The 144179-nt window shown below is 43.4% G+C and overlaps 1 protein-coding gene across 2 annotated transcripts; it reads right to left on the reverse strand.

Moving 5' to 3' along the window:
- Positions 1 to 5167: 5167 nt before the first annotated feature.
- On the reverse strand, positions 5168 to 89697 carry LOC106589084 (hippocalcin-like protein 1). 2 transcript variants are annotated; one of them, XR_014382966.1, is made up of 6 exons: positions 89239 to 89697; positions 26113 to 26308; positions 16872 to 17153; positions 10174 to 10279; positions 5742 to 9582; positions 5168 to 5706 (listed from the first exon to the last, which is right to left on the reverse strand). XR_014382966.1 is itself a non-coding variant. In XM_045709613.2 (5 exons), exons 2-5 carry the CDS (start codon positions 26206 to 26208, stop codon positions 9485 to 9487), a joined length of 582 nt encoding a protein of 193 aa, XP_045565569.1. In that variant the 5' UTR covers positions 26209 to 26308; positions 89239 to 89697; the 3' UTR covers positions 5168 to 9484. The 2 variants fall into 2 exon arrangements, 1 of the variants encoding a protein (XP_045565569.1); XM_045709613.2 differs by having other exon boundaries at positions 5168 to 9582.
- Positions 89698 to 144179: the final 54482 nt, after the last annotated feature.

Below are 144179 nucleotides of genomic sequence, written 5' to 3' on the forward strand. Positions count from 1 at the left end.
CCCTATGGAACCCTATTCCCTATATAGTGCACTACTTTAGACCAGAGCCCTATGGGTGTCCTTTCCTTTCTCGACCTACCCACTCTTTCTTCTTTTGATGCGACTCTGTGGTTCCCTTGTCAACAGCCTGGTGAGGGGGGGGGGGGGGGGGGGGGGGGGGGTGTGTGTGTGTGTGTGTGTGTGTGTGTGTGTGTGTGTGTGTGTGTGTGTGTGTGTGTGTGTGTGTGTGTGTGTGGTGGAAATATCTGCATCATCCAGCAATCGGACTCCCTCCCCAAAAAGTGATTGGTGTTTGTATATGAATATTACATATTATTGTTGTCATCTTACTTCCATTAACCCGGTGAGTCCCACCGAAACACCGACACGTTATGGACCGCTTTTAAACACGATGTGCTTGAGCTCAGACTTCTTGGTTGCATAATTTATTCTGCATCCTTAGATTCTAATTATTAGTCTGTGTGATTTAATGGGGGCTGAGCAAGAGTGGTGTTTGTGAAACAAGGCCAGATCCCGGAGGGGGGGACGGGTCTTTTATACAAAAGCATCTGTTTTGCTCTATGATGCCTGCACCTCTACTATGGGCTCCCAGCTCACTGCCCCCTGGTGAGAGTCGTTAGAAGGTAAGAGGTTGAGAGTCGTTAGAAGGTAAGAGTCGTTAGAATGTAAGAGGTTGAGAGTCGTTAGAAGGTAAGAGTCGTTAGAAGGTAAGAGGTTGTGAGTCGTTAGAAGGTAAGAGTCGTTAGAAGGTAAGAGGTTGAGAGTCGTTAGAAGGTAAGAGGTTGAGAGTCGTTAGAAGGTAAGAGTCGTTAGAGAGTCGTTAGAAGGTAGGTTGAGAGTCGTTAGAAGGTAAGAGGTTGAGAGTCGTTAGAAGGTAGAGGTGAGAGTCGTTAGAAGGTAAGAGTCGTTAGAGGTAAGAGGTTGAGAGTCGTTAGAAGGTAAGAGGTTGAGAGTCGTTAGAAGGTAAGAGTCGTTAGAAGGTAAGAGGTTGAGAGTCGTTAGAAGGTAAGAGGTTGAGAGTCGTTAGAAGGTAAGAGTCGTTAGAAGGTAAGAGGTTGAGAGTCGTTAGAAGGTAAGAGGTTGAGAGTCGTTAGAAGGTAAGAGTCGTTAGAAGGTAAGAGGTTGAGAGTCGTTAGAAGGTAAGAGGTTGAGAGTCGTTACAAGGTAAGAGGTTAAGAGTCGTTAGAAAGTAAGAGTCGTTAGAAGGTAAGAGGTTGAGAGTCGTTAGAAGGTAAGAGGTTGAGAGTCGTTAGAAGGTAAGAGGTTGAGAGTCGTTAGAAGGTAAGAGTCGTTAGAAGGTAAGAGGTTGAGAGTCGTTAGAAGGTAAGAGTCGTTAGAAGGTAAGAGGTTGAGAGTCGTTAGAAAGTAAGAGGTTGAGAGTCGTTAGAAGGTAAGAGGTTGAGAGTCGTTAGAAGGTAAGAGGTTGTGAGTCGTTAAAGGTAAGAGGTTAAGAGTCGTTAGAAGGTAAGAGTCGTTAGAAGGTAAGAGGTTGAGAGTCGTTAGAAGGTAAGAGGTTGAGAGTCGTTAGAAGGTAAGAGTACGTTAGAAGGTAAGAGGTTGAGAGTCGTTAGAAGGTAAGAGGTTGAGAGTCGTTAGAAGGTAAGAGGTTAGAGGTAGAGGTCAGAGTCGTTAGAAGGTAAGAGGTTGAGAGTCGTTAGAAGGTAAGAGTCGTTAGAAGGTAAGAGGTTGAGAGTCGTTAGAAGGTAAGAGTCGTTAGAAGGTAAGAGGTTGAGAGTCGTTAGAAGGTAAGAGTCGTTAGAAGGTAAGAGGTTGAGAGTCGTTAGAAGGTAAGAGTCGTTAGAAGGTAAGAGGTTGAGAGTCGTTAGAAAGTGAGAGTCGTTAGAAGGTAAGAGGTTGAGAGTCGTTAGAAGGTGAGGGAGAGCGTTGGAGAGTCGTTAGAGGAAGAGAGAGAGTCGTTAGAAGGTAAGAGGTTGAGAGTCGTTAGAAGGTAAGAGGTTAAGAGTCGTTAGAAGGTAAGCCGTTCTACAACATAGAAGATCATAGAAAATACCAGGAAATCCCAATGTCTATAATGTTGTAATTAGCTCACATAGTTGCTGTCACAAACTCCACCCATTTGTCACTGACCAATTGGATATTCATTTCCCAGTGAGCAAACCATTTCTGTACTTAACAGCATTCAATATGAAATCATTTTGATCCGGGTTTTTTTTTTCTTCTTTTTTTGGACATTATTTTATTTTTATTGACATTTGTTGTGGTCTACTTGTAGCTTTGACTTGTCTGGAAAATAAAATGTTAAAGCACCTCGTCGTGAGGCTAATTATAAATATAATGGGCTGGACATGCAGATCAATGAAAGTCAGATGAAAATGAAAAGTAGATTTTTGCTGAGGTCTCAGGACAGATAGGGTTTTTGAAGATTTCAACATTGTGTGCATGTGGTGGTGGGGGGGGGGGGGGGGGGGGGGGGGGGGTCCCAGTCACCATTATATCTGTTCTATATATATATATATATATATATATATATATATATATATATATATATATATATATATATACGTATACGTCATATATATATATATATCATATATATATATATATATACCTATATATATATATTACGTTACGGCCTTATTCTTATTCAATCTACACACAAAACCCCATAGATGACAAAGTGAAAACAGGTTTTATATACATTATATACGTAAGTATTCAGACCATTTGCTATGAGACTCTAAATTGAGCTCAGGTGCATTCCGTTTCCATTAATCATCCTTGACATGTTTCAACAACTTGATTGGAGTCCACCTGTGGTAAATTCAACTGATTGGACATGATTTGGAAAAGCACACACCTCTGGTCAATATAAGGTCCCACAGTTGACAGTGCATGTCAGAGCAAAAACCAAGTCATGAGGTCGAAGGAATTGTCTGTAGAGCTCCGAGGCAGGATTGTGTCGAGGCATAGATCTGGGGAAGGGCATCAAAAAATGTCTGCAGCATTGAAGGTCCCCAAGAACTCAGTGGCATCCATCATTCTTAAATGAAAGAAGTTTGGAACCACCAAAACTCTTCCTATAGCTGGCTGCTTGACCAAACTGTGCAATCGGGGGAGAAGGACCTTGGTCAGGGAGGTGACCAAGAACCCAATGGTCACTCTGACAGAGCTCCATAGTTCCTCTGTGGAGATGGGAGAACATTCCAGAAGGACAACCATCTCTGCTGCAGTCCACCAATCAGGCCTTTATGGTAGAGTGGCCAGACGGAAGCCACTCCTCAGTAAAAGGCACATGACAGCCCGCTTGGAGTTTTCCAAAAGGAACCTAAAGACTCTCAGACCATGAGAAACAAGATTCTCTTGTCTGATGAAACCAAGATGGAACTCTTTGGCCTGAATGCCGAGCATCATGTTTGGAGGAAACCTGGCACCATCCCTGTTTTCAGCGGAAGGGACTGGGAGACTAGTCAGGATCGAGGGAAAGATGAACAGAGCAAAGTACAGAGAGATCATTGATGAAAACCTGCTCCAGAGCACTCAGGACCTCCGACTGGGGCGAAGGTTCACCTTCCAACAGGACCACGACCCTAAGCACACAGCCAAGACAATGCAGGAGTGGCTTCTGTGGCAAGTCTCTGAATGACTTTTTTATTTATTTTATTTTACCTTTACCTTTAACTAGGCAAGTCAGTTAAGAACAAATTCCTATTTTCAAATGACGGCCTAGGAACAGTGGGTAAACTGCCTTGTTCAGGGACAAAACGACATATTTCGGTTACAAGTCCAACGCTCTAACCACTAGGCTTTGAGTGGTCCTGTCAGAGCCCGGACTTGAACCCGATCAAACATCTCTGAAGAGACCTGAAAATTGCTGTGCAGCAACGCTCCCCATCCAACCTGACAGAGCTTGAGAGGATCTGCAGAGAATAATGAGAGAAACTCCCCAAATACAGGTGTGCCAAGCTTGTAGCATCATACCCAAGAATACTTGAGGCTGTAATCGCTGCCAAAGGTGCTTCAACAAAGTACTGACTAAAGGGTCTGAATACTTACCTAAATGTCATATTTAAAAAAAAATGTTTGCTAAAATGTCAGAACCTGTTAACTTTGTCATTATATATTTGTATTACTTTATCAATATGTATGTATGTATGTATGTATGTATGTATGTATGTATGTATGTATGTATGTATGTATGTATGTATGTATGTATGTATGTATGTATGTTGTATGTATGTATGTATGTATGTATGTATGTATGTATGTTTGTTTGTTTGTTTGTTTTCAATGTTTTGGTGTCAAACTGGTGGCAGTTGTGACAGAAATCAGTAGTTGGAAGAATTGCAGAGTTCATTGAAAATAATTCCATTGTTGATTACATGCTTTTATCATTAATTAGGCTATTTCTTTTTAACCATATGGTCCATCTACTAGAACCTTACGGACAATATAGACACAGCGATAATAAATTAATAGTATATATGAATACATTTTTTTTATTTATTATTCAAATATAAATTACCAAAGTTACGATAGATTGCCTTAGATTTTCTGTTTAATTATCTAAATTACTGAAGATTCTTGAAAGGAATGACATGTTACCACACACACAACAGTATCTCTCTCCACCTCCCTGAGTGGCATTAACAGTGAGCTCTGTCTTTGTACGACACGTCAGAGAAAACAGAGAGATTTGCATTGAGTAGAACTAAAATGATTTTCTGTCATAGGGAATGTTGATACGGAACACTGAATGTCATACGGAACACTGAATGTCATACGGAACACTGAATGTCATACGGAACACTGAATTCATACGGAACACTGAATGTCATACGGAACACTGAATGTCATACGGAACACTAAATGTCATACGGAACACTGACTGTCATACGGAACACTGAATGTCATACGGAACACTGAATGTCATACGGAACACTGAATGTCATACGGAACACTGACTGTCATACGGAACACTGAATGTCATACGGAACACTGAATGTCATACGGAACACTGAATGTCATACGGAACACTGAATGTCATACGGAACACTAAATGTCATACGGAACACTAAATGTGTTCTATACGTTTGACATATTTTATCATCTGCATGTTTTACTCCTAATAAGCTCTTAACCAGAATCATAATATTCCTTAAAATGACTTGTTTTAATACAACCATTAAGAAAAACCCAGACACACACATGTTTGAAACACAGAAGGTATATTTGTTATCGATTTCGGGTCAAAACAGAACAATCCATCCTCACTAGAGGTTGTCATGCAACAGAAAAAGGGAGGTAGGAAGGTGTAGGGTAACTTTACCAAATTGTCCAGGTTTTTCCAGAAATCCAAATTGGAAGAATTCCTGGAATAAGTATGGAAATCTGGGAATAACTTTTTATCAGGATTTCTAGAAAACCTGGACATTTTGGGAATGTTACCATAATTTTGCAGTAGTGGAGCAGCAAATATTCCCCATCCAACCACCAGGGGGCAGTGACCCTGGAAGCCCATCCAACCACCAGGGGCAGTGACCCTGGAAGCCCATCCAACCACCAGGGGCAGTGAACCTGGAAGCCCATCCAACCACCAGGGGCAGTGAACCTGGAAGCCCATCCAACCACCAGGGCGCAGTGACCCTGGAAGCCCATCCAACCACCAGGGGTAGTGACCCTGGAAGCCCATCCAACCACAGGGGCAGTGACCCTGGAAGCCCATCCAACCACCAGGGGGCAGTGACCCTGGAAGCCCATCCAACCACCAGGGGGCAGTGAACTGGGAGCCCATAGTAGAGGTACAGTGCAGTACACATTGTGGGAAACTAGGGGTGCATTCCAAATAACATGTCCTTTCTCCTGAAGTGTGCACTCGGTAACACTTTATTTTAAGGGTCTGTAATAAATTATTTATAAGGCATTTATAAAGTGTGTGTTCGCCATGTATTAATCATTAATCCAACATTTGTAAACCATTTACTAATCACTAGTAAGGTCTTTTTGCAGCCCCTAATCTAAAGTGAGTGCTCTTTATGCTATAAATACTTTATAACATGGAGTGAGCAGTGTAATTTGTCACGACAAGATGGACATGCCGTTGGTAGACATTCCAGCAGTACCTGGTGATAGAACCAAACACACAACACAGGATGTTTAAGGAACTATATATACATGTCTGAATAACTAGCTTCCTGACACATGTGGGAGTCATGATTAATACATGGTGAGCAAACGGTTTATAAATGCCTCATTAATGGTTTATAAATGGTTTATTACCTACCCTTATATTACATTTTTACCTTGCGCTTATTCAGAGTCCTCTGGGCCTTGACGGTCACCAGTAGTGGAATCTATAGGGTATAGGGTGTTACTTGGAATGCAACCTCTAAGTGATCAGTGCCTTAAAACAATTCCACTATCTACTGCTCGATGTCTCGGTTAACACATTGAAAAGGAATGTATAACAGCACTGGAATAGAGATAATCAAGAACAGCACTGGGATAGAGATAATCAAGAACAGCACTGGAATAGAGATAATCAAGAACAGCACTGGGATAGAGATAATCAAGAACAGCACTGGAATAGAGATAATCAAGGACAGCACTGGAATAGAGATAATCAAGGACAGCACTGGAATAGAGATAATCAAGACCAGCACTGGAATACAGATAATCAAGACCAGCACTGGAATAGAGATAATCAAGACCAGCACTGGGATATAGATAATCAAGACCAGCACTGGGATAGAGATAATCAAGAACAGCACTGGGATAGAGATAATCAAGGACAACACTGGGATAGAGATGATCAAGAACAGCACTGGGATAGAGATAATAAAGAACAGCACTGGAATAGCGATAATCAAGACCAGCACTGGGATAGAGATAATCAAGAACAGCACTGGGATAGAGATAATCAAGACCAGCACTGGGATAGAGATAATTAAGACCAGCAGGGATAGAGATAATCAAGACCAGCACTGGAATACAGATAATCAAGACCAGCACTGGAATACAGATAATCAAGACCAGCACTGGAATAGCGATAATCAAGACCAGCACTGGGATAGAGATAATCAAGAACAGCACTGGGATAGAGATAATCAAGACCAGCACTGGGATAGAGATAATCAAGAACAGCACTGGTATATAGATGATGAAGAACAGCACTGGAATAGAGATAATCAAGACCAGCACTGGGATAGAGATAATCAAGAACAGCACTGGGATAGAGATAATCAAGGACAACACTGGGATAGAGATGATCAAGAACAGCACTGGGATAGAGATAATAAAGAACAGCACTGGAATAGAGATAATTAAGACCAGCAGGGATAGAGATAATCAAGACCAGCAGGGATAGTGATAATCAAGACCAGCAGGGATAGAGATAATCAAGACCAGCAGGGATAGAGATAATCAAGGTCAGCTGGGATAGAGATAATCAAGGTCAGCTGGGATAGAGATAATCAAGGTTAGCTGGGATAGAGATAATCAAGACTAGCAGGGATAGAGATAATCAAGACCAGCAGGGATAGAGATAATCAAGACCAGCAGGGATAGAGATAATCAAGGTTAGCTGGGATAGAGATAATCAAGACTAGCAGGGATAGAGATAATCAAGACCAGCAGGGATAGAGATAATCAAGACCAGCAGGGATAGTGATAATCAAGACCAGCAGGGATAGAGATAATCAAGACCAGCAGGGATAGAGATAATCAAGGTCAGCTGGGATAGAGATAATCAAGGTCAGCTGGGATAGAGATAATCAAGGTCAGCTGGGATAGAGATAATCAAGGTTAGCTGGGATAGAGATAATCAAGACTAGCAGGGATAGAGATAATCAAGACCAGCAGGGATAGAGATAATCAAGACCAGCAGGGATAGAGATAATCAAGTCCAGCAGGGATAGAGATAATCAAGCCCTTAGTGTGTTGTGCTCTGTGTCTGGCAGAAGGCAGGAGGGAGGGGGTTTGTCCCAAAGTGACAAACACACACAAGAGTGCGCAACGACGGCATGTCGGTGTGTCTTCTGTGTGCGGTCTGGTAGGTTGAAGTAAGAGCGCTGCTGAAGAGAGTAGAGCTATAAAATGGAACTGTTTTGTGATGGTTTTTTTTTGTGTTGTTTTGTGTACCATGCAGTGAGGTGTGTGACGATGTGGCTACTGTACTTCACTGCTCAGTGATGCGATAAAGTGTTAAAATAACTAACTTTAAATACTTATATGACATATTAATAATAAACAACACAAATGTATAATACTGTTAAAGTTTAAAGCCTGGACATGCACACAAACTGTACACATGCATACTGTACACACATGCACACAAAAACATACACATACACACACACTCAGACATACACACACACACACATACATGCATGCATACACTTGTGGAGGCTCAAATTATATAATGTGTTGCTACTGGTTTCATTGATCAAATGCATTATGGAATCAACTGATATAAATATTCTCGAATTTGCAACTTTTTCCCTTCCAATGCCGAATTTTGGAATCTCAACATTCCATCTTGGACAGATATGGGACAGACGGTTTCCAAAGACAAGTCAATATCATTTCTTTCTTTCTTTCCCTTTCAATCGATTCCTCTCCAGTACTGTGTTATAATCATCTTCAATGACAAATTAAATTAAAACCACAATAATGAAAATAAGTAAATACAAGTAAACAACATGAGGAAAACAATATTATGTACAAAAAAAATAATAACAATAAAACATTTAAATTAATCAATATAACAATACATTTAACATCAGTAATAAAAACCCAATGGGATCTTCAACAGCTTTCTTTTCCGCAGTGAAAGATCATATATCAGAAACATCACAACTTCCTTCCATGGCCCAGTCCCATGTTCCCTCTATGAACAAACGGTCAGAGCAAACAACACATCTACATGATACTGCCTTCTGAATGCAACAAGAGTTATAAAGACAGATAGATATACTTGCCTATTCATTTCGTATAATGTCATATACACATGTATATACACATAAATATGGATAGAAAAAGTGGAAGTGGATTGGAGGAGCTGTGCCTTAATTGGAGGGAAACAGAATCTATGGAACAGAATGATTAGAACACAGATGACACGTGCATGGTTCTCAGGATGGAATGTTCCCATTAACTTTCTTCCCCAAAATCCCAGATTTTGTAAAAATGGTAGACGGACTTTCTGACGTTGTGAGGCAGCGGAGCTCAGCGGAATTCCATCCCATTCTTCCAGAAGTGAGACAGTAAAGCACATCGGACAACGGCTTGTTTTTTGTATTCTCAGTTGTCGTATCATCTTCTGAATAATAATGTATGCATGTCCCTTCTTTCCTTTAAGAAAAAGTAACGTAAAATGATGATGATTTTTGCTTTATCTCCTTTTAAAACACTTCCTCCATCTTGTACACCAAAAATATATGAGTGATGAGAACCATCATGCACTAATTGGAGTTACTATTTCCATAGCAATCGGGGTGGGCGTGGCAGGCCAGGTGGGCGGGCGGGGTTAGAACTGGGAGGCGGAGCTGGGGTCACACTGGAGTAGCCGCACGATAGAGGGATCACTTTTGGCACCTTTAATGAACTCTTCCAGTGACAGTTTACCTGGGGGGATGGAGAGAAAAGGGAAATGGGGAAGTGCGAGAGAGAGAGAGAGAGAGAGAGAGAGAGAGAGAGAGAGAGAGAGAGAGAGAGAGAGAGAGGAGAGAGAGCGAGAGAGAGGGGGAGATGGAGAAAGAGAGTGAGAAAAGGGAGAGAGGGAGGTGGGGTGGAGAGGGAGGGAGAGAGAGAGAGAGAGCGAGAGAGAGGGGGAGATGGAGAAAGAGAGTGAGAAAAGGGAGAGAGGGAGGTGGGGTGGGGTGGAGAGGGAGGGAGAGAGAGAGAGAGAGAGAGAGAGAGAGAGAGAGAGCGAGAGAGAGAGAGAGAGAGAGAGAGAGAGAGAGAGAAAAGGGAGAGAGGGAGGTGGGGTGGAGAGAGAGGGAGAGAGAGAGAGAGAGAGAGAGAGAGAGAGAGGGGAATGTTAAAAGGGGAACAGAGAGGGGGAAGAGAAAGAGATAGGAGAACAGGAATAGAGAGAGAGTAAAGGGAAGAATTGAAATAGTCACACAAACACTGCTCAGACACTCTCAAAACTGTAACATGACAGTGATCCCCACACATTCTCCCCCATCCCTTGCCCCCCCCCCCCTCTCTCACCATCATTATTGAGGTCCATCTGTCTGAAGATCTTGTCTGTTCTCTTCTCCGGCGTGGCCTCATCCTCCGGCATCTTCATCACAGATGACACCATCTTATAAATGGCCTGAGGAGAGAGGGAGGGAGCAAGTAAGTGAGGGAGGTAGGAAGAGGGAGGGAGGTAGGTAGGGAGAGAGGGAGGGAGGGAGGGAGGTAGGTAGGTAGGTAGGTAGGTAGGTAGGTAGGTAGGTAGGTAGGTAGGTAGGTAGGTAGGTAGGTAGGTAGGTAGGTAGGTAGGTAGGTAGGTAGGTAGGTAGGTAGGTAGGTAGGGAGAGGGAAAGGGAGAGGGAGGAAGGTAGGGAAAGGGAAAGGGAGGGGGAGGTAGGTAGGTAGGGAGAGGGAGCCACTTCTTGTTTTTAGCTGATAGGAGTGGAACCTGGTGTGGTCCTCTGCTGCAAACAGAAGGACCGATGAGTTGTGCGTTCCGAGATGCTGTTCTGCACACCACTGTTGTACTGCGCCGTTATTTTCCTGTTTGTGGCCCGTCTGTTAGCTTGCCCTGTTCTTGCCATTCTCACCAATTAGCTGTTTTCCTCCGCAGGACTGCCGCTGACTGCATGTTTTTTGTTTGTCGCACCGTTCTCAGGAAACCCTAGACAATGTCGTGCATGAAAAGTCCAGGAAGCCAGCTGTTTCTGAGATCCTGGATCCGGCATACCTGGCACCGACGATCCTACCACGCTCAAAGTCACTTAGGTCACTAGTTTTGCCCATTCTAAACGTTCAAATGAACAGTAACTGAATTCCTGGATGCCTGTCTGCCTGTTTAAATTAGCAACTACGGACGTGTGACTCACTGTCTGTAGCAGTGATCATTTTCGGTGAACGGAGTGGTGTACCTAACAAATTGGCCAGTGAGTGTAGGATAGTAATAGCAATAGTTAAATAGGATAGACCTTGACTAGAATACAGTATATACATATGAATTGGGTAAAACAGTGTGTAAACCAGTGTTACATGACTATGTACATAGGGCAGCAGTCTCTAAGGTGCAGGGTAGAGTGGTAACACGCTAGTTTCAGTGTCTGAGGTTCAGGGCAGGATACTGGGTGGAGGCTGGCTAGTGGTGACTGTTTAACAGTCTGATGGCTTGGAGATAGAAGCTTTTTATCAGTCTCTCTGTCCCTGCTTTGATGCACCTGTACTGTCTCCTCCTTCTAGATGATAGCGGGGCTGAACAGGAAGTGGCTCGGGTGGCTGAGGTCCTTGATGATCTTCTAGATGGTAGCAGGGTGAACAGGCCGTGGCTCGGGTGGCTGAGGTCCTTGATGATCTTCTTGTGCTTCCTGTGGCACCGGGTGCAGTAGATGTCCTGAAGAGCAGGCAGTGTGCCTCCGATGATGAGTTGGGCTGACCACACCACCCTCTGGAGAGCGGACGGTGCAATTGCCGTACCAGGCGGTGATACAGCCCGACAGGATGCTCTCAATGGTGCTTCTATAGACGTTTCTGAGGGTCTTAGGGGCCAAGCATAATTTCTTCAGCCTCCTGAGGTTGAAGAGGAGCTGTTGCGCCTTCTTCAACACACTGTCTGCGTGAATGGAACATTTCAGGTTGTCCAGTGATCTGCACTTAGAGTAACTTGAAGCTTTTCACCCTCTCCACTGTTTAAAGTGTAACTTCCTTCTCCCTCTCTCTCTCTATACCTAGCTCTCTCTCTCTCCACCCCCTTCATCACCCCTCATCCATCTCTCTCTCTCTCTCTCAATCCCGCCATTCCTCAGTGATAATACCTTGGCCTCTCCCTCTCCTCTCATCTCTTCCTCTCCTTGCCCCCCCTCCCTTCTCCTCTCTCCTTTTCTTATTTCCTCTCTCTCTCTCCTCCTTTCCTCTCTTTCTCTCTCTCTCCTCCCTCTCCTCTCCTCCGTCTCTCCTCTCCTCCGTCTCTCCTCTCCTCCGTCTCTCCTCCTCTCATTCAGCAGAGCAGAACCTCAGTGAGACCAGAGATAATCCCAGTATTCTGCACACTCAGGGATAAACCCTGGTTAAATTTAACTCACTAATCCTGGAGCACACAGCACTTGCAAACATACTGCTCTCAGTACAATACAGAACCATCTCTTGCTTTCTTTTCCCCATTTTCATCTATTCTCTCCACCCGTTCTCCTTCTCTTTCTCAAACTTTCCCTATGTCTATGTACCCCAATCTGTCTCTTTCTCACTCTCTGTTGTAACTGTCTCCTCAGCTAAACTGGTAAAGACTTCCCAGTTCCAAGAAAACATTTGAAAGAACACACAATCACGTAATTCCCGACCCAAAATAATGAATGACCAACCCTACGTAACCTCTTTACTGGCCAGCTAATGAAACAATGCTGATGTCACAGGTGTGGCTAATTGCCTTCCCACTGGGCAAACACTGATTGAATCAATGTTGTTTATACGTAATTTCAATGAAATTAAGTTGAACCAATGCAGAATAGACTTTGAATTGACGTCTGTGCCCAGCGGGGCTACAATCGAGCCTGAAATTTCATTGGTTCAATTGACAATTAAAAAATGTAAAAAAAATGTGTTTCTCTCTGTTTGTGGTGTGGCCACCCACAGGAGGGGCTGCAGTCCAGAGGTGTGGCTGTTTCCGGGGAGCATTGGGGAAAATGGATTGATGAGGGAGACTGAATATGGATGCCTGCCTTCCTGGCATGGACCACCTCCCCTGCCTTTTTTAGCTCCTTTGACTGTTTTGTTAGTGTCATTTTAAATGGTGTGGAAAATGTTCCCTGAGCCAGCTGAAGAATGACTCCTGCTGAAAAAGGTGAACTAACCATACCCAAATTCTGTATTAAATGCTGACCCTGGTCCTGTTGTCTTTGGGTCTCTACTTCACTCTGCCTGCTCAACCTAGATCCTAAGAATCTGTCCCTTTCCACCACTTGACACTAGCATCTCTAACAACCATGCTGACAGCAAACTATGCAACGGTCAGCTGTTCCTTCTATTGGATTGTACAGCAAAAAATCTCCCCACTAGGGGGCAGACTTCTTCACTTCTATCTGTCGATCTGAGAATCCTTTGCATTGTTTGTCCAGATGTGTTTTTTTTTAACATATGACAGCATTAGTCCTAATCCCTTATACAGGGATGGTTACGGGGTGAAAGTTTTTAGTAGAGTTGTAGCAGTAAGATGGTGGATGCAGTTAAACCAATCAAGCGATGAGGTTCCTTAAGGTTAAAGCGTTCAGTACAGTTCGATAGTAATACACTAACGGTCAAAAGTTTTAGAACACCTACTCATTCAAGGGTTTTTCTTTATTTTGTACTATTTTAATACATTGTAGAATAATAGTGAAGACATCACAACAAGAATGCGCAAAGCTGTCATCAAGGCAAAGTGTGACTACTTTGAAGAATCTCCAACATAAAATATATTTTGATTTGTTTAACACTTTTTTGGTTACTACATTATTCCATATGTGTTATTTTACAGTTTTGATGTCTTCACTATTATTCTACAATGTAGAAAAATAGTCAAAATAAAGAAAAACCCTTTAAAACGTTTGACCGATAGTGTACAATAAACAGATTAAGCTTACAGTGGTTGCAGCTGTTAAACTAGTTGTTGACATGCTTTTGGGTTCATTTTAAGGTTAAAGGTTTTAATACAGTAGGATAGTAGTATATTTAAGCAATATGGCCTGAGGGGGTGTGGTATATGGCCAATACACCACGGCTAAGGGCTGTTCTTACATACCAGGTGATGCAGAGTGCCTGGATAGTCCTTAGCCGTGGTATATTGGCCGTGGTATATTGGCCATATACCACAAACCCCAGAGGTGCCTTATTGCTATTATAAACTGGTTACCAATGTAATTAGAGCAGTAATAATGTATGTTTTGTGTCACACCATATGGTCTCATATACCACCGCTTTCAGCCAATCAGCATTCAGGGTTCGAACCACACAGTTTATAATACAAAACATATAAAGCTTTACTCTTGTACTGGATATTTTCAGGATGTCCAAATGGTCAATGACCCGTAATTCTCAGAATAAAAGGGACAATACTAGTCTCACGCCATACGACAGAGGGTTGAACTCATAATTCTGTTAACACTCTCACTTCCTAAACGCCGACGTTGCAAGATTCTACTTTATTTTCTATCTAAATACAAAGTTGGAATCACCCAGGTCATGGTTTAAAAAAAGGCTTATTTTCCCGAAAGTTACATTATCTTTTTTTTGCGTGATAATCTGGCCAATGACACGTAGAGCAGGGTGGTGATGACTGCCCAGTACATCACTGGGACCGTGCTGCCACCCATCCAGAACATCTACTACTTGAAAGTACGAGCTGTTTTCTCCCTTACCATCTGGCCGACAGTAAGGGAGTGAACAGCTCGTAGCTGGGGGGGGGGGGGGGGGGGGGGGGGGTCCTTGATTATGTGTGGGGTCCAGGGGCGAAAATCTGATATCAACTTTGGAGGGGACAATTACATTACATTTTCTCAAGAGCAATTCCTGAGGGGGACACCAAAAGTAGTGCTGTAACACATAGCCTACGTTTAATATGGTAAATGTATATTGAGGAACCAAAGAAATAAGGTGTTTGCCGTACTCCTAACTACTGGTACCCAAAACTACACAACTAATCACAACAGCAATACCATTGCCTTTAACAAATCTTAGTTCAGTCACCAGTTTAAGTTGAGAGTGGGGGTATCCATGGCATTTTCCAATTATGTTCCTATTTTACAAGTAAAAAAAATTGAGAACCTTTCATAATGTTGCCAAACAAAGACTCAACAAACTTACCTGAGACTCCCTGTCTCTGCCAGTCTGTCCCTGCATATCTGTCCCCAACTCTGCTGTCTGTGTGCCATCTGTTGCCTGCTCTGCCTAATGACATCATTGTGAAACATTCCATTAGCATTTCACTTCTTACTTATGAACATTTTATCAACTAGTCTGAGATATTAGGCTACTAGGGTTCTTACTTTGCGTTTTGGTGTACTGAAAAATACTCTGATGTCCGTCTTTTTTCTGCCATTTTTCTGCCATTTTTCTACCTGGTTGGCTACACACACACAGTATGTAGGTTATTTACAGTAGGAGATGGGCTTCTATCATCTTATCTTCTATCATTCTATATGGGCTTCGATCTAAAAGGTAGCTAGCAAATGTGAAACGGATTGCAGTGACAAGAGTTGACAGCTGTATGAGTTCACCATTTACACAACATATGCTGCAACCTTTTGTAATTTTAATCGTTTGCTTCATATTGGCTGGCTTCCAACAATAGCTTAATTTGCAAAGCTAGCGAGCACCAATTCAGTGGTGTTTGCTATAATCTTTGCTACCCGGGTTAAATAAAGGTGAAATAAAATAAATAAATAAAAGTTCCCTTGCGACAATTTAGCTTTTGCAACGAGACCATTAAATATATTTAAAACAATGGTAGAAGAGAGTGTAGTTCTGTTCAGTTTATCGCTAACCTTATCACAGGGACTTTGAAGCACTAACTTACATGCATGCTGATCTTGGAATACATTGACGATAGCAAAGATTCCATCTTTGACGAGGCCACATAAATGGAATAGGTACTAGCTAGCTTAATAGTTAATATTTGCGCGCTAGCTCTGCATATTCAGCTAGTGTGTGTGTGCGCGATTGACTGGATGAACCTCACAGCAGTTACGTGCAAACTAAGGAACTGGCTGTGGATCGAACCATTGTGAGGCAAAGGGCGGGGGGGGGTCGCAATCTTTTGAAACTTAAAAACGCGCTATTAAGTGTCTATTATCAGCACAATTGCTTTCATTGCGTATTATTAATATTATTTAAATTACATAGTTATGTTTCATTGATATATTGGGGGGGACAAATCATATTTTTCCCAGGATGGGGGGGTCGTGTCCCCCCCGGGATTTCCGCCCCTGGTCGGGTCTGTCACCCTATGGGCCCTAGTGAAAAGCAGTGCACTATATAGGGGATAGGGTGCCATTTGGGATGCAAACCGTACTCTAAAAGTTCATAAAAGTAGTTCCGGATCCCAGCTAGTACAGCTCGTAGAGACAACACAATGCTACAGTAGGCTAAGCTAGCAATGAACAGTTCACCTCTGTTACATTTGCCATCTTAGTGCTAAACAATTTCAGCCACCAAAAAATAAATAACTGTTTTCTCTGTTTCTCCTGTAGGATCTCCATCCCTTCATCATGACTGGTGTGTCTATTCTCCTGTAGGATCTCCATCCCTTCATCATGACTGGTGTGTCTATTCTCCTGTAGGATCTCCAAGTCTTCATCATGACTGGGGTGTCTATTCTCCTGTAGGATCTCCAAGTCTTCATCATGACTGGTGTGTCTATTCATCAATTAATCAAATTCAAATGTAATTTATAAATCCATTTTTACATCAGCAGTTGTCACAAAGTGCTTTACAGATACCCAGCCTAAAACCCCAAAAAGCAAGCAATGCAGAGGAAGAAGCATGGTGGCTAGGAAAAAACTGCCTTGATAGGCAGGAACCTAGGAAGAAACCTAGAGAGGAACCAGGAGGAAGAATTTATCCACATTTAAATGAGAAACATTGATTACTAAAACAAGCTGGGCAAGCTTGAGCATTTATTACTAAAACGAGCTGGGCAAGCTGGAGCAGAAACTGAAGTGGACCTTCTCACCTGTACGACCTCCACCAGGACTACAAATCCCATGTCTCACCTGTACGATCTCCAGCATCTCATCACGGCTGATGTACCCATTCCCATCCAGGTCATACATGCTGAAGGCCCACTTCAGTTTCTGCTCCAGCTTTCCCCGTGACGTGACACTCAGCGCTATGATGAACTCCCGGAAGTCGATGGTGCCATCGTTGTTGGTGTCGAACGTTCGGAAGACGTGCTCGGCGAACTTGGAGGCATCTCCGTACGGGAAGAAGTTGGCGTAGATCTTCTTGAACTCCTCCACGTTCAGGTTGCCGCTGGGACAGTCCTTCAGAAAGCCCTAAGGAGAGCGAGAGAGAGAGAGAGAGAGAGTGTGAGAAAGAGAGAACTCAGAGAGAGATAACAGAGAGAGAGAGAGAGAGAGTGTGAGAAAGAGAGAACTCAGAGAGAGATAACAGAGAGAGAGAGAGAGAGAGAGAGAGAGAGAGAGAGAGAGAACCGAGAGAGAGAGAGAACAGAGAGAGAACAGAGAGAGAGAGAGGAGAGAGAGAGAACTGAGATAGAGCGAGAACAGAGAGAAAGAGAGAGAGAGAGAACCGAGAGAGAGAGAGAACAGAGAGAGAACAGAGAGAGAGAGAGAGAGAGAGAGGAGAGAGAGAGAACTGAGATAGAGCGAGAACAGAGAGAAAGAGAGAGAGAGAGAACAGAGAGAGAGAGAGAACAGAGAGAAAGAGAGAGAGAGAGAACAGAGAGAGAGAGAGAACAGAGAGAGAGAGAGAGAACAGAGAGAGAGAGAGAGAACCGAGAGAGAGAGAGAACAGAGAGAGAACAGAGAGAGAGGAGAGAGAGAGAGGAGAGAGAGAGAACTGAGATAGAGCGAGAACAGAGAGAAAGAGAGAGAGAGAGAACAGAGAGAGAGAGAGAACAGAGAGAGAGAGAGAGAACAGAGAGAGAGAGAGAACAGAGAGAGAGAGAGAGAACAGAGAGAAAGAGAGAGAGAGAGAACAGAGAGAGAGAGAGAGAACAGAGAGAGACCTTTTGTAGCCCTCGTTCCATTGCCAACACCAGCAGATGTTGACATCATTCTCTGAAAACAGACTTTATGTCCAGCATTCATCAAGTTTCAAGTTTTATTAGTCGTATTTACAGTATACACACAGTACACACCATCCAACCAAATGTTTACTTACAGGTTCCTTCTCAACAACTAAACAACAATAATCAAATCAAATGTATTTATACAGCCCTTCTTACATCAGCTGATATCTCAAAGTGCTGTACAGAAACCCAGCCTAAAACCCCAAACAGCAAGCAATGCAGGTGTAGAAGAACATATAAAATATAAGACGAGGAACTTAAAGTAAATGGCTCAGTAGAATAGAACATTTTTAATATAAATAGAATAAAATAATACAAATTTGAGTACAAGTATAAATCAAATCAAATTTTATTTGTCACATGCTTTGTCGTATACAGGTGTAGACTAACAGTGAAATGCTTACTTATGGGTCCTTTTCGATGTGCAGGGGTACGCGATAACTGAGGTAGCTTTGAACATATATATACAGTGCCTTCAGAAAGTATTCAGACCCCTTGATTTTTTTCCACATTTTCTTACATTACAGCCTTATTCTAAAATGGATGAAAACAAAAAAAATCCTCATCAATCTACACACAATTCCCCATAGTGACAAAGTGAAAATAGGTTTTTAGAAATTTTTGCAAATGTATTAAAAATTAAAACAGAAATAAACTTATTTCATAAGTATTCAGACCCTTTGCCATGTGACTCAAATTGAGCTCAGGTGCATCCTGTTTCCATTGATCATCCTTGAGATATTTCAACAACTTGATTGGAATCCACCTGTGGCAAATTCAATTAATTGGATACAATTTGGAAAGGCACACACTTGTCCTATATAAGGTACCACAGTTGACAGTGCAAGTCAGAGCAAATACCAAAGTCATGAGGTCGAAGGAATTGTCCGTAGAGCTCCGAGACAGGATTGTGTCGAGGCACAGATCTGGGGAAGGGTACCAAAAATGTCTACAGCACCATGTCTATATACAGGAAGTAGAAAGTAACATCCCTAAGAACACAGTGGCCTCCATCATTCTTAAATGGAAGAAGTTTGGAACCAACAAGACTCTTCCTAGAGCTAGCCGCCCGGCCAAACTGAGCAATCGGGGGAGAAGGACCTTGGTCAGGGATGGTCACTCTGACAGAGCAAAGTTGGTGGTCATACGCACATCCTTAAAAACATAGGTGCTGGGCTAATAAAGAATACTAGTATAGAACAACACACCGACAGAGCTCCAGAGTTCCTCTGTGGAGATGGGAGAACCTTCCAGAAGGACAACCATCTCTCTACCAATCAGGCCTTTATGGTAGAGTGGCCAGACAGAAGCCACTCCTCAGTAAAAGGCACATGACAGCCCGCTTGGAGTTTGCCAAAAGGGACCTAAAGGACTCTCAGACCATGAGAAAAAAATATTCTCTCGTCTGATGAAACCAAGATTGAACTCTTTGGCCTGAAGGCCGAGCATCATGTTTGGAGGAAACCTGGCACCATTCCTACGGTGAAGCATGGTGGTGGCAGAATCATGCTGTGGGGATGTTTTTCAGTGGCAGGGACTGGGAGACTAGTCAGGATCGAGGGAAAGATGAACAGACTGGGGCGAAGGTTCACCTTCCAACAGAACAATGACCCTAAGCACACAGCAAAGATAACGCAGGAGTGGCTTCGGGACAAGTCTCTGAATGTCCCTGAGTGGCCCAGCCAGAGACCGGACATGAACCCGATCGAGCATCTCTAGAGAGACCTGAAAATCAATCAAATGTATTTAGAATGCCCTTCTTACATCAGCTGATATCTCAAAGTGCTGTACAGAAACCCAGCCTAAAACCCCAAACAGCAAGCAATGCAGGTGTAGAAGCACGGTGGCTAGGAAAAACTCCCTAGAAAGGCAGGAACCTAGGAAGAAACCTAGAGAGGAACCAGGCTATGAGGGGTGGCCAGTCCTCTTCTGGCTGTGCCGGGTGGAGATTATAACAGAACATGGCCAAGATGTTCAAATGTTCATAGCTGACCAGCATGGTCAAATAATAATAATCACAGTGGTTGTCGAGGGTGCAACAGGTCAGCACCTCAGAAGTAAATGTCAGTTGGCCTTTCATAGCCGATTAATAGCTATGCAGCAACGCTCCCCATCCAACCTGACAGAGCTTGAGAGGATCTGCAGAGAAGAATGGGAGAAACTCCCCAAATACAGGTGTGCCAATCTTGTAGCGCCATAGCCAAGAAGACTCAAGGCTGTAATTGCTGCCAAAGGTGCTTAAACAAAGTACTGAGTAAAGGGTCTGAATACTTATACAAATGTGATATTTACGTTTTTTATTTGTAATAAATTAGCTTAACAAATTTTTTAAAATACTGTTTTTGCTTTGTCATTATAGGGTATTGTGTTCAGATTGATTAGGGAAAAAAACTATTTCAGAAATTACAGAATAAGCCTGTAACCTAATTTTTTTTGAAAAAGTCAAGGGGTCTGAATACTTTCCGAAGGCACTGTATAGGGGTAAAGGATGGATAATAGACAGTAACAGCAGTATACTGTAGGTAGGGGTAAAGGATAGATAATAGACAGTAACAGCAGTATACTGTAGGTAGGGGTAAAGGATAGATAATAGACAGTAACAGCAGTATACTGTAGGTAGGGGTAAAGGATAGATAATAGACAGTAACAGCAGTATACTGTAGGTAGGGGTAAAGGATATATAATAGACAGTAACAGCAGTATACTGTAGGTAGGGGTAAAGGATAGATAATAGACAGTAACAGCAGTATACTGTAGGTAGGGGTAAAGGATATATAATAGACAGTAACAGCAGTATACTGTAGGTAGGGGTAAGGTGACTAGACAACAGGATAGATAATAGACAGTAACAGCAGTATACTGTAGGTAGGGGTAAAGGATAGATAATAGACAGTAACAGCAGTATACTGTAAGTAGGGGTAAAGGATAGATAGACAGTAACAGCAGTATAATGTAGGTAGGGGTAAAGGATATATAATAGACAGTAACAGCAGTATACTGTAGGTAGGGGTAAGGTGACTAGACAACAGGATAGATAATAGACAGTAACAGCAGTATACTGTAGGTAGAGGTAAAGGATAGATACTAGACAGTAACAGCAGTATACTATAGGTAGGGGTAAAGTGACTAGACAACAGGATAGATAATAGACAGTAACAGCAGTATACTGTAGGTAGGGGTAAAGGATAGATAATAGACAGTAACAGCAGTATACTGTAGGTAGGGGTAAAGGATAGATAATAGACAGTAACAGCAGTATACTGTAGGTAGGGGTAAAGGATAGATAGTAGACAGTAACAGCAGTATACTGTAGGTAGGGGTAAAGGATAGATAATAGACAGTAACAGCAGTATACTGTAGGTAGGGGTAAAGTGACTAGACTACAGGATAGATAATAGACAGTAACAGTAGTATACTGTAGGTAGGGGTAAAGGATAGATAATAGACAGTAACAGCAGTATACTGTAGGTAGGGGTAAAGGATAGATAATAGACACTAACAGCAGTATACTGTAGGTAGGGGTAAAGGATAGATACAGTGCCTTGCGAAAGTATTCGACCCCCTTCAACTTTTCGACCTTTTGCCACATTTCAGGCTTCAAACATAAAGATATAAAACTGTAATTTTTTGTGAAGAATCAACAACAAGTGGGACACAATCATGAAGTGGAACAAAAGTTCTTGGATATTTCAAACTTTTTTAACAAATAAAAAACTGAAAAATTGGGCGTGCAAAATTATTCAGCCCACTTAAGTTAATACTTTGTAGCGCCACCTTTTGCTGCGATTACAGCTGTAAGTCGCTTGGGGTATGTCTCTATCAGTTTTGCACATCGAGAGACACATTTTTGCCCATTCCTCCTTGCAAAACAGCTCGAGCTCAGTGAGGTTGGATGGAGAGCGTTTGTGAACAGCAGTTTTCAGTTCTTTCCACAGATTCTCGATTGGATTCAGGTCTGGACTTTGACTTGGCCATTCTAACACCTGGATATGTTTATTTGTGAACCATTCCATTGTAGATTTTGCTTTATGTTTTGGATCATTGTCTTGTTGGAAGACAAATCTCCGTCCCAGTCTCAGGTCTTTTGCAGACTCCATCAGGTTTTATTCCAGAATGGTCCTGTATTTGGCTCCATCCATCTTCCCATCAATTTTAACCATCTTCCCTGCCCCTGCTGAAGAAAAGCAGGCCCAAACCATGATGCTGCCACCACTATGTTTGACAGTGGGGATGGTGTGTTCAGGATGATGAGCTGTGTTGCTTTTACGCCAAACATAACGTTTTGCATTGTTGCCAGAAAGTTCGATTTTGGTTTCATCTGACCAGAGCACCTTCTTCCACATGTTTGGTGTGTCTCCCAGGTGGCTAGTGGCAAACTTTAAACAACACTTTTTATTGATATCTTTAAGAAATGGCTTTCTTCTTGCCACTCTTCCATAAAGGCCAGATTTTTGCAGTATACGACTGATTGTTGTCCTATGGACAGAGTCTCCCACCTCAGCTGTAGATCTCTGCAGTTCATCCAGAGTGATCATGGGCCTCTTGGCTGCATCTCTGATCAGTCTTCTCCTTGTATGAGCTGAAAGTTTAGAGGGACGGCTGGGTCTTCGTAGATTTGCAGTGGTCTAATACTCCTTCCATTTCAATAGTATCGCTTGCACAGTGCTCCTTGGGATGTTTAAAGCTTGGGAAATCTTTCTGTATCCAAATCCGGCTTTAAACTTCTCCACAACAGTATCTCGGACCTGCCTGGTGTGTTCCTTGTTCTTCATGATGCTCTCTGCGCTTTAAACGGACCTCTGACACTATCACAGAGCAGGTGCATTTATACGGAGACTTGATTACACACAGGTGGATTCTATTTATCATCATTAGTCATTTAGGTCAACATTGGATCATTCAGAGATCCTCACTGAACTTCTGGAGAGAGTTTGCTGCACTGAAAGTAAAGGGTCTGAATAATTTTGCACGGCCAATTTTTCAGTTTTTAATTTGTTAAAAAACGTTTGAAATATCCAATAAATTTCGTTACACTTCATGATTGTGTCCCACTTGTTGTTGATTCTTCACAAAAAATTACAGTTTTATATCTTTATGTTTGAAGCCTGAAATGTGGCAAAAGGTCGAAAAGTTCAAGGGGGCCGAATACTTTCGCAAGGCACTGTAATAGACAGTAACAGCAGCCTATTTTGTGTGTGAATGTGTGTGTAAGTGTGTGTGTTGGTGTATGGCGTCAGTATGCATGTGTTGGGATGTCAGTGTAAGTATGTGTCAGTGTGTTGGGTAGAGTCCAGTGTCTTTGCAAGAGAGTTAGTGCAGTGTGGCTCAGTTGGTAGAGCAAGGTGTTTGCAATGCCAGGGTTGTGGGTTCAATTCCCATGGGGGACCAGTACGGGCGGGGGGGGCAAAAAAAAATGTATGCAATGTAAGTTGCTCTGGATAAGAGTGTCTGCTAAATGACTTAAATGTAAAAAAGGGTCAGTCCAGGTAGCCATTTGATTAGCTATGTAGCAGTATTGTTTAGTAGTCTTATGGCTTGGGAGTAAAATCTGTTCAGGGTCCTGTTGTTTTTAGACTTGGTGCACTGGTACCGCTTGCCATGCGGATGCAGAGAGAACAGTCTATGACTTGGGTGCCTGGAGTCTTTGACACTTTTTTGGGGGGCCTTCCTCTGACACCGCCTGGTGTAGAGGCCCTGGATGGCATGGAGCTCGGCCACAGTGATGTACTGGGCCGTATCATCGCCCTCTGTAGTGCCTTGCGGTCGGGTGCCTTGCAGTTGCCGTACCAAGAGGTGATGAAGCCAGTCAAGATGCTCTCAATGGTGCAGCTGTAGAACTTTTTGAGGATCTGAGGCCCCATGGCAAATTCTTTCAGCCTCCTGAAGGGGAAGAGTCGCTGACATGCCCTCTTCACGACTGTGTTGGTGTGTGTGGAGCTTGTTAATCCCATAGTGATGTGAACACCGAGGAACTTGAAGCTCTCGACCCAAATCCACTACAGCCCCGTCGATGTGAATGCTCACCCCTCCAATTTCCTGTAGTCCACAATCAGCTCCTTTGTCTTGCTGACGTTGAGGGAGAGGTTGTTGTCCTGGCATCACACGGCCATGTCTCCGACGTCCTCCTTATAGGCTGCCTCATCATCGACGGTGATCAGGCCTAGCAACTTGGTGTCGTCAGCAAACTTAATGATGGTGTTGGAGTCGTGTTTGGCCACGCAGTTGTTGGTGAACAGGGAGTACAGGAGGGGACTAAGTACACACCCCTGAGGGGCCACCGTGTTGATGGTCGGCGTGGTGGATGTGTTGTTGCCTACCCTCACCACCTGGGGGCGGCCCATCAGGAAGTCCAGGATCCAGTTGCAGAGGGAGGTGTTCAGTCCCAGGATCCTTAGCTTAGTGATGAGCTTCGTGGGGACTATGGTATTGAACGCTGAGCTGTAGTCAATGACCAGCATTTTCACATAGGTGTTCCTGTCCGGGTGGGAAAGGGCAGTGTGGAGTGCGATTGAGATTGCGTCATCTGTGGATCTGTTGGCACGGTATGCGAATTGGAGTGGGTCTAGTGTATCCGGGAGGATGCTGTTGATGTGAGCCATGACCAGCCTTTCAAAGCACTTCATGGCTACCGCCGTGAGTGCTACGGGGCGGTAATCATTTAGGCAGGTTATCTTTGCTTCCTTGGGCACAGGGACTATGGTGGTCTGCTTGAAACATGTAGGTATTACAGACTCAGTCAGGGAGAGGTTGGTCCGCGCATGCTTTGAGTACACCTCCTGGTAATCCATCTGGCTTTTTGACCTGTTTAAAGGTCTTTCTCACATCGGCTACCGAGAGCGTTATCACACAGTCATCCAGAACAGCTGGTGCTCTCGTGCATGCTTCATGCTTCAGGCATTTAGCTCGTCTGGTAGGCTCGCATCACTGGGCAGCTCGCGTCTGGGTTTCCCTTTATAGTCCGTAATAGTTTTCAAGCCCTGCCACATCCGATGAGCGTCAGAGCCGGTGTAGTAGGATTCAATCTTAATCCTGCATTGACGCTTTGCTTGTTTGATGGTTCGTCTGAGGGCACAGCGGGATTTCTTATAAGCATCCGGATTAGTCTCCCGCGCCTTGAAAGCGGAAGCTCTAGCCAGTAGCTCAATGTGGATGTTGCCTGTAATCCATGGCTTCTGGTTGGGATATGTATGTACAGTCACCGTGGGGATGACATCATCGATGCACTTATTGATGAAGCCGATGACTGAGGTGGTATACTCCTCAATGCCAATGGATGAATCCCGGAACATATTCCAGTCTGTGCCAGCAAAAAAGTCCTGTAACATAGCATCCGCGTAATCTGACAACTTCCGTGTTGAGAAAGTCACTGGTACTTCCTGCTTTAGTTTTTGCTTGTAAGCAGGAATCAGGGGGATAGAATTATGGTAATATTTGCCAAATGAAGGGCGAGGGAGAGCTTTGTATATGTCTCTGTGTGCGGAGTAAAGGTGGTCTAGAGTTATTTTTCCTCTGGTTGCACACCTCCGTCCATTCTAGAGGGATTTAGATTTATATAGTCCTGATTATCTGTCATAGGATATTGAGGGAGAGAGGTTAAAATATCTTATACTGTAGACACAAGGTGCCATTTAAAGAGCTGATTATTCCAGTATGTATCCTATCAGTAGTGGTTTCCCTGGATACTCCAGTATGTATCCTATCAGTAGTGGTTTCCCTGGATATTCCAGTATGTATCCTATCAGTAGTGGTTTCCCTGGTTAATCCAGTATGTTTCTTACTAGTAGTGGTTTCCCTGGTCTGAAAATGCTTAATGGGCAATAGAGTAATATGATGAACACCTTAGGAATAAGGTATCTCTGTCTGTCTGCTGTCACCTTCTACCACTATGTTAGGAATAAAGTCTCTCTGTCTGTCCGCTGTCACCTTCTACCACTATGTTAGGAATAAGGTCTCTCTGTCCGCTGTCACCTTCTACCACTATGTTAGGAATAAGGTCTCTCTGTCTGTCCGCTGTCACCTTCTACCACTATGTTAGGAATAAGGTCTCTCTGTCTGTCCGCTGTCACCTTCTACCACTATGTTAGGAATAAGGTCTCTCTGTCCGCTGTCACCTTCTACCACTATGTTAGAGTTATGATTACGGTGTGTGTGGGTATGTGTCTGTGAGTTTGCGTGCGTGTGTGTGTATACTGTCTACTGACCTTGTACCACTCCTGTAGTTCGTGGTCGGAGAACTCGGTGTTCTCTCTCAGGTCCTGAAGCATCTCTGGCCGCAGCTTGCTGTTCTGTTTCCCCATGGCAACGATGCAACACCGTGGCGAAACACACTTGGTCTCTGAGACAACCTCAGCGATGGACTACAGCGGCAACAACAACTACCAGGTCCCTGGTCACAACCTGCCAATCACAGAGAAGAGAGAGAGAGAGAGTGTGCGTGAGCAACCAATAACAGACTAGAGCGAAAAGGCCAGCAACCAATTAAATCAGGAAGCAATCTGAAACCAAATAATGAATTAGATAAGTGTCTATGGGCTGTAGCCATGACAACTGGTGTATGCCGTCCAATCAAAGGTCAGAACCTACAGTTGTAGAGAGACAGCCAAAGATCAGTGACCAATACAAGGCTACCTACCTACTGTATGTAATGTCTTCCATTACAACAAAAGTCAGTCAATTAAAAAATCTGACACTTTGATCCTAGGATTCTGTGTAGCAACATCATGTAGTGTTTTACGCAAAATGCAATGGTATTACAACCACTGGACGAAAAGGTTCAATATCAGGGGATATCTTTATCTATATATTTCCAGATATCTGACATGTTATTCGATATATGGAGTAGACATGCATGTCCTTAGCTTCATCTACGGAGCTAGGACATTCTACACAGTGGGAAAGTTTCTACAAGTATCCAAAGCGGACCACAGAAACATCCCTGCTACCCTATGAGTCATCATTTACATCATATTCAGTAGTAAGGCAAGTTTTGAGGACATGCTCAATAAGTTAACAAGGCAGACATCATCATCATCATCATCGGAAAGGCAGACATCATCATAATTTAATCCAAGTTGCTATTTCCAAAGAACATCTCTGCTATTTCTGTAAAAAAATAAAATAAAATGCAGCATAGCAAATCCAGAGCTCCAATCACAACACCTGTTTTCTGTAGAGATGCAAACGTAGGACAATCTTGCAAAAATATATGCCTGCCCTGTTTGTTACGGACGGTGGATGCCGATTGGGTCGTCGTCAACGGTCCCTCACAGTACAGATCCAATGTGGTGATAGTGTTGGTCTGTGATTCCCCCTCCAAACTGTCAACGTATAAAATCACCAATCAAAATTGTGTCGATATTGCAAGAAAATATAGTTATTTCACAAGGTAGCTATAGAGATCGGCTTCATTCCTGACGAGAAAATGAACTGGAACATGCCAGCCAAGTCGGTAGTTAGCTAGCTAGCTAAGTTAGTTAGATAGCTTATATTAACCAGTAGTACAAAATATGCCTAAACATTTTAAAACGTTAGCTGTCACCACGCCCACAAATTGGGGAAAACAAACATTCCATCCCATGCACCCCCATTGTAAAACAGCCAACTTTGTCAAACATTTTTTTGTTATACAGAAATTACAAAAATGCAGAAAAGCTGCTGTGTTGTTCAATGTACATGTAACCAGGTCAAAAAATCCTGACCAACGGATGGCAATGTAAGGAAATCGCGCCTGCGAGAAGAGCCCTGCATTTGAAAAGGATAACGTTTTTTGCCAATGGGGTAACCTAGGTAACCACAGGTTGTTTACCCCACAGGCGGGCTTCTATCTAATACCGACTGTGAATAGCTAGATAGCTAGCCCTACTGGCTGCTGGCAAAATTATTAACAAACGTGTTAAGCTACCTTACAGTGCTTTCAGATTGTGGTTTGCGAGCGCCATTATCCAGATGGATTATAGCTAGTGTCTGAAAGAATAATACGGATTTAATATTTGTAAACTTATTGAGCATGTCCTCAAAACTCAAGTAAGCATCAGAAACGGTGCCATTTAATATTAGGGAGGACAATGATTTGTTTTATAAGCATGGCCTTATTTCTATTACAGCATATTGGATGACTGTCATTCATATTCCGTTCACCCAGTTCAATGTAACATCAATAGGTTTAGGCTACTACATGATACTAGAATGTTCCCTATAACCATCATGAGGTTGCTACAACCTAGCCTATGAATTTACAACGTAGGTTCACACAGGTCGAGATATATATTTTTTGTAATCAAGATGACAGATAGTGACACATTCAATACCGCCTTGCACATTCTTGCCTGCATCTAGCTGATCTAGGGTGTAATTATTAGTCCAACAGTTGCAAACAGTTTCTATTGGACAAAATTCATGTATGTTTTATTCCCATTTCATTACGTTTGCTTCCGTTAAATTTAAGAAAGGTTTTTCAACAGAATCGGTGGAATGAATACACCACTGATCACACGCAAACACAGTTCACTTTCATAACAGCCACATACAAACAGCATGATCACTTTCACAGCAGCCACGTACAAACAGCATGATCACTTTCATTGCAGCCACGTACAAACAGCATGATCACTTTCATAGCAGCCACGTACAAACAGCATGATCACTTTCATAGCAGCCACATACCAACACAGTTCACTTCCATAACAGCCACATACAAACACAGTTCACTTCCATAACAGCCACATACAAACACAGTTCACTTTCATAGCAGCCACATACAAACACAGTTCACTTTCATAGCAGCCACATACAAATAGCACTTTGCTCATTGTAATTCCTTCTTGCATCTACATACTCTTCTCCTCTCTCACCATTTCCCTTCACTTGTGGACTTCAGTGCACAACACATTAGCTGTCTGTTACCAGGCGAAAAAACCTTTCCAAGTCAAATCTTCATATCATAACCACTAACCGCTACACACAGCCTACATCGTTGTCACCATATTAGGTAGCTACAGTAATATTATAGTCAACATAGCCAATAGAACTAACGCATTAGTAAATCCGCTACAATCATGCAGTACAGTTAACAGTAAGCAACAGTTAAGCAGTTACACCGGCGGGCGCCGGTGGCAATGAATTAATACAACCAAAAGCTTACTTTGACTTAGAAGGGTCCCAGTGTTCGATAGCCATAGCCAGCTAGCTAACATGGCATCCCTCTCTGTTTGAGCCGGGTGTTTGTATAGGCTAAACTAGCTAGCTACATTCACTTGCTAAGTAAGGGAAAGTAAAAAAAAAATACTACAAAATATAACTTCCTCTAGAAGTTGTCATAATTACTGTGTCAGTCTATGGAAGGGGGTGAGAACCATGAGCCTCCTAGGTTTTGTATTGAAGTCAATGTACCCAGAGGAGGATGGAAGCTAGCTGTCCTCCAGCTACACCACGGTGCTACCCTACAGAGTACTGTTGAGGCTACTGTAGACCATCACTGCAAAACAGTGTGTTTTAATCAATTATTTGATGACCTGAATATATTTAATATAGTTTTATCCATAATTTTTTTTCTCATGGATTTCACTGAAGAGGATGGTCCTCCCCTTCCTCCTCTGAGGAGCATCCACTGATCAAATAGCATATCAAGATCCAGATATGGACCTCAGCCAGGAGAAGCATATCTGGAATCAATATAGCGTCATACCTTAATAAACGTGCTGAGAAAAAACACAGATATGCAATGTATACAGTCAGTATTTGTCAACAGGAAGAGAGAAAATAGGACGTGACATATCTCAGGATATTGAATGAGTCCATATCCGACCCATAGGCAATGTCCATGAGTGATATTCGGAATAATCCCAATATGAAATATGTCTAAAAGACACATCTGGATTCAGAGTGTCAGGATCCACACAACTCTAAATATACATTGGACATGGTCTATATTCTGCAGAATATCAAACACATGTCATGTAAAGGACATCCACTGATATGGATCCTTTTCCACCCAGTGAAATGTACAATGCATTCACGTTTAGCAGTGTTTTTATCTCATGTGCAACAGTTCATTTTCTGTTCTCTCCTATTTAACTTGTAACTATTTAGTATGCAGGGCTTTCCAACACTCACTCACACTACAGGCTCAAAACAATTCACAAGCGTTCGATAATCCTAAACGTCAACGTTGAGCCTCCACTATGACGTCAGTGAGACAGACTGGGTTTATCTGTGGTCAGCTGTGTGTTTAATATGAGTCAGAGAAGAGGAGAGGAGATCCACTAATCTCTACCTCATCTGAACCATGCAATACCAGACAGTAGCCTATATCACCACCTATTAGATATATAGTCTATATCTCTAGCAGTCTTTTAACCAGCTGTTAGATATATAGTCTAGCAGTCTTTATTAAATCAGCTGTTAGATATACAGTCTATATCTCTAGCAGTCTTTAAATCAGCTATTAGATATATAGTCTATATCTCTTAATCAGTATCAACATCCCAAGCAGCTTCCTGGCTCCAAATCAATGGTCTTGACTAAGCAGATCAACCAACTAGACAAGAACAGCTGAAGTGAACATACTGGACATCATAATGTGTGTGTTTATGTGTGTGTTTATGTGTGTGTGTGTGTGTGTGTGTGTGTGTGTGTATAATGTACTGTACGTGTTCACATGTGTGTGTGTACAGTACACGTGAGCATGTGTATCACATATGTGTTTCAGTAATGTACTGTACGCGTTGCGTCTGTGTGTGTGCCTCTGTCTCTGTCTCTCTCTCTCTCTGCCTCTGTCTCTGCCTCTGTCTCTCTCTCTGTCTCTGCCTCTGTCTCTGTCTCTCTCTGCCTCTGTCTCTGTCTCTGTCTCTCTCTGTCTCTGTCTCTGTCTCTGCCTCTGCCTCTCTCTCTGTCTCTGCCTCTCTCTCTGTCTCTCTCTGCCTCTGTCTCTGTCTCTCTCTGTCTCTGCCTCTGTCTCTGCCTCTGTCTCTGTATCTGTCTCTGTCTCTGCCTCTGCCTCTGCCTCTGCCTCTGTCTCTGCCTCTGTCTCTGCCTCTGCCTCTGTCTCTGCCTCTGTCTCTGCCTCTGTCTCTGTCTCTGCCTCTGTATCTGTCTATCTCTCTGTCTCTGTCTCTGCCTCTACCTCTGTCTCTGTATCTGTCTATCTCTCTGTCTCTGTCTCTGCCTCTACCTCTGTCTCTGTCTCTGCCTCTGTATCTGTCTATCTCTCTGCCTCTGCCTCTGTCTCTGCCTCTGTCTCTGCCTCTGTCTCTGTATCTGACTCTGTCTCTGCCTCTGTCTCTGCCTGCTTGTTTTTAGATTTGTCAAGTACAATTGACTGTTGAACGCAGCTCTTTTTGGCCGCAGCAAGCACCCTTATGCACTCAGACGACACGTCCCAACTGGCACCTTATTCCCTGGGAAACCTACAGGGCTCTGGTCTAAAGTAGTGCACTATGTAGGGAATAGGGTTCCATCGGGCTCTGGTCTAAAGTAGTGCACTATATAGGGAATAGGGTTCCATAGGGCTCTGGTCTAAAGTAGTGCACTATATAGGGAATAGGGTTCCATTTGGAACGGAGTCATCTCAGCTATCTGCACAAAGAACTACTACCAGCATTGCCTTGATGTACATAGCTCTACGGCAGATTCCCGCCAATCCATTGAGACTTAGAAAGAAGTGTTTGCAGTACAATACTAAAAGGCTGAACAGTAGGGGGTCTATTATCTATTGTTAGCTCCAAACATACTGCAAGCCAGCACAGAGAGACAGGGTTTTCTGAGATGCAGTTCTTTAGACCTTTAGCTGTGCACAATAGGAAGCAGTAAGGTCTATAATCATCTCATTTATTTGCTTTGAAAGAGCGTAGGACGGTGTGATTTCAGTGCCAACAGAAAAAGGCTCTTCAGAACAGCAGGGGAGTGTTTGGAGCCCACACACACACACACACACACACACACCACACACACACACACACACACACACACACACACACACACACACACACACACACACACACACACACACACACACACATACACACATACACACATACACACATCCCATATATATATATACACACACACACACACACATATATCACACACACACACACAAATACACATATACACACATATACACACACACACACATATACACACACACACACATATACACACACACACACATATACACACACACACACACACACACACATATACACGCACGCACACACACACACACACACACACACACACACACACACACACACACACACACACACACACACATACATTTTGGAGAGTCAGTACCTGCCGTAATTAATAACCGAGCCTCCCACACCATCTTAGTGTCAGTAAGCAACATACAAGGCTCTTTTTTCGGCTTGCGTTAAGGAGGAGCTAGTTTGTTGGCAATTTTCACTTGTTAAAGCAAGCGCTCTGCTATTTTCAAACTGTTGCTCAAGAATTGGTCATTTACCTGTCTTATATATCAGCTCCCTTGCGCTCAGATGGGAAGTGGAAATATTGTCGGTGTGTCCTTAAAAACTGTGATGCAAAATTATAATTTCAGCAACTAGGTCACAGTCTCATGTCAGAATTAGACGTTCATCCGTGTTTCTCAAACGTCTCATTTCGAAGTTGTTGCAAACGTCACATTTTGAAGGTTAGGGTTAAGTTTAGGCATTAACTCTGAATGGTTAAGGTAAGAGTTAAGGTTTGGGATAGGCCTAAAACAAAAAAAATCTCAAAAAAACATTTCTATCGCTTGATTCAAACTTGCAACCTTTGGAATTAGAGGCAGATGCTTTACGCCCATCTGCCATCCCCATCCACAATGACCTAGCAAAACCCAAACCTAGTTGAAGGTAACAGAGCTCACTGTTGCCACTAGTAGCCGGTTTCCAAGTCATCTCCCGACGTCCTCAGACATGGATGGACTTCGAATACTGACTTGTATCACCAGTGATCTGGCTGAATTTCAGACAGCGATGGAAGGGATATTTAAGACCAAACAGCGGGAATGCAGCCTATTTAGCTGTGCTGCACACTGCCCATATGAGCATGGGAACAAGAGAAATGTGCTTTTCGTGCCTGTATACTTCCTATTTAGAAACATCGGCAGTCCTCTCAATTAAGGATATTTTTTGTTGTTGGTCCAGCCCAATTCAATAGCGAAGTAATCAAGACTGCTGATAAAGGGTTTGGCTCGTGAGACAGCTTAGAAATGTGAATCACCAAAACTTTATTTAAAAGATTAAGTTAGAGAGGAGTATAACAGCGAGCTGACATTCCCTTTTAATCTACTGTATGTATTGTAGGTGTATAAACCCCCCCCCCCCCCCCCACACTCTAAAAATAAAAGATTCCTGGAGTATCCTTTAGGGGTTCTTCAAATTGAAACTGTGGGGGGAACCCCTATAAGTTCCTCTAAAAATCCTTTCTTCTTAGGGCTAGGGTCTATTTTCCTGAATATCCGCCTGACTGACAACACCACAACACTAATAAACCAAATAGGAATAAATAGGAATAAACCACAACACTAATAAACCACAACTTGTTAGGGCTAGGGTCTGGTTTCCTGAATTTCCGCATGACTGACGTGCCCAAAGTAAACTGCCTGTTACTCAGGCCCAGAAGCCAGGATATGCATATAATTGGAACCATTAGAAGGAAGATACTTTGAAGTTTGTAGAAATGTTAACATAATGTATGAGACTATAACACAATAGATATGGTAGGAGAAAATACAAAGAAACACCAAACAGATCTTTTTTTTTTTTAGATCCCAGGCTCTTATAATGGAAAGTTATGGGTCCTATGCAATTCTAGCTCCCAGATTGCAATTCCTATGGCTTCCACTAGATTGTTTCTTCCAAAACTAGTAAGAATTTGGAGTTTTGGTACAAAGAGTCTCAGTGGAAAATCAGTTTGTTCGCGCGCGAGATAGAGGACGCGTGCCTGCTAATTTTACTTTTCTATTGAAAATACTTCTTTCCGTATGAAATATTATAGTTTAATTACATTTTAGGTTTCCTGAGGATTAAATAGAAAAGTAGTTTGACTTGTTTTAACAAAGTTTAGCGGAATGTTTTTGGATTCATTTGTCTGCATGTTGAACGAGCGGATTACTAAAATCGATTGGCGCCAACTACACTGACTTTTTGGGATATAAAGAAGGATTTTATCAAAAAAAACTACCATTCATGTTGTAGCTGGGACCTTTGGCATTGCAAACAGAGGAATATTTTCAAAAGTAAGTGATTTATTGAATCGCTATTTGTGATTTTATGAAGCCTGTGCTGGTTGAAAAATATGTTGATGTCGGGCACCGTCCCCAAACAATCGCATGGTATGCTTTCGCTGTAAAGCCTATTGTAAATCAGACAATGCAGTTAGATTAACAAGAATTTAAGCTTTTAAATAATATAAGATACTTGTATGTTCATAAATGATTAATATTACGATTATTAATTTGAATTGCACACCCTCCAATTTCACCAATTTTGTCAACATCCCTAACAATTTTTAAAAGGGTTCTTCAAAGAACATTTTGAATAAACCTTTTTAACCCACCCTCCCATTTTATTATTATTATTAATAATAATATGCATAACAATAACAACAATAACAACAATAACACAATATTTTAGAGTTCTCAGTGTTTATTATGATTTTAGTGGCAAAGCAGATTTGTTTTAAAATACAATTAAGTCCAATGGGTATATCCTCTGGCATGGTGATGTTATTGTGTTGGGTATATCCTCTGGCATGGTGATGTTATTGTGTTGGATATATCATCTGGCATGGTGATGTTATTGTGTTGGATATATCATCTGGCATGGTGATGTTATTGTGTTGGGTATATCATCTGGCATGTTGATGTTATTGTGTTGGGTATATCCTCTGGCATGGTGATGCTATTGTGTTGGGTATATCATCTGGCATGTTGATGTTATTGTGTTGGATATATCATCTGGCATGGTGATGTTATTGTGTTGGGTATATCATCTGGCATGTTGATGTTACTGTGTTGGGTAGTATATCCTCTGGCATGGTGATGTTATTGTGTTAGATATATCCTCTGGCATGTTGATGTTATTGTGTTGGATATAACATCTGGCATGGTGATGTTATTGTGTTAGATATATCCTCTGGCATGGTGATGTTATTGTGTTAGATATATCCTCTGGCATGTTGATGTTATTGTGTTGGATATATCATCTGGCATGTTGATGTTATTGTGTTAGATATATCCTCTGGCATGGTGATGTTATTGTGTTAGATATATCCTCTGGCATGTTGATGTTATTGTGTTAGATATATCCTCTGGCATGGTGATGTTATTGTGTTTTTGTTGATCCATAGCTGGAAGGATTTTGCACTGCGTCGTGATCAAACAGGTTTCCTGTTATATTCATCAGAGGTGAAGGGAGGTTGAAGTCTGTGAATCCCAACAATTGTAATTATAGATAATTACAGATAATTGCACATGACAGTAATCGTACCTTGGTTTTTGGTGTAAATGTGAATAAAAAAATAAAAAAACAGTTTTGATAATGGTTTTCATACACACACCATGCCCATAATGTACAGGCCTACGGGGTATTTCATGAAGGGGTAAGGGAAGACGATGGCACATGTGATCTGCATAACATACCAATACTAACATACCTTTGTATACCTCCCTGTCTGAATACCTGCAGAAACACACACACACACACACACACAAGTGAGCAGTTCAGTCATCTGCACCCAATACAGCTAGCCATTAACGTATAATTACAGCCTACATATTCTTACCTCTTTGTTGATTGATATCCATTGAATTGTGTCCATTTTCTGTTTTTAGAAAGATTTGCACAAATATGAAAAGATAGATGGTATCATCATAAAACAATATCAATTTAGATCATAACAAGGGACAAACCTTACCTTAAACTGAGATCTTTACATTTTTCAGTTAAGTTCCTGCAACTGCTGTCTTCCAAATGTTCCAGTTAGGCAGTTATGTTCCTGCAAGAACCCCACTCACTTTTTGAAAATCTTCCTCTGATTTTGTCATCCAAAGGGTCCCAGCTATAACATGTAGTGTCGTTTTGTTAGATAAAATCCTTCTTTATATCTAAAAATGTCTGTTTAGTTGGCGCCATCGATTTGAGTAAGCCACTCGTTCAACTTGCAGAAAAAGGAGTCTGAAAATCTACCCCTAGACCTTGTTTTAACAAGTCAAGTTACATTTCTATTTACTCCGCAGATACCCTAAAATGTAATCAAACTATAATATTTCTTACGAAAGAGGTATGTTCAATAGGAAACCAATTTTAGGAGGTGAGTCTTGTCTTCATGGCACGCGCAAACAATAATTTCCAAACCTGTACTAAAACTGATGTTTCTTATTCGTTTTTAAAGTTACAAGCCTGAAACCTTGAACATTGACTGCTGACACCCTGTGGAAGCCATAGGAATTGCATCCTGGGAGCTAGAATTCAGTATGGTCCTATACTTTCCATTGTAAGAGCATGGGCTCTTCCGGTTGGCTTTTCTTTGGATTTTCTCCTACAATATCTATTGTGTTATATTCTCCTTCTTTATTTTAACATTTCTACAAACTTCAAAGTGTTTTCTTTCCAATGGTACTAATTATATGCATATCCTGGCTTCAGGGCATGATGATAACATCACATAACTTATTGTTGTTGACATATTTTCTTTCAGTTGATAAATCACAAATGCCTTCACAGCTATAGCATCTCAACGAGCATTGTTCTTAGATCATAAATCAACCATCACAGAACCATCAGAGAAACAACACATCTCTCAACCAAATCAATCAATCACATTTATTTTATCAAGCCCTTTTTTCATCAGTTATGCTGATACAGATACAGATACCCAGACTAAAAACCCAATGTGCAAGAGGACATTAAAACACTCCCTGGAAGGAAGAAACCTAGAGAGGAACCAGCCTCCCTAACAGAGCTATGGGCCAAAGATTATTCAAAAAATCCTAATCAGAACGTTATTGTCATGGAACACTTGGTGCCAACTTGGAGGATAGTTTGCCCAATATTGATGTATATGTGTTTGGACTTGTAACTATTTATTAGAGAGAGAGAGAGAGAGAGACAGAGAGAGAGAGAGAGAGAGAGAGAGAGAGAGAGAGAGAGAGAGAGAGAGCAAGTGAGAGAGAGAGAGCGAGAGAGAGACAGCGAGAGAGCGATAGAGAGAGAGAGAGAGAGAGAGAGAGACAAGAAAGAGAGAGCAAGAGAGAGAGAGAGAGAGAGAGAGAGCGAGGAGAGCGAGAGAGCGAGAGAGAGCGAGAGAGCGAGAGAGAGAGAGAGAGAGAGAGAATGACAACAAATGGAGCATGGTGTTTCAGTTTGTGAGTTTTGGCTTCTAGTAACAGCATGACACAGCCACACACACATAGTATGGAGTGATTTCAGTGCCAACAAAAAGAGGCCCTTCAGAACAGCAGGGGAGTGTTTGGAGACACACACACACACACACACACACACACACACACACACACACACACACACACACACACACACACACACACACACACACACACACACACACACACACAATACCACACACACACACACACACACACACACACACACACACACACACACACACACACACACACACACACACACACACACACACACACATATATACACACACACACACACACACACACACGCACACACACACATATACACACACACACACACACACACACACACACACACACACACAAACAGCCACATAATTCTGCTTACATGGTGTTGACTACATCACATTCTGAATGACCTTTCCACTCTCTACCTTCCTTGCTTTGATCTACTTGTGTTTCCTTCATGTTTCTCTCTCCAGTCTAATGAACTGGTCACTGCACAGCATTCCTCATAGTACTCAGACCGGGAAGATGCACAAATACACCTCTCTTTCTCTTTTCACCACACTCCTTTTTAATTCCCTTTTGCCTCCCTTCATCTCTCCATCCCTCCTTCCATCTCTCCATCCTGGTACTTAAAGAACAAATCGCCCTCCCAGGACAGGCACATGGACACATAATAGCAGATAGACAGACAGACACCACACATCAAACATCTGTTCCTGTGTCTAACATCTGCTGATCCTATAGAGAGAAAGGGATGGAGGACAGAGGGAGGAGCGAGAAGGAGGGAGGAGAGAGAGAGAAAGAGAGGGAGGAAAGAGGGAGGGGAGAGGAGGGAAAGAGGGAGGGAGAGAGAGAGGAAATAGGGAGGAGAGAGAAGGAGAGGGCAAGGAGAGAGGAAGGAGATAGGGGGAGAGAGGGAGGAAAGCGGGAGGAGAGAGGAGGGAAATAGGGAGGAGAGAGAAGAAGAGAGCGAGGAGGGAGTAAGGAGAGAGGAAGGAGAGAGGGGGGAGAGAGGAGGGAGAGAGGGGGATCAAAGAGAGAGAGAAGGAGGGACTAAGGAGAGGGGCAGAGGCAGTGTGAGAAAAAGGAAAGGAAATGGATGAAGGGGAGGTGTTGAAAAAGAGGGAGGATATGGCTGAGAGTAGAAGAGAGATAAAGAGAGGTTATCGCAGAGAGAAGAAGGAGATAAAGAGAGGTTATCGCAGAGAGAAGAAGAGAGATAAAGAGAGAGGTTATCACAGAGAAAAGAAGAGAGATAAAGAGAGAGGTTATCGCAGAGAGAAGAAGAGGGATAAAGAGAGAGGTTATCGCAGAGAGAAGAAGAGGGAAAAAGAGAGAGGTTATCGCAGAGAGAAGAAGAGGGATGAAGAGGGAGGTTATGTAAGATAGTGAGACAGTTGGAGGGAGGGAGGGAGGGAGGAATGGAATAGAAGGCTAGAGGTGAGAAAGAGGGAGGGAGGGAGGGAGGGAGGGAGGGAGGGAGGGAGGGAGGGAGGGAGGGATGGAATAGAAGGATAGAGGTGAGTCCCAGTACACACACACCTGACTCCTCTCCCAGTACACACACACCTGACTCCTCTCCCAGTACACACACCTGACTCCTCTCCCAGTACACACACCTGACTCCTCTCCCAGTACACACACCTGACTCCTCTCCCAGTACACACACCTGACTCCTCTCCCAGTACACACACACCTGACTCCTCTCCCAGTACACACACCTGACTCCGCTCCCAGTACACACACACCTGACTCCTCTCCCAGTACACACACACCTGACTCCTCTCCCAGTACACACACACCTGACTCCTCTCCCAGTACACACACCTGACTCCTCTCCCAGTACACACACACCTGACTCCTCTCCCAGTACACACACACCTGACTCCTCTCCCAGTACACACGCCATTGACAATTGTCTCAAATGACGTAATGTTTCCCATTCTGTATATAGTGGTATTACATATAATATCAGTGATATAGTGGTATTATATATAATATCAGTGATATAGTGATATTAAATATATAATATCAGTGATATAGTGGTATTATATAATATCAGTGATATAGTGGTATTATATATAATATCAGTGATATCGTGGTATTATATAATATCAGTGATATAGTGGTATTAAATATATAATATCAGTGATATAGTGGTATTAAATATATAATATCAGTGATATAGTGGTATTATATGTATAATATCAGTGATATAGTGATATTAAATATATAATATCAGTGATATAGTGGTATTATATATAATATCAGTGATATAGTGGTATTATATCATATCAGTGATATAGTGGTATTATATAATATCAGTGATATAGTGGTATTAAATATATAATATCAGTAATATAGTGGTATTATATATAATATCAGTGATATAGTGGTATTATATCATATCAGTGATATAGTGGTATTATATATAATATCAGTGATATAGTGGTATTATATATAATATCAGTGATATAGTGGTATTATATCATATCAGTGATATAGTGGTATTATATATAATATCAGTGATATAGTGGTATTATATATAATATCAGTGATATAGTGGTATTATATATAATATCAGTGATATAGTGGTATTAAATATATCATATCAGTGATATAGTGGTATTATATATAATATCAGTGATATAGTGGTATTATATATAATATCAGTGATATAGTGGTATTATATATAATATCAGTGATATAGTGATATTAAATATATAATATCAGTGATATAGTGGTATTATATAATATCAGTGATATAGTGGTATTATATATAATATCAGTGATATCGTGGTATTATATAATATCAGTGATATAGTGGTATTAAATATATAATATCAGTGATATAGTGGTATTATATATAATATCAGTGATATAGTGGTATTATGTATAATATCAGTGATATAGTGGTATTATATATAATATCAGTGATATAGTGGTATTATATATAATATCAGTGATATAGTGGTATTATGTATAATATCAGTGATATAGTGGTATTATATAATATCAGTGATATAGTGGTATTATATATAATATCAGTGATATAGTGGTATTATATATAATATCAGTGATATAGTGGTATTATATAATATCAGTGATATAGTGGTATTATGTATAATATCAGTGATATAGTGGTATTATATAATATCAGTGATATAGTGGTATTATATAATATCAGTGATATAGTGGTATTATATAATATCAGTGATATAGTGGTATTATATGTATAATATCAGTGATATAGTGGTATTACATATAATATCAGTGATATAGTGGTATTATATAATATCAGTGATATAGTGGTATTATATAATATCAGTGATATAGTGATATTAAATATATAATATCAGTGATATAGTGGTATTATATATAATATCAGTGATATAGTGGTATTATATAATATCAGTGATATAGTGGTATTATATAATATCAGTGATATAGTGGTATTAAATATATAATATCAGTGATATAGTGGTATTATATAATATCAGTAATATAGTGGTATTAAATATATAATATCAGTGATATAGTGGTATTATATATAATTTCAGTGATATAGTGGTATTAAATATATAATATCAGTGATATAGTGGTATTATATAATATCAGTGATATAGTGGTATTATATATAATATCAGTGATATAGTGGTATTATATAATATCAGTGATATAGTGGTATTATATATAATATCAGTGATATTGTCACGTCCTGACCAGTAAAAGGGGTTGTTTGTTATTGTAGTTTGGTCAGGGCGTGGCAGGGGGTGTTTGTTTAGTTTTTTCTGGGTTTAAGTTCTGTTTTCTATTTCTATGTGGTTTTTCTAGTTTTTCTATGTCCATCTTAGTTTTGTCAATGACCTCCAATCAGAGGCAGCTGTTTCTTGTTATTTCTGATTGGAGGCCATATTTAGTTGTGTGTGTTTTCACTTGTGTTTGTGGGTGGTTGTTTCCTAGTATAGTCTGAGCAACTTACGGGACTGTTTTCGTCGTTTGTTTTGTGTAAGTTTTTTTTTTTTTCCTTCAATAAATACGAAGATGAGCAATATACCCGCAGCATATTGGTCCGATGATTTTTCCTCTTCAGACGACGAAGTTTGTGACAGATATAGTGATGATGTAACGGTTGTCTTCATGAATGGACCAAGGCGCAGCAGGTATGTGAATACTCATGGTTATTTATTACCAAAAAAAGAGTAAAGCATCCACTTGAAAAAACAATGACGGTGACAACAGTAGCAGTTTTACAGGCTATACACGCAGTGTAAAAACAACCACCCACAAACTCCAGTGACAAACAACTCCTACATATATGACTCCCAATCAGGAACAACGATTCCCAGCTGTTCCTGATCAGGAGTCACAAGACACACAAGACTGCCACATCCTGACCCCCAAACTACTACAACAGCTCCATCTGCTGGTCAGGACGTGACAGATGACCTCTCTCCCTTTCTCTGTTGACTTTTCTCTCTTTCTCCTCTGACCTCTCTCTCTGTCTCTCTGTCTCTCTGTTGATAGAATCAAATAGGACAGAGAAAGAGGGAGGAAAAGAGAGAGAGCGAGAGAGAGAGAGATAGAGGGAAAGGATGAGAATAGAAGATAGACAGATGCTAGAATGATGAGGGATTGCGAGGAAGAAAGAAGGGGAAGTAGATTAAAGGGAGGTGTTCTAAATAAGAATGGGGCCAGGTCCTTGGATCTCTACTGTTCTGTCCTGTCTGTCCTAGTGAGAATACTAGACACATTTAGAGCTCTCACAAGGCCCAACCAGAATAGATCACATGCTGGCACACACACACACACACACACACACACACACACACACACACACACACACACACACACACACACACACACACACACACACACAAAGCAAATGAAAATATCCTATGTGTCCAACAGGGACCACTGTCAATCTAACAAACCCCCAGTGACTGTTATGGCCCCTGTGTGTGTGTGTGTGTGTGTGTGTGTGTGTGTGTGTGTGTGTGTGTGTGTGTGTGTGTGTGTGTGTCAGTCAGACGTCCTTATCGTTGTCCTAAGTGGAAGAACAACAGCGTTTCATCTAAACGTACTATCTCACCCTGACAGTCAGATGTCCTTATCGTTGTCCTAAGTGGAACCCTATTCCTACGTTTGACCAATAAGGGACCGCTCTCTTTAACAGGGTCTATTGACAGAACTAAGGCTTAGGGCTTAAAACCCATGTGAAAGATTAGAAATTTGAAATTAACAGAGAGAGAGAGAGAGAGAGAGAGAGAGAGAGAGAGAGAGAGAGAGAGAGAGAGAGAGAGAGAACAGTAGAAACTTGAACAGTATATTTGACCTCTCAGCTTAACTATATCAAATCTAAAAATGTCAAGAAGACAACCTAAGAAAACAATGACACATGGTTCGATGAAGAATGCAAAAACCTAAGAAAGAAATTGAGAAACTATTCAACGAAAAATACACTACGGAAAAAGAAGGGACAGAACGTCAGAAATCATCAGCTCAATGTAACTGAAGAATCCATGGAATCTAATCACTTCTGGGAAAATTGGAAAACACTAAACAAACAACAACATGAAGAGTTTTCTATCCAAAATGGAGATGTATGGGTAAACCACTTCTCCAATCTTTTTGGCTCAAGTTGTGATACAAACCTTATCAAAACATACGGGCCTATGGGCTAGGCTACATGATCAGAAAAAGTCACACAAAAAATACATTGTTTCTTGCCTTTCAAAAGTGATAATATATCATTCACAGGTGATAGGCTAATATTGTCACCATCAGACTATTCTTGATTTAATCTTGTCTGAACATATTACTAAATAATATATGTGTGAAATATGTTTTGGTTTAGAATGGACCATTATCATGCACCTGTATTGAAACAGGGTCAGCGGGAAGAAATATATGTAATCTATGCACTTAAATAGAGAATGGAGGACGCTTTTCCCCGTGGTTCATTTTCATACCAGCCAGGTAGGCTATACTCCTGTTGTCAAGAGAAGCAATGTGCTTAATATTAGGAAAGTTGAGAAATAAATATAGTAGGCCTAGCCTATAGAAAGCTTATGGGAACCTACCTCTCTCTTTTTAATAGAGGCCAAGACTCTGTTTTCTCACACAATTGCAAAGCCTATAGAAATGTTGCGCAACATGAGCTCCTGGCCTCTCATGAAGAGTTTGATTAGATTTTTGATTAGATTTGCATTGATGTCAGAGGGGGACAACAGAGTGCTGATTACTAAACGGTCATGTGGAATTTGACTGCCTTTATGACTCGTGACCACCGGTGTGGCGGTAATACGGTCACCGTAACAGCCAACAAGAATTCACAAAATGGGACAAATACCCAATTGAGACTCTCTATCTGTCTCCCTCTCTCTCTCTATCTGTCTCTCTCTCTCTATCTGTCTCTCTCTCTATCTGTCTCTATCTGTCTCGATCTGTCTCTGTCTCTCTCTCTCTCTCTCTCTATCTGTCTCTGTCTCTCTCTCTCTATCTCTATCTCTCTCTCTCTCTCTCCCTCTCTCTCTCTATCTGTCTCTCTCTCTCTATCTGTCTCTCTCTCTATCTGTCTCTCTCTCTCGATCTGTCTCTCTCTCTATCTGTCTCTATCTGTCTCGATCTGTCTCTGTCTCTGTCCTCTCTCTCTCTCTCTCTCTCTCTCTCTCTCTCTCTCAAACACCAAAAAATATCCTCAGTGTAAAACGTAAAACACCAAATAATGCATGCAGAGCAGAATTAGGCCGATACACGCTAATTATCAAAATCAAGAAAAGAGGCGATAAATTCTACAACCACCTAAAAGGAAGCGATTCCCAAACCTTCCATAACAAAGCCATCACCTACAGAGAGATGAACCTGGAGAAGTGTCCCCTAAGCAAGCTGGTCCTGGGGCTCTGTTCACAAACACAAACAGACCCCACAAAGCTCCAGGACAGCAACACAATTAGACCCAACCAAATCATGAGGAAACAAAAATATAATTACTTGACACATTGGAAAGAATTTACAATAAAACACAGCAAACTGGAATGATATTTGGCCCTACAGAGAGTGCACAGTGGCAGAATACCTGACCACTGTGACTGACTCAGAATTAAGGAAAGCTTTGACTATGTACAGACTCAGTGAGCATAGCCTTGCTATTGAGAAAGGCCGCCGTAGGCAGACCTGGCTCTCAAGAGAAGACAGACTATGTGCACACTGTCCACAAAATGAGGTGGAAACTGAGCTGCACTTCCTAACCTCCTGCCAAATGTATGACCATATTAGAGACACATATTTCCCTCAGATTACACAGACCCACAAAGAATTTGAAAACAACTCCAATTTTGATAAACTCCCATATCTATCAGGTGAAATACCACAGTGTGCCATCACAGCATATTGTAAATATTGTAAATATTGTTATGTTTATTATCTATTTCACTTGCTTTGGAAATGTAAACATATGTTGCCCATTGAATTGAATTAAATTTAGTGGGAGGGGTGAAGAGAATGAGAGGGAGAAGGCTAAGGACTGGGTTGCAGGGTCAAAGCGTTGAGGTCAAGGGCTTAGCTTCTAATTCTTATGGAAAAGGCAGAGGCTGCTGCTGAGAAGATTATAACTCTGAAAGAACATGTGTGTGTGTGTGTGAGTGTGTGTGTGTGTGTGTGTGTGTGTGTGTGTGTGTGTGTGTGTGTGTGTGTGTGTGTGTGTGTGTGTGTGTGTGTGTGTGTGTGTGTGGAGCTCTTAACATATATTATCCTTTCTACAATAACAATACTGTGACCTCCATGACACAGCAACCAACGTCATCTGTCCTTAGCTACACCGTCTGCCTCTCTCTCTGTGTCTCTCTCTCTCTCTCTCTATCTCTCTCTCTCTCTCTCTCTCTGTATCTCTCTCTCTCTATCTGTCTCTCTCTCTCTATCTCTCTCTCTCTCTCTCTCTGTATCTCTCTCTCTCTATCTGTATCTCTCTCTCTCTCTCTCTCTCTCTCGCTCTCTCTCTCTCTCTCTCTCTCTGTCAATTCAATTCAATTCAAGGGGTTTTATAGGCATGGGAAACATAAGTTAAAATGTTTTATTTTATTTTTATTTCACCTTTATTTAACCAGGTAGGCCAGTTGTCAGTTTTTCACAATTCCTGACATTTAATCCTAGTAAAAATTCTCTGTCTTAGGTCAGTTAGGATCACCACTTTATTTTAAGAATGTGAAATGTCAGAATAATAGTAGAGACAATGATTTATTTCAGCTTTTATTTATTTCCTCACATTCCCAGTGGGTCAGAAGTTTACATACACTCAATAAGTATTTGGTAGCATTGCCTTTAAATTGTTTAAACTTGGGTCAAACGTTTCAGGTAGCCTTCCACCAGCTTCCCACAATAAGTTGGGTGAATTTTGGCCCATTCCTCCTGACAGACATGGTGTAACTGAGTCAGGTTTGTAGACCTCCTTGCTCGCACACGCTTTTTTCAGTTCTGCCCACAAATGTTCTATAGGATTGAGGTCAGGGCTTTGTGATGGCCACTCCAATACCTTGACTTTGTTGTCCTTAAGCCATTTTGCCACAACTTTGGAAGTATGTTTGTGGTCATTGTCCATTTGGAAGACCCATTTGCGACCAAGCTTTAACTTCCTGACTGATGTCTTGAGATTTTGCTTCAATATACCACAAAATTTTCCTACCTCATGATGCCATCTATTTTGTGAAGTGCACCAGTCCCTCCTGCAGCAAAGCACCCCCACAACATGATGCTGCCACCCCTGTGCTTCATGGTTGGTATGGTGTTCGGCATGCAAGCCTCCCCCTTTTCCCTCCAAACATAACCATTGTCATTATGGCCAAACAGTTCTATTTTTGTTACATCAGACCAGAGGACATTTCTCCAAAAACTACAATCTTTGTCCCTATGTACAGTTGCAAACCGTAGTCTGGCTTTTTTATGGCGGTTTTGGAGCAGTGGCTTCTTCCTTGGTGAGCGGCCTTTCAGGTTATGTCGATATAGGACTTGTTTTACTGTGGATATAGATACTTTTGTACCTGTTTCCTCTAGCATCTTCACAAGGTCCTTTGCTGTTGTTCTGGGATTGATTTGCACTTTTCGCACCAAAGTACGTTCATCTCTAGGAGACAGAACGCGTCTCCTTCCTGTGCGGTATGATGGCTGTGTGGTCCCATGGTGTTTATACTTGCGTACTACTGTTTGTACAGATGAATGTGGTACCTTCAGACGTTTGGAAATTGCTATCAAGGATGAACCAGACTTGTGGAGGTGTACAATTTTTTTCTGAGGTCTTGGCTGATTTCTATTGATTTTCCCATGATGTCAAGCAAAGAGGAACTGAGTTTGAAGGTAGGCCTTGAAATACATCCACAGGTACACCTCCAATTGACTCAAATGATGTTACTTAGCCTACCAGAAGCTTCTAAAGCCATGACATAATTTTCTGGAATTTTCCAAGCTGTTTAAAGGCACAGTCAACTTAGTGTATGTAAACTTCTGACCCACTGGAATTGTGATACAGTGAATTATAAGTGAAATAATCTGTTTGTAAACAATTGCTGGAAAAATTACTTGTGTCATGCGCAAAGTATATGTCCTAACCGACTTGCCAAAACTATAGTTTGTTAACAAGAAATTTGTGGAGTGGTTGAAAAACGAGTTTTAATGACTCCAACCTAAGTGTAACTTCCGACTTCAACTGTAGGTAGTTGGATGGGCTATTTACAGGTGGGCTGCGTACAGGTGCAATGATCTGTAAGCTGCTCTGACAGCTGATGCTTAAAGTTACTGAGGGAGATATGAGTCTCCAGCTTCAGGGATTTTTGCAATTCGTTCCAGTCATTGGCAGCAGAGAACTGGAAGGAAAGGCGGCCAAAGGAGGAGTTGGCTTTGGGGGTGACCAGTAAAATATACCTGCTGGAGCGTGTGCTACGGGTGGGTGCTGCTATGGTGACCAGGGAGCTGAGATAAGACAGGGCTTTACCTAGCAAAGACTTATAGATGACCTGGAGCCAGTGGGTTTGGCGACAAATATGAAGCGAGGGCCAGCCAACGAGAGCATACAGGCCGCAGTGGTGGGTAGTATATGGGGCTTTGGTGACAAAACGGATGGCACTGTGATAGACTGCATCCAGTTTGTTGAGTAGAGTGTTGGAGGCTATTTTGTAAATTACATCGCCGAAGTCAAGGATCGGTAGGATAGTCAGAGCAAGTGAAGTAGATAATATACAAAAGTGAAATAAACAATAAAAATGAACAGTAAACATTACGCTCACAGAAGTTACAAAATAATAAAGCAATGTCATATTATGTATTATTACAGTGTTGTAACGATGTGCAAATAGTTAAAAAGTACAAAATGGAAAAAAATCTCTCTCTCCTCAATCTGCAAGCACACCACTCCAGCAGTCTTTAGAACCATTACAATGGGGTCGTACAGTGATACGCACACACACACACACACACACACACACACACACACACACACACACACACACACACACACACACACACACACACACACACACACACACAATGGGGCCACAGCGAAGCAGACCTGCTTTTAGGAGGTCAGAGCTTCCTTTTGGAGCAGATCTGTGTAGGGGCTCAGATCAGAGTCCTGGTTTCAGGAACAGATTCGGAGTATATTAGAGTCCTGGTTTTCAGGAACTCAGTCATTATGGGCCCCCCATCTATTTCCATCTGGGTCAAACAGGCAGGGAATACTGCTAGTCTCCAATCCAATCTGACACAGTGATTTCATGTGATGTGTTTCAATCAAGAACACCTGAGAGAGTAAGTTCACTTCTCCACTGTACTGTGAATATCAAGCACCTGCATCTTTTAGAGGTTACACATGCTTGGGCTTGAGTCATTCATCTTACACACACACACACACACACACACAGACACAGACACAGACACAGACACACACACACACACACACACAGACACAGACACAGACACACAAACACACACACACACACACACACACACACACACAACACACACACACACACACACACACACACACACACACACACACACACACACACAGACACACACACACACACACACACACACACACACACACACACACACACACACACAGACACAGACAGACACACACACACACACACACACACACACACACACACACACACAGACACAGACACAGACACAGACACAGACACACACACACAGACACACACACACACACACACACACACACACACACACACAGACACACACACACACACACACACACACACACACACACACACACACACACACACACACAGACACACACACACACACACACACACACACACACACACACACACACACAGACACACACACACACACACACACACACACACACATGCGTATGGCGGTGGACAGTGGACACCATCCTGTGACCTGAGGTAATGTAATTCTCCTTTTTCCTGTTCGTAGGACTTTTGTCTTATTCCCCATCACCAATACTATTATCAGATCTTCTAATTCCAAACAGCACACTTTATTTAGAAAAAAAAAAATTCAGGAGAGAAGGGTTTTTATACGAGCATAGCTACCTCTAAAATAGATTTTATGAGAATAACCAAAGATATATTTTGTACATTTCTATAATAATATTTCTGTCAATTTAATAATTTTAAGTTCTTGCAAGTTGCCAGTTTCTAGAGGATTATGGGTAATTCAAAATGTTTTAACTTCATGATAATTTTACACGATGTTGGATGCATGTTTGAAGAAATACAAGCATATTTCAACATGAGTATTAAGCAGCTTGTTGTAACATGAGATGTAATGGATCATAACGAACGGATAACAAAACCGTCAGACAAATTCCAACACTCTTAAGTGAAAATGACAAATTCAGGTAAACTACTGCAGGTGGGTTGAGCGCTATACTTTTAACCTGACAAAGGGGGATAAAATATCAAATGATGACAATGTTAAAAATGAAGTGATTTTGAAACACTAATATGTTGGGTTTACTGAAATATTTGTTTGTGGACTTACTTTATTTGTGTAAATCCAAACAATTTCTTTACATTTTTGTACTCCAAAACATATGAAGTTATCAACTAATAATATTAAGTGTCTTCTTGTTGCTTAAGATTCAACATTTAATGCAGGGAATAGGGTGCCAGTGTAGGGAATAGGGTGCCAGTGTAGGGAATAGGGTGCCAGTGTAGGGAATAGGGTGCTAGTGTAGGGAATAGGGTGCCAGTGTAGGGAATAGGGTGCCAGTGTGGGAATAGGGTGCCAGTGTAGGGAATAGGGCTCCAGTGTAGGGAATAGGGTGCCAGTGTAGGGAATAGGGCTCCAGTGTAGGGAATAGGGTGCCAGTGTAGGGATTGCCAGTGTAGGGAATAGGGTGCCAGTAGAGGGAATAGGGTGCCAGTGTAAGGAATAGGGTGCCAGTGTAGGGAATAGGGTGCCAGTGTAGGGAATAGGGCTCCAGTGTAGGGAATAGGGTGCCAGTGTAGGGAATAGGGTGCCAGTGTAAGGAATAGGGTGCCAGTGTAAGGAATAGGGTGCCAGTGTAAGGAATAGGGTGCCAGTGTAGGGAATACAGTGCCAGTGTAAGGAATAGGGTGCCAGTGTAAGGAATAGGGTGCCAGTGTAGGGAATAGGTGTCACGTCCTGACCAGTAGAGGGTGTAGTTGGGTCAGGACGTGGCAGAAGGGAGTGTGTGTTTTTTATTGTTTCATTGATTTTGGCCGTGTGACTTCCAATCAAGCACAGCTGTAGAGGGTTGTGGTTGATTGGGAGTCACACATAAGTTGCCTACGTTTCCTTTGTGTTTGGTGGGTAATTGTTTCTTGTTTAGTGTGGTTGCACCTGACAGGACTGTTGGCTGTTAGTTTCCTTTGGGTTTTGTGGGTAATTGTTTGTTGTTTAGTGTGGTTGCACCTGACAGGACCGTTGGCTGTCAGTTTCCTTTGGGTTTTGTGGGTAATTGTTTGTTGTTTAGTGTGGTTGCACCTGACAGGACTGTTGGCTGTTAGTTTCCTTTGGGTTTGGTGGGTAATTGTTTGTTGTTTAGTGTGGTTGCACCTGACAGGACTGTTGGCTGTCAGTTTCCTTGTTTTTGTATAGTGTTCTTTCCAATTAAATTGAAGGATGAATACTAACTCTGCTGCATTTTGGTCCATTCCTGAAGACAGCCCTTACAATAGGGTGCCATTTGGGATTCACACTGTGCGTTGTTTATTTTGATAAGACTCCTCTGATATGCAAATGTATAATGAATGGATGGATTGAATATATTGTGGAAAATTCTATTTTAATTGTTAGAACTCTGGCACTAACAATAACAGCCAAGGAACCAATTATTTCCCACACAGTTTTGTGGCTGTGGAGGGTGAAATGAATACACGCACACCACTCATCTAATTATGAGAGCACATGCACTCAGTACATTTTCACACTGACATCTTAATGCATGCATATTGAAACAGACAATTAGGAGAATGAGAGGGGGGAGATGGATGGAGAGAGAAAGAGAGAGAGAGAGAGGGAGAGGAGCACATGCACTCACACTAACATCTTAATGCATGAATATACTGTACATAGCCCATCCATACTTTAGCCCATACAACTACCTCTTCCTCTACTGTATTTATTTATTGTATATAGACTTATTTTTCTACTATATTATTGACTGTATGTTTGTTTTATTCCATGTGTAACTCTGTGTTGTTGTATGTGTCAAACTGCTTTGCTTTATCTTGGCCAGGTCACAATTGTAAATGAGAACTTGTTCTCAACTTGCCTACCTGGTTAAATAAAGGTGAAATAAATAAATAAATAAATACATATTGAAATAGACAATTAGGAGAACGAGAGGGGGGAGATGTGCTAGACAGAGAGAGAGAGAGAAACAGAGAGAGAGAAACAGAGAGAGAGACAGAGAGAGAGAGACAGAGAGAGAGAGATAGAGAGAGAGACAGAGAGTAACAGAGAGAGAGAGACAGAGAGTAACAGAGAGAGAGAGACAGAGAGTAACAGAGAGAGAGAGACAGAGAGAGACAGAGACAGAGAGAGACAGAGAGAGAGAGACAGAGAGAGAGACAGAGAGAGAGAGAGACAGAGAGAGAGAGACAGAGAAAGAGAGATAGAGAGAGAGACAGAGAACGTGCTGAGAGAGAGAGAGACAGAGAGAAACAGAGAGAGAGACAGAGAGAGAGAGAGAGAGAGAGAGAGAGAGAGAGACACAGAGAGAGAGAGAGAGAAACAGAGAGAGAGAGACAGAGAGAGAGAGACAGAGAGAGAGACAGAGAGAGAGAGACAGAGAACATGTCATGAGAGAGAATGTAAGTGGACAGAGGCATAGATAGAAAGAAATATGTCCATATGACTCAACCCCAGCTGTAATAACTACAGTCAACGACACTGTGGCTTAAACACTTTAAACAGAATTAAACATTGTGGTATGATCTACGATGGAGCTGATTCAACCCATGGAACATTTAGAATGGAACATGTTTTACCAACATTCTGTTTATAAAGTTCTAGAATGATCAACAGCCTTCTGTTCTAGACCATAAGGACAGGGTCAGGGGTCAAGGACTCATCCTCTGCCCATGTATGCAGTCGAATTTGAAATCAGGGATGTAGGATATGTCCCAAACAGTATCGTAAAGTACTTAAGTAGAAATACTTTAAAGTACTAGTCGTTTTGGGGGTATCTGTACTTTACTATTTATATATTTTACAACTGTTACTTTTACTTCACTGCATTTCTAAAGAAAATAATGTACTTTTTACTCCTTGACACCCAAAAGTACTCATTGCATTTTGAATGCTTAGCAGGACAGGAAAATGGCCCAATTCACACACTTATCAAGATAATATGTGGTCATCCCCACTGCCTCTGATCTGGAGGACTCACTAAACACAATCACTAATCATTTGTAAATTATGTCTGAGTGTTGGAGTGTTGGAGTGCGCACCTGGCTAACCGAAAAATGTAAAAACATGAAAATGGTGCGGTCTGCTTTCCTTAATATAATGAATTAAAAAGTATTTATACTTTTACTTTTGATACTTAAGTTTATTTAGAACCAAATACTTTTATACTTTTACTCAAGTAGTATTTTACTGGGTGACTTTCACTTTTACTTGAGTAACTTTCTATTAAGGTATCTATACTTTTACTCAAGTAGGACAATTGGGTACTTTTTCAACCACTGGTCCCCAATGGCACCCTATTCACTATATAGTGCACTACTTTTGACTCCAAATGGCACCCTATTCCCTATATAGTGCACTACTTTTGACCCCAAATGGCACCCTATTCCCTATATAGTGCACTACTTTTGACCCCAAATGGCACCCTATTCCCTATATAGTGCACTACCTTTGACCCCAAATGGCACCCTATTCCCTATATAGTGCACTACTTTTGACTAGAGCCATATGGACGATGGTAACAATTAGGATGCAACTGTACACTCCAGTTAAACATCACCATGTGGAGGGTTATTAACCATCCAAATAGAAGGCCAGTTGGTGAATCTGAGAGGGACATTATGTCCCAAATGGCACCCTATTCCCCTACGGGCCCTGGCCATAGTCCTGCATTGCTGGAGCTCGGAGCTCAAGAATTTCCCTTTTACCTTGTAATTACATCTGCAACCCTGTACCTATTAAATTAATCTAATCTAATCAAAAGTAGTGTATGGGTGACGTTTGGGGGTCAAAATTAGTGCACTATATAGGGAACAGGGTGCCATTTGGGACACAAGGCAGAGAGATGGCCCTTCACGTTCCCATCTGTTTAATAGTAAATCACTGGAAGCTTAAGAGACAAAATCATTTGATGTTTGGAAGTGGCTGTATCAGTCTGTATGCATGTGGCTGTATCAGTCTGTATGCATGTGGCTGTATCAGTCTGTATGCATGTGGCTGTATCAGTCTGTGTGCATGTGGCTGTATCAGTCTGTATGCATGTGGCTGTATCAGTCTGTATGCATGTGGCTGTATCAGTCTGTATGCATGTGGCTGTATCAGTCTGTATGCATGTGGCTGTATCAGTCTGTATGCATGTGGCTGTATCAGTCTGTATGCATGTGGCTGTATCAGTCTGTATGCATGTGGCTGTATCAGTCTGTATGCATGTGGCTGTATCAGTCTGTATGCATGTGGCTGTATCAGTCTGTATGCATGTGGCTGTGTTTTTAATTGATAGGAGAGAAACACACTCCACTCCAGATTCTCACTAGCATCTGAATGTATTCTAACTGGAGAGAGAGAGAGAGAGAGAGAGAGAGAGAGAGAGAGAGAGAGAGAGAGAGAGAGAGAGGCAGAGGGAGACAGAGAGAGAGGAGAGAGAGAGAGAGAGAGACAGAGAGAGAGACACAGAGAGAGACACAGAGAGAGAGAGAGAGAGAGAGAGAGAGAGAGAGAGAGAGATAGAGGAGAGAGAGAGAGAGAGAGAGAGAGAGAGAGAGAGACTGAGAGAGAGAGAGAGAGAGAGAGAGAGAGATAGAGAGAGACAGAGAGACAGATAGAGGAGAGAGAGAGAGAGACAGAGAGAGAGAGAGAGAGAGAGAGAGAGAGAGAGAGAGAGAAATAAAGACTGATAGAGGAGAGAGAGAGAAATAGAGAGACAGATAGAGGGAGACAGAGAGAGAGAAATAAAGACAGATAGAGAGAGGGAGAGAGAATGAAAAAGAGAGAATGAAAGAGAGAGAGAGAGATCAGTGCAACTCCACTCCCTCGTCCTTCCCTCTGTTCTTGTGTCAGTGTGAGTGTCTCTCCAGTGAAGTGACCTTTACCAAGGAGTGTAATTATATCCTACAGTAGATCAGATCTGGCTGAGCAAAATAACCTACGGACATCTATACAGTCTGCTATGTGTACATTGTATTGATAATCCAGGAGACCAGCTCCCTTCTGCTGACATGTCAAGTCACTGTCCACCTCTCTCTCTCAATTCAATTCAATTCAATTAAATTTAATTCAAGGGGATTTATTGGCATGGGAAACATATGTTAACATTGCCAAAGCAAGTTAAGTCTCTCTCTCGCTCTCTCTCGCTCTCTCTTGCTCTCTCTCTGTCTCTCCTTCTCTCTCTCGCTCTTTCTCTCTCTCGCTCTCTCTCTCTCTCTTCTCTCTCTCTCTCTCTCTCTGTCTCTCCTTCTCTCTCTCTCTCTCTCCCTCTCTCTCTCTCTCTCTCTCTCTCTCTCTCTCTCTCTGTCTCTCCTTCTCTCTCTCTCTCTGTCTCTCCTTCTCTCTCTCTCTCGCTCGCTCTCTCTCTCTCTCTGTCTCTCCTTCTCTCTCTCTCTCTCTCTCTCGCTCTCTCTTGCTCTCTCTCTGTCTCTCCTTCTCTCTCTCTCTTCTATTGACATGCTATCACCATACACAGGGGGAAACTTCACTTGTAGATACAGTATCAGTCAAAAGTTTGGACACACCTACTCATTCAAGGGTTTTTCTTAATTTTTTACTATTTTCTACATTGTAGAATAATAGTGAAGACATCACACCTATGAAATAACACATATGGAATCATGGAGTAACCAAAAAAGTGTTACACAAATTAAAATATATTTTATATTTGAGATTCTTCAAAGTAGCCACCATTTGCCTTGAAGACAGCTTTGTACACTCTTGGCATTCTCTCAACCAGCTTCGTGAGGTAATCACCTGGAATGCATTTCAATTAACAGGGGTGTCTTCTTAAAAGTTAATTTGTGGAATTTCTTTCCTTCTTAATGCGTTTGAGCCAATCAGTTGTGTTGTGACAAGGTAAGGGTGGTATACAGAAGATAGCCCTATTTGGTAAAAGAACAAGTCCATATTATGTCAAGAACAGCTCAAATAAGCAAAGAGAAACAACAGTCCATCATTACTTTAAGACATGAAGGTCAGTCAATCCAGAAAATGTCAAGAACTTTGAAAGTTTCTTCAAGTGCAGTCGCAAAAACCATCAAGCGCTATGATGAAACTGGCTCTCATGTGGACCGTCACAGGAAAGGAAGACCCAGAGTTACCTCTGCTGCAGAGGACACGTTCATTAGAGTTACCAGCCTCAGAAATTGCAGCCCAAATAAATGCTTCACAGAGTTCAAGTAACAGACACATCTCAACATCAACTGTTCAGAGGAGACTGCATGAATCAGGCCTTCATGGTCGAATTGCTGCAAAGAAACCACTACTAAAGGACACCAATAGGAAGAAGAGACTTGCTTGGGCCAAGAAACACACCCTATGGGACTCCCAATCGCAGCCGGTTGTGATACAGCCTGGAATCAAACCAGGGTCTGTAGTGACGCCTCTAGCTCTGAGATGCAGTGCCGTAGACCGCTGCGCCACTCGGCAGACCCCAAGATTCAAAAGGTGAATCCAGGTGAAGCTATGATCCCTTATTGATGTCACCTGTGAAGTCCACTTCAATCAGTGTAGATGAAGGGGAGGAGACAGGTTGAAGAATGATTTTTAAGCCTTAAGACAATTGAGACATGGAGTGTGTACATGTGTAATTCAGAGGGTGAATGGACAAGACAAAATATTTAAGTGCCTTTGAACAGGGTATGGTAGTAGGTGCCAGTGTCACTGGTTTGTGTGTGTCAAGAACTGCAACGCTGCTGGGTTTTTCACGCTCAACAGTTTCCTGTGTGTATCAAGAATGGTCCACCACCCAAAGGACATCCAGCCAACTTGACACAACTGTGGGAAGCATTGGAGTCAACATGGGCCAGCATCCCTGTGGAACACCTTGTAAAGTCCATGCCCTGATGAGTTGAGGCTGTTCTGAGGGGAAAGGGGGTACAGATCAATATTAGAAAGGTTTTCTTAATGTTTTGTACACTCAGTGTATATATATATCTGTGTGTGTGTGTTGAGTGAGGCAGTTCTTTATCATCATGTGTGCTCTGCTCTGCTCAGTCACCCAAGACTGAGTTTCCTGTGAAGGTAAGGTTTCTGTGACCCCGAAGGTTAAAGTTTAAAGCTTGTTTATTTCCTAACACAGAGACACAGAGGGATTATTAACTAGTCAGACAAGCAGGGATTATTCCCAGATTATGAGACCATTTCACCAAGCAACACGAACACAAATGTACTGGCAGGAAAACTCACTGTGTGACGCACACATGAATGTACACACACACACACACAACACACACACACACACACACACACACACACAACACACACACACACACACACACACACACACACACACACACACACACACACACACACACACACACACACACACACACGTCACAAATATTTCCTCACACAGCACTGTGCAAACAGTTGGAAGAGAGATATTGTTAGACTACATGATATTCCTGAAGTAAATGCCCAGATTCTTCAGACACAGTGTACACTATTTTATCTCAGAGCAGGGTGATATCTATCCTCTTTCTTTACTAACATCTTCTATGTCCTCTCACCTCTTCCCCTCTTCCTCCTCTCTGCGTCTCCTCCTGCCCATCCCCGTATCTTCTCCTTCTCCCCCTCTTCCTCCCTTCTCCTCCACCTCTTCCTGCCTCCACCTCCTCCTCCCTTCTCATCCTCCCGCTCTTCCTCCCTCCTCCTCCACTTCCTCCCTTGTCCTCCTCCCTTCTCCTACTTTCCTCTCTTCGTCCCCCTCTTTCTCTTCTCCTCCTCCCTTCTCGTCCTCCCCCTCTTCCTCCCTCCTCCTCCTCCCTTCTCCTACTTTCCACTCTTCCTCCCCGTCATTCTCTTCTCTTCCTCCCCCTCTTTCTCTTCTCGTCCTCCCCCTCTTCCTCCCTCCCTCTCCCCCTCCCTTCTCCTCCTCTCCTCTCTTCCTCCCATCCCTAGTGTCAGATCTTGGTTTAACCACGGTTGATCTGTGCTAAACGGTTTTGGTAGCCTCCTGCTACAGTATTTCCTGGTTATCTCCAGATATCCCAGGTATCTCACTGCTGTCCAGCACCTGCCAACACACACTGGCAACACTTCCTCTATCAGCTCACCCATGAACTCTTTAGTCCCATCCCCCCTACTCCTCCCCCTCTACTCTCCCTCTACTCCCCCAAACACTGACAACACTCCCTCTACTCTCCTAAACACTGGCAACACTCCCTCTACTCCCCCAAACACTGGCAACACTCCCTCTACTCTCCCAAACACTGGCAACACTCCCTCTCCTCCCCAAAACACTGGCAACACTCCCTCTACTCCCCCAAACACAGGCAACACTCTCTCTACTCTCCTAAACACTGGCAACACTCCCTCTCCTCCCCAAAACACTGGCAACACTCCCTCTCCTCCCCCAAACACTGGCAACACTCCTTATACTCCCCCAAACACTGGCAACACTCCTATACTCTCCAAAACACTGGCAACACTCCCTCTGCTCTCCCAAACACTTGCAACACTCCCTCTACTCTCCCAAACACTGGCAACACTCCCTCTACTCCCCCAAACACTGGCAACACTCCCTCTACTCTCCCAAACACTGGCAACACTCCCTCTACTCTCCCAAACACTGGCAACACTCCCTCTACTCTCCCAAACACTGGCAACACTCCCTCTACTCCCCCAAACACTGGCAACACTCCCTCTACTCCCCCAAACACTGGCAACACTCCCTCTACTCTCCCAAACACTGGCAACACTCCCTCTACTCTCCCAAACACTGGCACCACTCCCTCTACTCTCCCAAACCCTGGCACCACTCCCTCTACTCTCCCAAACCCTGACAACACTCCCTCTACTCTCCCAAACACTGGCAACATTCCCTCTACTCTCCCAAACACTGGCAACACTCCCTCTACTCTCCTAAACACTGGCAACACTCCCTATACTCTCCTAAACACTGGCAACACTCCCTCTACTCTCACAAACACTGGCAACACTCCCTCTCCTCCCCCAAACACTGGCAACACTCCCTCTACTCTCCTAAACACTGGCAACACTCCCTCTACTCTCCCAAACACTGGCAACACTCCCTCTACTCTCCCAAACACTGGCAACACTCCCTCCACTCCTAAACACTGGCAACACTCCCTCTACTCTCCCAAACACTGGCAACACTCCCTCTACTCCCCCAAACACTGGCAACACTCCCTCTACTCCCCCAATACACTGGCAACACTCCGTCTACTCTCCCAAACACTGGCACCACTCCCTCTACTCTCCCAAACCCTGGCACCACTCCCTCTACTCTCCCAAACCCTGACAACACTCCCGCTACTCTCCCAAACACTGGCAACATTCCCTCTACTCTCCCAAACACTGGCAACACTCCCTCTACTCTCCTAAACACTGGCAACACTCCCTATACTCTCCTAAACACTGGCAACACTCCCTCTACTCTCACAAACACTGGCAACACTCCCTCTCCTCCCCCAAACACTGGCAACACTCCCTCTACTCTCCTAAACACTGGCAACACTCCCTCTACTCTCCCAAACACTGGCAACACTCCCTCTACTCTCCCAAACACTGGCAACACTCCCTCTACTCTCCTAAACACTGGCAACACTCCCTCTACTCTCCCAAACACTGGAAACACTCCCTCTACTCCCCCAAACACTGGCAACACTCCCTCTACTCCCCCAAACACTGGCAACACTCCCTCTACTCCCCCAAACACTGGCAACACTCCCTCTACTCTCCTAAACACTGGCAACACTCCCTCTCCTCCCCAAAACACTGGCAACACTCCCTCTCCTCCCCCAAACACTGGCAACACTCCCTATACTCCCCCAAACACTGGCAACACTCCCTCTACTCTCCTAAACACTGGCAACACTCCCTCTACTCTCCCAAACACTTGCAACACTTATTCTACTCTCCCAAACACTGGCAACACTCCCTCTACTCTCCCAAACACTGGCAACACTCCCTCTACTCTTCTAAACACTGGCAACACTCCCTCTACTCTCCCAAACACTGGCAACACTCCCTCTACTCCCCCAAACACTGGCAACACTCCCTCTACTCCCCCAAACACTGGCAACACTCCCTCTATTCTCCCAAACACTGGCAACACTCCCTCTACTCTCCTAAACACTGGCAACACTCCCTCTACTCTCCCAAACACTGGCAACACTCCCTCTACTCTCCTAAATACTGGCAACACTCCCTCTATTCTCCCAAACACTGGCAACACTCCCTCTACTCTCCCAAACACTGGCAACACTCCCTCTACTCTCCTAAACACTGGCAAAACTCCCTCTACTCTCCTAAACACTGGCAACACTCCCTCTACTCCCCCAAACCCTGGCAACACTCCCTCTACTCCCCCAAACACTGGCAACACTCCCTCTATTCTCCCAAACACTGGCAACACTCCCTCTACTCTCCCAAACACTGACAACACTTCCTCTACTCTCCCAAAGACTGACAACACTCCCTCTACTCTCCCAAACACTAGCAACACTCCATCTCCTCCCCCAAACACTGGCAACACTCCCTCTACTCTCCTAAACACTGGCAACACTCCCTCTACTCTCCTAAACACTGGCAACACTCCCTCTACTCTCCCAAACACTGGCAACACTCCCTCTACTCCCCCAAACACTGGCAACACTCCGTCTACTCTCCCAAACACTGGCAACACTCCCTCTACTCTCCCAAACACTGACAACACTCCCTCTACTCTCCCAAACACTGACAACACTCCCTCTACTCTACCAAACACTGGCAACACTCCCTCTCCTCCCCCAAACACAGGCAACACTCCCTCTACTCTCCTAAACACTGGCAACACTCCCTCTACTCTCCTAAACACTGGCAACACTCCCTCTACTCTCCCAAACACTGGCAACACTCCCTCTACTCCCCCACACACTGGCAACACTCCCTCTCCTCCCCCAAACACTGGCAACACTCCCTCTACTCCCCCAAAGACTGGCAACACTCCCTCTATTCTCCCAAACACTGGCAACACTCCCTCTACTCTCCCAAACACTGACAACACTCCCTCTACTCTCCAAAACTCTGGCAACACTCCCTCTACTCTCCCAAACACTGGCAACACTCCCTCTACTCTCCCAAACAATGGCAACACTCCCTCTACTCTCCTAAACAATGGCAACACTCCCTCTCCTCCCCCAAACACTGGCAACACTCCCTCTCCTCCCCCAAACACTGGCAACACTCCCTCTACTCTCCCAAACACTGGCAACACTCCCTCTACTCTCCCAAACACTGGCAACACTCCCTCTACTCCCCCAAACACTGGCAACACTCCCTCTACTCTCCCAAACACTGGCATCACTCCCTCTACTCTCCCAAACACTGGCAACACTCCCTCTACTCTCCCAAACACTGGCAACACTCCCTCTACTCCCCCAAACACTGGCAACACTCCCTCTACTCCCCCAAACACTGGCAACACTCCCTCTATTCTCCCAAACACTGGCAACACTCCCTCTACTCTCCCAAACACTGACAACACTCCCTCTACTCTCCCAAACACTGACAACACTCCCTCTACTCTACCAAACACTTGCAACACTCCCTCTCCTCCCCCAAACACTGGCAACACTCCCTCTACTCTCCTAAACACTGGCAACACTCCCTCTACTCTCCTAAACACTGGCAACACTCCCTCTGCTCTCCCAAACACTGGCAACACTCCCTCTACTCTCCCAAACACTGGTAACACTCCCTCTACTCTCCTAAACAATGGCAACACTCCCTCTACTCTCCTAAACACTGGCAACACTCCCTCTACTCTCCCAAACACTGGCAACACTCCCTCTACTCTCCCAAACACTGGCAACACTCCCTCTACTCCCCCAAACACTGGCAACACTCCCTCTACTCTCCCAAACACTGGCAACACTCCCTCTACTCTCCCAAACACTGGCAACACTCCCTCTACTCTCCCAAACACTGGCAACACTCCCTCTACTCCCCCAAACACTGGCAACACTCCCTCTACTCCCCCAAACACTGGCAACACTCCCTCTACTCTCCCAAACACTGACAACACTCCCTCTACTCTCCCAAACACTGACAACACTCCCTCTACTCTACCAAACACTTGCAACACTCCCTCTCCTCCCCCAAACACTGGCAACACTCCCTCTACTCTCCTAAACACTGGCAACACTCCCTCTACTCTCCTAAACACTGGCAACACTCCCTCTGCTCTCCCAAACACTGGCAACACTCCCTCTACTCTCCCAAACACTGGTAACACTCCCTCTACTCTCCTAAACAATGGCAACACTCCCTCTACTCTCCTAAACACTGGCAACACTCCCTCTACTCTCCCAAACACTGGCAACACTCCCTCTACTCCCCCAAACACTGGCAACACTCCCTCTACTCTCCTAAACACTGGCAACACTCCCTCTACTCTCCTAAACACTGGCAACACTCCCTCTCCTCCCCCAAACACTGGCAACACTCCCTCTCCTCCCCCAAACACTGGCAACACTCCCTCTCCTCCCCCAAACACTGGCAACACTCCCTACACTCCCCCAAACACTGGCAACACTCCCTCTACTCTCCCAAACACTGGCAACACTCCCTCTACTCTCCTAAACACTGGCAACACTCCCTCCCCTCCCCCAAACACTGGCAACACTCCCTCTACTCCCCCAAACACTGGCACCACTCCCTCTACTCTCCCAAACACTGGCAACTCTCCCTCTACTCCCCCAAACACTGGCAACACTCCCTCTACTCTCCCAAACACTGGCAACACTCCCTCTACTCTCCTAAACACTGGCAACACTCCCTCTACTCTCCCAAACACTGGCAACACTCCCTCTACTCCCCCAAACACTGGCAACACTCCCTCTACTCCCCCAAACACTGGCAACACTCCCTCTATTCTCCCAAACACTGGCAACACTCCCTCTACTCTCCTAAACACTGGCAACACTCCCTCTACTCTCCCAAACACTGGCAACACTCCCTCTACTCTCCCAAACACTGGCAACACTCCCTCTACTCCCCCAAATACTGGCAACACTCCCTCTACTCTCCCAAACACTGGCAACACTCCCTCTACTCCCCCAAACACTGGCAACACTCCGTCTACTCTCCCAAACACTGGCAACACTCCCTCTACTCTCCCAAACACTGACAACACTCCCTCTACTCTCCCAAACACTGACAACACTCCCTCTACTCTACCAAACACTGGCAACACTCCCTCTCCTCCCCCAAACACTGGCAACACTCCCTCTACTCCCCCAAAGACTGGCAACACTCCCTCTATTCTCCCAAACACTGGCAACACTCCCTCTACTCTCCCAAACACTGACAACACTCCCTCTACTCTCCCAAACTCTGGCAACACTCCCTCTACTCTCCCAAACACTGGCAACACTCCCTCTACTCTCCCAAACAATGGCAACACTCCCTCTACTCTCCCAAACAATGGCAACACTCCCTCTCCTCCCCCAAACACTGGCAACACTCCCTCTCCTCCCCCAAACACTGGCAACACTCCCTCTCCTCCCCCAAACACTGGCAACACTCCCTCTACTCTCCCAAACACTGGCAACACTCCCTCTACTCTCCCAAACACTGGCAACACTCCCTCTACTCCCCCAAACACTGGCAACACTCCCTCTACTCTCCCAAACACTGGCAACACTCCCTCTACTCTCCCAAACACTGGCAACACTCCCTCTACTCTCCCAAACACTGGAAACACTCCCTCTACTCCCCCAAACACTGGCAACACTCCCTCTACTCCCCCAAACACTGGCAACACTCCCTCTATTCTCCCAAACACTGGCAACACTCCCTCTACTCTCCCAAACACTGACAACACTCCCTCTACTCTCCCAAACACTGACAACACTCCCTCTACTCTACCAAACACTTGCAACACTCCCTCTCCTCCCCCAAACACTGGCAACACTCCCTCTACTCTCCTAAACACTGGCAACACTCCCTCTACTCTCCTAAACACTGGCAACACTCCCTCTGCTCTCCCAAACACTGGCAACACTCCCTCTACTCTCCCAAACACTGGTAACACTCCCTCTACTCTCCTAAACAATGGCAACACTCCCTCTACTCTCCTAAACACTGGCAACACTCCCTCTACTCTCCCAAACACTGGCAACACTCCCTCTACTCTCCCAAACACTGGCAACACTCCCTCTACTCTCCAAAACACTGGCAACACTCCCTCTACTCTCCCAAACACTGGCAACACTCCCTCTACTCCCCCAAACACTGGCAACACTCCCTCTACTCCCCCAAACACTGGCAACACTCCCTCTATTCTCCCAAACACTGGCAACACTCCCTCTACTCTCCCAAACACTGACAACACTCCCTCTACTCTCCCAAACACTGACAACACTCCCTCTACTCTACCAAACACTTGCAACACTCCCTCTCCTCCCCCAAACACTGGCAACACTCCCTCTCCTCCCCCAAATACTGGCAACACTCCCTATACTCCCCCAAACACTGGCAACACTCCCTCTACTCTCCCAAACACTGGCAACACTCCCTCTACTCTCCTAAACACTGGCAACACTCCCTCTACTCTCCCAAACACTGGCAACACTCCCTCTACTCTCCCAAACACTGGCAACACTCCCTCTACTCTCCCAAACACTGGCAACACTCCCTCTACTCTCCCAAACACTGGCAACACTCCCTCTACTCTCCCAAACACTGGCAACACTCCCTCTACTCCCCCAAACACTGGCACCACTCCCTCTACTCTCCCAAACACTGGCAACTCTCCCTCTACTCCCCCAAACACTGGCAACACTCCCTCTACTCTCCCAAACACTGGCAACACTCCCTCTACTCTCCTAAACACTGGCAACACTCCCTCTACTCTCCCAAACACTGGCAACACTCCCTCTACTCCCCCAAACACTGGCAACACTCCCTCTACTCCCCCAAACACTGGCAACACTCCCTCTATTCTCCCAAACACTGGCAACACTCCCTCTACTCTCCTAAACACTGGCAACACTCCCTCTACTCTCCCAAACACTGGCAACACTCCCTCTACTCTCCCAAACACTGGCAACACTCCCTCTACTCCCCCAAATACTGGCAACACTCCCTCTACTCTCCCAAACACTGGCAACACTCCCTCTACTCCCCCAAACACTGGCAACACTCCGTCTACTCTCCCAAACACTGGCAACACTCCCTCTACTCTCCCAAACACTGACAACACTCCCTCTACTCTCCCAAACACTGACAACACTCCCTCTACTCTACCAAACACTGGCAACACTCCCTCTCCTCCCCCAAACACTGGCAACACTCCCTCTACTCCCCCAAAGACTGGCAACACTCCCTCTATTCTCCCAAACACTGGCAACACTCCCTCTACTCTCCCAAACACTGACAACACTCCCTCTACTCTCCCAAACTCTGGCAACACTCCCTCTACTCTCCCAAACACTGGCAACACTCCCTCTACTCTCCCAAACAATGGCAACACTCCCTCTACTCTCCCAAACAATGGCAACACTCCCTCTCCTCCCCCAAACACTGGCAACACTCCCTCTCCTCCCCCAAACACTGGCAACACTCCCTCTCCTCCCCCAAACACTGGCAACACTCCCTCTACTCTCCCAAACACTGGCAACACTCCCTCTACTCTCCCAAACACTGGCAACACTCCCTCTACTCCCCCAAACACTGGCAACACTCCCTCTACTCTCCCAAACACTGGCAACACTCCCTCTACTCTCCCAAACACTGGCAACACTCCCTCTACTCTCCCAAACACTGGAAACACTCCCTCTACTCCCCCAAACACTGGCAACACTCCCTCTACTCCCCCAAACACTGGCAACACTCCCTCTATTCTCCCAAACACTGGCAACACTCCCTCTACTCTCCCAAACACTGACAACACTCCCTCTACTCTCCCAAACACTGACAACACTCCCTCTACTCTACCAAACACTTGCAACACTCCCTCTCCTCCCCCAAACACTGGCAACACTCCCTCTACTCTCCTAAACACTGGCAACACTCCCTCTACTCTCCTAAACACTGGCAACACTCCCTCTGCTCTCCCAAACACTGGCAACACTCCCTCTACTCTCCCAAACACTGGTAACACTCCCTCTACTCTCCTAAACAATGGCAACACTCCCTCTACTCTCCTAAACACTGGCAACACTCCCTCTACTCTCCCAAACACTGGCAACACTCCCTCTACTCTCCCAAACACTGGCAACACTCCCTCTACTCTCCAAAACACTGGCAACACTCCCTCTACTCTCCCAAACACTGGCAACACTCCCTCTACTCCCCCAAACACTGGCAACACTCCCTCTACTCCCCCAAACACTGGCAACACTCCCTCTATTCTCCCAAACACTGGCAACACTCCCTCTACTCTCCCAAACACTGACAACACTCCCTCTACTCTCCCAAACACTGACAACACTCCCTCTACTCTACCAAACACTTGCAACACTCCCTCTCCTCCCCCAAACACTGGCAACACTCCCTCTCCTCCCCCAAATACTGGCAACACTCCCTATACTCCCCCAAACACTGGCAACACTCCCTCTACTCTCCCAAACACTGGCAACACTCCCTCTACTCTCCTAAACACTGGCAACACTCCCTCTACTCTCCCAAACACTGGCAACACTCCCTCTACTCTCCCAAACACTGGCAACACTCCCTCTACTCTCCCAAACACTGGCAACACTCCCTCTACTCTCCCAAACACTGGCAACACTCCCTCTACTCTCCCAAACACTGGCAACACTCCCTCTACTCTCCCTATTTGCTGCGTCTTCAATCTTTCTCCCCATGCTTTCAGTTCCCTCCTCTTCCCCCTAAAATGCCTACAATGCCCCTCATTGGCTCCCACCACTATAACCACAACTGACACCAACCCCCTGAGCTGAAAGCTAGAATCCTTCATTGAAACAATTACAAAGTGTTTCCCTCCCCACCTCTGTTTTGGTAAGAATCTGAGGGATGGGCCTGGAGAAATGTAACCACTCTCAGATTCATACTCAGAGCTACAGCTACAAGGACTGACCATCCATGTGTTAATGTGTTATTTGTGTTATTGACCGTACGTTTTTTTATGTGTAAACTCTGTGTTGTTGTTTTTGTCGCACTGCTTTGCTTTATCTTGGCCAGGTCGCAGTTGTAAATGAGAACTTGTTCTCAACTGGCCTACCTGGTTAAATAAAGGTGAAATAAAATGTTTTAATAAAAATCTATGATATTCAAATTTGAGTTTTAATCATGTTTTAAGGCTATACATAGTTTGTTTACGTTTACATTGTTTACAAACATTGGAGTAAAAAATAGGGTACGACAGCTGAACTAAGCTCATGAGGCATTTATAAGTTATATTCTTCAACAATCAATGGGTTCATTGACGTATGAAGAACAGGGATGGTAAACTACAGTCCTCAGGGGCCTGATTAGTGTCACACTTTTGCCCCACTAACACACCTGACTCCAATAATCAACTAATCACGATCATCAGCTTAAAATGCAATTAGTTTAATCCGCTGTGTTTGTTAGGGATGGGGGAGAGTGTGACATCACTTCTGCCCCTGAGGAGTTACCCATCCCTGATGTAGCGACTAAGGATTCTACCTTTAAGGACTGGCTATTGGGCAATTTTCATCATCTCCATCCTACATCCTCTTCCTCCTCCTACTCTTCCTCCCCTAAACTTCCTCCTCCTCTTCCTCCTCCTCCTTTTCTTCCTCCTCTTCCTCCTCCTCCTTTTCCTCCTTCTCCTCTTCCTCCTCTTTCTCCTCCTCCTCTTCCCCTTCCTCCTCCTCCTCCTCTTTCTCTTCCTACTCTTCCTCCTTCTCCTTCTCCCCCTCTTTCTCCTCCTCCTCTATCTCCTCCTCCTCTTCCTCCTCCTCCTCCTCTTCCTCCTTCTCCTCCTCCTCTTCCTCCTCCTCCTCCTCTTCCTCATCTTTCTCCTACTACTCTTCCTCCTTTTCCTCCTCCTCCACCTCCTCTTCCTCCTCCTCTTCCTCCTACTCCTCTTTCTCCTACTACTCTTCCTCCTCCTCCTCCTCCTCCCCTTCACCTCCTCCCCTTCCTCCTCCCATCCTCCTCCTCCCCTTTACCTCCTCTTCCTCCTCCTACTCTTCCTCCCCTAAACCTCTTCCTCCTTCTTTCCTCCTCTTCCTTCTTATCTACCTCACCTTCTCCTCCTCCTCCTACTTTTCCTCCCCTAAACCTCCTCTTCCTCCCCTTCTCCTCCTTCTCCTCCCTCCTCCTCATTAGAGGCCACACCACTGTGTCTTGACTGGAAGAAAACCTCAAAAAGAAAACTTAAGAGAAGGGAAAGTTGAGAGGTGGACAGCCAGACAGAAGAGTCACATTCAACACATACCGGTACTACAAGTAGTAGTGTGTTATGAGATCAGTGAGATCAGTGCCATACCAACATGTATAGGTCTCTGTTTGTTTCAGGGGGTTTAAGTGGTCAGCATGAAGCTGTGTTTCTGGTTAAGTGGTCAGCATGTAACTGTGTTTCTGGTTAAGTGGTCAGCATGTAACTGTGTTTCTGGTTAAGTGGTCAGCATGTAGCTGTGTTTCTGGTTAAGTGGTCAGCATGTAACTGTGTTTCTGGTTAAGTGGTCAGCATGTAGCTGTGTTTCTGGTTAAGTGGTCAGCATGTAACTGTGTTTCTGGTTAAGTGGTCAGCATGTAACTGTGTTTCTGGTTAAGTGGTCAGCATGTAGCTGTGTTTCTGGTTAAGTGGTCAGCATGTAACTGTGTTTCTGGTTAAGTGGTCAGCATGTAGACTGTGTTTCTGGTTAAGTGGTCAGCATGTAGCTGTGTTTCTGGTTAAGTGGTCAGCATGTAACTGTGTTTCTGGTTAAGTGGTCAGCATGTAACTGTGTTTCTGGTTAAGTGGTCAGCATGTAACTGTGTTTCTGGTTAAGTGGTCAGCATGTAACTGTGTTTCTGGTTAAGTGGTCAGCATGTAGCTGTGTTTCTGGTTAAGTGGTCAGCATGTAACTGTGTTTCTGGTTAAGTGGTCAGCATGTAACTGTGTTTCTGGTTAAGTGGTCAGCATGTAGCTGTGTTTCTGGTTAAGTGGTCAGCATGTAGCTGTGTTTCTGGTTAAGTGGTCAGCATGTAGCTGTGTTTCTGGTTAAGTGGTCAGCATGTAGCTGTGTTTCTGGTTAAGTGGTCAGCATGTAACTGTGTTTCTGGTTAAGTGGTCAGCATGTAGCTGTGTTTCTGGTTAAGTGGTCAGCATGTAGCTGTGTTTCTGGTTAAGTGGTCAGCATGTAGCTGTGTTTCTGGTTAAGTGGTCAGCATGTAACTGTGTTTCTGGTTAAGTGGTCAGCATGTAGCTGTGTTTCTGGTTAAGTGGTCAGCATGTAGCTGTGTTTCTGGTTAAGTGGTCAGCATGTAGCTGTTTGTCTAAAAAGGGGCACCCCTCACCGAGGCCTATAAGGTGGGAGACTTTCGAGGCACAGGGGTGTTTTTTAGCTCTGGTCCCGAGGCACTCACACACACACACACACACACACACACACACACACACACACACACACACACACACACACACACACACACACACACACACACACACACACACACACACACACACACACACACACACATATATACACACACACACACACACACACACACACACACACACACACACACACACACACACACACACACACACACACACACACACACACACACTCTGCTCTCCAGATGAGAATGGTAGTTATTCTGGCAGCACATACTTATTATTCAGGTCAAGGAGAACAGAGAGGAGACGAGAGAGGGGAGAGGAGAGAGGAGAGGAGAACAGAGAGGAGATGAGGAACAGTAGCAGGAACAGTAGCAGGAACAGTAACAGGAACAGTAACAGAAACAGTAGCAGGAACAGTAACAGTAGCAGGAACAGTAACAGGAACAGTAACAGGAACAGTAACAGAAACAGTAGCAGGAACAGTAACAGGAACAGTAGCAGGAACAGTAGCAGGAACAGGAACAGTAACAGGAACAGTAGCAGGAACAGTAACAGGAACAGTAACAGGAACAGTAGCAGGAACAGTAGCAGGAACAGTAACAGGAACAGTAGCAGGAACAGTAACAGGAACAGTAACAGAAACAGTAGCAGGAACAGTAACAGGAACAGTAACAGGAACAGTAACAGGAACAGTAACAGAAACAGTAGCAGGAACAGTAACAGGAACAGTAGCAGGAACAGTAACATGAACAGTAACAGTAGCAGGAACAGTAACAGTAGCAGGAACAGTAACAGGAATGGGAACAGAAACAGTAAGCTCTGCTCATCAGAGAGCTGGAAAACAGCCTAACCCCCAACAGCCCTGCTAACCTTCACACTGTCAGAACCACACAGCCCTCCCCCCATCTCACTCTCTCTCTCTTTATATATATATACATACACTCAGCTAAAAAAGAAACGTCCTCTCACTGTCAACTGCCTTTATTTTCAGGAAACTTAGCATGTGTAAATACTTGTTTGAACATAACAAGATTCAACAACTGAGACATAAACTGAACAAGTTCCACAGACATGTGACTAACAGAAATTGAATATTGTGTCCTTGAACAAAGGGGGGGTCAAAATCAAAAGTAACAGTCAGTATCTGGTGTGGCCACCAGCTGCATTAACCTGTTAGGGCTAGGGGGCAGTATTTACACGGCCGGATAAAAAACGTCCCGGATTTAATCTGGTTATTACTACTGCCCAGAAACTAGAATATGCATATAATTATTGGCTTTGGATAGAAAACACCCTAAAGTTTATAAAACTGTTTGAATGGTGTCTGTGAGTATAACAAAACTCATATGGCAGGCAAAAACCTGAGAAGATTCTGTACAGGAAGTGCCCTCTCTGACCATTCCTTGGGCTTCTTGACTCTTTTTATTGAAAACTTAGGATCTTTGCTGTAACGTGACACTTCCTACGGCTCCCATAGGCTCTCAGAACCCGTGAAAAAGCTGAATGATGTCGAGGCAGCCCCTGGCTGAAAAACATTAGCGCCTTTGGTAAGTGGTCTATCAGAGGACAATGAGACTGAGGCGCGTGCACGAGGCGACCCCATGTTTTTATTTTCTCTCTCTTTGTACTAAAACACAGATTCCCGGGTCGGAATATTATCGCTTTTTTTAAGAGAAAAATTGCATAAAAATTGATTTTAAACAGCGGTTGACATGCTTCGAAGTACGGTAATGGAATATTTTGAATTTTTTTGTCACGAAACGCGTCGGGAGCTTCACCCTTCTTTACACTTCGGATAGTGTCTTGAACGCACGAACAAAACAGAGGATATTTGAACATAACTATGGATTATTTTGAACCAAACCAACATTTGTTATTGAAGTAGAAGTCCTGGGAGTGCATTCTGACGAAGAACAGCAAAGGTAATAACATTTTTCTTATAGTAAATCTGACTTTGGTGAGGGCTAAACTTGGTGGGTGTCTAAATAGCTAGCCCTGTGATGCCGGGCTATCTACTTAGAATATTGCAAAATGTGCTTTCACCGAAAAGCTATTTTAAAATCGAACATAGCGAGTGCATAGAGGAGTTCTGTATCTATAATTCTTAAAATAATTGTTAAGTTTTTTGTGAACGTTTATCGTGAGTAATTTAGTAAATTCAGCGGAAGTTTGCGGGGGGTATGCTAGTTCTGAACATCACATGCTAATGTAAAAAGCTGTTTTTTGATATAAATATGAACTTGATTGAACAAAACATGCATGTATTGTATAACATAATGTCCTAGGAGTGTCATCTGATGAAGATCATCAAAGGTTAGTGCTGCATTTAGCTGTGGTTTGGGTTTATGTGACATTATATGCTAGCTTGAAAAATGGGTGTCTGATTATTTCTGGCTGGGTACTCTGCTGACATAATCTAATGTTTTGCTTTCGTTGTAAAGCCTTTTTGAAATCGGACAGTGTGGTTAGATTAACGAGAGTCTTGTCTTTAAAATGGTGTAAAATAGTCATATGTTTGAGAAATTGAAATAATAGCATTTCTAAGGTATTTGAATAACGCGCCACAGGATTCAACTGGCTGTTACGTAGGTGGGACGATTTCGTCCCACCTTCCCTAGAGAGGTTAAGTACTGCAGTGCATCTCCTCCTCACGGACTGCACCAGATTTACCAGTTCTTGCTGTGAGATGTTACCCCTGTCTTCCACCAAGGCACCTGCAAGTTCCCGGACATTTCTGGGGGGAATGGCCCTAGCCCTCACCCTTTGATCCAACAGGTCCCAGACGTGCTCAATGGGATTGAGATCTGGGTTCTTCGCTGGCCATGGCAGAACACTGGCATTCCTGTCTTGCAGGAAATCACGCACAGAACGAGCAGTATGGCTGGTGGTATTGTCATGCTGGAGGGTCATGTCAGGATGAGCCTGCAGGAAGTGTACCACATGAGGGAAGAGGATGTCTTCCCTGTAACGCACAGCGTTGAGATTGCCTGCAATGACAACAAGCTCAGTCCGATGATGCTGTGACACACCGCCCCAGACCATGACGGACCCTCCAACTCCACATCGATCCCGCTCCAGAGTACAGGCCTCGCTGTAACGCTCATTCCTTCGACGATGAACGTGAATCCGACCATCACTCCAGGTGAGACAAAACCGCAACTCGTCAGAGAAGAGCACTTTTTGCCAGTCCTGTCTGGTCCAGCAACGGTGGGTTTGTGCCCATAGGTGACGTTGTTGCCGGTGGTGAGGACCTGCCTTATAACAGGCCTACAAGCCCTCAGTCCAGCCTTTCTCAGCCTATTGCGGACAGTCTGAGCACTGATGGAGGGATTGTGCGTTCCTGGTGTAACTCAGGTAGTTGTTGTTTCCATCCTGTACCTGTCCCGCAGGTGTGATGTTCGGATGTACCGATCCTGTGCAGGTGTTGTTACACGTGGTCTGCCACTGCGAGGACGATCAGCTGTCTGTCCTGTCTCCCTGTTGCGCTGTCTTAGGCGTCACAGTACGGACATTGCAATTTATTGCCCTGGCCGCATCTGCAGTCCTCATGTGTCCTTGCAGCATGCCTAAGGCATGTTCACGCAGATAAGCAGGGACCCTGGGCATCTTTCTTTTGGTGTTTTTCAGAGTCAGTAGAAAGGCCTCTTTAGTGTCCTAATTTTCATAGCTTTTCATAACTTAATGAACATGCACAGATGCATGTTCATTAATTGTTCATGGTTCATTGAACAAGCATGGGAAACAGTGTTAAACCCTCCACAATGAATATCTGTGATATGATTTGGATTTTACAAATTATCTTTGAAAGACAGTCCTGAAAAAGGGACGTTTCTTTTTGTGCTGAATTTATATATAAATATGTCGTTCTACCTCTCTCTCTGCCTCCCTCTTTCTCAAATTCTATTTATACATGTTTCATCCACCCCTGTGAAGACCAACCTTAACATAAATTATAAATGATAAATTATGTTCACCTTCCCACACCCTCTCATTTATAAATGACTTCACAAAATGTGTGTGACTCAAAAACCAAACCTGAGAGAGAGAGAGGGAGAGAGAGAGAGAGAGAGAGAGAGAGAGAGAGAGAGAGAGATAGAGAGATCTCTCCCTGGTGAACGGGGTCTGAGCATTGCCTAAAAGTCTCATCACATTAACGTTGATGTGACATTAAAGGGATATTTCCCCAGAGTCAGATGAACTCATGGAAACCATTTTGATGTCTCTGTGTCCAATATGAAAGAAGTTAAAGAGTTTTGTGAGCCAATGCTAACTAGCGTTGACTGGAAGCATGTAGAAGAGGATTTTACCTCTATTCTGCCCTCAAAAAAATTATTATCCCGACTCTGACTTAGATACTGCATAACAGAATCTGACTTACTAGTTACTTCATACAGCTCGGTGGCGACTGCCATATTTATTTCACCAGGATTGTCTGGTCAGGATAAATATTTGTTGTTAAAGACTAGTCCTAAATGTTGGCAGCTTCAGCAATTTCAAATGGGTAGATCCAGAACTAAGCTCCCAAATAAATGAAAGACCAAAACATAATGAGGAAAAACGCTGGAACGCTGCAGTTATTCCTTCACGTAAATTAAATGTTAAACTATAGCTTGAGAAAATACCCGTGACAGTAACTGGTACGGTAGGAGCTAAAAACACACATTAAATTAAATGTTAAACTATAGCTTGAGAAAATACCCACTGCGTGACAGTAACTGGTACGGTAGGAGCTAAAAACACACATTAAATTAAATGTTAAACTATAGCTTGAGAAAATACCCACTGCGTGACAGTAACTGGTACGGTAGGAGCTAAAAACACACATGAAATTAAATGTTAAACTATAGCTTGAGAAAATACCCACTGCGTGACAGTAACTGGTACGGTAGGAGCTAAAAACACACATTACTAGACTGAATAGTATGGACAGTATGACTAAAACAAACACACACACACACACACACACACACACACACACACACACACACACACACACACACGCACGCACGCACGCACGCACGCACAAACGCACGCACGCACGCACAAACGCACGCACGCACGCACAAACGCACGCACGCACGCACAAACGCACGCACGCACAAACGCACGCACGCACGCACACACACACACACAAACGCACGCACGCACGCGCGCACACACACATACACACACACACACACACACACACACACACACACACACACACACACACACACACATAAACTGAACAAGTTCCACAGACATGTGACTAACAGAAATTGAATATTGTGTCCTTGAACAAAGGGGGGTCAAAGCCAGAGGTTACACCTTTCCAAATAAGGTTATAAAAATGCAGCATATAGGAGCGTTCAGAGGGGAGGAACAGCTGTGGAAACAATCTAAATCTCAGGGCCCAGAGAGAGGGATGAATGGAAAAACAAAGAGAAAGTCTGCTAAGCTAACTTCCCACATAATAGACATCTAGTCTGCTATGCTAACTTCCCACATTATAATCATCCAGTCTGCTATGCTAACTTCCCACATTATAGACGTCTAGTCTGCTACGCTAACTTCCCACATAATAGACATCTAGTCTGCTATGCTAACTTCCCACATTATAATCATCCAGTCTGCTATGCTAACTTCCCACATTATAGACGTCTAGTCTGCTACGCTAACTTCCCACATAATAGACATCTAGTCTGCTATGCTAACTTCCCACATTATAATCATCCAGTCTGCTATGCTAACTTCCCATATTATACATGTCTAGTCTGCTATGCTAACTTCACACATTATAGACGTCTAGTCTGCTATGCTAACTTCCCACATTATACACGTCTAGTCTGCTATGCTAACTTCACACATTATAGATGTCTAGTCTGCTATGCTAACTTCCCACATTATAGATGTCTATTCTGCTATGCTAACTTCCCACATTATAGATGTCTAGTCTGCTATGCTAACTTCACACATTATAGACATCCAGTCTGCTATGCTAACTTCCCACATTATAGATGTCTAGTCTGCTAACAATCAAAGGTCTGACTGCACTGAGATTCTTGGGGAAATGATCACAATGGAATGGTCACAATGATCTCCATCACCTAGAACCTGACACTGGTTAATCAAATCTCCCCATTTTTACTCAATTTAGCATTGTTTCTCAAACAGCTTGAACTGTATAGCGTTCGTAAATCAAGTCCTTTCTTGAGTTGGCCTGGAACAACTGTCAACCATCTGAGTTTATGATTGTTTGTGGGGGGAAAGTGTGTGTGTGTGTGTGTGTGTGTGTGTGTGTGTGTGTGTGTGTGTGTGTGTGTGTGTGTGTGTGTGTGTGTGTGTGTGTGTGTGTGTGTGTGTGTGTGTGTGTGTGTGTGTGTATGTGTGTGTGTGTGTGTGTGTGTGTGTGTGTGTGTGTGTGTGTGTGTGTGTGTGTGTGTGTGTGTGTGTGTGTGTGTGTGTGTGTGTGTGTGTGTGTGTGTGTGTGTGTGTGTGTATGTGTGTGTGTGTGTGTGTGTGTGTGTGTGTGTGTGTGTGTCCCACAACTACTGCTAGAGAGTAAAGATGTTAGGGACAATATATCACAATAGTTGCTTGTCAAAAATAAAAATGTTGGAATGGCATTCCTGGTTAGAGGTAACAACAATCCTTTGCATGAACTACCTACACTATTACAAATATTATTTGTTAATTATGGAAATTAAGATAAGCAAGATTTTTTATATATATATTTCAATGCCTATATATAATACAAATCGAAGTGAGGGCGATTGTCACGTCCTGACCAGTAAAAGGGGTTATTTGTTATTATAGTTTGGTCAGGACGTGGCAGGGGGTGTTTGTTTAGAGTGGTTCGGGGTTTGTTGGGCTATGTGTTTAGGTAGAGGGGTGTTGTTTAGAGTGTTCCGGGGTTTTTGGTTATCTTCTATGTTAGTATATTTCTATGTTCTGGTCTAGTCTTTTCAGTTCTATGTTTAGGGTTATTGGATGGACCTTCAATTGGAGGCAGCTGTTCCTCGTTGCCTCTGATTGAAGGTCCTATATAGAGGGGTGTTTTTGTAATGGGTTTTGTGGGAAGTTGTTTTTGCACTGCTGTGTTTAGCCTGTAATACTGTGCGTTCGTTAGTTTTCTTGTTTTGTCAGTGTTCAAATAAAAGTTTAAAATGAGCACTCAACCCGCTGCGCCTTGGTCCATTTCATACGACGACCGTTACAGCGATGGAAATGCATTTTATGGTTGATCTGCTTCTGTTCTGTGGGTTTCATTGTGTGCTCTTTTCCAAGGATGGGTCCTGGTCTCTCAGGGGCCCTGGGATCCGGGGGGTCTGGGGGTGGTCTGCCGGTCACTGGGATGACAACCCAATTTGCGGGTGCAATAGCGGGGAACAATCGGGAAGTTGACTTAGTAGCAATGCAAATGTCATAGTACAGCTATATGGACGCTCAATCACTATGGTACTTTTTAATGGTGAGTTTGCAAACCTATATAATGAGAAATATATTTTGAAACTTGTATCTTATTATGGTAAGTGGTGAAATAAGTATAGCCAGTTACAACTGTAATGGCCTAGCAGATAATAAGGAAAGACGATCAGTATTTACCCGGTTAAAAGAGAAGGAATATAATATCTATTGTTTACAGGGATTTTTAATTTTAGATAAAAAATGTGTGGAAAAAGGATTCGGGGGGGGGAGGGCATAATATTTTTCTCCAATTTTTCTCCAATGTTCAAAGAAATTCAAAAGGTGTGATGATATTAATTAACAGTAATTTTGATCCGAATATGCTAATTTAATTGTCCAAACAGATCCTCAAGGAAGATGGATGATTTTAAATATGTTATTGGACCATAAACAGATTTGGCTCATGAATCTATACGGTGCAAATAATGATGATCCACGTTTCTTTGAAAATATTTATAATAATTTATCAAGCCTACAAGCAACACAAGGCTATTATTATGGTGGGAGATTATAATATGGTTTTAAATACCTCAATGGACCGTAAAGGAAATCACACTACAAACTATCACCCTCTGGGACTTAAGGAAGCCATGAATGTCATGGTTATAATGGAACTTGTGGATATATGGAGGCTTAAATACCCTGACCTAGTGAGATATACATGGAGGAGGTTTAATACCCTGACCTAGTGAGATATACATGGAGGAGGTTTAATATCCTGACCTAGTGGGATATACATGGAGGAGGTTTAATATCCTGACCTAGTGAGATATACATGGAGGAGGTTTAATATCCTGACCTAGTGAGATATACATGGAGGAGGTTTAATATCCTGACCTAGTGAGATATACATGGAGGAGGTTTAATACCCTGACCTAGTGAGATATACATGGCAGAGGCTCAATCAAACTAGTCGTCTTGACTACTTTCTTATGTCATTCTCGCTGGCACCAAAAGTTAAAAAAGTGTTGATGGGGACAGAATGTGGTCGGACTATCACATAATTGGCATATACAGTATATTACACTTAAAGAATTTCCACGTTGGCGAGGATATTGAAAATGTAATCAAAGCCTTTTGGATGATATCTTGTTTTTAACGAGGACAGAAGTGTTTATAACTGACAGTATATACAGTACCAGTCAAAAGTTTGGATACACCTACTCATTCAAGGGATTTTCTTTATTTTTTTTTACTATTTTCTACATTGTAGAATAATAGTGAAGACATCAACACTATGAAATAACACACATGGAATCATGTAGTAATCAAAAAAGTTTTAAACAAATCAAAATATATTTTAGATTTTAGATTCTTCAAAGTAGCCACCCTTTGCCTTGATGACAGCTTTGCAAACTCTTGGCATTCTCTCAACCAGCTTCATGAGGAATGCTTTTCCAACAGTCTTGAAGGAGTTCCCACATATGCTAAGCACTTGTTGACTGCTTTTCCTTCACTCTGTGGTCCAACTCATCCCAAACCATCTCATTTGGGTTGAGGGCGGGTGATTGTGGAGGCCAGGTCATCTGATGCAGCACCAACACTCTCCTTCTTGGTCAAATAGCCCTTACACAGCCTGGAGGTGTGTTTTGGGTCATTGTCCTGTTGAAAAACAAATGATAGTCCCACTAAGCGCAAACCAGATGGGATGGCGTATCTTATAGTGTTGAAGTCTCCACTATTATTCTACAATGTAGAAAATAGTAAAAATAAAGAATAACCCTTGAATGAGTAGGTGTGTCCCAAAAAAATTATATGGGGGATTGGATATGATGAAGACAATAACATTGATGGAAGCTACAATCTATCTGCAATATTAAAGCTGCACTAACCCCTAAAACAACCACACACACACACACACACACACACACACACACACACACACACACACACACACACACACACACACACACACACACACACACACACACACGTACACACACACAGCACCCAACACACATACACACCACGCAACACACACACGCCACGCAACACACAGACACACACACACACCACGCCACACACACACACCCCCACACACACACAGACCACACTATCCATCTATCTCTCTCTCTGTCCTTTTCTCCTTGGAAACGTACATCTCAATACTCATACCCCTTTTTCCTCTTCCGTCTGAAATGATATGAAAACACAGGTGACAGGTGAAAGCAACCAATCCTGGCATGAAATACTATTCTGTTATTGTTTATTTCACTTTAGTTTATTATCTACTTCACTTGCTTTGCCATTAAAGCCCCTTGAATTGAATTGAATTCAGAGAGAGAGAAAGAGACAGCGACAAAGAGAGAGTGAGGGATAGGGAGAGAGAGTGAGAAAGCAAGAGAGAAATAGTGAGGGAGAGAGAGGGATAGGGAGAAAAAGAGAAAGAGACAGCGAGAAAGAGAGAGAAGGAGTGAGGGAGAGAGAGGGAGGGTTGGGAGAGAGAGTGATAGGGAGAGAGAGTGAGAAAGAGAGAGAGAAAGAGAGAGAAAGAGTGAGGGAGAGAGAGAGAGAGAGAGAGAGAAAGAATGAGGGAGAGAGAGAGAGTGAGAGAGAGAGAAAGAGTGAGGGAGAGAGAGAGAGAGAGAGAGAGAGAGAGAGAAAGAGTGAGGGAGAGAGAGAGAGAGAGAGAGAGAGGGAGAGAGAGAGAGAGAGAAAGAATGAGGGAGAGAGAGAGAGTGAGAAAGAGTGAGGGAGAGAGAGAGAGAGAGAGAAAGAGTGAGGGAGAGTGTGTTGTGGGAAAGGACTCCCAGCTAGCTAGTGCCTCTCTCTCAGCTCAGCCTCTCTCTCAGCTCAGCCTCTCTCTCAGCTCAGCCTCTCTCTCAGCTCAGCCTCTCTCTCAGCTCAGCCTCTCTCTCAGCTCAGCCTCTCTCTCAGCTCAGCCTCTCTCTCAGCTCAGCCCTCTCAGTGACAAATACACACAGAGCCACATGATATCTGGTGAAGGGGAAATTCTCGCTGAGTGGGCCTTTCTGATGAAAGTTGGCGGTGGTGTGGTGTGTGTGTGTGTGTGTGTGTGTGTGTGTGTGTGTGTGTGTGTGTGTGTGTGTGTGTGTGTGTGTGTGTGTGTGTGTGTGTGTGTGTGGTGTGTGTGTGTGTTGCGTGGTGTGTGTGTGTGTCTGTGTGTTGCGTGGCGTGTGTGTGTTGCGTGGTGTGTATGTGTGTTGGGTGCTGTGTGTGTGTACGTGTGTGCGTGGTGTGTGTGTGTGTGTGTGTGTGTTGCGTGGTGTGTGTTTGACATTGCGGGGGCGAGTAACAATGCCTTAACCTGAGTAGAGTGGGTGTACACCTACTGTATAGTGAACTAGTTTCTCTCTCTCTGTTTCTCTTTTCTCTCCCTTTCTCTCCATTTCTCTCTCTTACTCTCACTTTCCCATTGTCTCCACCTTGCAGACACAGTCACTTTCTTCTCCTCTCTTCCTTATTTTCATTGTTCTTATTTCTCTCAGATTATTTGTATGGTCAGAGCCCCCTGCTATTCCAATCTGACTCGGTTACCTCATATCTGTTACCTCTACCTCTCTACCTCTCTCTGTTACCTCTACCTCTCTACCTCTCTCTGTTACCTCTACCTCTCTACCTCTCTCTGTTACCTCTACCTGTCTCTCTCTACCTGTCTCTCTCTACATCTCTCTCTACCGCTCTCTCTACCTGTCTCTCTCTACCTCTACCTCTCTCTCTCTGCCTCTCTCTCTCTGTCTTTCTCTCTGTCTCTTTCTCTACCTCTGTCTCTCTGTCTGTCTCTCTCTCCTTCTCTCTACCGCTGTGTACTCTCTCTTCTTCTCTCTAGTGTGTGTATGTTATGTGTGTGTATAGTGTGTATGTTATGTGTGTGTATAGTGTGTATGTTATGTGTGTGTATAGTGTGTATGTTATGTGTGTGTATAGTGTGTATGTTATGTGTGTGTATAGTGTGTATGTTATGTGTGTTTGTATGCATGTTTGTACCTGTATCTGTGTCTCTTCACAATCCCTCTGTTCAATAAGGTATATTTTTATCAGTTTTTTTTTTTTTTAAATATGATTTTACTTCTTGCATCAGTTACCTGATGTGGAATAGAGTTCCATGTAGTCATGGTTCTATGTAGTACTGTGAGCCTCCCGTAGTCTGTTCTAGACTTGGGGACTGTGAAGAGACCTCTGGTGGCATGTCTTGTGGGGTATGTATGGGTATCTGAGCTGTGTGCTAGTAGTTTAAACAGACCTCTGGTGGCATGTCTTGTGGGGTATGGATGGGTATCTGAGCTGTGTGCTAGTAGTTTAAACAGATCTCTGGTGGCATGTCTTGTGGGGTATGCATGGGTATCTGAGCTGTGTGCTAGTAGTTTAAACAGACCTCTGGTGGCATGTCTTGTGGGGTATGGATGGGTATCTGAGCTGTGTGCTAGTAGTTTAAACAGACCTCTGGTGGCATGTCTTGTGGGGTATGGATGGGTATCTGAGCTGTGTGCCAGTAGTTTAAACAGACCTCTGGTGGCATGTCTTGTGGGGTATGGATGGGTATCTGAGCTGTGTGCTAGTAGTTTAAACAGACCTCTGGTGGCATGTCTTGTGGGGTATGGATGGGTATCTGAGCTGTGTGCTAGTCGTTTAACACTATAACTGCCAACAGGCCAACAGCCACTGATGTTTGATTTTTAAATACAAATAAATACGCCCCCATTAAAAAGCCTTATGTCATGTTCCTCCCCTGACTTTTCCTAAATGTTTGTATTTTACACATATTTGCTCATTTGTCCTAATTTTGAAATGACAAACAGAGAAGTATTTAGAGCCTTTGTACTTGTTCTGTTTTTTTTTTTACACTTTCCCAACTTAACCTGCCAAGACAATGTACTGTAGGATGTTGTTACCCAGCCAGGCTCCAAGACAATGTGCTGCAGGACGTTGGTACCCAGCCAGGCTCCAAGATAATGTGCTGTAGGACGTTGGTACCCAGCCAGGCTCCAAGACAATTTACTGTAGGATGTTGTTACCCAGCCAGGCTCCAATACAATTTACTGTAGGATGTTGTTACCCAGCCAGGCTCCAAGACAATGTGCTGTAGGACGTTGGTACCCAGCCAGGCTCCAAGACAATTTACTGTAGGATGTTGTTACCCAGCCAGGCTCCAAGACAATGTGCTGTAGGACGTTGGTACCCAGCCAGGCTCCAAGACAATGTGCTGTAGGACGTTGGTACCCAGCCAGGCTCCAAGACAATTTACTGTAGGATGTTGTTACCCAGCCAGGCTCCAAGACAATGTGCTGTAGGACGTTGGTACCCAGCCAGGCTCCAAGACAATGTGCTGCAGGACGTTGTTACCCAGCCAGGCTCTAAGACAATGTGCTGCAGGATGTTGTTACCCAGCCAGGCTCCAAGACAATGTGCTGTAGGACGTTGATACCCAGCCAGGCTCCAAGACAATGTGCTGCAGGACGTTGTTACCCAGCCAGGCTCTAAGACAATGTGCTGCAGGATGTTGTTACCCAGCCAGGCTCCAATACAATGTGCTGCAGGATGTTGTTACCCAGCCAGGCTCCAAGACAATGTGCTGCAGGATGTTGTTACCCAGCCAGGCTCCAAGACAATGTGCTGTAGGATGTTGATACCCAGCCAGGCTCTAAGACAATGTGCTGCAGGATGTTGTTACCCAGCCAGGCTCCAAGACAATGTGCTGTAGGACGTTGGTACCCAGCCAGGCTCCAAGACAATTTACTGTAGGATGTTGTTACCCAGCCAGGCTCCAAGACAATGTGCTGTAGGATGTTGATACCCAGCCAGGCTCCAAGACAATGTGCTGCAGGATGTTGTTACCCAGCCAGGCTCCAAGACAATGTGCTGTAGGATGTTGATACCCAGCCAGGCTCCAAGACAATTTACTGTAGGACTTTGGTAGCCAGCCAGGCGCTAATGCGTCTCTCTCTCTCCTCACTGAATGAATGACAAATGGAAGAATGGGCAATAATTGTGCACCTTACTTCACAATGTAATTTAAATGAGGCCTAACTGAATGATAAGGAGGGTGAAGAGGTTGATTTAATTTAGAAAGACAATAGTTTAATGATGAGGTTGTGTTATGCCTTATTTATCAGTGTTGGCGCTCATGTTAATCATTTGACAGCGTGCCTTGCGGGTTGATACCATTCTCTTTGACATTTAACTTTGTAAAAATAAGATGTTAAAGGACTTTTTTTTAACCCTAACTCTATTATTAATCAAATGTATTGTAAGGGAAATGAAAACATCATGTGTTGCAGTAGGCCTTTAGAATAATGGCAAATATATCCTGGACTCTAACTTGATGAGGGGGAAACAAACAATGTCAGTCAGTGTGCCCATTGAAACTACTGTCGTGGCCAAAAGTTTTGAGAATGACACACATATTAATTTTCACAAAGCCTGCTGCCTCAGTTTGTATGATGTTAATTTGCATATACTCCAGAATGTTATGAAGAGTGATCAGATGAATTGCAAAGTCCCTCTTTGCCATGGAAATGAACTGAATACCAAAACAACATTTCCACTGCATTTCAGCCCTGCCACAAAAGGACCAGCTGACATCATGTCAGTGATTCTCTCGTTAACACAGGTGTGAGTGTTGACGAGGACAAGGCTGGAGATCACTCTGTCATGCTGATTGAGTTCGAATAACAGACTGGAAGCTTCAAAAGGAGGGTGGTGCTTGGAATCATTGTTCTTCCTCTGTCAACCATGGTTACCTGCAAGGAAACACGTGCCGTCATCATTGCTTTGCACAAAAAGGGCTTCACAGGCAAGGATATTGCTGCCAGTAAGATTGCACCTAAATCAAACATTTATCGGATCATCAAGAACTTCAAGGAGAGTGGTTCAATTGTTGTGAAGAAGGCTTCAGGGCGCCCAAAAAGTCCAGCAAGCGCCAGGACCGTCTCCTAAAGTTGAGTCAGCTGCGGGATCGGGCACGACCAGTACAGAGCTTGCTCAGGAATGGCAGCAGGCAGGTGTGAGTGCATCTGCACGCACAGTGAGGCGAAGACTTTTGGAGGATAGCCTGGTGTCAAGGAGGACAGCAAAGAAGCCACTTCTCTCCAGGAAAAACATTAGGGACAGACTGATATTCTGCAAAAGGTACAGGGATTGGACTGCTGAGGACTGGGGTAAAGTCATTTTCTCTGATGAATCCCCTTTCCGATTGTTTGGGGCATCCGGAAAAAAGCTTGTCCGGAGAAGACAAGGTGTTCGCTACTATCAGTCCTGTGTCATGCCAACAGTAAAGCATCCTGAGACCATTCATGTGTGGGGTTGCTTCTCAGCCAAGGGAGTGGGCTCACTCACAATTTTGCCTAACCTCTCTGGGCTAGGTGGGACGCTTGCGTCCCACCTACTCAACAGCCAGTGGAATCCCGTGGCGCGATATTCAAAATACCTTAGAAATGCTATTACTTCAATTTCTCAAACATATGACTATTTTACACCATTTTAAAGACAAGACTCTCCTTTATCTAACCACACTATCCGATTTCAAAAAGGCTTTACAACGAAAGCAAAACATTAGATTATGTCAGCAGAGTACCCAGCCAGAAATAATCAGACACCCATTTTTCAAGCTAGCATATAATGTCACAAAAACCAAAACCACAGCTAAAAACAGCACTAACCTTTGATGATCTTCATCAGATGACACTCCTAGGACATTATGTTATACAATTCATGCATGTTTTGTTCAATCAAGTTCATATTTATATCAAAAAACAGCTTTTTACATTAGCATGTGACTAGCATGTGACTAGCATTCCCACCGAACACTTCCGGTGAATTTACTAAATTACTCACGATAACCGTTCACAAAAAACATAACAATTATTTTAAGAATTATAGATACAGAACTCCTTTATACAATCGCTATGTCCGATTTTAAAATAGCTTTTCGGTGAAAGCACATTTTGCAATATTCTGAGTAGATAGCCCGGCCATCACAGGCTAGCTATTTTGACACCCACCAAGTTTGGTACTCACCAAACTCAGATTTACTATAAGAAAAATTGGATCACCTTTGCTGTTCTTCGTCAGAATGCACTCCCAGGACTTCTACTTCAATAACAAATGTTGGTTTGGTTCCAAATAATCCATAGTTATATCCAAATAGTGGCGTTTTGTTCGTGCGTTCAAGACACTATCCGAAGGGTAAAGAAGGGTGACGCGCCCGGTGCGTTTCGTGACAAAAAAATTCAAAATATTCCATTACCGTACTTCGAAGCATGTCAAACGCTGTTTAAAATCAATTTTTATGCGATTTTTCTCGTAAAAAAGCGATAATATTCCGACCGGGAAACCCGGTTTTCGTTCAAAGACTGAAAATGTAAACATGGAGTCGTCTCGTGCACGCGCGAGCCAGTCTCATTGTTCTCAGATCGACCACTTACCAAATGCGCTACTGTTTTTCAGCCAGAGACTGGAGAGTATTCATTCAATGTTCTGCTGCCTTCTAAGAGCCTATGGGAGCCGTAGAAAATGTCACGTTACAGCAGAGATCTTTTGTTTTGGATAGAGATGATCAAGAAGGCCAAGAAATGGTCAGAGAGGGCGCTTCCTGTTTGGAATCTTCTCAGGTTTTGGCCTGCCATATGAGTTCTGTTATACTCACAGACACCTTTCAAACAGTTTTAGAAACTTTAGGGTGTTTTCTATCCAAATCAAATAATTATATGCATCTTCTAGTTACTGGGCAGGAGTAGTAACCAGATTAAATCGGGTACGTTTTTTATCCGGCCGTGCAAATACTGCCCCCTATCCGCAACAGGCTAAGAACACAGCCATGAATAAAGAATGGTACCAACACATCCTCCGAGAGCAACCTCTCCCAACCATCCAGGAACAGCTCGGTGACGAACAATGCCTTTTCCAGCATGATGGAGCACCTTGCCATAAGGCAAAAGTGATAACTAAGTGGCTTGGGGAACAAAACATCGATATTTTGGGTCCATGGCCAGGAAACTCCCCAGTCCTTAATCCCATTGAGAACTTGTGGTCAATTCTCAAGAGGCGGGTGGACAAACAAAAACCCATAAATTCTGACAAACTCCAAGCATTGATTATGCAAGAATGGGCTGCCATCAGTCAGGATGTGGCCCAGAAGTTAATTGACAGCATGCCGGGGCGGATTGCAGAGTTCTTGAAAAAGAAAGGTCAACACTGAAAATATTGACTCTTTGCATCAACTTCATGTAATTGTCAATAAAAGCATTTGACACTTATGAAATGCTTATAATTATACTTCAATATTCCATAGTAACATCTGACAAAAATATCTAAAGACACTGAAGCAGCAAACTTTGTGAAAATTAATATTTGCGTCATTCTCAAAACTTTTGACCACTATACACCTAAACTATACTGAAACTAATTCCACACATGATAAGAGTTAGCCTATAGATAAAATTACATTGACAATGATCTATTGAGGGACAATATTAGACCTGTCAGTTGTCAAATTGTACATGAAGAGATGGGTGCAAATTTACAGATGCCGGGAAAGGAGCATCACTTTATCAAATCCTCCTTCAGAGTCACATGCAGGTAAAACATTTTTGATTTAAATATAATATCAGAAAAAGCATATTCTGCCATTTCTATAACACTTACCTTTGTCAAATATATATTTGTATTTTATTTCTCAAGAATATCTATACTGTCCATGAATTCAGCACCACTTGTACGGCAGTATTGTTCTAGCTACTAAGCAAAAAAACTAGTAACATAATAAAATGTCAATTTTAAATATGCTATTTCTTTATGCAATTCATCACAATTGTTCATACACTGGTGTTTTTGTTTAGGAATACAGCAAATCATTTGACCCGTGACTTGGCTGTTTATATTATTATAATCTCTTTCGTTTCTACTTTGTCAAAATAAGCTGTAACTAGACTTTATTAATTACTATAATTACTATAACTAATATTACTAATCGAATCTACAAAAAAAGTTTTTATATTTTTATTGTAATGGAAATGAAAATGGCAAAATGTATTTTCTAGGACTTTGAAGAATTATAAAAACATATCCATGACTCTATCTAAACAAATAACTTATTTTTATTGATATACAGTAGAAGTCAAAAGTTTGGATACACCTACTCATTCAAGGATTTGTCTTTATTTTTACTACTTTCTACATTGTAGACTAATAGCGAAGACAACAAAACTATGAAATAACACATATGGAATCGTGTAGTAAGCAATAAAAGTGCTAAACAAATAAAAATATATTTTAGATTCTTCAAAGTAGCCACCCTTTGCCTTGATGACAGCTTTGCAAACTCTTGGCATTCTCTCAACCAGCTTCATGAGGTAGTCACCTGGAATGCTTTTCCAACAGTCTTGAAGAAGTTCCTACATATGCTGAGCACTTGTTGACTGCTTTTCCTTTACTCTGCGGTCCAACTCATCCCAAACCATCTCTATTGGGTCGAGTTTAGATGATTGTGGAGGCCAAGTCATCTAATGCAGAACTCCATCGCTCTCCTTCTTGGTCAAATAGCCATTGTCCTTTTGAAAAACAAATTATAGTCCCACTAAGCGCAAACCAGATGGGATGGCGTATCGCTGCAGAATGCTGTGGTAGCCATGCTGGTTAAGTGTGTCTTGAATTCTAAACCAATCACTGAGAGTGTCACCAGCAAAGTACCCCCACACCATCACACTTCCTTCTCCATGCTTCACAGTGGGAACCACACATGTAGGGATCAAACAACAGATCCTAAAAACAGAACAGGTCAAAGTAAAATGAACAATATGGAATAGACAATCACAACTGTTGTCCTGCAATTTTTGACAATCTGATCATAGCGGCAGAACGGCAAGGACCTGATCCCAACCAATGACAGGAGCAGTAGGAGTTCCCACACCTCGCTTGCTTGCAAAAAGTGTCTTGTTAAAGTGAAAATCTAATATTTTATTCTAATTGAAACATCGGCTGGTAGACTGAAATGTTTGCTTTTCAATTTAAAAACGGGGACTTTAAGGAAGCAACGTAGTGAGAACTTCTCTTTTATGGCATTTTAACTCAAATGTACCTGCTAGTGACTCCAACTGTGTTTACCCTTTCAAGTTCAAAGCACCCAACAAGACACCCCACTACCAAACTCATCCATCATGTCAGCCATAGATCCACAAGCAGAATGCTGTAGCAGAGGGAGGGCTGGCTTAAGCTGTATCTCTAGCCAAGCCAAGGTCTTCTGTTATGGGGCTTACACAAAGAGAGAGAGAGAAAGCCCTGGTAGAGTGGGAGATGTGGAGGGGCTGCTTGGCAAGAGTGTTTGTGTGTGTGTGTGTGTGTGTGTGTGTGTGTGTGTGTGTGTGTGTGTGTGTGTGTGTGTGTGTGTGTGTGTGTGTGTGTGTGTGTGTGTGTGTGTGTGTGTGTGTGTGTGTGTGTGTGTGTGTGTGTGTGTGTGTGTGTGTGTGTGTGTGTGTGTGTGTGTGTGTGTGTGTGTGTGTGTGTGTGTGCGCACGTGTAGGGCGGCAGGTAGACTAGTGGTTAGACCCTTGGACCAGTAACTGAAAGCTTGCTGGTTCGAATACCTGAGCTGAGAAGGTGAAAAATATTTTGATGTGCCCTTAAGCAAGGCTCTTACCCCTAATTTGCACACATAGGAGATAAGATAGTAGTCTGTTGAAGTACATCAGGCCACATAGGAGATAGCTGTGCTATGTGGTTGTCCCACCTAGCTGTATTAATAACCATTTCAATGCATAAAACTCTGACCTTAGATCTGTCTAAGGGCAGCTTCATCCACCACCTTTCCTATAGGCTACAGATGGCACTCCTTGCAGCTCATACAGTCATATTTATCACATGCAATTAAGTCATGCTACCAGACCCCCGCATGCGTCTGGAACGGCCGCCATAACGAGCGCATGGAGTGAAATAGGCCGCCATCTATCGGTAGGTACAGCTCCATCAATTCTCTCCCTCACCGTGCCACTCAACTACCGGTAAGCACTACCAGCAGCTTTCTTAAGTGTCGATGAAATGATACAAACCGGGATTTTAGTGACTCGTAAATCATTACTGACATGGCTTTATTAACAGGCAGAGAGGAAGTAAACTGACAAGACGAGCCGAGAGCACATTTATGGGATAAAATAGCCTATTCTGCTGTTTTATATCGACTTTTGCAAGAATAGGCTATGATATTAGGCTTATATCGTATAACATCTAAATAGTATATGCCGAAGCATATATTTAATATGTTTTTTTCTTATTCCCATCTTTAGATTGAGTAGGCTACAACAGTATAGACCCAGGCCCATATCACTGTCAACAAATACATAATAAATAAATGTTCCGCTATGGGGAAAATCATTAAGTTAGCATAAACCTCGGAGCCACATGTATAATTATTAAAAACATCATTCTGAACGTCACTGCGTTCACACACAGTGATATGACCTACTGTAGACTACTGTACAGCGCGTCATATATCACATTCCATAGCCTATACAATTAAACAATCATACAATTCCCAAACAACAGCGTGACATCGTCTGAAAAGGATTAGAAGAAGAGAAAGAGAAAGACTTGACATGATAGTCGGACGAGAAGAGGAGAGAGGAAGAGACAGAGAGAGAGATTCCGAGGAGTACACCAAGCGCGTCGCATCGTGGCTGTTACTGTCACATCCCCCCATTCTGTTATCACACCCCAGAGCACATTTCAATAGACGCTCGTCATTCATAAAAATGCTAATCATATTTATGATCTGGTTGTTGTTTTGCAATCATGAAATTAATCCGCTTTATGCAGAATACTGAAGCTAGGCCATATGGAAAACGCTACCATCCAAGCATTGCACAGTCTATAATAATTCAGAGGAAAAAAAAAAAAACTACTAATTATCATTCAGCCTATATAATGAAAACGATGGTTTTCCAAGACAAAATTATATAAATAATTTTATTTGGCCACATTATTCCTTTTAGCACATCTCAGAGAAGACACGCTGTATTCGAGATGGGGAACTCAAGTTCAGAAAGAGCCCCTGCAACGATGTCAAACCATTAACTATTAAACACCGATATAAATATTTCAGGCAAATGCGAACAAGCATCATTCATTCATTCGGTAAATTCTTACCTTTTATCAAACAGAGAGCTCCGCAGAGCTGATGATCACCGAGCGTAGCAATGAGGGACGACAGACCAGAGAGAGACGGGACTAGATGAGTGGATGCTCGGCTTGTTCTGGCTGCGTCCTCCGGTCGATAGGATGGGAGATGGAAGAGAATCCGGACTGGCTGCTTGGTACACACAGCTACTGTCCTGCTCCTTCCTCTTCTTATGCTGCTACTGCGACGGAGCCCTGTAAACCATGATACCGTCACAACGTCACACTCAAGCCCCGTGAGACAACAACAAGCAGACCGGAGCGAGGCAGCTAACGGCTGGGAGGGCGCGGGCTTCCACTGGGATAAGAGAGGGAGAGAGAGAGAGAGAGAGTTGGTTTTAGCTAGTTGTGCGGAGTAGAGGGGATTTAAGGAGGGGGAGGGGGGTTCGAGGGATTACGTGGTACCAGTTTAATTAGATAGTCATACGTCTATTGGCACAGCGGTTTGTGTGTCAGGGCAAGCAGGCAGCTCTCTCTCTCTCTCTCTCTCTCCCTCTCTCTCTCCCTGTCACTCTCTCTCTCTCTCTCCCTTTCTCTCTCCCTCCCCCCTCTCTCTCTCCTGTCTCTCTCTCTCTCTCTCTCTCCCTCTCTCTCTCCCTGTCACTCTCTCTCTCCCTTTCTCTCTCCTCTCTCTCTCCCTCTCTCTCTCTCTCTCTCCCTTTCTCTCTCCTCTCTCTCTCCCTCTCTCTCTCTCTCCCTCCCTCTCTCTCTCTGTCTCTCTCTCTCTCTCCCTCTCTCTCCCCCTCTCTCTCTCTTTCTCCCTCTCCCTCTCTCTCTGTCTCTCTCTCTCTCTCCCTCTCTCTCTCCCCCTCTCTCCCCCTCTCTCTCTCTTTCTCCCTCTCCCTCTCTCTCTGTCTCCTCTCCTCTCTCTCTCTCTCGTCTCTCTCTCTCTCTCTCTCTCTCTCTCTCTCTCTCTCGTCTCTCTCTCTCCCCCCCCTCTCTCTATCTCTCTATCTCTCTGTCTCTCTCGGTAGATTTGAGAGGATGCACTTCACTTCACTTGATGGACAAAAGTTAGAGCGCCACTATTTCCTCCTAGAATATTATTGGCTATTTACAAATAGTATGACCTCATTTCCATCATTCCTTCATGAAAAGTCTGTTGGCATGAGGCCACCTAGGGTTAAAATGAAATATGATCTCATTAATATGACAAGCATTCAATATATATATATATATATATATATATATATATATATATATGATCTCTATATATATGACTCTATATATATATATATATTATTATATATATATTTATGCTTGTCATATTAATGAGATCACCACAGCTTTGATGGAAACATTACGTTTCAGGAAAATAATAATAAATGTCCACAGACCGTGTGTTTGTTTAACATGTTGGGATATTTTTGTGTCGATAAAATTAATTATGCGAGAAATAGCTGTGGAAACACTTAAAGGGCAATTTATTGATTTAACTACCATCATATCCACATTAACTTGATGTCATGGGATGGGATGGTGTCATTTCCAGTAAATATCGAGGGTCTTATTCTGGTGACATGATGATCGACGCTTGACTGCCGTTATAATAAAACATGTCTCGCTCTTATCATGTGGACTAGTTTACGTTTACCGGTGCCTACCGGCACTGTCGAGAGAGCTGTTGGCTAGAATTCACGTGCCAAGAACAGAGTAAGCTCATTTGCTGTTTAACGCAACAGTTTTTGTGACAAAGCTATGATAGAGTTGGAAATGCTATGCAAACACATAGCACTTTTCATTTGTATTCGGTAAATATAAACTTTAGCGGAAAAAGTACGTTGTGTGTGCATCACGTCATCACGCAATTATTTGTATTTATCACGGGTGTCCTGGCTGGGAAACAGCACTGATGGGGAAAATGCTCATATTTTCTTCATGCAGATTTTAGAATATCCAGTAGAAAATGTGTCTCCAATTGGATGGAAATCTTGCTACTGACCAGGTGTCAGTTTGGATGAATGTGTGTTCATCCATTCTTTTTAAAATGCTATTTCAGGCTACTAAAATATCATATCATAAACACAGCTGTTCAAACAATAAATCCAGGAGAAGACCACACACACAGTCCACAGGATGTTGGTGGCACCTTGATTGGAGAGGAATGGGCTCCTTGTAATGACTGGAGAGGAATGGGCTCCTTGTAATGACTGGAGAGGAATGGGCTCCTTGTAATGACTGGAGAGGAATGGGCTCTTTGTAATGACTGGAGAGGAATGGGCTCCTTGTAATGACTGGAGAGGAATGTGCTCCTTGTAATGACTAGAGAGGAATGGGCTCCTTGTAATGACTGGAGAGGAATGGGCTCCTTGTAATGACTGGAGAGGAATGGGCTCCTTGTAATGACTGGAGAGGAATGGGCTCCTTGTAATGACTGGAGAGGAATGGGCTCCTTGTAATGACTGGAGAGGAATGGGCTCCTTGTAATGACTGGAGAGGAATGGGCTCCTTGTAATGACTGGAGAGGAATGGGCTCCTTGTAATGACTGGAGAGGAATGGGCTCTTTGTAATGACTGGAGAGGAATGGGCTCTTTGTAATGACTGGAGAGGAATGGGCTCTTTGTAATGACTGGAGAGGAATGGGCTCTTTGTAATGACTGGAGCGGAATGGGTGGAATGGTAAAGATATGTATCGAACACGTGGTTTCCAGGTGTTGGATGCTACTCCATTCTGGACCTTATTATGAGCCGTCCTCCCCTCTCGCTCTCTCTCTCTCTCACACACACACACACACACACACACACACACACACACACACACACACCTGTAGAACAAGCCTGTATTAACTCTAGCGGTCTAGAGTGAGTCGAATGGAGAGCAATACCCGTGACTTCATTAAAATAATATTTCACATGACGCATTCTCAATTTGACAAAAAACGTCGACAGCAATGGAAAGCACCTACGAAATCGTGACCATCATATTCGAATCCTCATTTATATAAAAATAAAAAATACATAATTTAACCTTTATTTAACCAGGAAGGGCTCATTGAGATTTAAAATCTCTTTTTCAAGAGCGTCCTGGCCAAGATAGGCAGCGCCAAGACATTACAAAAATTACAGACAAACAACATGAAAAACTACAAGTAATCTAGTAAAAACCATAGAATTCACAAAGAATATAACAAAATCAAAAACAGCAAATTAAAAAAACATTGACATGTCAGGGAATCAGTCTCAAGATCATTCATCAGTGATTTAAAAATACCAATCGGGACAAGTTCTTCCTCATCAGGCCTGTCATGATGAGGAAGAATATTTCCTCTGTGGGCTCAGTATTTTGCAAGGTAATCAAAAAGTCATGCTACTAATCAATCCTTCAGTCAGTCAAAGTGAGGTGAAGGTATAGAGGCAGTCAATAATATAACCCCAGACACTCTACAGTGTCCTATAGCCTGCACCTATAGAATCCTACAAGGACCAAGTCAAAGAGAGAAAGGTGTGAAGTCGTGACCATCCCACTCGTAAACATCCGCTGCCAAAAGCTCTATTCGCAGTGAGGGGCTTCAGTAGACATTGTTATGTGAGACAGGCAGGGATATAAACACGATGTACCTACAGCCCGCAGGGACCAAAGCAAATGGAGAAAAAGGTGAATTGATTTTATTCGCTGGTTTATAGAACCGACCACTGACCAACAGCTAACAAAGTTCATTCGGGAGTGTTTCAATTCATGCTTCTTTCTGCTGTAGGTCTTCCTGTATTTCAGGGATTTTATTCTTCTTGTGGGGAGTGGACGCATCTACTGAACGTAATCGTCGCTGTCCCCCGTCACGTGTTGATGAACTGGTGTGCTGCATTTAAGATTCCACTATTGCCACTGTCCATGGTGCTGAATTTCAAAATAACTATTTGTTCTTAATTGACTTGCCTAATTAAATAAAGGTACAAAATAAAAAATAAAAAATGTATTGTTGTTATTTGCGTCTAACGTTTGAAACACACCGAGAGTGTCGTTGCATTTTGGTTACTCCAGATATTTCCAGATTTAATTTCCAATGAAACGGTGGGTTTGTCCTTGCAGCATTTGCGTTGCAGAGGCAGTTTCAGTGCGTTCCGTGTTGTGTATACATTGGATATATCGAACGTCTGCGTCAAACTGTTTGCTGTAGACGGCTTGACAGAAATGGTAGCAGAAGGTGAATGTTGAACTTTTGTTGCGCACATGTACTCTTTTGCGCAATGATGCTGTCGGTGTGTTCAAAGCGTTAGTTTACATTAGTTTCAGGTCGGACCTTACTTTACGTAATATTAGGCCATAATAGTCTATAAATGCATGGTAATTAACAATAAAAACGAACTACGTTATATCACAATGACAAGACCATTGATTGAATATTACACACATAAAATTAACACCAAATGGCAAGTATTATATTAGCCATGTAGAAACATATGAACATTTCCAGTATATTCCACCATAATTACTATGCGTGAGGGAGTGAAGTCCATCAGACCAATGGGAACGGCAGGAGTGACAACACTGTTTCCGGTGAACTCAGGTCGCTAACAGCAACGTGTTCAATGTTCAGAAGATGACTTTACTTTAATAACACACAAATTAATCAAGGAAAATAAGAAAAGATGATAAAATGTCCAACAAGAAACTCGTTACATTGAACGACCTATTATAATTGAGTTACATGTAAGAAAGACTCACAGCATTACATATTGAAAAACCGGTAGACAGTCAGCAGTCTACCCTTTTCCTCCCAGAAGCCTGCAACAGACTAGCATAAATAACAGTTGGCAACCCTTCGTCCCACCTGGATTGGGTCATACCAACTCACTGAAACAGATAAGTGACATTGTCTCCCAATCAGTGAGAGAAGATTTAAAATAGACAAGACGGCAGCGTACACAATTGTTGGATTAATTCATGGAGCAAAAACATTTATTTAATTTAATAACAGAACATTTTCTAAAATCAAAAAGCATCACCTGCAACGGGACACGGACATTACCGAAGATACGTTTGGCAGAATATGTGTCACGTGTGCTCCCCTCTCCGGCCTCTGGGTCACCAGGCTGCTCGTTACGGCGCACACCTGTCACCATCGTTACCCGCACCTGCGCGTCATCAGACTCACCTGGACTCCATCACCCCCCTGATTACCTTCTCTATATATGTCACTCCCTTTGGTTCCTTCCCTATATATGTCACTCCCTTTGGTTCCTTCCCTATTTATGTCCCTCCCTTTGGTTCCTTCCCTATATATGTCCCTCCCTTTGGTTCCTTCCCTATATATGTCACTCCCTTTGGTTCCTTCCCTATATATGTCTCTCCCTTTGGTTCCTTCCCTATATATGTCACTCCCTTTGGTTCCTTCCCTATATATGTCTCTCCCTTTGGTTCCTTCCCTATATATGTCTCTCCCTTTGGTTCCTTCCCTATATATGTCACTCCCTTTGGTTCCTTCCCTATATATGTCACTCCCTTTGGTTCCTTCCCTATATATGTCTCTCCCTTTGGTTCCTTCCCTATATATGTCCCTCCCTTTGGTTCCTTCCCTATATATGTCCCTCCCTTTGGTTCCTTCCCTATTTATGTCCCTCCCTTTGGTTCCTTCCCTATATATGTCCCTCCCTTTGGTTCCTTCCCTATATATGTCACTCCCTTTGGTTCCTTCCCTATATATGTCTCTCCCTTTGGTTCCTTCCCTATATATGTCACTCCCTTTGGTTCCTTCCCTATATATGTCTCTCCCTTTGGTTCCTTCCCTATATATGTCTCTCCCTTTGGTTCCTTCCCTATATATGTCACTCCCTTTGGTTCCTTCCCTATATATGTCACTCCCTTTGGTTCCTTCCCTATATATGTCTCTCCCTTTGGTTCCTTCCCTATATATGTCCCTCCCTTTGGTTCCTTCCCTATATATGTCCCTCCCTTTGGTTCCTTCCCTATATATGTCCCTCCCTTTGGTTCCTTCCCTATATATGTCACTCCCTTTGGTTCCTTCCCTATATATGTCTCTCCCTTTGGTTCCTTCCCTATATATGTCACTCCCTTTGGTTCCTTCCCTATATATGTCTCTCCCTTTGGTTCCTTCCCTATATATGTCACTCCCTTTGGTTCCTTCCCTATATATGTCTCTCCCTTTGGTTCCTTCCCTATATATGTCACTCCCTTTGGTTCCTTCCCTATATATGTCTCTCCCTTTGGTTCCTTCCCTATATATGTCACTCCCTTTGGTTCCTTCCCTATATATGTCCCTCCCTTTGGTTCCTTCCCTATATATGTCACTCCCTTTGGTTCCTTCCCTATATATGTCTCTCCCTTTGGTTCCTTCTCTATATATGTCACTCCCTTTGGTTCCTTCCCTATATATGTCTCTCCCTTTGGTTCCTTCCCTATATATGTCCCTCCCTTTGGTTCCTTCCCTATATATGTCACTCCCTTTGGTTCCTTCTCTATATATGTCACTCCCTTTGGTTCCTTCTCTATATATGTCTCTCCCTTTGGTTCCTTCCCTATATATGTCACTCCCTTTGGTTCCTTCCCTATATATGTCTCTCCCTTTGGTTCCTTCCCTATATATGTCTCTCCCTTTGGTTCCTTCTCTATATATGTCTCTCCCTTTGGTTCCTTCCCTATATATGTCACTCCCTTTGGTTCCTTCCCTATATATGTCACTCCCTTTGGTTCCTTCCCTATATATGTCTCTCCCTTTGGTTCCTTCCCTACAGTATATATGTCCCTCCCTTTGGTTCCTTCCCTACAGTATATATGTCACTCCCTTTGGTTCCTTCTCTATATATGTCCCTCCCTTTGGTTCCTTCCCTACAGTATATATGTCACTCCCTTTGGTTCCTTCCCTATATATGTCTCTCCCTTTGGTTCCTTCCCTATATATGTCCCTCCCTTTGGTTCCTTCCCTATATATGTCACTCCCTTTGGTTCCTTCTCTATATATGTCACTCCCTTTGGTTCCTTCCCTATATATGTCACTCCCTTTGGTTCCTTCCCTATATATGTCACTCCCTTTGGTTCCTTCCCTATATATGTCTCTCCCTTTGGTTCCTTCCCTACAGTATATATGTCCCTCCCTTTGGTTCCTTCCCTACAGTATATATGTCACTCCCTTTGGTTCCTTCTCTATATATGTCCCTCCCTTTGGTTCCTTCCCTACAGTATATATGTCACTCCCTTTGGTTCCTTCTCTATATATGTCACTCCCTTTGGTTCCTTCCCTATATATGTCCCTCCCTTTGGTTCCTTCTCTATATATGTCCCTCCCTTTGGTTCCTTCTCTATATATGTCCCTCCCTTTGGTTCCTTCCCTACAGTATATATGTCTCTCCCTTTGGTTCCTTCCCTATATATGTCACTCCCTTTGGTTCCTTCTCTATATATGTCTCTCCCTTTGGTTCCTTCCCTATATATGTCTCTCCCTTTGGTTCCTTCCCTATATATGTCCATCCCTTTGGTTCCTTCCCTACAGTATATATGTCTCTCCCTTTGGTTCCTTCCCTATATATGTCACTCCCTTTGGTTCCTTCCCTATATATGTCACTCCCTTTGGTTCCTTCTCTATATATGTCCCTCCCTTTGGTTCCTTCCCTATATATGTCACTCCCTTTGGTTCCTTCTCTATATATGTCCCTCCCTTTGGTTCCTTCCCTATATATGTCTCTCCCTTTGGTTCCTTCCCTATATATGTCACTCCCTTTGGTTCCTTCCCTATATATGTCCCTCCCTTTGGTTCCTTCCCTATATATGTCTCTCCCTTTGGTTCCTTCCCTACAGTATATATGTCACTCCCTTTGGTTCCTTCCCTACAGTATATATGTCACTCCCTTTGGTTCCTTCCCTACAGTATATATGTCACTCCCTTTGGTTCCTTCCCTATATATGTCACTCCCTTTGGTTCCTTCCTTATATATGTCCCTCCCTTTGGTTCCTTCCATATATATGTCTCTCCCTTTGGTTCCTTCCCTACAGTATATATGTCACTCCCTTTGGTTCCTTCCCTATATATGTCACTCCCTTTGGTTCCTTCCCTACAGTATATATGTCACTCCCTTTGGTTCCTTCCCTATATATGTCACTTCCTTTGGTTCCTTCCCTATATATGTCCCTCCCTTTGGTTCCTTCCCTATATATGTCTCTCCCTTTGGTTCCTTCCCTATATATGTCACTCCTTTTGGTTCCTTCCCTATATATGTCACTCCCTTTGGTTCCTTCCCTACAGTATATATGTCACTCCCTTTGGTTCCTTCCCTATATATGTCACTTCCCTGATTTCCTTCCCTATATATGTCACTCCCTTTGGTTCCTTCCCTACAGTATTTATGTCTCTCCCTTTGGTTCCTTCCCTATATATGTCCCTCCCTTTGGTTCCTTCCCTATATATGTCCCTCCCTTTGGTTCCTTCCCTATATATGTCACTCCCTTTGGTTCCTTCCCTATATATGTCACTCCCTTTGGTTCCTTCTCTATATATGTCACTCCCTTTGGTTCCTTCCCTATATATGTCACTCCCTTTGGTTCCTTCTCTATATATGTCTCTCCCTTTGGTTCCTTCCCTATATATGTCACTCCCTTTGGTTCCTTCCCTGTATATGTCACTCCCTTTGGTTCCTTCCCTCTATATGTCTCTCCCTTTGGTTCCTTCCCTATATATGTCACTCCCTTTGGTTCCTTCCCTATATATGTCTCTCCCTTTGGTTCCTTCCCTATATATGTCTCTCCCTTTGGTTCCTTCCCTATATATGTCTCTCCCTTTGGTTCCTTCCCTATATATGTCTCTCCCTTTGGTTCCTTCCCTATATATGTCACTCCCTTTGGTTCCTTCCCTATATATGTCCCTCCCTTTGGTTCCTTCCCTATATATGTCTCTCCCTTTGGTTCCTTCCCTATATATGTCACTCCCTTTGGTTCCTTCCCTATATATGTCTCTCCCTTTGGTTCCTTCCCTATATATGTCACTCCCTTTGGTTCCTTCCCTATATATGTCACTCCCTTTGGTTCCTTCCCTATATATGTCTCTCCCTTTGGTTCCTTCCCTATATATGTCCCTCCCTTTGGTTCCTTCCCTACAGTATATATGTCACTCCCCTTTGGTTCCTTCCCTACAGTATATATGTCTCTCCCTTTGGTTCCTTCCCTATATATGTCACTCCCTTTGGTTCCTTCCCTATATATGTCTCTCCCTTTGGTTCCTTCCCTATATATGTCACTCCCTTTGGTTCCTTCCCTACAGTATATATGTCACTCCCTTTGGTTCCTTCCCTACAGTATATATGTCTCTCCCTTTGGTTCCTTCCCTATATATGTCACTCCTTTTGGTTCCTTCCCTACAGTATTTATGTCTCTCCCTTTGGTTCCTTCCCTATATATGTCCCTCCCTTTGGTTCCTTCCCTATATATGTCTCTCCCTTTGGTTCCTTCCCTATATATGTCCCTCCCTTTGGTTCCTTCTCTATATATGTCACTCCCTTTGGTTCCTTCCCTATATATGTCACTCCCTTTGGTTCCTTCTCTATATATGTCTCTCCCTTTGGTTCCTTCCCTATATATGTCACTCCCTTTGGTTCCTTCCCTGTATATGTCACTCCCTTTGGTTCCTTCCCTATATATGTCTCTCCCTTTGGTTCCTTCCCTATATATGTCACTCCCTTTGGTTCCTTCCCTATATATGTCACTCCCTTTGGTTCCTTCCCTATATATGTCTCTCCCTTTGGTTCCTTCCCTATATATGTCACTCCCTTTGGTTCCTTCCCTATATATGTCCCTCCCTTTGGTTCCTTCTCTATATATGTCACTCCCTTTGGTTCCTTCCCTATATATGTCTCTCCCTTTGGTTCCTTCCCTATATATGTCACTCCCTTTGGTTCCTTCCCTATATATGTCTCTCCCTTTGGTTCCTTCCCTATATATGTCACTCCCTTTGGTTCCTTCCCTATATATGTCTCTCCCTTTGGTTCCTTCCCTATATATGTCACTCCCTTTGGTTCCTTCCCTATATATGTCCCTCCCTTTGGTTCCTTCCCTATTTATGTCACTCCCTTTGGTTCCTTCCCTATATATGTCCCTCCCTTTGGTTCCTTCCCTATATATGTCTCTCCCTTTGGTTCCTTCCCTACAGTATATATGTCACTCCCTTTGGTTCCTTCCCTATATATGTCTCTCCCTTTGGTTCCTTCCCTACAGTATATATGTCTCTCCCTTTGGTTCCTTCCCTATATATGTCCCTCCCTTTGGTTCCTTCCCTATATATGTCTCTCCCTTTGGTTCCTTCCCTATATATGTCACTCCCTTTGGTTCCTTCCCTATATATGTCTCTCCCTTTGGTTCCTTCCCTATATATGTCACTCCCTTTGGTTCCTTCCCTATATATGTCACTCCCTTTGGTTCCTTCCCTACAGTATATATGTCACTCCCTTTGGTTCCTTCCCTATATATGTCCCTCCCTTTGGTTCCTTCCCTATATATGTCTCTCCCTTTGGTTCCTTCCCTATATATGTCTCTCCCTTTGGTTCCTTCCCTATATATGTCACTCCCTTTGGTTCCTTCCCTACAGTATATATGTCTCTCCCTTTGGTTCCTTCCCTATATATGTCACTCCCTTTGGTTCCTTCCCTATATATGTCACTCCCTTTGGTTCCTTCCCTATATATGTCTCTCCCTTTGGTTCCTTCCCTATATATGTCACTCCCTTTGGTTCCTTCCCTATATATGTCACTCCCTTTGGTTCCTTCCCTACAGTATATATGTCTCTCCCTTTGGTTCCTTCCCTATATATGTCCCTCCCTTTGGTTCCTTCCCTATATATGTCTCTCCCTTTGGTTCCTTCCCTATATATGTCACTCCCTTTGGTTCCTTCCCTATATATGTCCCTCCCTTTGGTTCCTTCCCTATATATGTCCCTCCCTTTGGTTCCTTCCCTATATATGTCTCTCCCTTTGGTTCCTTCCCTATATATGTCACTCCCTTTGGTTCCTTCCCTATATATGTCACTCCCTTTGGTTCCTTCCCTATATATGTCCCTCCCTTTGGTTCCTTCCCTATATATGTCTCTCCCTTTGGTTCCTTCCCTATATATGTCTCTCCCTTTGGTTCCTTCTCTATATATGTCTCTCCCTTTGGTTCCTTCCCTATATATGTCACTCCCTTTGGTTCCTTCCCTATATATGTCACTCCCTTTGGTTCCTTCCCTATATATGTCTCTCCCTTTGGTTCCTTCCCTATATATGTCCCTCCCTTTGGTTCCTTCCCTATATATGTCTCTCCCTTTGGTTCCTTCTCTATATATGTCTCTCCCTTTGGTTCCTTCCCTATATATGTCACTCCCTTTGGTTCCTTCCCTATATATGTCCCTCCCTTTGGTTCCTTCCCTGTATATGTCACTCCCTTTGGTTCCTTCCCTATATATGTCACTCCCTTTGGTTCCTTCCCTATATATGTCCCTCCCTTTGGTTCCTTCCCTATATATGTCACTCCCTTTGGATTCCTTCCCTATTTATGTCCCTCCCTTTGGTTCCTTCCCTATATATGTCCCTCCCTTTGGTTCCTTCCCTATATATGTCTCTCCCTTTGGTTCCTTCCCTATATATGTCTCTCCCTTTGGTTCCTTCCCTACAGTATATATGTCTCTCCCTTTGGTTCCTTCTCTATATATGTCTCTCCCTTTGGTTCCTTCCCTGTATATGTCACTCCCTTTGGTTCCTTCCCTATATATGTCACTCCCTTTGGTTCCTTCCCTATATATGTCCCTCCCTTTGGTTCCTTCCCTATATATGTCACTCCCTTTGGATTCCTTCCCTATTTATGTCCCTCCCTTTGGTTCCTTCCCTATATATGTCCCTCCCTTTGGTTCCTTCCCTATATATGTCTCTCCCTTTGGTTCCTTCCCTATATATGTCTCTCCCTTTGGTTCCTTCCCTACAGTATATATGTCTCTCCCTTTGGTTCCTTCTCTATATATGTCTCTCCCTTTGGTTCCTTCCCTATATATGTCACTTCCTTTGGTTCCTTCCCTATATATGTCCCTCCCTTTGGTTCCTTCCCTATATATGTCTCTCCCTTTGGTTCCTTCCCTATATATGTCACTCCTTTTGGTTCCTTCCCTATATATGTCACTCCCTTTGGTTCCTTCCCTACAGTATATATGTCACTCCCTTTGGTTCCTTCCCTATATATGTCACTTCCCTGATTTCCTTCCCTATATATGTCACTCCCTTTGGTTCCTTCCCTACAGTATTTATGTCTCTCCCTTTGGTTCCTTCCCTATATATGTCCCTCCCTTTGGTTCCTTCCCTATATATGTCCCTCCCTTTGGTTCCTTCCCTATATATGTCACTCCCTTTGGTTCCTTCCCTATATATGTCACTCCCTTTGGTTCCTTCTCTATATATGTCACTCCCTTTGGTTCCTTCCCTATATATGTCACTCCCTTTGGTTCCTTCTCTATATATGTCTCTCCCTTTGGTTCCTTCCCTATATATGTCACTCCCTTTGGTTCCTTCCCTGTATATGTCACTCCCTTTGGTTCCTTCCCTCTATATGTCTCTCCCTTTGGTTCCTTCCCTATATATGTCACTCCCTTTGGTTCCTTCCCTATATATGTCTCTCCCTTTGGTTCCTTCCCTATATATGTCTCTCCCTTTGGTTCCTTCCCTATATATGTCTCTCCCTTTGGTTCCTTCCCTATATATGTCTCTCCCTTTGGTTCCTTCCCTATATATGTCACTCCCTTTGGTTCCTTCCCTATATATGTCCCTCCCTTTGGTTCCTTCCCTATATATGTCTCTCCCTTTGGTTCCTTCCCTATATATGTCACTCCCTTTGGTTCCTTCCCTATATATGTCTCTCCCTTTGGTTCCTTCCCTATATATGTCACTCCCTTTGGTTCCTTCCCTATATATGTCACTCCCTTTGGTTCCTTCCCTATATATGTCTCTCCCTTTGGTTCCTTCCCTATATATGTCCCTCCCTTTGGTTCCTTCCCTACAGTATATATGTCACTCCCCTTTGGTTCCTTCCCTACAGTATATATGTCTCTCCCTTTGGTTCCTTCCCTATATATGTCACTCCCTTTGGTTCCTTCCCTATATATGTCTCTCCCTTTGGTTCCTTCCCTATATATGTCACTCCCTTTGGTTCCTTCCCTACAGTATATATGTCACTCCCTTTGGTTCCTTCCCTACAGTATATATGTCTCTCCCTTTGGTTCCTTCCCTATATATGTCACTCCTTTTGGTTCCTTCCCTACAGTATTTATGTCTCTCCCTTTGGTTCCTTCCCTATATATGTCCCTCCCTTTGGTTCCTTCCCTATATATGTCTCTCCCTTTGGTTCCTTCCCTATATATGTCCCTCCCTTTGGTTCCTTCTCTATATATGTCACTCCCTTTGGTTCCTTCCCTATATATGTCACTCCCTTTGGTTCCTTCTCTATATATGTCTCTCCCTTTGGTTCCTTCCCTATATATGTCACTCCCTTTGGTTCCTTCCCTGTATATGTCACTCCCTTTGGTTCCTTCCCTATATATGTCTCTCCCTTTGGTTCCTTCCCTATATATGTCACTCCCTTTGGTTCCTTCCCTATATATGTCACTCCCTTTGGTTCCTTCCCTATATATGTCTCTCCCTTTGGTTCCTTCCCTATATATGTCACTCCCTTTGGTTCCTTCCCTATATATGTCCCTCCCTTTGGTTCCTTCTCTATATATGTCACTCCCTTTGGTTCCTTCCCTATATATGTCTCTCCCTTTGGTTCCTTCCCTATATATGTCACTCCCTTTGGTTCCTTCCCTATATATGTCTCTCCCTTTGGTTCCTTCCCTATATATGTCACTCCCTTTGGTTCCTTCCCTATATATGTCTCTCCCTTTGGTTCCTTCCCTATATATGTCACTCCCTTTGGTTCCTTCCCTATATATGTCCCTCCCTTTGGTTCCTTCCCTATTTATGTCACTCCCTTTGGTTCCTTCCCTATATATGTCCCTCCCTTTGGTTCCTTCCCTATATATGTCTCTCCCTTTGGTTCCTTCCCTACAGTATATATGTCACTCCCTTTGGTTCCTTCCCTATATATGTCTCTCCCTTTGGTTCCTTCCCTACAGTATATATGTCTCTCCCTTTGGTTCCTTCCCTATATATGTCCCTCCCTTTGGTTCCTTCCCTATATATGTCTCTCCCTTTGGTTCCTTCCCTATATATGTCACTCCCTTTGGTTCCTTCCCTATATATGTCTCTCCCTTTGGTTCCTTCCCTATATATGTCACTCCCTTTGGTTCCTTCCCTATATATGTCACTCCCTTTGGTTCCTTCCCTACAGTATATATGTCACTCCCTTTGGTTCCTTCCCTATATATGTCCCTCCCTTTGGTTCCTTCCCTATATATGTCTCTCCCTTTGGTTCCTTCCCTATATATGTCTCTCCCTTTGGTTCCTTCCCTATATATGTCACTCCCTTTGGTTCCTTCCCTACAGTATATATGTCTCTCCCTTTGGTTCCTTCCCTATATATGTCACTCCCTTTGGTTCCTTCCCTATATATGTCACTCCCTTTGGTTCCTTCCCTATATATGTCTCTCCCTTTGGTTCCTTCCCTATATATGTCACTCCCTTTGGTTCCTTCCCTATATATGTCACTCCCTTTGGTTCCTTCCCTACAGTATATATGTCTCTCCCTTTGGTTCCTTCCCTATATATGTCCCTCCCTTTGGTTCCTTCCCTATATATGTCTCTCCCTTTGGTTCCTTCCCTATATATGTCACTCCCTTTGGTTCCTTCCCTATATATGTCCCTCCCTTTGGTTCCTTCCCTATATATGTCCCTCCCTTTGGTTCCTTCCCTATATATGTCTCTCCCTTTGGTTCCTTCCCTATATATGTCACTCCCTTTGGTTCCTTCCCTATATATGTCACTCCCTTTGGTTCCTTCCCTATATATGTCCCTCCCTTTGGTTCCTTCCCTATATATGTCTCTCCCTTTGGTTCCTTCCCTATATATGTCTCTCCCTTTGGTTCCTTCTCTATATATGTCTCTCCCTTTGGTTCCTTCCCTATATATGTCACTCCCTTTGGTTCCTTCCCTATATATGTCACTCCCTTTGGTTCCTTCCCTATATATGTCTCTCCCTTTGGTTCCTTCCCTATATATGTCCCTCCCTTTGGTTCCTTCCCTATATATGTCTCTCCCTTTGGTTCCTTCTCTATATATGTCTCTCCCTTTGGTTCCTTCCCTATATATGTCACTCCCTTTGGTTCCTTCCCTATATATGTCCCTCCCTTTGGTTCCTTCCCTGTATATGTCACTCCCTTTGGTTCCTTCCCTATATATGTCACTCCCTTTGGTTCCTTCCCTATATATGTCCCTCCCTTTGGTTCCTTCCCTATATATGTCACTCCCTTTGGATTCCTTCCCTATTTATGTCCCTCCCTTTGGTTCCTTCCCTATATATGTCCCTCCCTTTGGTTCCTTCCCTATATATGTCTCTCCCTTTGGTTCCTTCCCTATATATGTCTCTCCCTTTGGTTCCTTCCCTACAGTATATATGTCTCTCCCTTTGGTTCCTTCTCTATATATGTCTCTCCCTTTGGTTCCTTCCCTATATATGTCACTCCCTTTGGTTCCTTCCCTATATATGTCACTCCCTTTGGTTCCTTCCCTATATATGTCCCTCCCTTTGGTTCCTTCCCTATATATGTCTCTCCCTTTGGTTCCTTCCCTATATATGTCTCTCCCTTTGGTTCCTTCCCTATATATGTCCCTCCCTTTGGTTCCTTCCCTGTATATGTCACTCCCTTTGGTTCCTTCCCTATATATGTCACTCCCTTTGGTTCCTTCCCTATATATGTCCCTCCCTTTGGTTCCTTCCCTATATATGTCACTCCCTTTGGATTCCTTCCCTATTTATGTCCCTCCCTTTGGTTCCTTCCCTATATATGTCCCTCCCTTTGGTTCCTTCCCTATATATGTCTCTCCCTTTGGTTCCTTCCCTATATATGTCTCTCCCTTTGGTTCCTTCCCTATATATGTCCCTCCCTTTGGTTCCTTCCCTATATATGTCTCTCCCTTTGGTTCCTTCTCTATATATGTCACTCCCTTTGGTTCCTTCCCTATATATGTCACTCCCTTTGGTTCCTTCCCTATATATGTCTCTCCCTTTGGTTCCTTCCCTATATATGTCTCTCCCTTTGGTTCCTTCCCTATATATGTCTCTCCCTTTGGTTCCTTCCCTATATATGTCCCTCCCTTTGGTTCCTTCCACAGGTGTCGTTGTTTCTGTTTCATGTCTGTGTTCTGTTATTGTTTCTTGTTTTGTATTATGTTGTGTTTATTATATTAAAAGACTTCCTGAACTTTCTTCCCGACTCTCAGCGGATATCGTTACAATATGATAATACTGTAGATCCCTTATAGAGGGTAAGTGATTATAGAAGAGAAGTTTACTGTAGACTCATTATAGAGGGTAAGTGATTATAGAAGAGAAGTTTACTGTAGATCATTATAGAGGGTAAGTGATTGTAGAAGAGAAGTTTACTGTAGATTCATTATAGAGGGTAAGTGATTATAGAAGAGAAGTTTACTGTAGACTCATTATAGAGGGTAAGTGATTATAGAAGAGAAGTTTACTGTAGATCATTATAGAGGGTAAGTGATTGTAGAAGAGACGTAAGTGACAGTGGCCATATCGGAAACACCTATCCTAATCGGTTCCATTCAGATCCATTCAAATCTACAGCAAGAACCTATGAGGTAGAGACATCTCCTTACCTTATCTCTACCGTATCTCTCCCTTCTTTTCTTCCATTCTCACATCTCTATGTCTCTCTCTCTTTCTCTCCACCTCTCTTTCTCTCTTTCTCTCCACCGCTTTCTCTCGCTTTCTCTCCACCTCTCTCTCTCTTTCTCCTCTTCCTCTTTCTCTCTCTCCCTTTCTCTCCACCTCTCTCTCTCGCTTTCTCTCTCTCGCTTTCTCTCCACCTCTGTCTCTCTTTCTCTCCACCTCTCTCTCTCTTTCTCTCCACCTCTCTCTCTCTTTCTCTCCACCTCTCTCATCTCTCTTTTTCTCCACCTCTCTCAACTCTCTTTCTCTCTCTTTTTCCCTACCTCTCTTGCTCTCTCTTTCTCTCCACCTCTCTCTCGCTCTCAACTCTCTTTCTCTCCACCTCTCTCTCTCTCTCTTGCTTTCTCTCCACCTCTCTCTCTCTTTCTCTCCACCTCTTTCTCTCTCTTTCTCTCCACCTCTCTCTCTCACTTTCTCTCCACCTCTCTCTCTCTTTCTCTCCACCTCTCTCTCTCTCTCTCTCGTGCGAGTGAGACTGGGACTTTTCTTTGACTCAGCTATTGCTGATTTCATTAGCTGTCCAGTTTATCTATCCGTCTCCGTCTCCGTCTCTGTCTCTCTCAATTCAATTCAAGGGGCTTTATTGTCGTGGGAAACATATGTAAACATTGCCAAAGCAAGTGGAATAGATAATATACAGCAGTGAAAAATACAATAAAATGAACAGTAAACATTACATTCACAGAAGTTCCAAAAGAATTAAGACAAATGTCATATTATGTCTATATACAGTGTTGTAACGATGTGCAAATGGTTAACAATGTTTTCGAATAGTAATTTTGTAAATTGTAGCGCTGCTTCACCGGAAGCATTTGAGGGAAAATATTTTCTGAACGTCACGCGCCGATGTAAAATGCTGTTTTTATATATAAATATGAACTTTATCGAACAAAAAATGCATGTATTGTGTAACATGATGTCCTAGGAGTGTCATCTGATGAAGATTGTCAAAGGTTAGTGCTGCATTTAGCTGTGTTTTGGGTATTTGTAATGCATGCTAGTTGCTTTGAAAATGGCAGTGTGATTATTTCTGGCTGGGTACTCTCCTAACATAATCTAATGTTTTGCTTTTGCTGTAAAGCCTTTTTGAAATCAGACAACGTGGTTCGATTCAGGTGAATCTATAAAATGGTGTAAAATAGTCATATGTTTGAGAAATTGAAGTAATAGCATTTATGAGGTATTTGTATTTCCCGCGACGCGATTCCACTGGCTATTGACTAGGGTGGGACGCAAACGTCCCAGGTTCCCAGACAGGTTAAATTCTACAACCACCTAAAAGGAAGTGATTCCCAAACCTTCCATAACAAAGCCATCACCTACAGAGAGATGAACCTGGAGAAGAGTCCCCTAAGCAAGCTGGTCCTGGGGCTCTGTTCACAAACACAAACCCCACAGAGCCCAGGACAGCAACACAATTAGACCCAACCAAATCATGAGAAAACAAAAAGATAATTACTTGACACATTGGAAAGAATTAACAAAAAATTGAGCAAACTGGAATGCTATTTGGCCCTAAACAGAGAGAATACCAGACCACTGTGACTTACCCAAACTTAAGGAAATCTTTGACTATGTACAGACTCAGTGAGCAAAGTCTTGCTATTGAGAATAGCTACCGAAGGCAAACCTGGCTCTCAAGAGAAGACAGACTATGTGCAACACTGCCCACAAAATGAGGTGGAAACTGAGTTGCACTTCCTAACCTCCTGCCAAATGTATGACCATATTAGAGAAACATATTTCCCTCAGATTACACAGATACACAAAGAATTAGAAAACAAACCCAATTCTGATAAACTCCCATATCTACTGGGTGAAATACCACAGTGTTTCATCACAGCAGCAAGATGTGTGACCTGTTGCCACAAGAAAAGGTCAACCAGTGAAGAACAAACACCATTGTAAATACAACCCATATTTATTTATTTTCCCTTTTGTACTTTAACTATTTGCACATCATTACAACACTGTATATAGAAATACTATGACATCTGAAATGTCTTTATTCTTTTGGAACTTCTTTGAGTGTAATGTTTACTGTTAATTTTTATTGTTTATTTCACTTTTGTTTATTATCTACTTCACTTGTTTTGGCAAGTGACAGAGAGAGAGACAGACAGACAGAGAGAGACAGAGACAGACACAGAGAGAGAGAGAGACAGACAGACAGACAGACAGACAGACAGACAGACAGACAGACAGACAGACAGACAGACAGACAGACAGACAGACAGACAGACAGACAGACAGACAGAGAGAGAGAGAGACAGAGACAGACAGAGAGAGAGACAGAGAGACAGACAGAGAAAGAGAGACAGACAGACAGACAGACAGACAGACAGACAGACAGACAGACAGACAGACAGACAGACAGACAGACAGACAGACAGACAGACAGACACTGCCCACAATATGAGGTGTTAACCTCTTACATCCAGACGTTCCAATATCCAATGATAGGCGTGGCGTGAATTACAAATTGCTCAAAAATACAAAAACTTCAATTTTTCAAACATATGACTATTTCACAGCATTTTAAAGACAAGACTCTCCTTTATCTAACCACACTGTCCGATTTCAAAAAGGCTTTACAGTGAAAGCAAAACATTAGATTATGTCAGCAGAGTACCAAGCCAGAAATAATCAGACACCCATTTTTCAAGCTAGCATATAATGTCACAAAAACCCAGAAGCCAGCTAAATGCAGCACTAACCTTTGATGATCTTCATCAGATGACACACCTAGGACATTATGTTATACAATACATGCATGTTTTGTTCAATCAAGTTCATATTTATATCAAAAAACAGCTTTTTACATTAGCATGTGACGTTCAGAACTACCGGGGAATTTGCTAACAATTTACTAAATTACTCACGATAAACGTTCACAAAAAGCATAACAATTATTTTAAGAATTATAGATACAGAACTCCTCTATGCACTCGATATGTCCGATTTTAAAATAGCTTTTCGGTGAAAGCACATTTTGCAATATTCTCAGTAGATAGCCCGGCATCACAGGGCTAGCTATTTAGACACCCAGCAGGTTTAGCACTCATCAAAGTCAGATTTACTATTAGAAAAATGTTCTTACCTTTGTTGTCTTCGTCAGAATGCACTCCCAGGACTTCTACTTCAATAACAAATGTTGGTTTGGTCCAAAATAATCCATCATTATATCCAAACAGCGGCGTTTTGTTAGTGCGTTCTAGACACTATCCTAAAGGCTAAATAAGGGTGACGAGCATGGCGCAATTCGTGACAAAAGAATTCTAAATATTCCATTACCGTACTTCGAAGCATGTCAACCGCTGTTTAAAATAAATTTTTATGCAATTTTTCTCATAAAAAAGCGATAATATTCCGACCAGGAATCTGCGTTTAGATAAACAGACAAAGGAAAAGAAACCATTCGGTCGAAGCGGGCATGCGCCTAAGCCCATAGTACTCTGAGTGGCCACTTGCCAAAAGCGATAAAGTGTTTCAGCCAGAGCCTGCCTCGATATCGTTCAACGTTTTTCCTGGGCTCTGAGACCCTATGGACGACGTAGGAAGTGTCACGTTATTGCACAAATCCTGAGTCTTCAATAAAAAGACCCAAGATGAAACACTACTTCTCAGACAGGCCACTTCCTGCTTGAAATCTTCTCAGGTTTTGGCCTGCCATAGGAGTTCTGTTATACTCACAGACACCATTCAAACAGTTTTAGAAACTTTAGGGTGTTTTCTATCCAAAGCCAATAATTATATGCATATTCTAGTTACTGGGCAGGTGTAGTAACCAGATGAAATCGGGTACGTTTTTTATCCAGCCGTGCAAATACATTCCCCAACAGGTTAATAAGATTATTTCATTCATTCAGATCTAGGATGTGTTATTTTAGTGTTCCCTTTATTTTTTTGAGCAGTGTATATGTTGATGAGGGTGGGGCTTAAACTGCATCCCTGTCTCACCCCACGGCACAATGGGAAGAAATGTGTGTGTTTTTTGCCTATTTTAACTGCGCACTTGTTGTTTGTGTACATGGATATTATAATGTTGTATGTTTTTCCCCCAACACCACTTTCCATCAATTTTTATAGTAGACCCTTGTGCCAAATTGAGTTGAAGGCTTTTTTGAAATCAACAAAACATGAGAAGACTTTGCCTTTGTTTTGTTTTTTTGTTTGTCAATTAGGGTGTGCTGTCACAACTTCCGCCGAAGTCGGTCCCTCTCCTTGTTCGGGCGGCGATCGGCAGTCGACGTCACCGGCTTTCTAGCCATCGCCGATCCATTTTTCATTTTCCATTTGTTTTGTCTTTGTTTTCAACACACACGGTTTCTATTCCCCAATTACATGTTCATTATTTAACCCTCTGTTTCCCCCATGTTTGTCTGCGTGTTTGTATATAATGTTCAGGTCATTACTTGTTGGCTAGTATTGTTTGCCGGGTTCATTATTATGCCCGTTATTTACGAGTGACCGGTTATTTCACGCACCTTTAGTATTTGTTTTATACTGGTGCTGTTCATGGAATAAATTACCTTGTACACTCATCTCTGCTCTCCTGCGCCTGATTCCATGCACCAGTTACCCACAGCCTGACATGTGCAGGGTGAATATGTGGTCTGTTGTACGATAATTTGGTAAAAAGCCAATTTGACATTTGCTCAGTACATTGATTTCACTGAGGAAATGTACAAGTCTGCTGTTAATGATAATGCAGAGGATTTTCCCAAGGTTGCTGTTGATGCATATCCCACAGCAGTTATTGCGGTCAAATTTGTCTCCACTTTTGTAGATTGGGGTGATCAGTCCTTGGTTCCAAATATTGGGGAAGATGCCAGAGCTAAGGATGATGTTAGAGAGTTTAAGTATAGCCAATCGGAATTTGGTGTCTCTATATTTGATCATTTCATTGAGGATACCATCAACACCACAGGCCTTTTAGGGTTGGAGGGTTTTTGTTTTGTCCTGTAGTTCATTCAAGGTAATTGGAGAATCCAGTGGGTTCTGGTAGTCTTTAATAGTTGATTCTAAGATTTGTATTTTATCATGTACATGTTTTTGCTCTTTGTTCTTTATTATAGAGCCAAAAAGATTGGAGAAGTGGTTTACCCACACAGCTCCATTTTGGGTAGATAATTCTTTGTGTTGTTTGTTTAGTGTTTTCCAATTTTCCCAGAAGTGGTTAGAGTCTATGGATTCCTTAATTACATTGAGCTGATTTCTGACGTGCTGTTCCTTCTATTTCCGTACTGTATTTCTGTATTGTTTTAGTGATTCACCATAGTGAAGGCGTAAACTCAGGTTTTCTGGGTCTCTATTTTTTTGGTTGGACAGGTTTCTCAATTTCTTTCTTAGGTTTTTACATTCTTCATCAAATCATTGTCATTGTTGTTCATTTTCTTCAGTTTTCTGTTTGATATCTTTTGATTTGATAGGGAAGCTGAGAGGTTGAATATACTGTTATGATTTTCTGCTGCCAAGTTTACACCCACACTTTTACAGTGGAACGTTTAGTCCAGGAAGTTGTCTAAAAGGGATTGAATTTGTTGTTGCCTAATTGTTTTTTGGTAGGTTTCCACGCTACATTCCTTCCATCTATAGCATTTTTTAAATATTACTCAGTTCCTTTGGCTTTGATGCCTCATGATTGAGGCATTGCTCTGTTCAAGTAGACTGTGATTTTGCTGTGATCTGATAGGGGTGTCAGTGGGCTGACTGTGAACGTTCTGAGAGACTCTGGGTTGAGGTCAGTGATAAAGTAGTCCACAGTACTACTGCCAAGAGATGAGCTATAGGTGTACCTACCATAGGAGTCCCCTCGAAGCCTACCATTGACTATGTACATACCCAGCATGCAACAGAGCTGCAGGAGTTGTGACCTGTTTTTGTTGGTTGTGTTGTCGTCGTTGTGTCTAGGGGGGCATATGGGGGAGGGAATGTTGTCACCTCCAGGTAGGTGTTTGTCCCCCTGTGTGCTGAGGGTGCCAGGTTCTTGTCCAAATCTGGCATTTAGGTCGCCACAGACCAGTACATGTCCCTGGGCCTGGAAATGATTGATTTCCCCCTCCAGGATGGAGAAGCTGTCTTCATTAAAGTATGGGGAATCTAGTGGGGGGATATAGGTAGCACACAGGAGGACATTTTTCTCCATTAAGATAATTTATTTTTGAATTTCTAGCCAGATGTAAAATGTTCCTGTTTTGATTAATTTAATGGAGTGAGTTAGGTCTGTTCTATACCAAATTAGCATACCCCCTGAGTCCCTTCCCTGTTTCACACCTGGTAGTTTGGTGGATGGGACTACCAGCTCTCTTTAACGAAGAGGGAAACCTCTATACCATGTTTCTTGTAGGATGACAATGTCTGTATTTCCGATTTCTTTGATGTCCAGGTTCCTGCTCTTTAGGCCAAAGGCAGATGACCTCAAATCAAATGAAATTTATTTATATAGCTCTTCTTACATCAGCTGATTTCTCAACGTGCTGTACAGATACCCAGCCTAAAACCCCAAACAGCAAGCAATGCAGGTGTAGAAGCACGGTGGCTAGGAAAAACTCCCATAGAAAGGCCAAAACCTAGGAAGAAACCTAGAGAAGAACCAGGCTATGAAGGGTGGCCAGTCATCTTCTGGCTGTGCCAGGTAGAGATTATAACAGAAAATGGCCAAGATGTTCAAATGTTCATAATGACCAGCATTGTCAAATAATAATAATCACAGTAGTTGTCGAGGGTGCAACAAGTCAGCACCTCAAGAGTAAATGTCAGTTGGCTTTTCATAGCCGATCATTGAGAGTATCTCTACCGCTCCTGCTGTCTCTAGAGAGTTGAAAACAGCAGGTCTGGGACAGGTAGCACGTCCGGTGAACAGGTCAGGGTTCCATAGCCGCAGGCAGAACAGTTGAAACTGGAGCAGCAGCATGGCCAGGTGGACTGGGGACAGCAAGGAGTCATCATGTCAGGTAGTCCTGAGGCATGGTCCTAGGGCTCAGGTCCTCCGAGAGAGAGAGAGAGAAAGAAAGAAAGAAAGAAAGAAAGAAAGAAAGAGCGAATTAGAGAGAGCATACTTAAATTCACACAGGACACCGAATAAGACAGGAGAAATACTCCAGATATAACAGACTGACCCTAGCTCCCCGACACATAAACTACTGCAACATAAATACTGGAGGCTGAGACAGGAGGGGTCAGGAGACACTGTGGCCCCATCCGATGATAACCCCGGACAGGGCCAAACAGGAAGGATATAACACCATCCACTTTGCCAAAGCACAGCCCCCACACCACTAGAGGGATATCTTCAACAACCAACCTACCATCCTGAGACACGGCCGAGTATAGCCCACAAAGATCCCCGCCATGGCACAACCCGAGGGGGGGCGCCAACCCAGACAGGAAGACCACGTCAGTGACTCAACCCACTCAAGTGACGCACCCCTCCTAGGGGTGCGTCATGGAAGAACACCAATAAGCCAGTGACTCAGACACTGTAATAGGGTCAGGCCTTGGATATTCCAGGATGAGATAGTGAAGGCTTTGTGTTCCATAAAGTGTCAAATGTTGTTGGTCGTGTGGTTTGGCCTCAGGCCAGTAAGTGTGAGCAGAGCCTGCTGAGAGTGGGGGTTGGGCCTGTTTGCCTGGTCACGACCTGATATGTGTGACTTCCATGTTGAGGCCCTCTTTCCGGGGGTGGGGTGCATGGGGTGGGCAGGATGGGCATAGGTCTGATCTGAGGGGGCCTAAATGGGGTGTGGGCATGGTTGACTTGGGGGGGTGTTGATTGGTTGGGGTGGGGGTGTGTATGTGGCTGGTGGTGTTGTGGTCTGGATGTAGGTCCTCTCGGTGTGGGTCCTCTATGTGTAGGTCTGGGGGGGGGTTCCCGCAGGTCTGGAAGAGAGTGTCTCGCTGGTCTGGTCGGGGTGTCTATTGATCTGTTGCTCCTGTGTGAAGTGTTCGGTCTGCGTTTGAGAGCGATGTCCTTTAGAGTCCGGGCAAAGGTGGGCACTGCTGCCTTGTATAGGTGGACCTGGTCATACAGGCTGTTCAAGTCCAGGCTGGAGTGGTGGGCCAGGAAAACATTTGGTTTTGAGGCACAGTCACGGGAAATACTTGCGTTTACATGCTGTATGGTAGCAGGGTGGAAGTCTTTTCATGGTAGCAGGGTGGAAAAAGTAGAAGAAGCTTTTTCAATCACTCCCTTCAGTGCTGTGGCCACCCTTTCCTGCTGTGTTCTCAGGTGGTTTGTGCCTGTGTGTATTATTATGTGGCTGGGTGAACCTAGTAGGTCCTCAGACAGAAGGTGTTTGGACACACAAGTTTTTTTTCTTGTATATATTTCCCGTTTGAGTCCATAAGGAGTACAATCTGTGTCTTGTGTATGTCCTCAGTGGGTGAGGCGGTGTTGTCAGGAGGGCTGTCAGGGTGGCTGACAGGGGTGTGATCAGAGGGAGTGAGATCCCCTGGGCTTGGGGTTCTTCATTTGTCTGTCCCACTGTGATGTTGACGCTATGGTCAGGGTCTGGTGTGAACAGTTCTGCTGTGGTGTCGATGCTATGGTCAGGGTCTGGTGTGGACTGCTCTGCTGTGATGTCGATGCTATGGTCAGGGTCTGGTGTGGACTGTTCTGCTGTGGTGTCGAGACTTTTGTCGGGAGCTGAGGTGGGCTGTTCTGCTGGCTTCTCTGCGGGGGTGGCCACATCTCTAGTGGGTTGTTCTCTGTCACACACCATCCCCCTCACCCTCTCCTCCATCCCCCCTCACCCTCTCCTCCATCCCCCCTCACCCTCTCCTCCATCCCCCTCTCCCTCTCCTCCAGCAGTCTGATCCTCTCCTCTAGTGTTCTGTTCTTCTCCTGCTCTTGCTTTTTATATTGTTGATGTCTTCTCACGACAGTCCAGAGTGCAGATATGTCTCTCTCCACCTCCAGCTCCCTGGGTCTGGTTAAGAGGTTGTTGTTGTGCTGGACTGTTGTCTGGGTCTGGTTAAGGGGGTGTTGTTGTGCAGGACTGTTGGCTGGGTCTGGTTAAGGGGGTGTTGTTGTGCTGGACTGTTGTCTGGGTCTGGTTAAGGGGGTGTTGCTGTGCTGGACTGTTGTCTGGGTCTGGTTAAGGGGGTGTTGTTGTGCTGGACTGTTGTCTGGGTCTGGTTAAGGGGGTGTTGTTGTGCTGGACTGTTGTCTGGGTCTGGTTAAGGGGGTGTTGTTGTGCTGGACTGTTGTCTGGGTCTGGTTAAGGGGGTGTTGTTGTGCTGGACTGTTGTCTGGGTCTGGTTAAGAGGGTGTTGTTGTGCTGGACTGTTGTCTGGGTCTGGTTAAGAGGGTGTTGTTGTGCTGGACTGTTGTCTGGGTCTGTGCTGACTGGAATGTAATCACCTGCTGTTCCAGCTCCACCTGCCTTACCTCCAGCTGGGTGAATTTATCCTTCATTTCAATGAGGGAGTAGTACTCTGTGCAGGGAGGTTGATTTTCTGCTTGGGGTTGCTCGTCTGTGGGGTTATATAATGAAGAGGTCTGGTCTGTGGGGTTATATAATGAAGAGGTCTGGGGGTTGCTCGTCTGTGGGGTTATATAATGAAGAGGTCTGGGGGTTGCTGGTCTGTGGGGTTATATAATGAAGAGGTCTGGGGGTTGCTCGTCTGTGGGGTTATATAATGAAGAGGTCTGGTCTGACCCCTGGGGGTATCTCTCTCAAGGGAGAGCTTCTCCTGCTGAGCTAATTCTTCGATTAGTTGAAAGTCCAGCTGAAACTGTTTGGGGTTGCCCTGTACCATTACTGTTCCAGACTTATAGAGATTTATATTAGCTGACTCAGAGTCCTCGTTGTGTAATATCCTGAGTTTCCACCCCTCGTTAACACTCCCCTCTCTTAACAGAGGGGTAGTGTGCTAATATAGCACTGTGCCATGCCAGGGGATGGTCTGGTTAATATAGCACTGTGCCATGCCAGGGGATGGTCTGGTTAATATAGCACTGTGCCATGCCAGGAGATGGTCTGGTTAATATAGCACTGTGCCATGCCAGGGGATGGTCTGTTTAATATAGCACTGTGCCATGCCAGGGGATGGTCTGGTTAATATAGCACTGTGCCATGCCAGGGGATGGTCTGGTTAATATAGCACTGTGCCATGCCAGGGGATGGTCTGGTTAATATAGCACTGTGCCATGCCAGGGGATGGTCTGGTTAATATAGCACTGTGCCATGCCAGGGGATGGTCTGGTTAATATAGCACTGTGCCATGCCAGGGGATGGTCTGGTTAATATAGCACTGTGCCAGGGGATGGTCTGGTTAATATAGCACTGTGCCATGCCAGGGGATGGTCCGGTTAATATAGCACTGTGCCAGGGGATGGTCTGGTTAATATAGCACTGTTCCATGCCAGGGGATGGTCCGGTTAATATAGCACTGTGCCATGCCAGGGGATGGTCTGGTTAATATAGCACTGTGCCATGCCAGGGGATGGTCCGGTTAATATAGCACTGTGCCAGGGGATGGTCTGGTTAATATAGCACTGTGCCATGCCAGGGGATGGTCCGGTTAATATAGCACTGTGCCATGCCAGGAGATGGTCTGGTTAATATAGCACTGTGCCATGCCAGGGGATGGTCTGGTTAATATAGCACTGTGCCAGGGGATGGTCTGGTTAATATAGCACTGTGCCATGCCAGGGGATGGTCTGGTTAATATAGCACTGTGCCAGGGGATGGTCTGGTTAATATAGCACTGTGCCATGCCAGGGGATGGTCCGGTTAATATAGCACTGTGCCAGGGGATGGTCTGTGTAGAAGATAAGGTTGCTGATGTTCCCATTTTCATAATAGTCAGCAAAAAGTGTCTCTTGATTTTCCATAAGGAGCTTCATTTTGTGCTCTTTTCGTGTCTTATTATTTTTTAGATACACAGGGTACTGTATTTTTATTACCTCTGAACAGCAGGAGGCAGCTTCTAAGGCCTCTCCATTTGGTTGGAGTTGACTGTTTGACTCTCCTGCCATTGTTGGGCTAAAGGGCTTTGACACTTCTCACTTGACATGTCAGTTCTAATTGAAGTTGTATTAAGCTTGGCAGCCTTAACTCAGCATTCAGACCTTATAAAGTAATGTAATTGTCACAGCTGTCGTAGGAATGAGCGGACCAAAGTGCAGCGTGTGTGTCATTACACATTTTATTTATACTGTGAAACTATGCAATACATAAACAATAAACTGAATAACAAAAAACAACAAACCGTGACGCAGAGGTGAAACATACAGTACTCAAAATTAATCTCCCACAAACCCAGGTGGGACAAACACCAACTTAAACATGACCTCCAATTAGAGACAACGATGACCAGCTGCCTCTAATTGGAGATCATCTCAACCACAGCCCAACATAGAAATACAAAACTAGAACAACCCAACATAGAAAAACTAACCTAGAAAACCCCCCTGTCATGCCCTGACCTATACTACCATAGAAAATAACAACTTACTATGGTCAGGACGTGACAGTAATGTATTTTTCTTCTTGGCTTTTGGAAGTAGAGGGTAGTATCCTGTATATGTCCTGGTGACATAGTGAAGGTTATGTTGTAGAGGGTAGCATCCTGTATATGTCCTGGTGACATAGTGAAGGTTATGTTGTAGAGGGTAGCATCCTGTATATGTCCTGGTGACATAGTGAAGGTTATGTTGTAGAAGGTAGTATCCTGTATATGTCCTGGTGACATAGTGAAGGTATTGTTGTAGAGGGTAGCATCCTGTATATGTCCTGGTGACATAGTGAAGGTTATGTTGTGGAGGGTAGTATCCTGTATATGTCCTGGTGACATAGTAAAGGTTATGTTGTAGAGGGTAGCATCCTGTATATGTCCTGGTGACATAGTGTTGTAGAGGGTAGCATCCTGTATATGTCCTGGTGACATAGTGAAGGTTATGTTGTAGAGGGTAGCATCCTGTATATGTCCTGGTGACATAGTGAAGGTTATGTTGTAGAGGGTAGCATCCTGTATATGTCCTGGTGACATAGTGAAGGTTATGTAGTAGAAGATAGTATCCTGTATATGTCCTGGTGACATAGTGTTGTAGAGGGTAGTGTCCTGTATATGTCCTGGTGACATAGTGAAGGTTATGTAGTAGAGGGTAGCATCCTGTATATGTCCCTGACAAAACATCCACGTTTATCTAAATCTAAATCTATCTTGAAAACACCATCCAACCTGGAACTGAGTGAGTCACCTGGAAAGAGGCCTCAGAAGCTGCCTCCTGCTGTTCAGAGGTAATTAAAATACAGTACCCTGTGTATGTAAAGAATGATAAGACACGAAAAGAGCACAAAATGAAGCTCCTTATGGAAAATCAAGAGACACTTTTTGCTGACTATTATAAAAATGGGAACATCAACAACCTCATCTTTCACACAGACCATCTCCTGGCATGGCACAGTGCTATATTATCACACTACCCCTCTGTTCTCACGTCATATTCTCTGTTCTCTGCACTTTCCCTGCTCCGAGGCAGAGTTCAAACCTGGGGCTGCACTTTCTCTCTGTCTTATGTAACAGCAGCAGTAGCTACAGGGGTCGAGTTGCCTCACATTCTCGTCATTGTCCTCAGGCGTCATCGTCGATGCCTCCCAAAAAAGGTATCCTATTCCCTATTTAGGACTATGGTCAAAGTAGTGTACTACATAGGAAACAGGGTGCTATTCGGGATGCATGACATGTTTGGTCACCCTGGCAAAACAGTGCCCTTGAAAACCTGGGGCGTTCCAAGCAGTCTAATGTGACATCCTATCTCAGTCTATTTTCTTCCTTTCAAAAACTAAAGGTGTTTGTGTGTGTGAGAATCTGTCCCTGTAAGGTTCCAGTCCAGATATTTAAAACTGTTAACTTGGTGTTACCCTGAAGTTGTTTTGTTTCATGTGATATTTCACTGTTAACTAGATGGTTCTATACTTGACTACTAACCTCTCTGGGCTAGGTGGGACGAATTCGTCCCACCTACGTAACAGCCAGTTGAATCCTGTGGCGCGATTTTCAAAACGTTTGAAATGCTATTACTTCAATTTCTCAAACATATGACTATTTTACAGCTATTTAAAGACAAGACTCTCGTTAATCTAACCACACTGTCCGATTTCAAAAAGGCTTTACAACGAAAGCAAAACATTAGATTATGTCAGCAGACTACCCAGCCAGAAATAATCAGACACCCATTTTTCAAGCTAGCATATAATGTCACAAAAACCCAGAAGACAGCTAAATGCAGCACTAACCTTTGATGATCTTCATCAGATGACAACCCTAGGACATTATGTTATACAATACATGCATGTTTTGTTCAATCAAGTTCATATTTATATCAAAAAACAGCTTTTTACATTAGCATGTGACGTTCAGAACTAGCATACCCCCCGCAAACTTCCGGGGAATTTACTAACAATTTACTAAATTACTCACGATAAACGTTCACAAAAAGCATAACAATTATTTTAAGAATTATAGATACAGAACTCCTCTATGCACTCGATATGTCCAATTTTAAAATAGCTTTTCGGATGAAGCACATTTTGCAATATTCTAAGTACATAGCCCGGCATCACAGAGCTAGCTATTTAGACACCCAGCAAGTTTAGCATTCACCATAATCAGATTTACTATAAGAAGAATGGTCTTACCTTTCCTGTTCTTCGTCAGAATGCACTCCCAGGACTTCTACTTCAATAACAAATGTTGGTTTGGTCCCAAATAATCCATCGTTATATCCGAATAGCGTCGTTTTGTCCGTGCGTTCCAGAAACTATCCGAAATGGTAAATAACGGTCGCACGCATGGCGCATTTCGTGACAAAAAAATTCTAAATATTCCTTTACCGTACTTCGAAGCATGTCAACCGCTGTTTAAAATCAATTTTTATGCCATTTCTCTCGTAGAAAAGCGATAATATTCCGACCGGGAATCTCCTTTTCGGCAAACAGAGGAAAAAATCACAAAGACGGGGGCGGCCAGGTCACGCGCCTAAGCCCACAGTCCCTTGATCGGCCACTTGAGAAAGGCGATGATGTGTTTCAGCCTGGGGCTGGGATGACGACATTCTGTTTTTTCCCGGGCTCTGAGCGCCCATGGACGACGTAGGAAGTGTCACGTTAGAGCAGAGATCCTTAGTAAATGATAGAGATGGCAAAGAAGTTCCAGAAATGGTCAGACAGGCCACTTCCTGTAAAGGAATCTCTCAGGTTTTGACCTGCCATTTGAGTTCTGTTATACTCACAGACACCATTCAAACAGTTTTAGAAACTGTAGGGTGTTTTCTATCCATATATAATAAGTATATGCATATTCTAGTTACTGGGTAGGATTAGTAACCAGATTAAATCGGGTACGTTTTTTATCCAGCCGTGAAAATACTGCCCCCTAGCCCCAACAGGCTAACTAGATGGTTCTACACAGACGGATATTTGGCCAGTGTGGTTGTGATACAAACCTTATCAAAACATAAAGGCCTATGGGCTAGGCTACATGAGGCGTGCGACTATGATTAGAAAAAAATCACAAAAAAAGACATTGTTTCTTGCATTTCACAAGTGATAATATATCATTCACAGGTGATAGGCTAATATTGTCACCTTCAGACAATATTACTAAATCATATATGTGTGAAATTTGTTTTGGTTTAGAATGGACCATTATCATGCACCTGTATTGAAACAGGGTCAGTGGGAAGAAATATATGTAATCTATGCACTTAGAGAATGGAGGACGCTTTTCCCCGTGGTTCATTTTCATACCAGCCAGGTAGGCTATATTCCTGTTGTCAAGAGAGGCAATGTGCTTAATATTAGCTTAATATTAAGAAAGTTGAGAAATAAATATAGTAGGCCTAGCCTACAGAAAGCTTATGGAAACCTACCTCTCTCTTTTTAATAGAGGCCAAGACTCTGTTTTCTCACACAATTGCAAACCATATAGAAATGTTGCGCAACATGAGCTCCTGGCCTCTCATGAAGCGTTTGATTAGATTTTCAAAATGATATTTACATTGATGTCAGAGTGTTTAGAGGGACAATTGAGTGCTGATTACCAGGCAGTTATCATGTGTAGTAGGATACTAATGTTTTCTATCCAAATCTACTAATTATATGCATATTCTCGTTTCTGGGCAAGAGTAGTAACCAGTTTAAATCGGGTATGTTTTTTATCCGGCCGTGCAAATACTGCCCCCTAGCCCCAACAGGTTAATGGATCAATGGAATAGTCCCAAATCCTGCCCACGCCAGGCAGGCTAGAGCATATGCTTAAAAGATTTGTACGACTTCAAGCAGGATTTTAACCCAGGTCTGGTGAAGCAGGATTTTAACCTAGGTCTGGTGAAGCAGGATTTTAACCCAGGTCTGGTGGAGCAGTATTTTAACCCAGGTCTGGTGAAGCAGTATTTTAACCCAGTTCTTGTGAAGCAGTATTTTATCCCAGGTCTTGTGAAACAGTATTTTAACCCAGGTCTGGTGATATTGCAGGAAATGACTTTGAGGCAGATGGTAGTAGGAGTTTCAGTTGCAAAACATTTTCTTCAGTTTGCTGCCAACTGAACGCACCCCAAGTGTTTCTCACCTGTCCCACACCCCTGTAGTGGGTGATGGTTAGTCTTGGAGCAGCTGATGTCACCTATGCAGAGATTGGGGATTATAGGTGCAGGGACTGAGCTATTTCTGGGGACTAGGGACATACTTTTAATCCTGCTGGGAATCCTAACAAACACACGTGTACACAAACACAAGTATTGTGGTGGCTAATTTCTGCATTACCAAATGAGGAGAGTTACAAACTTCACACATCAGTGTTATATTTAAAACTACATCTTTAATAATTAAGATGCTTTTGCAAAACCACTTTGACTTTCAATGATGCGCTATCTCTAATGAACCATTGAAAAGTGATTACACAAAAGTACAAAGATCTTTTATAGCCAAGATACACCCCTCTCAACGTACATGACGAACCACAGATACATAGAATGGGTCACAAGGTTAAGTTTTGTATGAAAGATATCTATAAAACATAGCAGACAGCAACTGCTGTATCAACAGTGTTCATTGTATAGACCAGTGTCTGGTCCTCCTACTCCAAACTGGAACCGTCTCTTCCTGGTGTGGTATAGAACAGAACCATTAGCTCATCCAATGGCATATATCAATTGTCAACTCTAGATACTCCCACCTCAAGTAAAACCCCTTCTTGACCCCTCTCCTGGACAAGCTCACTGAGGGGAGTGAGCCTCTAGGTTATACACTATCCCAGGATAAGTGCAAGATCTAAGAGAGGACATACAATGGTTCCATACACTGCCATACACCTTCCCCCAATGCCAAAGGAGGAAGTGACTTGCGCACAGACATTGTGGAGACAAGTAATTGATTCCCCATTAATCACGCCATCCCTTCACATGGTTTAAGAATAGATAAAGACACATTCGCATATGAAGACAATGTTCCATTCTGACCTCTCCCCTGTCTGGGCCCCAAGTGACTGAGCCCCAGCTGAGGGAAGAACTGCAACTGCCAACACCAGAGTCCGAAGGGATACATTCTAATGACAAGTATCTCACATAAGCACAGTATACACACTCACACACACACACACACACACACACACACACACACACACACACACATGCTTTATCTGTGCTTGATTAAGCTTGCAAAATAACAAATAGAACAATTCCAAAAGTGCAAACCCCACCCATCTGGCACTCAAAACAGGCTAAAGCAAACACTGAAAGTATTTGAAAGATATTGAACAGTATTTGAACCCAGGTGTGATCAGAACCACTGTTGGGGTGACAGGTAGCCTAGTGAATGTTGGGCCAGTAACCGAAAGGTTGCTGGTTTTAAACCCATAGCCGACTAGGTGAACAATCTGTCGATGTTCCCTAGAGCAAGGCACTTAACCCTATTTGCTCCGGATAAGAGTGTCTGTTAAATGTATTTATTTTATTTAACTAGCCAAGTCATTTGAGAACAAATTTGTATTACAATGATGGCCTACCCGCCCAGCCAAACCCTGCCCTAACACGGACGACACTGGAGCAATTGTGCGCCGCCCTGTTGGACTCCCGTTCACAGCCGGTTGTGACACAGCCTGGGAATGAACCAGGGTCTATAGTGACACCTCTATCACTTGCAATGCAGTGCCTTAGACCGCTACGCCACTCAGTAGGTAAATGTCATGTAACATTTTGTCCAGTAGACATGACATCAGTGAGTCATTCATTACTCAATTGGTGCCTTCGCTAAGCCGTGTGGACAAAACACACACACAGACACCACACCTTGTAATTTGTTCAGCTGCGTTGGAAATCCTCTCTCATTGAGTCTCAGATTCTCTTTGAGATAAACAGGGATGATACAGCAACACCCAACCCCCAAGGATGGACAGCTACACACACCAACAAACTCTCACAGCGGAGGATGGACAGCCACACACACCAACAAACTCTCACAGAAGAGGATGGACAGCCACACACACCAACAAACTCTCACAGAAGAGGATGGACAGCCACACACACCAACAAACTCTCACAGCAGAGGATGGACAGCCACACACACCAACAAACTCTCACAGAAGAGGATGGACGGCCACACACACCAACAAACTCTCACAGCAGAGGATGGACAGCCACACACACCAACAAACTCTCACAGAAGAGGATGGACAGCCACACACACCAACAAACTCTCACAGAAGAGGATGGACAGCCACACACACCAACAAACTCTCACAGAAGAGGATGGACAGCCACACACACCAACAAACTCTCACAGCAGAGGATGGACAGCCACACACACCAACAAACTCTCACAGCAGAGGATGGACAGCCACACACACCAACAAACTCTCACAGCAGAGGATGGACAGCCACACACACCAACAAACTCTCACAGCAGAGGATGGACAGCCACACACACCAACAAACTCTCACAGCAGAGGATGGACAGCCACACACACCAACAAACTCTCACAGCAGAGGATGGACAGCCACACACACCAACAAACTCTCACAGCAGAGGATGGACGGCCACACACACCAACAAACTCTCACAGCAGAGGATGGACGGCCACACACACCAACAAACTCTCACAGAAGAGGATGGACGGCCACACACACCAACAAACTCTCACAGCAGAGGATGGACAGCCACACACACCAACAAACTCTCACAGAAGAGGATGGACAGCCACACACACCAACAAACTCTCACAGCAGAGGATGGACAGCCACACACACCAACAAACTCTCACAGAAGAGGATGGACAGCCACACACACCAACAAACTCTCACAGCAGAGGATGGACAGCCACACACACCAACAAACTCTCACAGCAGAGGATGGACAGCCACACACACCAACAAACTCTCACAGCAGAGGATGGACAGCCACACACACCAACAAACTCTCACAGCAGAGGATGGACAGCCACACACACCAACAAACTCTCACAGCAGAGGATGGACAGCCACACACACCAACAAACTCTCACAGCAGAGGATGGACAGCCACACACACCAACAAACTCTCACAGCAGAGGATGGACAGCCACACACAAACCGAACCAGCTCTCACAGCGGAGGATGGACGGCCACATACAAACCGAACGAGCTCTCACAGCGGAGGATGGACAGCCACATACAAACCGAACGAGCTCTCACAGCGGAGGATGGACAGCCACACACACACCAACAAACTCTCACAGTCTCACAGCAGAATTAGACGTTCCTCCAACAGTGTTTTTGACCATAATGGGTTGACGGTGGAGCACTGAGGAAGACAACAAAACACAAAATGGTGGTTGGCAGAAATGCTAATGTTTTTGTTTTTTTGTGTAGAGCTAACCAGAGTTAAGTGTGTGATGGTTGCTGATAGCGAAGTGATGGGCCACTTTGTCTGATGCGAGATGTCTCCCCTGACAGACACATTTACCCCTTCAAATAACCATTCCTTTCTTTCCTGTGTTCCCTTTTTTTTCCAACAACTCTTTCTTTCTTGGTCTCTCTGTTTCTCTCTCATCCTTATGTTTTTATCGCCCTCTCTCTCACATCCCTAGTCTCTGGGTGGAAGATCATTTAATTGTATATACATTTTCTTGTATATATTATTTTTTTAGCTCAGAAAACACATACATTTAGATTGTTTTATCCAAAGCAACTTACAGTCATGTGTGCATGCATTTTACTTTTGGATAGAATTAAACCCACAATCCTGGCCTTGTCAAGCAACAACCTCTAGCAACTGAACCATACATGACTGGGCTAAGAGCCAGCGATATGAAAAATATAATTCTAGCTCTATTTCTAATTGGTAGCACTAACAAATAGCCTAGTTTTGGCTATACTTATCTAACCTCTAGCTATCCAGGTTAGTTCCATTGAGATAGAATCTCATTGAGACGGGACAGGCTAATGATGTACTCCAATCCCAGCTGTGTCCCAAATGGCAACCTATTCCTTATGTAGTTCAGGGTTGGCTGGCTACGGGGCCCAGGGATGGCTGGCTATGGGGCCCAGGGCTGGCTGGCTATCGGGGCTCAGGGCTGGCTATCGGGGTCCATGGATGGCTGGCTATGGGGCCCAGGGCTGGCTGGCTATCGGGGCTCAGGGCTGGCTATCGGGGCCCAGGGATGGCTGGCTATGGGGCCCAGGGATGGCTGGCTATCGGGGCTCAGGGCTGGCTATCGGGGTCCAGAGATGGCTGGCTATGGGGCCCAGAGATGGCTGGCTATGGGGCCCAGAGATGGCTGGCTATGGGGCCCAGGGATGGCTGGCTATCGGGGCCCAGGGATGGCCGGCTATAGGGCCCAGGGATGACTGGCTATCAGGGCAAAGAGCTGGCTATCGGGGCCCATGGATGGCTGGCTATGGGGCCCAGGGATGGCTGGCTATCGGGGCCCAGGGCTGGCTGGCTGGCTAGGGTAATAGTATTGCCATGAGATGGATAGGGTTATGCCAAGGCTATACACTGGTGTTATGTAATATATGTACAACACACACACACCCACATACACACACACACACACACACACACACACACACACACACACACACACACACACACACACACACACACACACACACACACACTATTTGTGTGTATTAAGCTCGACCCCTCTACAGCTGTAATTGCCACACTGAGGGAGGAAAAGGTAATTATTCTATATCGACCCTATATGATTATATAATCTACGAACTTCACAGTGTCTACAAACACCTGCGTTTTTCCACCCAACACTAAGGTATATAATCTATGCTACTTTCCTCCATTTTGGATCAATATAGGAATCCACTTGGGCAATTGTTTTAATTCCTTCAAAGGAAAGCCTTGGCAAAAAGAGGAAGATTGGATTCCGACCTCTCAATGCTCCGAGGATAACCAATTGTATCCTGTCATTTTCTTCAAGGACCAATCAGAGGTCACCTAGGGCTTTGAGGGGTGTGGCCTGTTTAGCTGGTGTTCCTTATTTTCCTCCAATCAAGGGCTGTTTTAGACCTAGGACACCAGGTGAGTACAATGAATTATCAGGTAGAACAGAACACTAGCATTACTTCAGACCTCCAGGCTTGGGTTTTGAAAACCTCCTGAAAAGGCCTACATACACAGAAATTAAAAGACATGCAGTCAATCATGCATTATAGCCAGAGTTCTGGTGAGAAGGACAAAGGTTTAGGTGTCCTATATAATGACAAGTCGACTCAGGGAGAACTTTCAGTTAAAACTCGTAGGTAGAGATGGAGAGAGGAAAGCGAGCTAACATAAAAACAGAAAGCTAAATGAATTATGAGGCGAGAGCCCACTGGCAGCCTGAGAGAGAGAGAGAGAGGTGGTGTTGTAATATTGATGAGGGGAGAAAATGGGGGGAATTAATTACTCTTCCATGGTGTGTCAAAACAATGGTGGGAATTAATCACGCTTCCAGGGTGTGTCGAAACAATGGGGGGAATTAATTACACTTCCAGAGTGTGTCCAAACAAATCAAGGCAAGTTCCTCATCCTGGGATCCAAACAAATGAAGACAAAAAACAGTCAAGTATTCACACCCACATTTTTTCCACATTTTGTTGTCTTACAAGATTGGAATAGAGTCACCGGTTTGAATCTCCGAGCCGACTAAAGCGTGCGTGCGTGCGTGCCCCACCCTCCCTTCCCCAGCCTTTTGGTTCATACTATTTTCACCCCCCCCCCCCCCCCAACACAATGTTGCTTTGAAATGCAAAACTGCCAGGCAGGTGTTCACAGCACAATACAACATTAATCATCTGTCTGTGGGAGTCATGTGTGTCTTCTCTATGAGTCATGCTTTATGAGATGAAGAGACACAATGAGAGAGAGAGAAAGAAAGAAAGAAAGAAAGAAAGAAAGAAAGAAAGAAAGAACGAAAGAAAGAACGAAAGAAAGAAAGAAAGAAAGAAAGAAAGAAAGAAAGAAAGAAAGAAAGAAAGAAAGAAAGAAAGAAAGAAAGAAAGAAAGAAAGAAAGAAAGAAAGAAAGAAAAGAAAAGAAAGAAAGGGACAGAGAAAGAGATGGAGAGAGGGAGATAGAAAGAAAGCGAGACAGAGCAAAGAAGAGAGGGGATAGAGAGATGGGGGTTGTGGAGTCTGTAATATATTTTGGGGAGAATGTGTCTGAATATTCTAGGAAAATACAGTGATGTAACAAAGGAGTTTGATTGAAGACCTGGTATTCAACTGTTAGTCTAATTAAAGGTCAGTCGACATCCGTAAAGGACAACATTGTGACAAAATCTTTAAGTGTATCACCAATGATGACTAAACCCAGAGAGTGACTCATGCACGCATTCGTCGTGTGTGTGTGTGTGTGTGTGTGTGTGTGTGTGTGTGTGTGTGTGTGTGTGTGTGTGTGTGTGTGTGTGTGTGTGTGTGTGTGTGTGTGTGTGTGGTGGTGTGTGTGTGTGTGTGTGTGTGTGTAGGTCCGTAACCAGGGTTTTAGTGAGTTCCGGGAAGGGGAGGGGTTGATTTAATTTTTTCATTTGAAGCTCCTTTCTATACAATGTAAATAAATGTTAAAATGCTGTTTGAAGAACAGCGAAAACAAGCCAAAATGACACCAGCTGTCACGTCCTGACCATAGTAAGTTGTTATTTTCTATGGTAGAGAAGGTCAGGGCGTGACAGGGGGGTTCTAGTTTAGTTTTTCTATGTTTTGTTCTAGTTTTGTATTTCTATGTTGGGTTGTTCTAGTTTTGTATTTCTATGTTGGGCTGTGTTTGGGATGATCTCCAATTAGAGGCAGCTGGTCATCGTTGTCTCTAATTGGAGGTCATTTTTAAGTTGGTGTTTGTCCCACCTGGGTTTGTGGGAGATTGTTTTTTGAGTACTGTATGTTTCACCTCTGCGTCACGGTTTGTTTTGTTATTCAGTTGATTTATATGTATGGCATAGTTTCACAGTATAAATAAAATGTGGAACGACACACACGCTGCACTTTGGTCCGCTCCTCCTTTCGACAACCATGACACCAGCCATTATCCCCACAGCTGCTGTAGCTTCATTCCCCTCAGTCCATCTACAAACACGTAGACTATCAGCCCTGAACGAGGGGAAACATGAGATAATATTCACCCTGACGCCTAGCACCAGGGACTGTTCATCAGTTGTAATGATATATTTGTTTTATTTCACCTTTATTTAACCAGGTAGGCCAGTTGAGAACAAGTCCTTTATTTAACCAGGTAGGCCAGTTGAGAACAAGTTCTCATTTACAACAGCGACCTGGCCAAGATAAAGCAAAGCAGTGCGACACAAACAACAACACAGAGTTTACACATGGGATAAACAAACGTACAGTCAATAACACAATAGAAAAAAATCTATATACAGTGTGTGCAAATGTAGTAAGATTAGGGAGGTAAGGCAATAAATAGGCCATAGTGGCGAAATAATTACAATTTAGCAATTACTGGAGTGATAGATGTACAGAAGATTAATGTGCAAGTAGAGATACTGGGGTGCAAAAGAGCAAAAAAATAAATAACAATAAGGGGATGAGGTAGTTGGGTGGGCATGTGTACAGGTGCAATGATCAATAAGCTGTTCTGACAGCTGATGCTTAAAGTTAGTGAGGAAGATATAAGACTCCAGCTTCAGTGACTTTTCCAATTTGTTCCAGTCATTGGCAGCAGAGAACTGGAAGGAAAGGTGGCCAAAAGAGGAGTTGGTTTTGGGGATGACAAGTGAAATATACCTACTGGAGCGTGTGCTACAGGTGGGTGCTGCTATGGTGACCAGGGAGCTGAGATAAGGTGGGGCTTTACCTAACAAAGACTTATAGATGACCTGGAGCCAGTGGGTTTGGCGACGAATATGAAGTGAGGGCCAGCCAACGAGAGCATACAGGTCGCAGTGGTGTGTAGTATATTGGGCTTTGGTGACAAAATGGATGGCACTGTGATAGACTACATCTAATTTGCTGAGTAGAGTGTTGGAGGCTGATTTGTAAATGACATCGCCAAAGTCAAGGATCATTTACATTTACATTTAAGTCATTTAGCAGACGCTCTTATCCAGAGCGACTTACAAATTGGTGCATTCACCTTATAATATCCAGTGGAACAACCACTTTACAATAGTGCATCTAAATCTTTTAAGGGGGGCTTAGAAGGATTACTTTATCCTATCCCAGGTATTCCTTAAAGAGGTGGGGTTTCAGGTGTCTCCAGAAGGTGGTGATTGACTCCGCTGTCCTGGCGTCGTGAGGGAGCTTGTTCCACCATTGGGGTGCCAGAGCAGCGAACAGTTTTGACTGGGCTGAGCGGGAACTGTGCTTCCTCAGAGGTAGGGAGGCGAGCAGGCCAGAGGTGGATGAACGCAGTGCCCTTGTTTGGGTGTAGGGCCTGATCAGAGCCTGAAGGTACGGAGGTGCCGTTCCCCTCACAGCTCCGTAGGCAAGAACCATGGTCTTGTAGCGGATGCGAGTTCGACTGGAAGCCAGTGGAGAGAGCGGAGGAGCGGGGTGACGTGAGAGAACTTGGGAAGGTTGAACACCAGACGGGCTGCGGCGTTCTGGATGAGTTGTAGGGGTTTAATGGCACAGGCAGGGAGCCCAGCCAACAACGAGTTGCAGTAATCCAGACGGGAGATGACAAGTGCCTGGATTAGGACCTGCGCCGCTTCCTGTGTGAGGCAGGGTCGTACTCTGCGAATGTTGTAGAGCATGAACCTACAGGATCGGGTCACCGCCTTGATGTTAGTGGAGAACGACAGGGTGTTGTCCAGGGTCACGCCGAGGCTCTTAGCACTCTGGGAGGAGGACACAAGGGAGTTGTCAACCGTGATGGCGAGATCATGGAACGGGCAGTCCTTCCCCGGGAGGAAGAGCAGCTCCGTCTTGCCGAGGTTCAGCTTGAGGTGGTGATCCGTCATCCACACTGATATGTCTGCCAGACATGCAGAGATGCGATTCGCCATCTGGTTGTCAGAAGGGGGAAAGGAGAAGATTAATTGTGTGTCATCTGCATAGCAATGATATGAGAGACCATGTGAGGATCGGTAGGATAGTCCGTTTTACGAGGGTATGTTTGGCAGCCTGAGTGAAGGATGCTTTGTTATGAAATAGGACGCCATTCTAGATTTAATTTTGGATTGGAGATGCTTAATGTGAGTCTGGAAGGAGAGTTTACAGTCTAACCAGACACCTAGGTATTTGTAGTTGTCCACATATTCTAAGTCAGAACCGTCCAGAGTAGTGATGCTAGACGGGCGGCAGGTGCGGGCAGCGATCGGTTGAAGAGCATACATTTAGTTTTACTTGCATTTAAGAGCAGTTGGAGGCCACAGAGTGCTGTACGGCATTGAAGCTCGTCTGGAGGTTAGTTAATAACACAGTGTCCAAAGAAGGGCCAGAAGTATATAGAATGGTGTTGTCTGCGTAGAGGTGGATCAGAGAATCACCAGCAGCAAGAGCAACATCATTTATGTATACATAGAAAAGAGTCGGCCCGAGAATTGAACCCTGTGGCACCCCCATAGAGACTACCAGAGGTCCGGACAACAGGCCCTCCGATTTGACACACTGAACTCTGTCTGAGAAGTAGTTGGTGAACCAGGCGAGGCAGTAATTTGAGAAACCAAGGCTATTGAGTCTACCGATAAGAATTCGGTGATTGACAGAATCGAAAGCCTTGGCCAGGTCGATGAAGACAGCTGCACAGTACTGTCTTTTATCGATGGCAGTTATGATATTGTTTAGGACCTTGTGCGTGGCTGAGGTGCACCTATGACAAGCTCGGAAACCAGATTGCATAGTGGAGAAGGTACGGTGGGATTCGAAATGGTCAGTGATCTGTTTGTTCATTTGGCTTTCGAAGACTTTAGAAAGGCAGGGTAGGATAGATATAGGTCTGTAACAGTTTGGGTCTACAGTGTCTCCCCCTTTGAAGAGGGGGATGATCGCGGCAGCTTTCCAATCTTTAGGGAATCTCAGACGATACGAAACAGAACAGGCTAGTAATAGGTTGCTGTTCAAGGGCAGTCAAGTCTGAAGTGAACCAATGTCTATATCTGTTCTTAGTTCTACATTTTTTGAATGGGGCATGCTTATTTAAGATGTTGAGGAAAACACTTTAAAGAATAACCAGGCATTCTCTACTGATGGAATGAGGTCAATATCCTTCCAGGATACCCAGGCCAGGTCGATTAGAAACGCCTGCTCGCTGATTGGTTTTAGGGAGTGTTTGACAGTGATGAGGGGTGGTCGTTTGACCGCGTGCCCATTACTGACTTAGGCAATGAGGCAGTGATCGCTGAGATCCTGGTTGAAAACAGCAGAGGTGTATTTGGAGGGCAGGTTGGTCAGGATGATATCTATGAGGGTGCCCATGTTTACGGATTTAGGATTGTACCTGGTAGGTTCCTTGATAATTTGTGTGAGATTGAGGGCATCTAGCTTAGATTGTAGGACTGCCGGGGTTTTAAGCATATCCCAGTTTAGGTCACCTAACAGTACAATCTCTGAAGATAAGATAATGATAAATTGCATAAAATCATTAACTCTTTACATATTTATTGTCTCAAATTACATACTGTAGTGGTTCCCATTTGTATTCCTAGGCATTACTAATCAATCTGCACAAACAGACATCAATGGAGCACACAGAAATTTGTATTATCACTTTCACATGAGGCCAACATTATTTTTAATATTCGGCCTACAGGGAAGATAGGTCCTGTGGAGATGTTTATATTAAAACATACAGTGGTTGTATTTGAATGTCGCCCTATAGGGAAGATAGGTCCTGTGGAAATGTTTATATTAAAACATACAGTGGTTGTATTTGAATGTCGCCCTATAGGGAAGATAGGTCCTGTGGAAATGTTTATATTAAAACATACAGTGGTTGTATTTGAATGTCGCACTATAGGGAAGATAGGTCCTGTGGAGATATTCATATTGAAACATCTTATTATTTTAATGTTCCTAACTTATAATTACATTAGTACATCTTTTCTGTAGAGACGGCAGGAGTGTCGGGACGGGTTTAATAATTGCCTTTTGTCCGGCATCTCACAAACCTACCGACAGCAGCGTCTCTGACTCTGTAGTTGCTTACTTGCGCAGACTGCGAGCTGGGGTAGTTTGTTCTCAGGCCCTCTGTCTGTGCAGGGAGAGGACGGAGTTAGCCATTTGAGAAAGTTGTGAATTTGGTGCTCAAAAGGTGTTTGGTAGTACTCAGTCTGTATATATTTATAAACTGGGTGGTTCGAGCCTTGAATGCTGACTAACCATTGTATATCAGACTGTATAACACGGGTTATGACCAAACATGTATTTTTTACTGCTCTAATTACTTTGGTAACCCGTTTATAATAGCAATAAGGCACCTCAGGGGTTTGTGGTATATGGCCAAAATGCCACGGCTAAGGGCTTAATCAATACACTCCATGTTGCGTCGTGCTTAAGAACAGTCCTCTCTATCTATCTCTCTCTCTCTTGCTTTTTTCATTTTTGAATAAATGTATTTTTTTTTAAAACTGTTCAGCTGTTTTCAGTTAACTACTCACCACATCGTATGCACTGCAGTGCTAGCGAGCTGTAGCTTATGCTTTCAGTACTAGATTCATTCTCTGATCCTTTGATTGGGTGGACAACATGTCAGTTCATGCTGCAAGAGCTCTAATAGGTTATAGGACGTCCTATGGAAGTTGTCATAATTACTGTGTAAGTCTTTGAAAGGAGGTGAGAACCATGAGCCCTCCTAGGTTTTGTATTGAAGTCAATGTACCTAGAGGAGGACGGACAACAGCTGTCCTCTGGCTACACTATGGTGCTACCCCACAGAGTGCTGTTGAGGCTACTGTAGAACAGTATTTTAATCAATTATTTGGTGAAATTAATATATTTAGTATAGTTTAATCTAAAAGGGATATCTTAGAAAAATATACACAGTTGAAGTCAGAAGCGAAATACATTTAACCTCAGTTTTTTTTCACAATTCCTGACATTTAATCTTGGTAAAAAAATTCCCTGTCTTAGGTCAGTTAGGATCACCACTTTATTTTCAGAATGTGAAATGTCAGAATAATAGCAGAGAGAATGATTTATTTCAGCTTTTATTCATTTATTTCATCACATTCCCAGTGGGTCTGAAATGTATATACACTCAATAAGTATTTGGTAGCATTGCCTTTAAATTGTTTAACTTGGGTCAAATGTTTCGGTAGCCTTCCACAAGCTTCCCAGAATAAGTTTGGTGAATATTGGCCCATTCCTCCTGACAGATCTGGTGTAACTGAGTCATTTTGTAGGCCTCCTTGGTCGCACACACTTTTTCAGTTCTGCCCACAAATGTTCTATAGGGTTGAGGTCAGGGCTTTGTGATGGCCACTCCAATACCTTGACTTTGTTGTCCTTAAGCCATTTTGACACAACTTTGGAAGTATGCTTGGGGTCATTGTCCATTTGGAAGACCCATCTGCGACCAAGCTTTAACTTCCTGACTGATGTCTTGAGATGTTGCTTCAATATATCCACATAATTTTCCTCCCTCATGATGCCATCTATTTTGTGTGCACCAGTCCCTCCTGCAGCAAAGCACCCCCACAACATGATGCTGCCACCCCTGTGCTTCACGGTTGGGATGGTGTTCTTCGGCTTGCAAGCGTCCCACTTTTTCCTCCAAACGTAACCATGGTCATTATGGCCAAACAGTCCCATGCTGTTTATACTTGCCTACTATTGTTTGTACAGATGAATGTGGTACCTTCAGGCGTTTGGAAATTGCTCCTAAGGATGAAACAGACTTGTGGAGGTCTACCATTTTTTTCTGAGATCTTTGCGAATTTATTTAGATTTTCCTATGATGTCAAGCAAAGAGGCACTGAGTTTGAAGGTAGGCCTTGATATACATCCACAGGTACTGTCACGATTACCAGGATCAGTAGAGAGGCAGAGTCAGGTGCAGGAGACAGAGGTCCGGAGTAATAGTGGGTTTTAATAGAAAATCCGGGAACAACACAAGAAGCCGAAAGGCACAGGGCGCACATAAATTCAACTCGGGAAAACATGTTCCCAAAACAAAAGACGCACGGGGCGCAGCCTGGTAAATATAATTAGCAACGAGCGCAGCACTCACTCACAACTGTCCAGAGTTGACTTAAGTGCCTGAGTGTGATAGTTTGTAGTGTGATTTCCTTTCCGGTCCATAGAGGTATTTAAAACCATATTATAATCTCCCACCATAATAATAGAGTCTAGTGTTGCTTGTAGAGTTGATACATTCTTATATATATTTTCAAAGAAGCTTGGATCATCGTTATTCGAACCGTATAGGTTAATAAGCCATATCTGTTTATTGTCCAATAACATATTTAAAATAATCCATCTACCTTGATGATCTGTTTGGACAATTTGCACATTTGGATCAAAATTACTGTTAATTAAAGCCAGCACCCCTTTTGAATTTCTTTGCCCATGGGAGAAATATACACTGCTCAAAACAATAAAGGGAACACTTAAACAACTCCAAGTCAATCACACTTCTGTGAAATCAAACTGTCCACTTAGGAAGCAACACTGATTGACAATCAATTTCACATGCTGTTGTGCAAATGGAATAGACAACAGGTGGAAATTATAGGCAATTAGCAAGACACCCCCAATAAAGGAGTGGTTCTGCAGGTGGGGACCACAGACCACTTCTCAGTTCCTATGCTTCCTGGCTGATGTTTTGGTCACTTTTGAATGCTGGCGGTGCTTTCACTCTAGTGGTAGCATGAGACGGAGTCTACAACCCACACAAGTGGCTCAGGTAGTGCAGCTCATCCAGGATGGCACATCAATGCGAGCTGTGGCAAGAAGGTTTGCTGTGTCTGTCAGCGTAGTGTCCAGAGCATGGAGGCGCTACCAGGAGACAGGCCAGTACATCAGGAGACGTGGAGGAGGCCGTAGGAGGGCAACAACCCAGCAGCAGGACCGCTACCTCCGCCTTTGTGCAAGGAGGAGCAGGAGAAGCACTGCCAGAGCCCTGCAAAATGACCTCCAGCAGGCCACAAATGTGCATGTGTCTGCTCAAACGGTCAGAAACAGACTCCATGAGGGTGGTATGAGGGCCCGACATCCACAGGTGGGGGTTGTGCTTACAGCCCAACACCGTGCAGGACGTTTGGCATTTGCCAGAGAACACCAAGATTGGCAAATTCGCCACTGGCGCCCTGTGCTCTTCACAGATGAAAGCAGGTTCACACTGAGCACATGTGACAGACGTGACAGAGTCTGGAGACGCCGTGGAGAACGTTCTGCTGCCTGCAATATCCTCCAGCATGACCGGTTTGGCGGTGGGTCAGTCATGGTGTGGGGTGGCATTTCTTTGGGGGGCCGCACAGCCCTCCATGTGCTCGCCAGAGGTAGCCTGACTGCCATTAGGTACCGAGATGAGATCCTCAGACCCCTTATGAGACCATATGCTGGTGCGGTTGGCCCTGGGTTCCTCCTAATGCAAGACAATGCTAGACCTCATGTGGCTGGAGTGTGTCAGCAGTTCCTGCAAGAGGAAGGCATTGATGCTATGGACTGGCCTGCACGTTCCCCAGACCTGAATCCAATTGAGCACATCTGGGACATCATGTCTCGCTCCATCCACCAACGCCACATTGCACCACAGACTGTCCAGGAGTTGGCGGATGCTTTAGTCCAGGTCTGGGAGGAGATCCCTCAGGAGACCATCCGCCACCTCATCAGGAGCATGCCCAGGCGTTGTAGGGAGGTCATACAGGCACGTGGAGGCCACACACACTACTGAGCCTCATTTTGACTTGTTTTAAGGACATTACATCAAAGTTGGATCAGCCTGTAGTGTGGTTTTCCACTTTAATTCTGAGTGTGACTCCAAATCCAGACCTCCATGGGTTGATAAATTGGATTTCCATTGATCATTTTTGTGTGATTTTGTTGTCAGCACATTCAACTATGTAAAGAAAAAAGTATTTAATAAGATTATTTCTTTCATTCAGATCTAGGATGTGTTGTTTAAGTGTTCCCTTTATTTTTTTGAGCAGTATATTTCACCCCCCAGTTCTTTTTCCACAAAACTTAATCTAAAATTGTTGAATGAGTTTCCTGTAAACAATATATATATTATATTCCTTCTCTTTTAACCAGGTAAATATTGATCGTCTTTTCTTATTATCTGCTAGGCCATTACAATTGTAACTGGCTATACTTATTTCACCACTTACCATAATGAGACACAACTTTAAATTATATTTATGAAAATATATGTTTGTAAACGTACCATGAAAAAGTAACATGATGATTGAGTGTCTATATAGCTGTTCCATGATATTTGCATTGCTACTAAGTAAACCTCCAATTGGTCCCTACTATTCCACCCGCTAAAAGCCTTCCTCATCCTTAGTTCGGTTGTCATCCCAATGCCCGGCAGACCACCCCCGATCCCCCATATCCCATAGCCCTGAACAGACTGGGATCCATCCTTCGAAAAGAGCACACAGTGCCATTTACCGAATTGAAGTAAATCAATTGCCAAATGCATTTCCATCGCCCTCACCTCAATTTGTATTATATATAGCTGTGGATCATCCTCTATTGTACCTAACATCTTTTACTCCTTCGCAACAGTTGTGGCATACACACATACACCCACACACACTCAACCGTTCCCCCCACACAACCATAAGCTCACATTCTCAACAGTTGCACCATCCCAGAGCCCAACTCAAGAAAGGTCTTGATTTACAAATGCATTTACAGTTGCAGCTGCATTAGAAGGCCTGCAAGATCGTGCAAAATAAAAGGGCAGAAATTGAGAGATTTTATTAACCATTGTCACATCCTAGATGATGGAGGTCAAATGTACACCTTTTCCCTGAAACACCCACAATACGGTCCCGCGTATTAACCATGTTCCCAAGCATCTCCATGCAGTCAGACTTTGATTTTGTGCCACCAGGGCCACAATAATATACCCCCTCTCTGAATGTCCGAGTGTGACCCCGGAATCCCCGGAATCCCCACCGGCTAGGTACAAGGTCGTCAAGGTTCTCATTAGCAGCTTTGAGAATTTCCTTGTGTAGTATGCTCTCCCTTTAGGGGGCTTTGGCTTTGCAAGACCAAACCTGCCAAGCAGGCTCAGAATCTTGAAGGGGCAGTGCTGCTCTTGGTCTCTGAGCGCATTTTGGCTGCATAGAAACTGCTTACAGCAGGCACATAAAACAGTTATGGACTTCTCATTAGTATCTGGGTCATTCAGGTGGGTGTCTAGGGTATAGGGTTGTTGACCGTACCATTAAATTAGGATCATAAATAAATAGATATAATTAATTTAAAAAATGTAGTTCCCCATGATAGAACAATAAATAAATTAAATATATAATTTATTTTAAAACTGTTCCACCATGGTAGGACAATAAATAAATAAATAAGACGTATAATTAATTATAAATAGCATATCCATCATCTGAACAACATTGAAAGCTCTCTCATACCCCGGCTCTCAGCAATACATTGGTTCTTGGATAAGCAACCATTTCATTACTCACTCAACACCACACTTTCCCAAACATAACAAATAAAATACAAAAATAAACACACACACACACCATCCACACATACTGTGCCTTCTGTTTACTTAGTTTTTAGCTTCACCATGTTGAATTAGTGCATGTGTGTTCCAATTAGTTATATGTGAAGAGTCTTTCCTGTGGCTCAGTTGGTAGAGCATGGTGTGTGCAACGCCAGGGTTGTGGGTTCAATTCCCATGGGGGGCCAGTACAAAAAAAATGCATGAAATTAATCCAACCACGTTGTCCGATTTCAAAAAGGCTTTACGGCGAAAGCATAAAGTTAGATTATGTTAGGAGAGTACATAGACAAAAAATTACACACAGCCATTTTCAATGCAAGGACAGGCATCACGAAAAACAGCTAAAATTATGCACTAACCTTTGACAATCTTCATCAGATGACACTCCTAGGACATTATGTTAGACAATACATGCATTTTTTGTTCTATCAAGTTCATATTTATATCTAAAAACAGCATTTTACATTGGCGCGTGACGTTCAGAAAATGTATTTCCCCCAAAACCTCCGGTGATTCATCACTACAATTTACAAAAATCTCATCATAAACATTGATAAAATATTAAACAGTTATTCAAAGAATTATAGATTAACATCTCCTGAATGCAACCGCATTGACAGATTTCAAAATAACTTTACTGGGAAAGCACACTTTGCAATAATCTGAGTACTGTGCTCAGAAAAATACACTACGCAATACAGATAGCCGCCATTTTGGAGTCATCTAAATGCATAAATAGCATTAGAAATATTTACTTACCTTTAATAATCTTTATCAGAAGGCACTTCCTGGAATCCCAGGTCCACAACAAATATTGCTTTGTTCAATAAAGTTCATAATTTATGTCCAAATAACTCCTTGTTGTTCGCGCATTCAGTTCAGCTACTCCGAATGTAGGAAGTGCGCGGACAATGTCACGACGAAAAGTAAAAAAAAAAAATCTATTTACGTTCGTTCAAACATGTCAAACGTTGTATAGCATCAATATTTCAACCGGACGGTTCCTGTGTCTTGAAAAACATTTTGGAACAGAGCATACTCCCTCATGAACGCGCACCAATGAACTGATATCCTTCCCGGGGTCACCAACTTCCCTGCCTTCTCATTCAGTCTCTGTTCATCGTACATTTACATTTTAGTCATTTAGCAGACGCATTTAGCAGACGCTCTTACCCAGAGCAACTTACAGACTTACATTAGTGAATGCATCCATTTCATTTCATGCATTTTTTCCGTACTGGCCCCTCGTGGGAATCAAACCCACAACCCTGGCGTTGCACACACCATGCTGGCATTGCAAACACCATGCTCTACCAACTGAGCCACATCGTAGACACCTCAAACAACTTTCTAAAGACTGTTGGCATCTAGTGGAAGCCTTAGTCACCGTGTATTCCATTAGCAATGACTTGAAAATAACAAGATTTTCATTTCCTGCTTGTATTTTTCCTCAGGTTTTTGCCTGCCATATGAGTTCTGTTATACTTACAGACACCATTCAAACAATTTTAGAAACTTCAGAGTGTTTTCTATCCAAATCTACTAATAATATGCATATTCTAGTTTCTGGGCCAGAGTAGTAACCTGTTCAAATTGGGTACGTTTTTCATCCGGCCGTGAAAATACTGCCCCCTAGCCCAGACAGGTTTTAACAGATCGGTTTCAACCTTTACCATTCTCGGTGGTGAAAATATTAAATCGTCTGTAGAAGAGTCACGTTTTCGTTTTGAAATCGGTTCCCCTGTCTTACTCTCCGTCATGCTTGGGCGTTGCTTTTTTTTTCGTAATATTTGTCGATAAATGTCTCTAGTCTTAAGATTTGTTTTGTGTTATTATCCAGATTGAAGGTTATCACCCACAAGATTGTGAAGTGCTAATATTTTAGTCTAACTTACTGATATTGAATATTATGTTTTTATCTTGAGGTGCCCTACATAACTTCATTCAGTCCACCATCTTCCTTCCTGTCAGTTTTTCCCCCAATTGTTGGTAGTTATTGTCTTGTCTCATTGCTACAACTCCCGCACGGACTCGGGAGAGGCGAAGGTCGAGAGTCATGCGTCCTCCGAAACACAACCCAACCAAGCCACACTGCTTCTTAACACAGCGCGCATCCAACCCGGAAGCCAGCCGCACCAATGTGTCAGAGGGAACACCGTACACCTAGCGACCTGGTCAGCGTGCACTGCGCCCGGCCCGCCACAGGAGTCGCTAGTGCACGATGAGACAAGGATATCCCTGCCGGCCAAACCCTCCCTAACCCGGATGACGCTAGGCCAATAGTGCACCGCCCCATGGGCCTCCCGGTTGCGGCCAGCTGCGACAGACCCTGGGCTCGAACCCAGAGTCTCTGGTGGCACAGCTTACACTGCGATGCAGTGCCTTAGAACACTGCGCCACCCGGGAGGCCCCAACCATGTGATTTGAGTCTGAATGGCTGGGTTTTGCTTTGCCTCAGGTGAGGTGACATCATCTCATCTACCTATTTTAATATGTCCAATGATATGCTTTGTATATACTTCATTCACTGCCCTAATTTTAATGTGCACAGCGCATAACCTGTCAGTCATCACCTTATCTTCAGATTCAGCAAGCAATAGGTCAGATAGCTAGCTAGTTACCGGTAAGCAAGAATGGCTTTGGCTGTAAAAGCAATTTAAAGCAGTTTTTAATTACCTTCCCCAAAAAGGAAGATTTAAGGGTGAGGAGGGTTTCATTAGTTTCCCAAGCTCAGGACACACCCAAAGTTGATCACAAAGAGTGCCATTTGCAGGGCACATTTTGCTTCGAGAACCTGTTGGGGACAAAAAGGGGGGGTTTCAGAGTGAATTGGGACTGGGAACGGTTGTGACACTTCTACAAAAGCTCTCCATCCCAGAACCCCTGTGTGCCCAGCATGAGAGAGCTGACAAGGAGGGAGCCATCGCTGGACTGGTGTCCCGCTTTCAGCGATGCAGGGAGAAAGTGAAGACTGGTCTTGATAGACACTTCCACCAGAAGGCACACACAAATACACAGCAAAACAAACACAAACACAAACTTCACACTAAACTAACCTCTCTTTTCTCTTTGTCTCTGCAGGTATCTCCATGCCCATTCCCATCCTAGGCCTGCAAGACCAAACAGCTGACAGTTTGTCCTTGTGGAGTCCTTCATGGCCTTCTTCGGAAAACAGTCATCACCAACAGAACTAAGAAACATGAATATTTAATAATGTATTCCTCACACCCATACCTTTCATCTAGTGTGTTTCCAGGAGAGATGTTGGCTTCAGTAAAAGCTGCTTTTAAAATACTTATTGACGAGTACGATTGAAAAAGAAAACTGAGTGTAACAGCTAGATGATACGAGATCGTTGTTTATTGAAATCAAGTGAAAATAAAATGGCTGGCGTGAACCTTTACCGCTTCCCCAGGCCTCTGTGTTTTAGCTGACTTAACCAGCTATGTTCTCTGGAGTCCTTCCTTCCTATGAATCCCAAACACACACATGCACAAACACACACACACACACACACACAGGCACACAGGCACATCATAAAATATTGTCTTCTTGTGTCATTAGCATGCTAAGTTACATGTTTTGGTCCTCTCCATGGAGCTCTGTCAGCAGGAAAACCAACAGAAGGTGACAGGTGACAGATGGACTTTATGAGTGTAGCTGCCTTATGGTAGTCTTCAGAATAGTTCTGGTTCAGGGTTCTGGGGTTCTGGGGTTCTGAGTTCTGGGATTCTGAGTTCTGGGATTCTGAGTTCTGGGGTTCTGAGTTCTGGGGTTCTGAGTTCTGGGTTTCTGAGTTCTGGGGTTCTGAGTTCTGGGGTTCTGAGTTCTAGGATTCTGAGTTCTGGGTTTCTGAGTTCTGGGATTCTGAGATCTCCTACTTTCACTTTGTGTATATACAACAAAGCTTTCAGATCAACATACACACACACAAGGAAACACACACACACACACACACACATATACACACATACACACACAGGTATACACAGGCACACATATACACACACACAAACACACAGGTATACACATACACAACATTCTGTCCTGTTCCATTAAATGCTGTTCTATTCTCTTCTGTTCTATTCTGTTCTATTATCTTCTGTTCTGTTCTATTCTGTTCTATTATCTTCTGTTCTGCTCTATTCTGTTCTATTTTGTTCTATTTTGTTCTATTCTGTTCTATTCTGTTCTATTATCTTCTATTCTGTTCTATTCTGTTCTATTATCTTCTGTTCTGCTCTATTCTGTTATGTTTTGTTCTATTCTCTTCTATTCTGTTCTATTATCTTCTGCTCTGTTCTATTCTGTTCTATTATCTTCTGTTCTATTCTCTTCTGTTCTATTCTATTCTGTTCTGTTCTGTTCTATTCTGTTCTATTATCTTCTGTTCTATTCTGTTCTATTATATTCTCTTGTGTTCTATTCTGTTCTATTATCTTCTGTTCTGTTCTATTCTGTTCTATTATCTTCTGTTCTGCTCTATTCTGTTCTATTTTGTTCTATTCTGTTCTATTCTGTTCTATTATCTTCTGTTCTGCTCTATTCTTTTATGTTTTGTTCTATTCTCTTCTATTCTGTTCTATTATCTTCTGTTCTGCTCTATTCTTTTATGTTTTGTTCTATTCTCTTCTATTCTGTTCTGTTCTATTCTGTTCTATTATCTTCTGTTCTGCTCTATTCTTTTATGTTTTGTTCTATTCTCTTCTATTCTGTTCTATTATCTTCTGCTCTGTTCTATTCTGTTCTATTATCTTCTGTTCTGTTCTATTCTGTTCTATTTTGTTCTATTCTATTATATTCTGCTCTATTCTGTTCTATTATCTTCTGTTATGTTCCATTATGTTCTGTTCTGCTCTATTCTGTTCTATTACCTTCTATTCTGTTCTATTATGTGCTATTCTATTCTATTATGTTCTATTCTGTTCTATTCTATTATGTTCTATTCTATTATATTATGTTCTTTCTGTTCTGTTCTATTCTGTCCTATTATGTTCTATCCTATTCTATTCTGTTCTATTCTATTCTGTTCTGTTCTATTATATTCTGTTCTATTCTCTTCTATTATCTTCTGTTCTGTTCTATTCTGTTCCATTCTGTTCTATTCTCTTCTGATTCTATTATTTTGTATTCTCTTCTGTTCTGTTTGTGTACAATAACAGCCTCTTGTTCTGACTCTAAGAGGAGGTCTCACTCACTAAAAGGAGGATTGTGGTGTTGTTTAAAAGGTTTATGTCTCTTAATGTGTTTTGCTGATAATAGAGAGAGAGAGAGAGAGAGAGAGAAGAGAGAGAGAGAGAGAGAGAGAGAGAGAGAGAGAGAGAGAGAGAGAGAGAGAGAGAGATCTCACCCTGCCATGTGAATGTGTGTGTGCTGGCCTGCCTTTGTCACCTGTGTTGTGTCACCCAAATGCAGAATATCTCTTTCCACCCTCCTCTCCGTTTGGCTCTGTGTGGCGAGCGTGGCTCTATCAATAATAGATAGGTAGTAATGTACACTTTGCCTGAACATGCCGTGCTGCCTTTCACCGTGGAGTGGCACTATTAAAAATTAAAATACTCTCAGTTCCACTATCTAGGACATCAATTCATTCATCCTCTCCTCTCCTCTCCTCTCCTCTCCTCTCCTCTCCTCTCCTCTCCTACACAACAGTCTGAAGGGTCTACCAAAGTTGAGATGTTTTTTGTCCGATTCCCTGTTCTCCCTGGGAATATTGTCGGAATGTTTAGAATGTTCTAGACTAGACTGGAGTGTTGAGGGAAGCTCTAGAAGGGAGTGGATTGTTCCGACAGGGAGTTGTGCAATAATCAATGCCCTTGATGGCTTGGCACGTTGAGAGTTCTGGGAGATCTAATATACTCGATTTGTTGCTCGCTCTCGTGCTCGCCTTCTCTCTCTCTCTCTCTCTCTCTCTCTCTACCTCTCTCTCTCTGTCATTAAACCAGTGAATGATGTCTGAGCATGTTTTTGAGTGTGTATGTCATTGTATTTGTCACTAGCTACCTCTGTCACTGTTTATACCCACTGACACTGCC

The sequence above is a fragment of the Salmo salar genome, chromosome 27, assembly GCF_965601325.2.
Source record: "Salmo salar chromosome 27, fSalSal1, whole genome shotgun sequence".
In the NCBI taxonomy this organism is placed as follows: domain Eukaryota; kingdom Metazoa; phylum Chordata; class Actinopteri; order Salmoniformes; family Salmonidae; genus Salmo; species Salmo salar.

Coding starts and splice junctions, on each gene's coding strand:
- LOC106589084 (XM_045709613.2), bottom strand. CDS start 26,208: ATGGGGAAACAGAACAGCAAGCTGCGGCCAGAGATGCTTCAGGACCTG. Junction 17,154..26,112: donor AACTACAGGAGTGGTACAAG/GTCAGTAGACAG, acceptor CGCTCTCCTTAG/GGCTTTCTGAAGGACTGTCC. Junction 9,583..10,173: donor GATGGACCTCAATAATGATG/GTGAGAGAGGGG, acceptor CCATCCCCCCAG/GTAAACTGTCACTGGAAGAG.